This window comes from Onychomys torridus, chromosome 20 (genome assembly GCF_903995425.1).
Source record: "Onychomys torridus chromosome 20, mOncTor1.1, whole genome shotgun sequence".
In the NCBI taxonomy this organism is placed as follows: Eukaryota; Metazoa; Chordata; class Mammalia; order Rodentia; family Cricetidae; genus Onychomys; species Onychomys torridus.
The window spans coordinates 16,265,274-16,409,452 of NC_050462.1; the positions used below are offsets into that span (position 1 = coordinate 16,265,274).

Genomic DNA, 144,179 nt, shown 5'->3' on the forward strand with positions numbered 1-144,179 from the left:
AAATGGTGGTGCTATGGGAAGGATCAGGTCAAGCCAGGGTGTAGGGCAGCTGGTCCAGGTACTTGGTTAATGAAAGACCACACGTTACACTTGGTGCAGAGGAGAAAGTTTTAAGGATGCTTCGACTGGCCAGCCCACCTGAAATGAAGGCCAATCAAGGCAATAAAACGTAGTTACTTTTTTCCTCTATAGACCAGTTCTCAGACTTCTGGGATTTCCTCTGGAAATCCTTAAAGAACGAGACTTAGGTTCAGGGGGGTTGTTTGGGTAGGAGAATTTTGACCAATGGTTTCACTTTTCTCAAGAATGATAAACAACGCAACAAACAATCTACACAATACAAAAAAGACCAAGTTCTATGATCTGGTAGCCATCCAGAATCCTGACCAAACAGAGGGGCCAGCAGTGTCCTGGCGGTCCCACTGATTCAAAATTTGACACTGTATTCGGCTTTTTCACAAGTCCTCAGTATTGGGAGCTACAGACAGAGGTGTTCCAATGCCTCTTTTTGCAAAATCTGGGCATTGGGAACCTGCCCCAGATCCCCGAAACCTGGGCCTATCTCAGCTCCCAGGTCACCAGGCACCCTCAGGATCCCAAGGTTCCCTTGTGTAGTCTAGGCATTGAGAGCCTGTCAAGGGGCCTCCCGGGCACTGGACTTATAACAGAGCAACCTTGCACGTAGATGACAGGGAGGTTTTAGAGACAACTCAAAAAAAACCCCAAAAACAAAAACAAACAAACAAACAAAAAAACAACCCAGCATCCCAGTTGGCAGTTGCAGGGGGATGCAAACAAGCAGTTTAACAGAAGCCAAGAACACGCAGTTAACTGGGGGCATTTGGACCACAAGTTTCTACAACAGGGTTGAGTGCTTTTCCCACGGGAGGGTGCAGAAAAGTGTGGGTGTGGGGTGGGGGTAGGGGTGGGGGAGGATCAGGTTTAGTTTAAACCAAAGATGGATCCAGCTGAAATAAGATGAAGACACCTTTGCCCTCTCCCAAAAGGATCAACCCAGACTCTCAAGCTAATTCCAAACCGGGCCGCCTCCCATGCTTTACGGTGGGCCTGGCTGCAATCCGAGGCAGGAAGGAAGCAGGTAACCTGGGACTGGAAAAGCCAACGGGAAGCCTAACGCAGCTAAGCAGGCTTCGGGTTCTCCGGCCCACGTTGGCCTGGAGCTTAGCGATCGAAATCAAGCCTTTCCAGCTAGGATCAGGATCCGGCTCCGGGTCAGCGCAGCATCTAGAGCGCCAGCAAAGTTCCATCACTGGCCGGCGCTCGCCCGAAGGCAGCTCGGGAGCCGGTTTTTCCACCCCACGCCGGGAAGAGACACCTCCCGGCGGGACCCTGGGGTCACCACCCAGCCTCTCCGCGTGGATGCAGCCCTCTAAAACGCCCCGAGCGCGGTGCAGCGACCCTGCGTCCACGCGCTCGCCGGAAGAAGCCCAGGGACCCGCTTCCTGCCAACCTGTCTGTCACGCTAGTCCCGCTTCCGATTGGTCGGAGCTTCGGGGCCGGCCCACCTCCGGCCCCGCCCTCCCCGCGGATGGACAGGCCGCGGGGGCGGGGCGGCGGTGACTCCGCCCACTCGGCCAGGGGCGGGGCCCGCCCAGCTGTCAGTTACCGGGGGCGGCCCGGCAGGCGGGCGAGCGCTCCTCCTCCGCTGGCTCGTGCTCGCACCGTCTCGCCGCCCGCGGAGAAAGTCCGGGCCGCCGCAGCCGCGTTCCCCGCCGCCTCGCCCCCGCCCTCGTCCCGGCTCGGCTGCCCGCCGGCTCTCCGGTCGTGAGTAAACCCGCCTAGGGCGCCCAGAGTCCCCGCGGCGGCGGCGGCGGCGGCGGCGGCTGCGGCGGCGGCTGGCCACACCATGTTCAGGAGGATCTTGCAGAGGGTAAGTGTGAGCGCGTCCTTCCGGCAGCACGTGAGCGCGAGCCTGCGAGCCACCGACCCCCGGGGCGGCCGAGGCGAGCGCGGGGCTCCCGGGGCTCCACTAGGCCTGAGAGTGGAGGGCTCCGAGGCCTGCTTGTCCTGCCCGAGCCCGGGCCGCGGGTGGGGCGGGGCGCAGGCTGCAGCCCGGAGGCTCCGGGGCCGGCTCCCGCGCCGGGCTGTCACCGCGGGCTTGGAGGGTGTGGTGCCCGCGCGTCCCTCCTCCCTGCTCCCCGCTCCCCGCCTAGGGGTGCGCGGCTGCGGGGGCCCGTCCCTGCCCTGGCGTGCCTCCAGCTCCCCACGACACTCACTGACACTCACCTGCCTCAAGCCGCTTTGCCTCCTTACACCTCTGCACCGCCCCGGGAGGAGGGTCATGGGGGACCCGGCCTAGTGCGGCCCCGAGTCCTGGGACTGAAGCCGCTGAACTGGCAAAGTCAGCGGAGAAGGAAGATATTACTCACTGTTGGAAACTTTGAAAGAATTACAAGTGCATTTTCCTCTCCAAGCCCCAGAAAGAAAAAAAAAAAAAACCCACAAAAATCCTTATTTTAGTTTTCCAAGAATAAATGGATCGAAGGGCAAATGCGCACTCCAGTTTAGTTTCTCCCAGGGCGATCTCAATTTAAAATCTGGAAAATCTTGAGGGTTAAAATAAAAGGTGAAGAACATTGGAAAGCTGTAGGTGTTTTGTTTAGGTACCAGTTCCTAGAATAACATAATTAAAATCTCTCCTAATAAGAGTTGTTTTGGAGAGCTTCCATCCGCTCCCTTCCGAGATTGGTAAATGTGACGAGCTGTTACCCAGAAGGTAGGAGAAGTAGTTCAAAGGACAAGAACTTAGTGAATTTGTAGTATTTAGTCAAGGAATGTGCCAAGGAGCGTTGAGTCACCCGGTATTCAGGAAGGGAAGATTCCTGCTTAGACAGCTTCTGTGAAAGGCCCAAGTCGTCTGACGCTTGGTCCTGTATCAGAGGAGAAACAGTTAACTCCTGTCTCTGACCCTCAGCGTTGACATTTGATTTTCTTTTTCTTTCTGAAGCTGTTCTGTCAGTTTTTTGATAAAGCAGTGATTTGGCTGTAAGCAAGGGCATGCCCTCTTACTTCCCATCAATTGCAGTGTTCCACAGTAAAGGCTTCTGTGTGTGATTGATTCCTTGGTTTACTTAAGGGACATCCATCCTGGAGGTTTGTATTTTTGACATAGTTACACACAAGAAAAGGAGTCTGCCTGTGGTTGTTTTAAAGTTTCTAGACAATGTTTTCTGATTTGGGAGTTGTTTCTGGTAGCTACAGTGTGGCTTTCAGGAAAACAAAAAACAAAAACTGCAGGATGCTTTGCAGCACTCTTGATGTTGTGGAGTACCGGGATTGTGTGAAGGTCATTTTTAGTGTTGTGTGTCTGTGCAAGAAGTTTCTGTCAAAACTTAAAAAGAAATGGTATTCACTGTGGTTATTGCTGAGATGTTACTGTATCGTCGGATTTGACAACTGGGCTTCCCAACCTTGGAATGAGAGATTCTTGTGAGCAAGTCACTCTCTGTTGTAGGGGGGGTGCATTTGTTGGTGGCTAACAAATTGTGTAAATTGTTGGTGGCTTCTATTGTGTAAATGATAGCCATGCTCTCCAATAATTGTACCTGCTTTGGGGCAACCAAATGTATCTCCAGACTTTACCAAATGTCCTCTAGGGGCTAAATTGCTCCTGGTGGAGATCCACTCTACTACATGTATATATTCTTCAATAGAAAAATTTCAACTGTTTCTCATGGCTTACTTTGTCTTCTGCAGTTTGTGTGTGGAGCTTCAGCAGAATTCAGGCATTATACTGGGTGCTAGGAAATGGTTTAATATGCCCTCCTCCCTTGAGAACTCAGAATCTGGTTGGGGAGGTACACATCAAAAAGTAATTAGAGTGTATGAACCAGATGAAGGAGGAGTGCTCTGGGAGCCACTTTGGAGGAGGGTGCTATGTGGTTATGATAAGCTTCAGGAAGGAGGGCATATTTATAGCTTGAGAGGGAAGGACATGTCAGGCTGAGGGAATAGCCTTTATAAAAGTCTGGAAGCATAAAAGGAGCAAGTGACCCAAGGGGGACAAGAACAGTTTAAGGAGTGAGATGGTTTTCAGGGATGCTCAGAAAATGAGGCTACTCTGGTAGGCAGAGACCAGATTATGAGAGGACCTCTATCTCTTTGAAGGAGTTCAGGATTGTCTTGTAGATGCATCTGTTTTAATGCTTAGTATTTAATTAGGGGTATTTTGATGAATCTTAAAGCTTGTGATTTATATTACTAATTTAGATCCTAGAATGTCTGTTTTTATTAACTCTATAGGTGGTTTTTGCTAACCGGTATAACACAAAACTTTAAATGATGTAAATGTCAATCCTTATAGTTACCTTAACCTGTCAACCTTTTTTCTCAGCACTGGTATTAAGATATAAACTTGAAACTGCACTTCCTGATTTAGAGGTTTGTTTGAAACAGTCTCTATGCTTTGGATTATATTTTACTTCTCTAACATCTGTTTTTAGATGATCTTTCATTTTTGCATGTATAATCAGTCATAACTCAGTCTTTGAACATTACCAGTAAGTCCTCGGGTACTTTGCAGAAATTTTATTCCTTCTCTCTCTACTTTTCCCTCTTTTCTTTTATTAGCTTCCTAAAAGAGAGAGCTGGGGAAACAATAATGGTAAGGAAGGCGCTCTGATATGAATGTATTGAATATTTTGATTAATGGTGTTAGCCTAGTTACATTTCTATTGACGTGATAAAACACCATGAACAAGGAACTTATAAAAGAACGTATTTGATTTGGGTCTTAAGGTTTCAGAAATTAGAGTTGATGATGGTGGAGCTAAGGCATGGTGGCAGAAACAGCTGAGAACTCGGTCTTGATGTACAATTTGGAGGCAGAGAAGAGACACTGGAAATGGTTCAAGTCTTCTGAAACCTCAAAGCCTGTGCCCAGTGACACACCTCCTCCAAAAAGGTCACACCTCCTAATCCTTCCCAGACTGTTCCATCAGCCAGGGACCAAGTATTCAAACCTATGAATCTGTGGGGGCATATTCTTACCTCAAACCATCACGGATACTTTGAGAAATACTTGAACTTAAGGGTCTCAGTAGCTAGAAAGAAGAACAGTGTTTATTACATTAGGCCGTTTACAAACTCTGTGCCATTTCTTTATGAAAGAACATAGTATGATTTAGTAATAGAGGAAAGAATGAATTTAATTCAGAATTGCAGAAATGGAAGGGCTGCTTTGCTGGTCATTTGGTTTATCTCTTTGGTTTTATAAACCAGAATGTAGAAAGTGAATGAGATGCTATGATTTATCTATATCAGTGAAGTTAGTAGATTCCAAAGACTACTAGAGACTAGACCCAAATTAAAAAAAAAATACTTATTTGTATGTGTTCTACCTGTGCTGTGGAATAATCCTCTTGTACACTGTAAAGATTTGTCACTCAAATTGGTTTAATAAAATGCTGATTGGCCAGTAGCCAGGCAGGAAGTATAGGTGGGGCGACCAGACTAAGGATGATGGGAAGGAGGAGGGTGGAGTCAGGAGATGCCAGCCAGCCACCAAACAAGCAGGATGTGTGAAAAATGAGGTAACAAGCCATGAGCCAGCCACATGGAAAAGCATAAGTAGAAATACGGGTTAATTTAAGTGTAAGAGTTAGCTAGTAACAAGCCTGAGCTACCAGCTGAGCATTTATAAGTTATATTAAGCCTCCAAGTCAATTATTTGGGAAGTGGCTGCCAGGTATTTGGGAACAGGTAGGTGAGAGAGAAATGTCTATTACATACCTGCATGTATGTCTGTGCACGACTTCATACTTGGTGCCAGCGAAGCCAAGTGAAGGCGATGGATCCCCTGGAACTAGAGTTAATAGCCAGTTATAAACTGCAATGTAGGTATAGCAATAGAACTCTGACCCTCTGCAAGATCAGCAAGTGCTCTTAACTACCAAGCCATCTCTCCAGTTCCTACAGCCAAATGTTATAATTTTATATGGCCCTTTTCCTGGAAATTTGCTTCCTCCCTCTCCTTTCTGCTCATTTGGTGTGGTTGGTTAGCACTGTGTAAGATGCAGGAGAAATGTGAGACCCAATTTCTCTTTCAGGGACCGTCTGTGTGAAAAGCTAAAGTAAATGATAGTGTCACTAAAGGCTCTAACGTAGTACAGAGGAAAGGTCGGTCACCTTAGGAAATATTGTCATTAGAAGGGGTCTTGAAGAATGCTTGTGAGGAGGGGATGTTTTGTGGTGGGAAAGGAGCTATGATGTAAGCAAAGATTTAGAAACAGTGAAGATTCATTCTGCTCTTGTTGACATTTCCCCCTTTTAACACCACAACAACAAGTAGCAGTACTTCCAGCACTTGCTGTGTTGTGTGCTGGATCTCAAGACAGTAGTGAATAGGCACAGTCTTTGTAGGTTGCTTGAAACCAAGTGTCTTAGTGACAGAGGTATGTTTAAAGCAAAAGGCACTGCGACAGAGTTGTAAAGTAATGTGAAACCCCACACCGAGGGTTCTGTCCAGTGAAAACATGAGTCATTCATAAGCCAAGATTGGTAGTCATATAAGCTGGAAGTATTCTTCTAGGCTAGTATATTTAAAATATTTCCATGTGTGAGCCATATAAAATTATTACGATTTTGCATTTTTCATTCTTAAGTCTCTGGAATGTTGTGTGTACTTAACTCTAATGGCATGTCTTAACTTGAGCTAACCATATTTCAGCCATTCAGGGGTCTCATGTTGCTAGGGGCACTATTTTGAACAGAACAGGTAGATGAATGTCTGCATACTACATTAACTTCTTATTTGGAGCTAATTTTGAACCTAGAGAAAGTTGGGAGAATAAAGTAATCCAAAGACCACTCTTACATTCCTTACCCATGTGGCTGCTGTGCCAACATGATGGCCATGGACTGGCCCTCTGAAATCGTAAGCAGGTCCCCATTTAAATGGTTTTTTAAAAAGTAAGTTGTTGGGACTGGGGACTTAGCTCAGTGGTAGAGCGCTTGCTTAGCAAGTGTAAGGCCCTGGGTTCGGTCCTCAGCTCTGGAAAAAAAAAAAAGTTGCCTTGGCTGTGGTGTCTCTTCACAGCACTGGACAGTGACTAAGACAAGCTGTAGCTTCTGTTGCTGATATTTTACTCCGTTTGCTTCAACACTTGCTTACTTCTCTTCTTCTTTCCTCTCTATTTTTTTCTCTTATTATTATTATTTATTTATTTTTTTCTGAGTCAGTGGAGGATCATTCTTGGCTCATTGATCTGAAAACTTCAGTGAAGAAAAGAAATACTTCCTAATATTGATTCTCCTATGTTTGTTACTGAAACTGGAGTTAGAACTTATGTTTTAATAATATAATGACTTAAAAACATTTGTCGGGTTGGGATTTAGCTCAGTGGTAGAGCGCTTGCCTAGCAAGTACAAGGCCCTGGGTTCGATCCTCAGCCCCCCCCCCCCCAAAAAAAATAAAAAGAAGAAAAGAAAAACATTTGTCACGTTACTTTGATCTCTTTTATTTAGTTTTTACACTTGTTTATTTGATGTGTCTTAAGTGGAGGCCAGAGACAGCTTGTGGGAATTGGTTCTCTCCTTCTACCCGTGTGGGTCCCAGGGTTTGAACTCAGGTCATTAGGGTTGGTGGCAAGTGTCTTTATCTGCTGAGCCATCTTTGCTGGCTCTACTTTGAGCTCTTTTAATCTGGGATGTTTCCACAGTGTGTGTTTGTATTTATAACACGTTTTAAGAACAATTCCCCATCTTGGTTGATTTTATGTTGCTATAACAGAGTAATTTATAAAGAGAAATGTATGACAGAAATCCTTGAAGGTCTGTAGACTGGGAGTCCAGGAGGGAGGGCTGGAGTTCCGTGCTGTCCGTGCAGACGTGGAAAAGAGTGACAGGAGAAAGGGGGACATACATTTGTGACAGTCCGTTCTCTGCAGTAGCGGCATCAGTTCCTCACTGCCCGCTGGCCTGGCCTTCAGGTGGTGCTGCACTGGGAGGGGTGAGGTTCCTCTGACCCGGAAGCTCATAGTACCTTCCTGCGTGTTTTTCTTCTCTTTTCCTCTTTTTAACTGCAATGTTCTCAGGTTGTGTTCAGTGCTGGCCTGTGCTTAGCCTAAAAATCTGCATTCTCGGCAAGGATACTGTTGTGCTCAGGAATGCTGTATCCTCAGGTTGCCACTTTGGAGGTTCATGATGTCTCTTTGATGTTCATAGGTGATGTTATTTTTTTTTTTTTTTATAATAAAAGTATTTATTTATTTGGTGTTAAGAATCTTACCTAGGGGCAAGTGTATTTTTCCTACATCTCAAGCTATATCTCAAGCCTCAGGTGATTTTTAATTTGGATTACTTGTTCAAAGTGTATTGCTTAGTTCCTCCACTCATTATTATTGTTATTATACAGCACTTATTATTATTATTATTATTATTATATTTCTTTTTTTTTTACAGCCAATAAGTAGTTTGGGGAAGATACTTAAGACTTCAAAAGTATTCTAATCAACAATTTCCTCTAGACTTAGCATGTATTGTTGGTTCTTGCATAATCTAGTCAAGTATGATGGCTACAAAATAACATTTTCTTCCTTCCTTCCTTCCTTCCTTCCTTCCTTCCTTCCTTCCTTTCTTTCTTTCTTTCTTTCTTTTGTTTTGATTTTTTGAGACAGAGTTTCTCTGTGTAGCTTTGCACCTTTCCTGGAACTCACTTTGTAGACCAGGCTGGCCTGGAACTCACAGAGATCCACCTTCCTCTGCCTCCCGAGTGCTGGGATTAAAGGCGTGAGCCACCACCGCCCTGCAAAAGTAACGTTTTCTCCTCTCCGCTTTCCCCTGATTTTGTCTGCTCTCCTTTCTGCCTCCCTTCCCTTCCTCTGTCCCCATCCATCCTCCCCACCCTTTCTTCCTGACGTGAACTGCTCGTTAAAGCTGTAGCGATCCATCTGTCAGCGTACTAACTGTTTTCATGCTTCTCCTGCTCTAGATGTGAACATTTAGGCTTTCCTTTTCCTGTGCAGCCATAACATGGTTTTGAGTACTTTAACTTCGTTGGCACAGAAAAGTATCCCAAGTTTTTCCTGTGCTTATTCTTTCTGAGTGCTGAAACTGAGGATGCTCGTTTCTTTCTTTCTTTACTTCTTCTTTGTTTCTTCCAGGATACAATTCTAACTGAAACCTTCAGGTTTATTCTGTAAGAAGAGGAAGTCAATATCCTATGAAATGGAAAAGTATATTGGGATATAGTAGGAAATTCATATTTGTTGAATAAGCAGTGAGAGGATTGTCTTAGGCTCACGAATTTGCCAGTGTTGTGTACACATTAAAGCTGTAGGAGAACAGAAGCAGAAGAGGACAGGAGGGACTCTAGCATTTTAGGAACAAATATTGATCATTGATTTAGGACGATGACTGTGTGAAAAGAAAGGTGAACTGGGGAGGCCTTCATTCAGATGCAGCTGTTTGCTAGACATCTGCTGTAACCTGCCATGGGTGCCAGACATCGTGATGACCAAGACAGATACAAACCCTTATGGGATCTGTTGTGCAGGGGAAGATGGCTTGCTCAAAGAATCACCAGCTACGGTATTACATTTGGAGAAGACAGGAGAGAACTCATGGGGAGCCTCAGGAGTACACATTTGGGGGTACCATATTTAAAGTAATATGTCAGAAGGAGTTTCTCAGATCAGCTGGGGCTTAAGTTTGATGAAGTTATTACTAATTTATTGAGGTGATTTTTTTTTTTTTTTTTTTCGGAGCTTAGGATTGAACCCAGGGCCTTGCGCTTGCTAGGCAAGCGCTCTACCACTGAGCTAAATCCCCAACCCTGTGAATTTTTAAAAAGCAATTACTACGGAGTTGTTTTCTTTTCGTGTAGGTTTTGGTGTGTGCATGTGCACCTTGTGGCTGTTTTTTTCGCTTTGAGAGAGGGTCTTGGTCTGTAGCTCAGGCTCTTGATCCCTCTTTACATGTTCCTTCTTCTCCTCTTCCTCCTCCTCTGTGTGTTTAGAATACAGAAGATATTAAGATAGAAGAACCAGGGCTGCAACAAGAGAGGTTTTCTCTTGTAATCCGAGTGGTCTGTTTGAGTTAAAGGTGCAGTATGATTCAGTGTTGAGAATGGGAAGTCTGACCCAGGTCCAGTCTAGACAACAGAGACAGTATCTCAGGTAATAAAAAGGTATTTGTTGGGTGGTGGGGAGGGCTAATATGAACTTGGATGTTAGCCTACCTGGGTTGACATCTCTACCCTACTGCTTAACTGCCTGTTTGGGGGCAGGTTCACTTGATTTTTCTGGAGCTCTTTGTAAACATTAGCTATTGCTAATAAAATAGCCGTTTGTTGTTATAATTATACGTTCAGATGTCCTAGGGAACTCTTAAAAATTGTTCTGTCTGTGGTTGGGTTGTGCTTTGTCCCTTCCCAAACTCATTGTGAAATTCAATTCTTACTGTGCTGGTGTTAGGAGGTGTGCCTTTGGGAAGGTGACTAGGTCACAGGAGTACTGCCATCATGAATAGGGTAATGGCTTTCTCAAGAGGTGGGGCTAGACTGTGCTTGTAGGCCCAGGCAGGAGGACTGAGTTTTAGGTCAGCCTGGGTACTGAGTTAGAGGACAGCCCTGTGTTACCTAGTAAGAGCCTTGTATCAGAAACAGAACCCAAACCCAGGAGAATGGAATTGGTTTTCGTAGAGTGAGCCTAGCTTGAGCTTCCCTGACTGGAGTGTTCTCACGTGGCCTTTGCTGCGGGCATGTAAGCATCCTCTGCTGTTGTGGTGTACGTAGGGCGGCAGGGGTGCTGACATTTCGTTCCTAGACTCCCAGAATCTCAGGACAGATTCCAACCTTACCTTTTTATTAAAATATTTGTGTGTGTGTGTGTGTGTGTGTGTGTGTGTGTGTGTGTGTGTGTATGTGTGTGTATGTATGTACATGTGTACTCAGACAAGCACCATAACACATGTGGAGGTCAGAGGATACCTTTTGGGAGTAGATTCTCTTTCCACATGTGGGTTCCTCGATGGAACTCAGGTTATCAGGCTTGGTAGCAGGCACCCTTAATCTAACCTCTGAGGCATCTCTCTGAAACCCCAAACCCCTTTAAAAACAAGTTTTGTGCCGGGCGGTGGTGGCACACACCTTTAATCCCAGCACTCGGGAGGCAGAGGCAGGCGGATCTCGTGAGTTCGAGGCCAGCCTGGTTTACAAGGCGAGTTCCAGGAAAGGCGCAAAGCTACACAGAGAAACCCTGTCTCAAAAAACCAAAACCAAAACCAAAAAAAAACCCAACAAAACAAAAAACAAAAAAAACCCCCAAAACAAGTATTGTTGTTGTTTTGTACCACCCTCAAGTGTAATAAAACATACACCAAGACATTATCTTTTTTGTTGTTGTTTTTGAGGTGAACCCTCAGACCATTGGCATTTCTGTAACATTCTGTTAAACATTCACTCTTTGCTCTGATAACTGTGCTAAGGCCTACTGATAAACACCTGAGATGAGGAAGTTGATTTTTAACGGAGGAGACAGTTTGGTGGTAACAAAGCAATGTGTGATAAGTGAGAATATTCAGGAGGGTTTGGAGGCCGGAAGACAAAGTGATTCTGTGCAGGGCTTAGGTGGGCAAGGACAGGAGTGGAGGCTGTGAGGGCCTCCCTGAGGCTGAGAGACTTAGGAACAGAGAAAAGAGCATTTGGAGATAGAATCTGGCATTTTCAAGAGCCTCACGCAGCCTCGCACCAAACAGAAGACTGTTTCTGCATGTAGATGGAAGTTGTAAGAGTTTAGCCTGGGAACATGGATGAAGGGTTTTTGATCTAGACTAGGCAGTAAGGAACCACAGGAAGTTATTTAAGAGATCACATTTGCACCAAGGAAAACTTTCCAAGATGTTTTTCCTAGACAGTATTTATTGCAAGCAAATCCTCCTCTTATTTAAAATTATGTGACTATTCAGCACCTCTGTTAGTCTTCTGTCAGGGTGTCAGATTGCTAAGGACGTCCATATGCGGGAGGGAAGACTTCAGCCGCCGTTTCGGGCTTAGTTCTTGTCCCTGTGCTGGCAGAGATGCTTGTGGAGTAGCTGCTTCTTCACGGTGCTTGGGTCAGTATGCCAAGAGAAAGTGGGCTGCATCTCCTGGTAGACCGTTCAGCTATCAGTCAGTCCACTGAGGAAGTTCGTGAGTGACTTGATCTGATCACCTCTAAATACCACCACCACCTGGGACAGCACTGTCAACACACGTGTCTTTTTGCAAGTCACTTTATATCTAGATCCGTAGCATGTTGTAAGAGATGTCTGCTTTTAAACTTGTGCACAGAACCTTAGTGCTCTGGACCCTTCGTATCGCTTAGGACCTTCTTTCTGCTTCCCTTGTACACATACAGACCCGACCATCTTCGCTAATCATGTTTCTCACAACTTACATGTTTTCTCAGATATCCATTTTTTCAGTCAAGTAATGCAGGAGTTATTTGCTTTGTGTCTTATTCTCCCAAAGCATCTCATAGTACTTAACTATTATAATAGTAATAATTTAAATTTTGGGTTGCTTCTCATGAGGGTAAGCTTGGTGTAAAAGTTCAGACTTTCTGATAGCTAGTTGATGTGCTGTAAACTTGAACATACTATCTACTTACAGTTTTATATAGTATTACATGACACAATGTTCCTGAAGTGCTCTCCACACTGACACTTTGACAGTACTCTATAATCTTGATTCTGTTATGTATCTTTAGCAGCTACACTTCTCCTTTCCCTTCCTTCTCCTCCACGTCCTTCATGTTGTCCTTCTTATGGTGATCCAGCCGAGTCTGCCTTTTTTTTTTTTTAAGCTGAGGCTAGAACCCAGGGCCTTGCGCTTGGGGCTGCCTTTCTTCTGGAGTCTTTCTGCCTCGTCTACCTCAGTGCTGGCTCGCAGCTCACACCCAGTGTGACTGCACTGCTTTTGTGATTTCCTTCTTTCATCTCTCCCTCCTAGATTTTGGAATGCCTTAGTCTGGAGATTTTTCTTTCTTAGTTTCTGTAGAGTTTAGCAGAGTGTGATGCTTAGTGTTTGGTAATGTAATGTGAACATTTGTTGGTTGTGTAGAGAGGATGATTTCATTAAGGGCAGGGCCAGCTAGAAAGTTATACTTCCTAAAATGGGAATCATTTGGGTTCTTAGAAAATTCTTTCTCTTCCCTTTTTCCTTTTACTGCTTCCCTCTCCCTCCCTCCCCTTCCCTCCCTCCCCCCTCCCCCCTCCCTCCCCCTTCCCTCCCCCTCCGTTCCCTCTTCCTTCCCACTTTGTGATTTTGTAATTCTAGGATCAAATTCCAGACTTTTGTTCATGGTAAGCACTTGCCAAAAGATTCTAGTCTCTCCACTGAATAAGAACTATGGACTTCTGATTGTTAAGTCTAGTGAATTCAGGATAGAGAAAGATTGACTTTTCAAGAAAATTAAGTAGTGAAATGATAGTGCTTTTAATATTATATTTTAATTATTATTACTTACTCTGACCCACCATCTCTGCAGGCCTGGTAGGACCTCGTGACTTGAAAGTAGTTTGAATAGCTGAGATGCTGGTTGGATAGGCACAGGGTAAAGTTAAAACTAGGGAGAAGGGTTGGAGAGGGAGATGAGTGTAAAGTACGGGTCTAGACGTACTTGTGGAAGGATGATCTGGGGACACCTGGAAATCCATGTCTGCGTTTCAGAGACAAGTGGAGGCAAGAGTTAGATGTGTATGAATGTGGAAGAGAAGTCAATAAAGGGACTTTTATTTAAAAGAACTTTGGAACATTTTATTTACTTGGGTGTGCGTGCACGTGTGCGTGTGCACATGTGTATGGATTTGTCTGTGTGTATGTAAATGTGTGAATGGATATGGCTGATGCAGAAGAGGGCCATGGATCTCCTGGAGCTGGAGTGACAGCTGTCTGTGAGTTGCTCAGCATGGGTGCTGGATCTGAACTCTGGACTTCATTATGAGCAGCCAGTGTGCTTCTGAGCCGTCTCTTCGGCCTTTGTGTTCTGTTTTTAAAATTTTATTTCTTTACTTAGAGAGAGAGTGAGCGGGAGCGAGCGTGTGCGGATGCCTTGCTGTGGTCTGCATATGGAGTCGCTTGTCTCCCTCTACCGTGTGGGGACTGGGGGTCAGACTCAGGTCGGCAGGCTTGGTTGCAGGGGATCCCCCCCCCCTCCGTCATCCTTCTGTCCCATCTTGATGTTCTGAAAGACGGTTAAGTATGATGGTTAGTACTGTCAACTGGACACCTAGGAGGTGAGCCTTCCAGCACAGCTTTGAGTAGAGGTTTGGATTACGGTTAGCCTTTGAGATTCGTCTTGATTCAGTCAATTGATGTGGAAAGACCCATCTTAATTTGGGTGGGACCATTCACTGTGTAGGTGCTCCTGGACTGTGTAAAGTGAAGAGGGGAAATGGAGCTCTCCAGCACGCATGTATTCATTTTACATGAGCCATACAGTAGATGCAGCTCAGCAAAAGTCAGACCATGGTTAAGTTTTAGATACGTATGCACATGTGTACGTTTTCCAGGGTCTATGTTTTTCAGTAGTACTTTGAGCTTTCATAGGTAAATAATATTTTAAAATATTTTAAGGATTCACAGCTTTATACCATTTTATGCCAAAATACATTTAAGTAGTAGGTCATATTATTAATTAATTAAACAAAACTACTAAATCCCACTTTGTAGCCTGAGGTGGCTTGGAACTTACCATGTTGTCCTAGGTAGCCTCAAACCCCCAGCAGTCTTGCTGACTGAGATTCTGAGTGCTGGGATTACAGTTGTGAGCCCGCACACTGGCTGCTGAAATTATTTTAAATCGTGAAACTGTACTTTTTATTTAAGAATAAATGACAGGGATCAGTGAAATTTAGAAGTAGCCTAGGGGTGTGATATAGAGGACATTTAATATTTCAACCACAGACATTGAAGCCAAGTGGACTCTAGGCCCTCTTATTATTCCGTGTGTGATCTTTATTTTCTTGGGGGAGTCGATGGAAACTGTGTTCCCACCATGTGGGTTTCGGGGATTGAATTCAGGTCAGCAAGCTAGGCAGCAAGCATCTCTATCAGCTGAGACATGTCTGGTAATTGAGGTAGCTTCTCCGACCTTACTTTTTCCCCCTTGTCTTTCTTCAGCATTGTGAGAATTCAGTGCTATACAAGTGTTTGGAATTGTGATTGTTATAAACTTGGTATATTAGCTGTTAATCCTCCCTCCAGTCAACTGTCCCTGACATTTATTTAGTGTAGAACTCAGTTTCTTATGTAAATAATTTTTGAAAATGCAATGACATAGAGGAAGTTGACAGGCTGTGCATTGTAATATCTATCTTGCTTCAGCGTTACTTTGATTTCATTAAGCTTTGAGTTAAGATCTTAGAGAAAGCAGAGAAATCACCGAGTTCTGGTTCTATCTCTGCTACCAATATGGTATTAGAAAAATTTTCACCCTTTTTCTTATCTATTCAGTGAAGGTATTGCCTGGCAGATCTCCAAAGTAGTTTTCAGGCTAAAGGTTTTACTTGAAAACCAAGGAAGAACAAAGATTTTCACCGATCATTTGCAAACCCACAACATAGAAATTTTGGTATGTTATATATACAAATCTTGAAATGATTTGTTTTCTGTCTCCTTTACTGAGAAAAGGCACTGTCTTCAGAAAGCAAGGCTTCACGGAGAAAATTTGATAAGTGATATAAGCTGACTGTCACAGCACCTGCCCTGTAGTTAGCGCCCGAAGATATAGGATTCCCTGTGCCCCAGGATAGCTCTCTATGGCATCCCATGATAGTGTGACACCTACTTCTCCGTTTAGGTGAACATACACCCCTAGTTGTCCAGAGTTATGGCTGCTAATGACTCATAACTGTCTCTCCCCCCACCCCGGGGGGCGGTTCTGTCATAGCAAACCAAAAGCTGCTGTCCCACCCCCAAGATCACATGGTCTTTCTGGAAGCAGCCTACATTTGTCATTGGCTGATGTGGAGGACACAGAGAAACATCCCTTTGCTTAGTAGGGACTGGATTATGCTCCAGCCGCCATGGCAGCTATGTCCGTGTTCAGTACTGTGCAGCCTCCCCCTTCACCCAGCCGACTTCTGCCTCTGTACACACAGGTGTTGCCCTCAAGATCACGCCCCGGTGAACTTCCTGCATGTAGAGTTCACTCCAAGTCTGTTTCCTTGGGAACTGGAATTATGACAGCCACCTACAATTTGGGTAGATGTTGATGAGTTTTGTGTTCTACATTTTGAGTTTCATCCTTTTTTTAAATGGAGATTCTGGGAACTGCCCAGGCCTCATGTATTTGAAGAAGGTGTTCATCACTGAGCATCTCACTCCCGTGTTGAAGCTGATAGTCCTTGTGTCTTTTATACAGGGGTCTCTAGCCAGGAGATTAGAATTGGTTAGGTTGTAAAGTATTGCATAGGAGTTTTTCAGTTCCACTAGCTGGGGCTTGAAACAGACACACGCATGTCATATTCTGAAATTTTTTCTGTTAGGATCTTTCTCTGTTCCCTTTGATGATTTTTTTTAAAAAAGCATTTAGACATGGTCTTACTATGGAATCCAGGTTGACCTGGAACTTAGGGTCCTCTTCCCTCAGTCTTATGAGTGCGGGTAGTTTGTACCACTAAGTCTTTTTAAAAATGCAGCCTCTCCGAACCAGACTCTGGACCCTACTCTGGCTGTTTTGTGTCAGTTTATACATATTCATCTGCTCTCTTTGCTGGACTGCGCTGGCCCCGGTAATTGCTTCCCTGTAACTCTTAGTAACCACTACCTTGTTCTGAAGATTTGAAGACGACTGTGAGAAAAGCGGGCGGGCATGCACAGAGACTGGGCATGGATTTGGGTTTAAAGTCTGTGAACACACCTTTAAATTAACCGACGGCTCAAACGAGTCATGAACTGAGAATTGTGAAGCTGGAAGGCCTTAGGGTCTTGCCCTGTCCTTGGTTTATTAATGAAGAAGCTGAGGTCACAGAAATTCAGTGTTCCGATTGCTGTGTTGTTAGATGAATGATGAGAAGTGGAAGGTTATGGGCTTAGAAGCCCGAGTTTCAGTTGCAGCCTTATTAGCAGCAGGAAGCATTCTTTCCAGGCGACTAGTTGCTCCAGCAGACAATACCACCCCCCCCCAAGTTTGAGACCTTATTTTACTGTTGAAACTTACCATGTACCCTGGCTGGCCTCAGACTCACAGTAATCCTCCTGCTTCAGCCTTTTCCAGACCAGATTATTTCTGAGTACTTCTCTAACTTTCATAATTTGACTAAATATTTTGGGAAGGAGAGGTATCCATCATATTAAGTGTCTAGTATGTAATTTATCTGTCACAGTAAACCAACCAGGCACTATCTTAAACATTTTATATCTCATATGTACTTACTTTTTTTTTTTTTTTTTTTGGAGACAGGTCTCATGTAGCCCAGGTTTTGTCTAGAGCTCATTATGTAGTTAAGGTTGGCCTTGAACTTCTGGTCTTCCTGCTTCTAGCTCCCAAGTGCTGGGATTGCTAACATTTTATAGTTACTATTTTTTTAAATTTATTTTATGTATGCCTGAGTGTCTGTATGAGCACCATGCACATGTAGGTGCCCTTGCAGGCCTCAAGAAGGTGTTAGTTAACTGGAGTTAGTGGTAGCTGTGGCCACCTGACACGGTCATGGGGAACTGAACCTGTGTCCTCTGCAACATCAGCAACTAATCCTAACCGTTCAGCGGTCCCTCCAGTCTCTTACATTTAGTAGTACCACTTCACTAACGGGAACTGAGGACCTGCAGAAGCTAAATAGGGTTACAGAATTCCTAGGTGGCTAACTAAAGTTGAGTGCGGTCCGTGTGACTCCAGCTTCTGTTCTGAGTCTGTTCCTAGGTTTAGGTAGACTTCTGTTTGTTTCCGGAGTGACCACTTGCCTTGATGTAAACGGAATCAGTTTCAGTTAGATAGTTACATGTATTTGTATTATTTCTACATCAGTTTCTTTTCTATTACTGTGATAGAATACCCCAAGAAGGGCAATTTAAAGTAGGAAAGGTTTATTCTGGCTTATATTTGTGGAGGCGGGGAGAGGGAGAGAGGGAGAGAGGGAGAGGAAGAGGGACAGAGCCAGGGAGCCAGGGAGCCAGGGAGCCAGGGAGCCAGGGAGCCAGGGAGCCAGGGAGCCAGAGACTTGAAGTTTGCAGGCTGTAAGACATCAAAACCCACCCCCAGTGAAGTACTCTAGCCAGGATTTGCCTCATGAAGGTCCCACCAGTTGGAGATAAAGTGTCCAAACACATGTGCCCATCGGGACGTTCACACTCAAACTCCAGCAGCGGCTGATCCCTTTCTCCTGGACGACACAGTGTCGTTTCTTTATAGGTTAGGTAGGAAGGACGGACTCAGGAGCTCGCAGGGAGATTTTGAGGAGGAGGGGCTGGAGAGATGGCTCAGCCGGTAGAGCTAGCTCACAACCAGAACGCAGTAAGGGACTGTCTTAGGGTTTGCTGCGGTGAAGAGGCCATGACCACAGCAACTCTAATAAAGGAAACATTTAGTTGGGGCGGTGGCAGCATGGTGGTGTGCAGGCGTGGTGCTGGAGAAGGAGCTGCTACATGGGGACTCGAAGGCCACAGGAAGTGGTCTGTGTGTCACACTGAGAGAAGCTGGAGCAACAGCCGTCACAGCCGTCCCCACAGTGACGCACTTCCTCCAGCAAGGCCACCCTCCTCACAGTGCTGCTCCCTTCGGGGGTCATCTTCTTTCTAACCACCACTGGTCCATAGGCGCCTAGAGACCACTTTGAGAGACAAATTGAATAGGGATTGCATCCAACTTAACAGAAATAAAAATATTGGTGGCTCTGTTAGCTTGATTATGAAGTTGTAGGTGACTCTTAGGTTAGGTACAGCTGCCCACAGTTAAAGCAATAGAGATTATGTTTAAATGAAAGTGGATAGAAATGAGTGAGGGTTAAATGAAGTGCATTTGTGAAGATGCTTACTGTACATGCTTTATAATGAGCTGTAAATGCGTCTGTGGAGTTCTGGTACTGTTAATTTTTCCGTATCAAGTCATATTATAACAGAAGTTGAATAGGCCTCCTGCTTTAGGATGCGGTGTTGATCAGGATGTATTTAGCTCTAAGAAGAGAGAGAGGAAGGAGCTTTGCATGAAACTAATTATTAAACAATTTAAGGGTGTTATAAATATAATGATGATTAGCTTGAAGACTGTTAGTTTTTAAGGGGGGATGTAGAGAGGAATCAAAAGGATGTAAGCTTATAAACATACAACGTTAAATGCTGAAATCCAGGAAAGGAGTTAATTGCTAAGTAATTGCTAATGTCTTGTGTATCTTTCCATAATTGTTATCGCTAGTATCCATTAACATTATCAGACACAATCATGCTGTTTTGTATGAGATTTTCATCCCCTCACTTGTGTGAAGGCCTTTGGTGTCAGTACTTTTAATAGCTGTACTGTTTTATTTTAAGAATGATATTATATTGTATAGATCATTGCTTCTCAACCTTCCTCAAATAGTGCCACATATTGTGGTGACCCCCAATCATAGAATGTTTTCATTGCTACTTCATAACTAATTCTGTTACTGTTATGAGTCATAATGCAAATACCTGTGATTTCTGATGGTCTCAGGAAACCCCTGTGAAAGGGTTGTTGGACCCCTAAAGGGGTCATGACCCACACACAGGTTGAGAACCACTATTAATTTTTGAAGAACACTTAATTCATTCCCAGTTTCCTGGCTGTAAACAACTTTGCACACAACATGCTTGTTCAAATGTGAGTTTGCTGTTATGTAACTGAACAGCAGGAAGGACTCGAAGTATGTTTTGTTTGTATTTGGTTATACTCTCACTGGAGATTGATTTCTAGCATCTCATAAACAAGAAATAGTTAGATTTTACTTAACTATGCCCCAAATGAGATGGCTACTTGTTGTTTAGCCTTCCAGTTCTTTATTAACTTACAGTTAAGTTGTAGAGACAATTTCTGGAGTAGGTCATTAATCTCCTTTTTACATTTGTGGGTGTGTCTGTGCACGCGTACATACCTGTGGGCATGCACATGCGTGCGTGCCATGGTGTGATGTGCAGGTCAGAGGACAGCTTGTAGGTGATGCTTCTCTCCTTCCGTACACTGTGTGGGCCCAAGTATTGGACTCAGGTTGGTAGGTTTGGTGTCGAGTGTCTGCTCTCTGAACCCTCTCGCTGGCTTCTCGAATCCTTTATTAATGTGAAAGCAGCTTGGAGCCTGGAAGGAGCTGCAAGGGTAAATTTCCCTGCTGCAGCCCAGTGAATGCAGACACTTGAGGTCCCTGGAGGAAACCCCGAACCAGGGCAGCAGTTTAGACTCAGGGGCCCTCCAACAGGTCCGCCCTGGCCAGTCTGTAAGGCAGTCTTCCTTCTCCGCTGAGAGGCCTGTGGGGACTGGACTGCTTCTGAAGAGGGAGCACCGTCCCGTGCAGCTCCTGGCTGCAGCACAGAGCTTGCTTTCCCTCCCTCCCTGCTGTTCCTCTGCGGCCCCTGTAGCAGTTCTGCCTCTGTAGCTCTGGAAGGTCCAAATTTATGACATTACCAGGCGCCAGCCAGGCCTTGTTTGGTTGCATGTGGGTATACAAATGTGAAAAAGTGGGGCCAGGCGGGGAAGAGTTGTCAGACCTGACTGGTTGCGGGGAGGGAAAGAACCCTGAGTTGGCCCAGAGTTGCTGGAAATTCACAATCCAGTGCTGTGATTTTTGTCTCTGCAGAGGCAGAGACACTTGTAACTTGTTAGAAAGTTTCAGACTGTTCTTGGTTGCTGCAGTGACTTTTGCAGGCTGCCTGTTGCTTCCCTGCTTCCTTCAGCTGGAGGATTAGAGTGTGTGTGTGCACATGTGCCCATGTGTCTGTGTGCTTTTTGTGGCTGCTGCTACTGTGCTATCATTTATCAGCACTCTGCTCTCCTTAGCTCCTTTGCCCTCAGAACTTGAGCCTGCTAGTTATCAGAAAGCTCTGTATGGGACACGGACACACACACACACACACGCACACGCACACACACACACACACGCACACGCACACGCACACGCACACACACACACACACACACACACACACACACACATACACACACACGCCTGTGAATGTACAGTTGAAGTCTTCTTGTGTCTCATGGGCTGCTCTACTGTCAGCTGAAGCAAATGGACAGCCTTGAATTGATACGAGAGTTACAAGGGCGTTAAAACACTAATGAGATCCAAACTCTAACAACACTCTTGGCTTTGTATTTAAGTGCGTCTGCCGAGAAGTATAAATGAAGTACACAGTGGAATTTAAAGAATGGAAGTGTTTCTTTTCTAATTATTTTTATATACATAAGTATTTTTGCCTGCCTGCATGTTTGTACAGCACATGTATGTGTGGTGTTCATGAAGGTTAAACGATTGGGTATCAGATCTCCTGCAGATGGAGTTAAAAGATGGTTGAGCTGCCTGTGCCAGCCCTCTGGAAGAGCAGCCAGCTCTTAACCACTGAGCCATCTCTCCAGCCCCGGGAGGTATTTCCTGTCTGAGGAGAGAATCAGAGGTTTTTGATGTCCTTTGAGTCAGAAAGACTAATTTCACCACCGTTTGTATAGTGGTGAGATTTCTAAGTTTTCATTCTGAAAGATACTTGTACCCTGATCAGCAATCCAAATCAGACCAAACTAGAAAAAGCCCAGGTTTAATGGGTAAAGCAACCCCCCACCCAGAGGAGACAGTGACAAGAGAGCGGAAAAACCACGTGTCTGTTTTCTGGGATGCAGCTTATATCCCCTGTGGGAGTGGTCTTGAGCATCTCTGGGGGAGGAGCTGTGTTTGGCGGCTTTGAAGGGGCGGGTTTGGGCAAAGAGATGGGGAGGGAAGTTGAGGTGGATCTTCCACCAGAACCTTCCAGACTCTTTGGGTATAGGGGTGCCAGGGTGCCAGGGGCTGTAGTGGAGCTCCCACCAGAACACATTCCTTCTTTACACATCAACTGGAAATGTTCGGCAGAGACATTTTAGCACTCAGGATGCTAAAGCAGGAGTGTTGGAATACGTTGAAGGCCGGTCTGGACTACACCACGAGACTCACCTCAAGACAAACACAAACAGTGAGACAACTTTGTCAATGCCAGAGCTGCCTATTTATCATGAATTTCACTGCATCCAGAAAGACAGAACAAATGATTGATTTTCTTTTAACTATCCCATTTTTGATAAGAAGGGTATACTAGCCTTTTAGTGCTGATCACCTGTTTTTCTACTAAAAGAACTCATGAATTTTTAGGATAGAATACTTTTAAAAGAATACTTTCAGATTCATAGTAAACCTGGGCAAAAGTTACAGAGATTTCCCGTCTATACCCTCTCGCATAGGTGATGCCTCCTTTCTTATCAACGTCCTCACCAGTGCTTGTCCCTTGGTCACACCTGATGAACTGTCATTTCTACGTCACTGCACTCCTGCAGTCTGTAGTTCGGGCTCGTTCTCGGTACTGTACATTGGGTACACAAATTCATGATGGTATATACCTGTCATACTGTCACATAGTTTCCCTCCCCTAAAACTACTTCTCTGTGCTGGACTTACTCTTTTTCTTCTTTTTCCTTTTTATTGAAAATAGACGTTTTTCCTTCTCATAATGTATTCTGGTTTTGGTTCCCCTCCTCTTTTCCTCCCAGTTCCTCCCCTCTCCCTCCCATCTGGATCTGTCCCCTGTCAGTTTCTCACTAGAAAACAAATAGCGGCACACACCTGTAATCCCAGCACTCCGGAGGGAAAGGCAGGCAGATCTCTGTGAGTTCGAGGCCAGCCTGGTTCTACAGAGAGAAACTCTGTCTTGAAAAACAAAACAAAATAAAAATAAAACAAAACAAACAGGCTTCTAAGGGATAATAGTAAAACACAATAATAAGATAAAACAAAAACTAACACAGTGGAATAGGACAACAGAAGGAAAAGTGTCCAAGGAAAGGCACAAGAGACAGCTATGGATGCCGAGACCCACACATTCGCACACTCAAGAATCCCATAAAACACAAAACTGGAAGCCATAATATATATGCAAAGAACTGTAGGGCAAAAAGAGAGAAGAAAAATATATAAAAAAGTAAAATTAGAAAATAAAAAGGAAAAGGAAAAGCCCTGACATGACATTATGAGACAGAGGACCTCCAAAGATGCCATTGAGTTCTTTTCCTGTTGGCGTCTACTGCTGGGCATGGATCCTACCCTTTAAGAGTGTTTGTGTCCCCAGTGAGACTCCCTTGAGAAAGGGAGTTTTCTTTTGAAAATGGTTATAAATTGGAGATTGCTTCTGGGTTATGTTGTTTGTTTTTGCTCTTTTGAGGGGCCCACCACCCAGCTCCCAAATAAATTTCACATGGAGGCTTATTCTTAATTATGAATGCCCAGCCTTAGCTTGGCTTAGTTTTTAGCCAGCTTTCTTTACTTATCTTATCCCGTCTACCTTTTGCCTCTGGGCTTTTTCCTTTTGTTACTTCTGTAAATCTTACTCTTACTCTCTATGGCTTGCTGTGTAGCTGGGTGGCTGGCTCCTGGAGTCCTCATCCTTCTCCTTTTCTCCTTCTATTTATTCTCTCTGCCTGCCAGCCCCACCTACCCTTTCTCCTGCCTTGCTACTGGCTGTTCAGCTCTTTACTAGACCATCAGGTGCTTTAGAAAGGCACAGTCACACAGCTTCACAGAGTTCAACAAATGCAACATAAACAAAAGTAACACACCCTAAAATAGTATTTCCCAGAAGGGTTCGGGATGGGGGCATATGTCCCCTTTCTTTTCAGCCCTAGGACTCCATCTGGTGCAGGCCCTGTGAGGCTGCCTCAGTCACTGTGAGTTCTTACGTGCACAGGTCCTGTTGATTTGGAGAACCTTGTTTTCTTGGTGTGCTCTTTCTCCTCTGGCTCCTCTGTCTCCTCTGCCATGGGGTCCCTGAGTCCTGAGGGAGGGGTTTGATGGAGACATCTGTTTAGGGCTGAGTGTCCAAGGTCTCTCACTCTGTGCATTATACCGGGTCTCTGTTGCAGGACAGAGCTTCCCAGAAGATGGTTGGGCAGGTGTTGATCTGCTTCCTTGTTTCTTTCTTCTTAATTCTTAGCAAACACTAATCTTCAACTGGATCCTAACTAAACTATTTAGCCTTTTCCAAAGTATCATGTAGTCAGAATCATAGAGTATGGAGTCTTTACATACTGACTTCTTTTTAAAAAATATTTATTTATTTTTGTTTTTAAGACAGGATTTCTCTGTGTAGACCAGGCTGGCCTTGAAGTCACAGAGATCCTCTTGTCTCTGCCGCCTAGTGCTGGGATTAAAGGTGTGCACCACCACAACTTAGTAATACCCATCTGCTTCCTCCATGTTCTCCCATGTCTTAATATCTCATTTTAAAATAATGAATGTGGCTGGGCGGTGGTGGTGCACGCTTTTAATCCTAGCACTCGGGAGGCAGAGCCAGGCGGATCTTTGTGAGTTTGAGGCCAGCCTGGGCTACCAAGTGAGTTCCAGGAAAAAGGCGCAAAGCTACACAGAGAAACCCTGTCTCGAAAAACAAAAACAAAAAACAAAACAAAACAAAAAAAAAAACAGAATGTGAAAGATGTTGTAGTTGATCCCAAGTTTGCGTCGTTTTGAATAAACCATGATAGACACTCGTGTTCTGATGTGGCGAGCAGTTTTCAGATCATCTGGATGAGTAACAAGGGTACAGTTGCTGGATCCCGTGTACCTCCTGTTGAATTCTGCTGGAATCTGCCAGTCTTCTAAGCTGGCTGCATTGTTCCGCATTTCCCCAGCATCTTTGATTCACTGTTTTCCCCAGAGAAGGCAACTTCAATAACTTCTGTTTTGCCTTTCCAACTGTAATAGCCCTTACGCCACAGTTCAGGCAACCAGTGTGGGATTCTGCTCAACTTCTAAGTGTATCTGTCCCAATTATACATCACAGGACTGCAGAAGTAATGACAAGATGAGTTTGGGACCCAGTGGAGCTGCTATGAGTCAGATTTCAGCCCAAACTGCATGCATCACCTGACCTCTGTAAGCCCTTGCTTTAACTGGAGGGCTCCAGTGCTTCTTGGGGTGTCCTGGAATCAGTGTCAGTTCTGACACCCGGAACCAGTGTCAGCCACATAGACTCCAGAAGTCTGACTGTTCCTTCCCTAGTGCACAGTTACCCTTGTAAAAGGCCTTAGGTCCTGTGGGGAAGGATGAGAGGCTAGCATATAAATCTCTTAGGTATTTTATCAAGATCTTTCTTCAGGGGAACCTGACACTTCCATCATTCAGTGGGTTCTTGGTCTGCATATTGGCTCAAGTCTGGAAATTGGTTCATGGGCCAAGATACCCTTTTGCTGTGATCAAATGCAGCCTTTCTTTCCTTTGAGAAATTTTCCACTTACACAGATCAAACGGAAATGTAGTAGACTTCTTAACTATTTCATGCCTCAAAACACCATGACTGATTAGCCAGTACCAAAGGTCTGTAGTCAGACTTTTTTGTCAGGACCGTCAGCTCCCCAGTAATGAGGCAGAGACATTATTAATTATGAAATCTTGGACAATAGCTTAGGCTTGTTTCTAACTAGCTCTTATAACTAAAGTTAACCCATTTCTATTAATTTACCTTCTGCCCTGTGGCTTTATTACTTCATCCCCGTAGTGCCCGTACTGCTTGCCTCTGGTGTCTCTGCCTTCTTCTTCCCAGTGTCCTCTCTGCCTGGAAACCCCGCCTAGCTATTCGCCATAGTTTTTTACTAAACCAATCAGAGTGACACATCACAGTGCACAAAAAGATTATTGCACAGCAAAGGTCCATATGAGTCATGCCACCATAAAAATCACTTTGCTTGTGCTACCCATCGCGGGTCAGGCCATTATGGACACTACAACAACTACAATCACCTTGCCTTTGGCAAGTCAGTGTTTCCACCTGGCTCCTGCTACACCAGGCCCAATTAAACCCATCACATTTAGTTCATCCAACTGAGCAGCTGCATCTCTGACTCCTAGGTTTGGCACAAGGAAAAGGGCGATGATGATTCTTCACATGTCCCCTCTCACTGTTTTGTTTTTTCATGAGCTTGTATGTGCTATTCAAGTTGTACTGTCTACTTTATCCCGATGTGTCAAGCTTTTGGCTCTTAATAATGGGAAGTGCTGGCTACATGATATACTCAGATAATGTATTTAATGTTGTCTTAGTTAGGGTTTCTACTGGTGTGAAGAAACCTCATGACATAGCAACTCTTTTATTTTTAAACTTTTTATTGATTCTTTACGAATTTCACATCATGCACCCCAATCCCACTCATCTCCCAGTCCCTCCATATCCACCCTCCACCCTTGCAACTTTCCCACAAAAGAAAAAGAAAATCTCTCCATGGAAGCTGTGCTGTGTTATGGTCTGTCACCCTTTTGCCCAGATAACTTTGCTTGCAAATGTTCTTCGCAGCTTTGGTTCTGTAGGACCAACCAGCCCCTTAACATACTCCAGTGGTTCTTAGATGGTAGGTACTGGGGTGGGCCAACTTAAGCCCTGGATCTGGGCCTGGGTAGTGGTTGAGTTGGTCAATCTTCTTGCTCTCTGGCACCCATGCCACCACCGGGGTCAGCTCTTCCTCTTTGCTCAGATGAGGGGTGGGACCAACTCTCCTGCCTGTGGCAGTTGGCAAGGGATGGGAATGGCTCTCCCATGCTCCTACCACCAGGTGGGGCAGGGCCAGCTCTCCCATGCTGCCCAGGCAGGATATGGGGCCAGTTCTACCATGCTTACCCATCACAGGGCTGGAAAGGGGCGGGGCCAGCTCTCTCATGCTGCCCAGGCAGGATATGGGGCCAGTTCTACCATGCTTACCCATCACAGGGCTGGGAAGGGGCGGGGCCAGCTCTCCCGTGCTCACATCCTGGCAGGTTCACTATGGCCAGCTCTAGTGTGCTGCCCAGGCGAGGGTGGAGCCATCTCTCCTGCTCTCAGGGCCAGTTCTCCCACTTCTCTGCCCCCAGATTTGGGAAAGGGTGGGTTTGTGTTCTGCCTGACAACTTGCTTGCTGGTCTGCCTTCATGAGGAAGGCCCGGCTTCCACAGTGTAGTGGCAGATGGTACGCTGACCCAGGGAAATGCCTGGTGGAGTCGAGCCTCCCTGCTGGGAAACAGGGGCTGGTTGTGGACACTTCTACAACTCTGGGCCTGCCTAGCTGTCTCCCAACAGTCATTAGAAATGGCAGGTGGGGGAGGGGTACCCCATGCTGCTCAGAAAGGGATCCTGGGCTTTGGGTGACCAAATGGTTAGGACTGAAAGAAGTGGTCTTGAGGTGAACCAGGGGCCTGTGTGAGGGGCAGGGGGCAGCTCTCCTGTACTCACGCCCTCAGGGCCAGCTCACCTGCACCCATCCCACCAGGGCCAGATCTTCTGTGCTACCCAGGGAAGGTGCTGAGCTGCTTGCTCTCTCTAATGCTCCAGCCAGCAAGGGGCAGGCCCCGCTCACCTGCTCTCCAGCCGACCAAGGCCACTCTTTCTTATAAAGGAAAACATTTCATTGGGGCTGGTGGGGCTGGCTTGCAGGTTCAGTGGTCTAGTCCATTATCATCCTGGCAGGAAACGTGGCGGTGTGCAGGCAGACATGGTGCTGGAGAAGGAGCTGAAAGATCCACACCCGGATCTGGAGGCAGCGGGAAGGGAAAGAGACTCTAGGCCTGGATTGAGCATTCGAAACCTCCAAGTCTATCCCACTGACACACGTCTGCCAACAAGGCCACACCTCCTAATCCTTTCAAATAATGGCACTTCCTCTGAGCCTGTGGGGGCCATTTCCATTCAAACCACCACAAATGTCCACCCCCAAGGTCTGTGTACAGTAGATGGCTTTTCAAGCTTCTTTTTGAATTTTAAATTAGTTTTTTTCTTTTTTGTTTTTTTTTTTCATTTTCACTTTCTTGGTTTCTTTCCCTTTTTTTTCCCCCTGAGACAAGGTTTCTCTGTGTAACAGCCCTAGCTGCCCTGGAACTCACTGTAGACCATCTCTCCCTCTTTCTTGACCCTCCCCTCCCCTTTTCATTTTTTGAGACAGTGTCTCACTATGTAGCCCTGCCTGGCCTGGATATGCACACCAGGGTGGACTTGAACCCATAGAGCTCTGTTGTGTCTCTGTCTCCAGAGTGTTGGGGTGAGAGAGGCGTGCGCCACCACACCCAGACTTCTAGTTAGTTTTATGGTGGGGTGATGGAGAAATAGAAGTAGAAAATTATTGCTGAAAGTTATAATTTCTAAGAGATCCTTATGTCATTCGATTTCTTTGTGAAAGATATTTATTTTTATTTTATGTGTGCATTTTGCTTGCATGTATCTGTGCATACTAAGTGTGTGTCTGGTGCCTGAGGGTGTCAGAAGGTGGTGTCCAGTCACATGAAACTAGAGTTACAGACAGTGGTGAACTGCCATGTGGGTGCTGGGAGTTAATTCTGGGTGCTCTGAAGGAGTAGAGGCTGAGACGTAAGTTTCTAGTCTTTATAGAACACTCAACCTCAGATACTTTGTTACAGCTAAGGTTACTAATTCATTCATGAAGACCACCATCATGGCTTAGTTATCACCCAAAGGTCCTAACGTTTTAGACTTTTTGAGACAGGGTTTCTCTGTGTAGCTTTGACTCTCCTGGATCTCACTCTGTAGACCAGGCTGGCCTCGAACTCACAGAGATCCACCTGGCTCTGCCTCCCGAGTGCTGGGATTAACGGCGTGTACCACCACCGCCCGGCCGACGGTCCCCATTGTGAGTTTCAGCATACAAAATTTTAGCTTATCCATCCAGACCACAGCAATATCTGACTGTGTGTTTCGAAGATTTTTTCTTCAAAATTGAAAATTTACTCTTAGGATACTTAGCTTTGTCTGTGAGTTAGTCTTCCGTTAGCTTGCCTTTGCTGGTTCATTGTCGTTTTAGATGGTATGGGTTGTGAATCTGCTTAGCTCATCTCTTGTGCATGATAACACTGTTCTTCTAGCTACCATCTTGGGCAGTTTCATTGCTTTCCAGGTGGGAAGATTCACCTAGGCAGTCCTCTATCCAGGCAGTTCTGTGTCGGTTCTAGTAATTAGACTGTGCGAGAGACTCAAGAATAATTTCCCACTGAGGAGTTTGCTTTTCTCTGCTTGACCCTCTCTAGAGCAGTGTCATATGCAGAATTAGGTGTTGTGTATAGGAAAACATGACTCGGAATCACCATCCAGTGGAAAGCTCTTGTTATTTATCTATAAAATATTTGTATCCCAGTCCCACATACTACTAGATGTTTGCTTTATTTCTGCTTTAACTCTTTGTTATTAGATGAAGGTTTTCAGCTGTGGTTGGAAGCTGTTGTTAGGAATTATTGTTCGGGGAGTGGGTGCGGCGAGGGTATCTTGGGTGTGCAGGGAAACATGCTAGGCAGATGCATGTCATGCAGGCATGGTGGAGGCGATGGCCACTAATTCACAGCCTAGATGCTGCATCCACGTGGAGAGTTTACTATAATAGAGAGATGAAGAGAAAGATAGCAAAGAGAGACAGAGAGAGAAAGATGCAGGGGAGAGGGAGCAAGGGAGAGGGAAAGAGAGATATCAAGGGGTGTGCACCTCATGGGAGGCAAAGCAGAAGAGGGAGAGAGGAAGGGGAGGCGATTTCCTTAGAATGAGGCTTTTACGTCAGCATGCAGGGCGGAGCCAAGAAGTGGGATTTCAAGGGGCGGATCAGAATATTAACAGCTGTAGCTATGGGTTTATTTTTATTTTTAAGATAACTGCCAACCTACATAGCAGGCAGAGAAAGAGTCTCCACAGAATCCTGACCATTTCTGTGGAGCAGGATGAACATTGCAGTGTGAAGAGATGTGCTGCAGTAAGCTACACGCACGTTCAAAGAGTTGAGACAATTTTAAAGGCAAAGGCATTAGGAAGATTACATAAGATATCTTGAAGTAAGAATTATTGACTACAAAGATTAGTCATAAGGGTGATTTCTGTCAAGTTGCAGGGCGGATGTTCGTGCAGAAGCATTTTTGTTTGTATAAAGTTGTGCTGATCTTTGTGCAAGGTTGTGGTGCTGGCAACCTTTTTCATAACTTCCTCCAGGTGTGTTGAGAATTCATCTTTAATAATCCCACAGCTTTATTTTTTCTTAGGTTGATATAAGTGACTTTATTTTGATTTAGACAACTTTCTCATAGTGGTGTTAGTATGATTCTGACATGGAGGTTGTGTGTGCATGTATTTTGCAGTGCAGGGACCTGGAACATGCTTAGGCATGAGATCCCCAGCCCAGATTTCCATGAAGTAAACAACTATGCTAAAACAGATCAACAATTGTTTCAAAGAAAACCTGTGATTGAACTTTTCAGGACAGTAGTTCCTCTTAGGTGTTATTTACAGCAGACAATGATAACAGCCCTGTTTCTTTTTGGCTACCAAAGAGCTGAATTCTGTTTTGTTTGCTTGTTTGTTTTTGTTTTTCAAGCTTGTGTTTAACTGATAGCGGTCTTGCAGAGACCAATGCTGTATTACCTTAGTTTTTAGCAATACCAGTGAATTGTATATTACCAACAGTCTAGGGTGTTCTGTATATTGTAGTCACTTGTTATTTGTTTGGATATCATGAGTGTTTTTGTTTCCTAATTGCAGTTATTGATGTGATGTTATTTGTAAGAAATGTATGGTTGAGTTCATCCTGGTTTATAGCACAGTTTATTAAAACCTTTGGGATTTTCTATATAATAGGAGTGAAAGCAGCTTGCTTCTTCCCTGAGTTATAGTAAGCCCTTTTCAACTTCACCTTGGTTCACCTTAATGAGGTGACATGCTCACACACTGTGTGTGTGTGTGTGTGTGTGTGTGTGTGTGTGTGTGTGTGTACTGGGGATTGAACCTAAGGCCTTGCACATGCCAGGCAAGTGTTCTGCCACTGAGATACATCTCTAAACCCTGCCCTTAAGGTTTTGAATTTTTATTTTGAGACAAAGTCTTGCCTAACAGCTCAAGTTGGCCTGTAGCTTGGGACAGCCCTACCTTGTTATCAGGTATAGCATGAGATACTAATTGATGCTTCCCTAATTGCTTCAGATTGGGACTAGTTCTGTTATTGGGACGAGTCTGGCTCTGGACACAAGGCAGGCTGTGGTCAAGTGAAAACAAGGTGTTGGCAGGAAGGCAGCTTCAGTGGGAAAGCTGCTCAATGAGAAGATGGAGCTCTTGCTACTGAAGTCTTGCTGCAAGACTAGCCGAGAAGATGACTTAGGGTGGTTTGCATGGGGTAGTTAATTCGTTTCTTATGGCAGGGGGCCAGATGAGGCATGTCCGATCCTTATCACCTAGTCATAGGTAAGTTTCAGTTTTGCAGATTTCAGGAACAAAGATCATTATCTGCTCTGGCTATCCCCGTCACTTTTTAGTATGCCCACTGTGCAGTTACATTTTATACTCAGGGTAAGCTGGAGTGGGTAGTTGCCCTGAGGCTCTCCTGCTGATCACCAAATTAGTGAAGACGCCCATAATTCTCTGCTTCAATTGCCAGCAGAGCTAACCAAAGCTTCTAATTTGGAACTTTGAGCTGTACATTCCAACCTCAGGATGAAGAGAGGCTAGAGGTTGAATTAATCACCAGTGACAGTGATTTAATCAATCATGCTTAAATAATGGAACCTCCAGAAAAATCTTCAGTTTGGAAGTTTGAAGAGTGTCTGAGTTGTTGAGCACGTCCATTACTCGGTAAAGAGGCATATTCCATATCCCACTGGGACAGGAGTGCCTTCGCTCAGGATTCACCCAGATCTTGCTTTACCTCTACATTTCGCTGTTCATTTGTATCCTTTGTAGAAAAATGTTTCTCTCAGTTCTTGGAGCCCAGGTGTTGTGGGAAGCCTTGACAGAAGTTTGGATAACTTAGGTATCTGTGACTTAGTGATGGCATCTGAAGGGGATGGGAAGTCTTATAAAAGAGAGCCTTTAGTCTGTGGGGTTTGAAGAATGTCCCAGCAGGGCCACATTTTCATGAGCTGTGGGGCATGGCATTGGAGCCCAGAGAGACTTGACGCTTGGCATGGAAAACCCACCCATTTGGCTCAGGTCAAGAGTGAATAGGAAAATAGGTTTGCTTTAGTTTTCTTTTTCTTAGTCTATTTGCTATTAATGATAGATGTTTGTTAACTATAATTATCTGAATCTTTTTATCAGGCTCATTTTGGGGAAAAATTATTTTTAATAGACTTTCAGAAGTATTACAACAATACTAATAGCATGTTGGGAAGAGGTAGGTAAAAACATATTAACCCACTCTTTGGGTAAAATGGGGGGTAGAAAATAACATCCTAACATGAAGATTGTCATCTTATGGGATTACCTTTTAATTTTCTTGTGTTTACATTTTTATTTCGTTGAAGCTATGACATATCAACTTTGTACTTTATGCCTTTTATAAGGTCAGAATTGTTTAATCCATTTTTGTTTCTGTATAATCTTTATATTTGTTTTTAAAATTTTAATCATAAGTTTGTTTCGAACATAACAAAGAAAAAACAAAAGTTTTTTATTTTTGTAGATAATTCACTACTTGGAATGTTCTTTCTTCCTCTGGTTTCTGGAAAATTTTCAATAAAACTTCAAGCCCAGACTCGTGCCGAGTGGACTTATAGTGTTTAGAAAAGTGTCTGTTTATGGCAAAGAGAGGTAGTTCTGTCCCCTTGCTGTGTTCCCAGTGGGTTGACTTTTTCTGTCTCCCACTGTGTGACACTGTTGGCCCCAATGTAGATTATGATCGCTGTTACCTGTTTTTGGTCCCAGAACCCTGTGTACTTGTTGGTTGTGTTTTGTTTTTGGTGATCTGGATTCTGGTTTTGAAAATAGTTTTCCTTTTTAGTATTTAAAATCTTTGCATTATTGACCTGTGTGTGGAGCAGAACTGTCTGGTTTTTGTATGAACTCTACGTGCTATTTGGACCAGAGTTCCAAACAAGCTTCCTTTCCCGTAGCACTTCTGCTAGTTTTAACCCCCTTTATTCCATCTTCACACTCCCGAATGCTAGGAAGACAGGCATGCATGCATCTCCAAACCTGGGAAAGAATCTTATATTAGTTTTGGATGAGTAACACTGACAGAACATAAAATATAAAGTAAAAAGCATATAAATAATAAGTTAAATGTAAATATTTCATGGGCATTCAGTGAATAAGTAAAGACATGGAAAGTTAGGTTTTAGAAGTTTTAAAGGGACTGTGGAAGTCAAGGCCTGTTCTCCATAGTACCAGGAAACCAGAGATTCCCCAAAGCCAAGTGTTAATCCAACCAGATGAGAATAAGACCACTGCCACAAATTTTGAGTCAAATTTGAAGCAAGATTTATTAAATACTAGCCAAGACAGTGAACACTGGCCAGGTCTATACCCGGTTTCCCAGAGTATGGCCATGAATTATGTTAGTCATGTGCTCATAAAGGCAAACCCCACTAAACTACATACTTCCCGCCTTTGTCTAATCAGAGGCAAGCATACATCTTACATACTTCCTGCACATCTTGTGCAGTTGGGGCAACCAACCTTGTTTATGGAACTGAAAACATTTGGCTTGTTATCTTACATAGACAACAGCTTCAGCATTCCAGGCAGTTATCTGTCCTTGGGGCTTACAGTTTAGAGATGTTTTTGTTTTAAAGATCTCTTAAGCACAGTGATTTAACTTAAAGCACAATTTTAGTCCTCACACAGGAAGAACAATCTGAGGATTCTACTTCTGGAGCACATCTAGTTCCTTTATATAAGTCCACATACAGAAATCTTAGATACATATACCATTGTGTCCACGATAATTAAAGATAGGTCATTGGGTCATTGGAAAGGAGCTAGGATAATGATTGTTTTACATTTGACTTCTGATCCTTTTTTACCTTCAAATTTTCTGTTTGAGATCGGTGTCGTAGATAAAAACCAAAATCCCAAACCCAAAACAAACCCTTCAGTGACAAAGACTAGGAATCACCAATCTCCTTCCCTAGACATGTACTGAAGATTGGAGCCTGTCATCAGATACTCAAGACATAAAGGATACATGTCCTTAGTGGAAGATGATCCTCTGAAGAGAGGCTTGGGATCATTAGAACCATTTGGAAAATCACCAAATGACAGTCCTGTGGCCGAGGTTTCACAAGAACCTGTGTCTCAGCCAGATAAAAAAGCTTGACCCATCCCCCTACAGACACAGGCATCTCCGAAAGGTCGGCCCTAAGGACAAAAAGCATGTGACAAGAAAGGAGAAGGACAAGTGCAGACGTGCTGTCCCCTCTCCCATTACTTCACCTCTACAGAGTGACCCCTCTCCAAGGACAGATCACAGAGCTGTCATGATGGAGTGTCACTGTGACACATCAGAAATACCAGACTGAGCCCTGTGGGCTTTCAGAGTCCTAGGCCTCTTCCCCAAAGTGACATCATTGCCATCAGTACCACTCACTCTGCTTTGGTCATTTCCTAAACTCTGTTCAGCTGACTTTCTCAGGACAGTTTCCCAGTAGAAAGGACAGCCACACACTGGGGACAGAAAGTGATGCTCAGGTTCCTAGACCTGGCCTGCAGAGCCGTGTGGGCAGGAAGAAGCGAGTGGATGGAGTAGATGTGGATGTGCTTTGTGCTTAATTTTACAGTTTTTTCAGTATGTTGTTGTTTTTTAAATAGTTGAGTTCTTTTCTGTCAAAGAGACAGCTGTTTTTGTTCTAAGAAATTCAAATCTGAAGAGAAAGTGAAAGCCCAGTAACTTGCAAACTTTAACTCTGACCTGTGGGGGAGCCGGCTCTGCCCCGTTCTGTGTGTATTTTACTTGCCCAGTTGGCCTGACTTGCCTGCAGCCGCAGGGCCCTTCCTTTGGATGGCTGTCTTGGTGCCGATGACTGGATGTGTTCCTTGTGTCCAGCTCCTCTTGTTTTCATCTTTAACTTTTTATCAGAACGCTGCTTTTCCTCCATCAGTTGTCCAGGCCTCAGGGTACAGTAGCAGCTATTCTCGTATGGCCTGCTCCTGCCCCCTCCTTCTGGAAAGAACGCTGGCTTCATCCTTGGACTTTTTTTTCGGAGTTGTGCTTCTGGTATTCTCTAGCTTTCTGTGCTAAAACAGTAGTTATACACAAGGTGATGTTTCTTCCTTGAACTTTTACTGAGGAGACTAATGAGAATAAGTACTGGTTGAATATTATCTGTTTTTGAAAATGCTCGGGACTGGAAGTATTTCAAATTTCAGATTTGCTTGTGTGCAAATGAAATATCTCAGAGAAGAACAAAGCCTAAGCAAGTTAATTTATATTTTATATGCACATTATACACTTCCACTGAAGGTGGTTCTACATAGTGGTTTAAATAACTTTATATACACATTGTACACTTCAACTGAAGGTAGTTCCATATAGTATTTTAAATAATTTTGTGCATTGGACAGTTTGTTGTGAAATTTTATACTTTTCCTGCCCCCCCCCCTTTTCAATCTCTCTGTAGATAGGATCTTATATGACCTAAGCGGGCCTCAAACTCATGATCCTCCTGCCTCAGCCTCTCCATTGCTGGGATTATAGGCTTGTACTACCAAGCTTGGTGAACTTTGTACTTTATCATGTTGATACTCAAAAAGTACAAGATTTTGGAAACATGCTACATTTTAAGATTAGGGGTGTTCAGCTTGTATTCTTTTGAAATTCAAAGTCATCCATTTCCTCCTTGTTTATTTTATGTGTATGAAGACTTGCATGTATGAATAGTCACCGCATGTGTGCCTGATGCCCATGGAGTTTACACATGGCTGTGAGCTGCCATGGGGGTGCTGGGAACCGAACCCTGTTTCTCTGCAAGAGTAGCACGTGCTCCCACCTGTTGAGCCATTTCTCCAGCCTCAGTTTCCCTACTGTTATCCTGGTATGTTTGATTCTGCTCTCTCCAGGGCAGGAAATAAAATTTTAACCCCATATCCTCCTTTGAGTGACTGTGTTTAAGAAGAGTTTGGGAATTTCTTTGTAACTTTAATTACTTGTCTTGATTTCCTACTTGTCCCAATTTCCCAATTTATATAAGAGCAAAAACTATAAATAAATGTGTACAGTATATTAATAAGGAAGTAAAAAGGAATGTAGAGTGTCTGATTTGTCTTATTTTAAGTATGTTTTGAAGTATGAAAGTATTTTTGTGTGTTGAAGCGAAGTGTAGTAAATTATTCTCAATCTTGGGTGTGTGTGCGTTTCCTCAGAGATCTCTAACAAAGAAGCAGTACTGACCATTGACTCAGAGCCGTAGAGTTCCAATGAAAACCTTGTCCTCTCTTTATTAGTCATGTGGCCTTGGCCGGGTTCTTGGCCTCTGCTAAGAAACAGTGATGTCTGAGGACAACCGTGGAGTTAGTTCCTGTGCTTTGACTCTTTTTAGTGTCTTACTGGACTTCAGATGAATTCACTATCACATGTAGGTATTAATCAACAGTAATGGCCGGGTGGTGGTGGTGCACACCTTTAATCTCAGCACTCAGGAGGCAGAGGCAGGAGGATCCCTGTGAGTTCGAGGCCAGCCTGGTCTATAGAGCTAGATCCAGGAAAGGCACAAAGCTACACAGAGAAACCCTGTCTCGAAAAACAAACAAACAAAAAACAAAAACAAACCTCCCAAAACCAGTAATCTTAGGGGATAATTGCTGCTGGAGCTAAAAAGACATTTCACTGGATGCTTGGTGGTATCATAGCACGGTTGGAGATAGACTGGTAATGGTTGTTCTGAACGATAGACTGGAGCGGGTGACTAGATGGTTTGGGCAGCATTCCTTCCACTCCTGTACTCAGTCAGAGTGGATGTAGAAAAGAGGAGTCAGAAGGTCGGCGGCAGTTACTTCTGCTCCTGGTTTTCTGTGTTTGTTGTGGTTTGGTTGTGGTTGTTAACCATCGCAAGCGTCATAAGCAAGTCATTGAGTGGCTTTAAATACTTTCTCTATAGAGACAAGATGTCTTACCTGTCTCAGAGATATCATTGTGATTAAATATGTTAGATGAAAGTGGATTGGAGGTTATGAAACGTTGTATTTAAAAGCTTTATTTAAGCTAGGTAGTGGTGTCGCACTCCTGTAATCCCAGCACTTGGCAGGCAGAGGCAGATGGAGTTCGAGGCCAGCCTGGTCTACAAAGTGAGTTCCAGGACAGCCTCCAAAGCTACAGAGAAACTCTGTCTCGAAAAAAAAAAACAAAAAAAAGCTTTATTTAAAAAGAATAAAAATTGAAAATGCATACAGAGGTCCTGATGCGCACAGAGTGAAGGTCAGTGTTCCGAAGGGACCCTGCTGCTGCTGCTGCTGGCTGTTATGAAGACACGTCCTTGTTGTGCAGCTTATGACTGTGGTCTTTTTCTCCTCTGTTTCAGACTCCTGGGAGAGCCGGCTCTCAAGGATCTGATTTAGATTCGTCAGCAGCTCCTATAAATACGGTGGATGTCAACAATGAAAGTTCCTCAGAGGTATGAAAAGATGAGAGAGAATCAAGTTAGTTAATATTTATAGTAATGATTGGAAACTTAAATTATGTTCATAGGGAAAATCCTCGTAAGCTGTACTATTAGAATGTGACTTTGAGCTATAGTTATACAAGTATACCAACGTTTGGTTGTAATATTGAAAACTGTGTATTAAGATTGAAATGGGAAGCATTGCCAGTCTGTCTTTATGTTGTCATCTCAGTGAAGAACATCTTAGTCGTTTTGTAAAGAACTTGCACCTACTGGGCATGAGTGGCTGTCACAAACTGTGTTAATTAAGAACTAGATTATGTGTTACAGTGTTTTCTGTTTTCATTTATGATCAGTTAAATTTTATCTTTGCTAAGTTATTAAATTTTATTAATTAATTTATTAATTTTATCTTTGCTGAATTATTAAAAACTAGTGAAAATGTAAATAAGCTTAATTTTAATTACAAAGGCCTTTAAGTTGTATTACTATTTTTATTTTTAAGAAGCAAGTAATATTTGTTCATGATAGAAAAGAAGAGAGAAAGAAAGCCTATGGTCACCATCACTTAAATGTTGAGGTAAAAGCCTAAAATGGTAGAATAATCTTCCAAGTCCAGGAACAAAGCAAGGTGCTGCTGTCCACAATTTCATTGACTGTCATGGTAGCGTGTGTGCCGCCATGCTGTCTGCCCCTCCCCCTCCCTTCCCTTTGAGTGGATCTGGCCTGTGCACAATGCTTTTCCACATGTATTGACATGTTGATTTTTCCATTTGCTCTGTGATGAAGTACATGCATTTAAAATAATATTGTGTTCCTAGGGTATTTGTATTCTCACCTGACAATGTTGTGTTGTTATCACTATTTTAATATATTGTTGGATTTTGTTTGTTGATTTTTTAAAAAGCTTTATTTATTTACTTACTCACTTATTTATTTACTTACTTGTTTGTTTGTTTGTTTATTTATTTATTTATTTATTTATTTATTAATTAATTATACAGGATGTTTGACTGCAGGCCAGAAGAGAGCACCAGATCTCATTACAGATGGTTGTGAGCCACCATGTGGTTGCTGGGAATTGAACTCAGGACCTCTGGAAGAGCAGTCAGTGCTCTTAACTACTGAGCCATCTCTCCAGCCCATTTGTTGATTTTTTTAAAAGATGTTTACATATGTTCAAGATATTGATTCTCTCTCTCTTTCTTTCTTTCTTCCTTCCTTCCTTTCTTTTCTTCCTTCCTTTCTTTTCTTTTCTTTCTTTCTTTCTTTCTCTCCCCCTCCCTCCCTCCCTCCCTCCCTCCTTCCTTCCTTCTTTCTTTCTCTCTCTCCTTCCTTCTTTCCTTCCTTCCTTCCTTCCTTCCTTCCTCTCTCTCTCTCTCTTTCTTTCTTTCTTTCTTTCTCTTTCTTTCTTTCTCTCTCCCCCTCCCTCCCTCCTTCCTTCCTTCTTTCTTTCTCTCTCTTTCCTTCCTTCCTTCCTTCCTTCCTTCCTTCCTTCCTTCCTTTCCTTCCTTTCTTTCTCTCTCTCTTTCTCTTTCTTTCTCTCTCTTTCCTTCCTTCCTTCCTTCCTTCCTTCCTTCCTTCCTTCCTTCCTTTCTTTCTTTCTTTCGATACAGACCTCACTCTGTGCTCCTGGTACTTGATGATATGTAGGCAATCATAAAACAAAATAATCTAAAACTGTACCAGGATAGATAAATTGGTGTTACTGAAAAAAAAAAAAAACAAAAAAAAAAAAACAGAGTAGGAAAGAAGGTGTAGAACATCTGCTCTGTAGCTATAGTCATCACTGAAGGTTTGTCCGTTGGAGAAGGGGGGTGGCATGCCTTAGACCTCAGAAGGTGTAGAACATCTGTAGCTTTATGTAGTCATCACTGAAGGTTTGTCCAGTGGGAAAGGGGGGTGGCATGCCTTAGACCTGAAGAAGGTGAAGGAATGAGCCAAGGACGTTTCTGGGGCAAGTGCTGTTCTAGACATCTAGGACACACAGGAATTCCTCGAGCTAAGAGCATGTCTGCATGGTGAGGACTAGCTTGGAGGCTGGTGTAGCTCCAGAGTACCGAGCGATCACAGACTGGCTTGGTGAGCTATCAGGCCACCTCTTGCAGACCGTGTAGATGTTATACAGACTGTGTGGTCAAGTCTCTGAGGTAGCAAAGCCAGTGGAGACTCTTGAGCAGGAAATGATAAGTTTAAGTAAATGCTGGTCATAGAATACTCTGCGTAGCTCTTGTGTTGGAAATGAGCCTAGTGGAGGCACAGGGCCATCTGTGCAGCATGGTCATTGTGGTGTCAGGCAGGTATGACACTGGAGACTCTGGGTATGTTCTGAATGTGGGCCCAGTAGATTTTCGGGTTTTGTGAAAGCTAAAATAATTTTCTTGGTAATTTTCTCAAGAAGCCTGTAAGTTTCTTGAGATTGGAGAGTTTGCTTCTCTGACTGTTTTCAACACCACATCTAATAGCCAGAGTGAGGTAACTATACAGTAACTGTGTCTTAATGAATGATTAGATGGCTGGGTGTGGACATTCACCATTGACAGACAGTTAGGAGTAGAGTAAAACACACTCTAAACCTTTAGTGGCCAAGAAGTGCTGTTCCCTGGTTCTAGTACTTGGGATGTGGGTATCCGGAAGATAACTCTGTGACCAGTTGAAAAAAGGTGAATTTGTGTTTCTTGCTTTTGCCCCCTGGATAGTTACCTTTTAAGGGTTATAGACAGAGGAATAATAGAATTTGTAGAGCTAACCAAGCTGGTAAGTACGTGCAAGGAGGAACTGAGTTCCATCACCAGAATGTTAAATTAAACTGTGGTGTGTACTTGTAATTCCCACAGTGGGGAGGTCAGACCAGCAGGCCCTGGAGTATGCTGGAGAGCCAGTGTAGTCCGAATCTGCATGGTCAGTTCTAGCTTAGTGAGAGAGCTTGTCTCCAAAGGAAAAAGAGAGAGGCAGTGCTGAGGAATGACGTCTCAGGTTCTCTTCTGACTTCCATATGCACTTGCACATACATGTCTGTGTGCCGCCATACACATACCATACGCGCACCCTTACACACATGCGTGCACATACACACACACAGAATAATGATAGTGGAACTAGTTAATGTTTACCAAATGCTTCCTTTGTACCGGGTAATATGTGTGGCTGAAATTCAACAACAAAAGAGAATGTCTTAGTGGTCTATTGTTGTGAAGAGATGCATGATCAAGGCAGTCCTTAAAAAGAAAGCATTTAATTAGAGCTGGCTTATAGTTTCAGAGGTTTAGTCCATTGTCATCATGGCAGGGAGCATGGTGGCTGAGAGCTCTGCATGCATATCCACAGGAAGAAGCATAGAGAGACACTGGCCTGGCCTGGGCTCTTGAAACCTCAAAGCCCACCACCCCTAGTGACAGACTTCCTTCAACAGGGCCACACTTCTAATTCTAATCCTTCTCAAGTAGAGCCACTCCCTCATGACTAAGCCTTCAAACATAGGAACCTGTGGGAGCCATTCTTATTTAAACCAGCACAGACGTACTTAGCCCAGAGAATCAGAAAGAAGCATCATGCACTGGGGATGATGGATATGGGAAGATGTGATCTTTGCTGAGTGGAACACAATAGAGACTAATAATTACTTGAAGACAGTGTCTTTGTTGAGAACATAATATCACATGAAGGTATTTGGTGTGCCAACTGGAATTTCTTGATCTAAAATAAAACCTAACTTGCCAGTACTGGGTTTCAGGTAAACTATGGACAAAGTGCCATAAATAAAAACAATGTAAAATGCATAAACCAGAGTATTGGAGCCAAAGCAGGTGGGTACTACACTGAGGAGATGAGGCAGAGGGAATTTATAATGTGAAGATGGGAACTAACCTTTACTGTTAGGCTGTAGATGGGCCTTTCACCCTTTACAGCTGCACCTTGAACCTTCCCTGACCCATACCAAAAGAAGATTGTTTAATTTCTTGTTATGTGTGTTTGCATGCTCATGTTTATTAAAAACAAACAAACTGAACGTTGTTATTTCACAGGGTTTCATCTGCCCATTGTGTATGAAAAGATGTGTATCTGCTGCCGACTTGTCAGGACATTACCAGGAGGTGCACACTGAGCCTGAGACAGGAGCACAGGGACTTCTTAGTGACTCCAGTGTGACTGTGGGTCCTGCGTTTTGTTTGCCAGCTTGGTTCTGGGTTGCTCAAAATAGCTGTATTTTCCCTGTCCGGTGTTGGTTCCCTTTTATGCTATACGGGAATGCGGATTGCTTTAATTATGCATGCTTAAGAGAAGAATCAGTAAGGGAAAGGGCTCTTGGACAGTCCACTTGGTTTCTCCTCTTGGTTCCAGCTGTCCTTTTGTGAATTTGTAAATAAATGTAAATACTTAATATGTGCACATACACTTTGCCATGAAATTTGAAATATAAAGTAGCATTTCAATATTTGTAGGATTATCCATTGTTTATGCTTTATTAATGAATTATTAAGACATTGAAGTTAAAATGATTCTTTCATAGAAGGATTTTGTGTCTGAACAGCATTAGAACCTGAACTGAAGACTGTTTCCATCTTTGTTTCTCTTTACTGGAGGTGACGAAATGCACATCATCACCCATAGTGACATGTAAACAGTCCTCTACAGCAGCGATTCTCAACCTTCCTAACTCTGTGACCCTTTAATACGTACGGATCCTCATGTGTGGTGACCCCAAACCATAAAATTATTTTTGTTGCTACCTCATAACTGATTTGCTACTGTTATGAATTGTAATGTAAATATCTGCATTTTCCAATGGTCTTAGGTGACCCCGTGAAAGGGTTGTTTGACTCCCAAAAGGGTTATGACACACAGGTTGAGAACCACTGCTCTGTAGGGTAGGGCTGGTGTGTATCTAAGGCTGGGTGGGCAAAGTATTAGGAAAATTATTTTTAAGATGCAAAGAATTTCTCTGATAATCTTGCTAATATGTTTCTAATTTGATATTAAAAAAGCATAACTTTTTGAGTTCTTCTACAAATCTCATAGAAGAACGAAGCTTGGTACTATGAAAGCCTGCAAAGTATGACTGTTTCTCCATGAGGCAGTCATAGATCAGAAAACAGCCGAGCAGACTCACTTAGCATGTTAGTGTAAAGGACAGGAGAGATGAAGTGGGCACAGCAGGCCGTCTCTGTGATGGAAGTTGTCTGTGGAAAGGACAGCTGGCTAATCCAGGTGGGGTGTTCAGAGGAAAGCTCACAAGAGCAGTTAGACTGGTGCACTGGGAGGATGGAAGCAGGGCAGGAAGAGATGGAGGCAGAATGGGCTTGGATGCTGTGGATGTTCTTGTTGTCTAGGAGACGAGTTACTTTTTCTTCTTTGTGTTTAAGCGCGAGCAACAGTCTTAGGCGCTTGCCATGTAAGCAGTTTCTTTAGGAACTAAAAGGAACTTTTTCAGCAGGAGTCAGGGAAGTTCTTAGCTGCATCGGATCCGAGAAAGGGGTCGCAGAAAACAACTCCTGAGCAAAGAATTGATTGCTTTTAATCTTCAACTAGGTTTTGAAAGTTGGTGACAAATTTGGAGATGTAGGTGGCTATTTTTTAGCACTTTTTTGCTTGTGAATATTTCTTTGCAGTTTGTCTGTCTAGCAAACTTGGTGCCTTGAGTATGCTTTAGAAAAAAAAAAATCACCTCTAATATTGAGGTTTAGTATCAAACTCCATGAGCTGACTGGTTCACTTGGTTCATTCATGGGCAATTAGTAGAAGCTAACTCACATTCTCTCTCTCATTCTCTCTCTCTCTCTCTCTCTCTCTCTCTCTCTCTCTCTCTCTCTCTCTCTCTCTCTCTCTCTCTCTCTATATATATATATATATATATATATATATATATATATATATATATATATATAGTTTGTTTTTTGATTTTTGAGACAGGGTTTCTCTGTGTAGCTTTGAGCCTTTCCTGGAACTCACTCTGTAGCCCAGGCTGGCCTCGAACTCACAGAGATCCGCTTGGCTCGCCTCCTGAGTGCTGGGATTAATGGCGTGTGCCACCACCACCTGGCTGAAGCTAACTATATTTTAAAATGGGCATTATAGCTTTAGTAAACTTCTTTTTATTATTCTATAAGAGATTAACATACTACATATATCATACTAATGAATTTTAGAAATGATTTTGAAATATAAAACAAGGTAAAGTAGTTACAGGAATTAAAGACTCTTGCTGGAATTAAGAGTGGAAGATATTAATTGACTGATTAAATACTTACGCTGCTAAGACTTCATGCGAAGGTTTAATAACAGTTAAGAAGGGGGTAAATATATTTACTTTACAAACACTTATTTTTCTGACAGCTTTGCCAAAATTTAAGTTTTATTTAAGTATTCAAGATCTACTCATAGAAAAAATTGATGCATTGGGAGTATTACTTGTAAGGTTTTCTCTTAGGAACAAATTAGTTCTTTCTGAGGTGCTAACCTGGCATGTAGAAGTTTTAGGGGTATAATGGCATACTTCAATGTCACCATTAGTTTCCTGGCACACATGGGTATCTAGCATCAAAACTCTTGATTGAAGTCAACAGTCAAAAATCTATGGTTCACACATGTAATCCCAGCATTCAGAATGCTGAGGCAGAAGGATTGCTGTGAGTTTAAGGCGGGCCTCAGCTACAGTGTGAGAATTTGTCTCAACAATAACACAAAGCAACAAATGTAAATTTTTAAAGGGTAAATAATGTAATAGGGATGTAGTTTTTGAGGAACAGACCATAATGTGCCTACTAGTTATTAGTAGAAGTTATGATACAGGTATGTTGTGAAGTGACAGGTTAAATATCATTGTTATTCATGTCCTATTTTACCCCACAGGCACGTCAGCTAGTGTGGTAGTGCGGTTATTGGACAGGGATAAGCAGTGTGAGGCAGAAGCGTGGTGGTAGACAAGAGGGAGTTGGAAGGAGAATATCCATCTAGATCATTGTAGGTCCTTCCAGAGTTCTGTACAAAAATCGAAACACCTCTGAAGACTGATCGCGTTATTCACTTTCAATCTTAGTCTGTCTCTCTGGGTCTGTGTGTAATGCTGGGGATTGAACCAAGTGGTTTGCACATGCTACATGAGTGCTTGTCACCCATGCCATCAGCTACTAACAATATTAGTTCAGTGTCCAGAAGAGGTACACTGCCAATGCCACTCACTATTTCTGTTCATTTCAGCAGCTGCATAGGGGATCACTGCATTTATTCACCCGTTGAACTCTGGCCCTTCACTCTGGATCTGTGACTAGAGTACTCTAGAGGCCCCGCCTTCTAAATAAGTGTGCTGCTGCTCCAGAGCCCTTCCTCCATCTTTGTTAATGCTTCTTCCTTTCCGGGGGGGGGGGGGGGGCTGTCTTCTATTCTGTCAGGGAACACACACTCACTTTTTAGAGCCTGATTCTAAGATCTCGTGGAAACGATATTTCATAGTATATATGTTATTATATACTAGATGAAGATTCAGTAGGGTAGAGATGAGAAACACATATACACACAAATATATGTGTATATATTTTATTGAGTGTGATGAATTGATACTTCTCTCGTGTTACCATAGTTCTTTACATGTATCTGCTCTATAGAATCATCTGTCGATATTTGTCTTCTTTCAGTGAGCTTTGTGCCATACATTATGCATAAATTATATATGTGTATATATGTTCAGAGAGAGAGAGATTGAGACGACAGAGTCTTGTAGCCTAAAGGGGGCTTGAACTCACAGTTCTGTATCTGTCTCTTAAGTGCTGGGATTATAGATATGTGCTTCTATACTTGACTAGGAGATATAGTACTTTTGCATCAACACTTAAGAAAAAGAATAGAAATTTTAAAAATATTTTTAGTTTCATGTGCTCAAAGTACTTACTGTTTAACTCATTTTGTTTTTGTTTGTAACCTATTAATGACTTATTGTTCAATTAAGTTCTTTATTTTATTTAATAAATATACAATGTAGAAAAATATATATGATAAGACTATCATTAACCCATATAGGGGTAGAGGTGTGAAATGATCTGATATATTGTTTGTTGGAGTCAGGGTGCTTGACAAGTCAGTGGTGGTGTTGAAGGACACAGAGCAGTATATGTAATGGCCAGAGATTTGAGATAGCATGTTGTGCTCAGGGACAGAGGCATGTTAGTATTGTCGAATTATGTGGTGCAGATGGAGAGGGATCTGGACATCAGATTGTGTTGGTCATTAGGGGAACGGCCATGGAAGAACGTGTGTCATGTGGATGATAAAGATTGGTGAAGAATACTGAAGAGTCTGTTTTAGGAAGAAGCTCTGGCATCCATGTGGGACATCCATTAGTGAGGAGAAAGTAGGGTACCTGTAGGAACACTGTTGGAATGGTGCTACATCCATGAGTACAACAGATAGAACTGAGCAAGACAAGCTTCAAAGAGGACTGGGAGGAAAACATAGGAAGGAAGAATGCTTAGGTGTGGTATCTCATCACCAGGGAGGTAGAAGAGCAGCTCATCATTTTTAAGTTTACAGTTCATGATGAAAGGTGAAAGTTGGCAAAAAAGTAAATGTGGGAGATGAGTCCAGCTTTAGATTTACTGCATTTGAAATGCCAATGAGATGCAGGTAGGGATATATATCTGTAGATGTATAGATCCATAAACGTCCTACATAGTATTGGCTCAATACGGATTTGCATGTAAGTTGTAGCTGAAACCACTTGCATGGGAGAAATGGAGTTGTGCTGGGAGAGTCAAGGAGAGCATATTGGGACAGCATTCTTTTTTGTTGTTGTTATTACCTTAATTTTTTATAATGTGGGAAGGACACTTTCTTCAAAAGCGAAGTGGTAGATGTGATTAGTTATTGTGAAGAGAGCCGTGCACTGCTTGAGTGAGCATACTCATGGACAACCGTGATCTCTACAGGGAATTGCTTTAGTTTTTGTAGAATGAAGGAAAGATGGCATTTCTATATCCCCATAAAACAAACCTTAGATTCTTCAAAGTCAGAATGTACTTACCTGTTGCTTACAGTGCCGTTGTGCACTGAAACACCACCCTCATACACATACTGTTTCACCTTTGTATCTCAAATGCCAAGCCCTTACTAAAACAGTGCTCGTCTATTTCTTGCAGCGAAATTAGCATAATCATGTAAATGTAATAACTCCATGATATTCATTGATATTTTATCTTTGATTCAATGAATTTAAATATTTTGAGAATATGACATACCTACCCCTGCAAAGTAGATTGCATGAGGGTATTCTTATAGTTTAGCGTGAAGAATAGGTTGGGTTGGTAGAGGTTGGGAGTGTTTTTAGAATTGACATCCTTTGGTAGTTTTTAAAAGAATAAGAGAGCCTTCTTGCAGCTTGTGATTGCTAATACAGCTTGCAGTTAGATAGCCATACAGTGGTAAATTTAATGCTGTTTGGTTCATCACTGATTCAGCTCCAGGAAAAGATACTTTTCCGTGTGTATCATCCATCATTTTGTTTGTGGGCTGGTATAGAATTTTCAATTTATGCTTTCCACAGATCTATTATTATTATACTCAAAATGATGAAAATACCTGCTGAATAGAGTCACTGGGAAGTTAGAAAGTAAAAGGACTTGTTTTAAGGGTTAGGCCGTTGAGACATGGGAAATGCCCAGCAAATTCATAGATATCTTAGTCATTTGTGACCTCGGGAAAGTTATTTAGCTTTTCTGAGTTTCCTGGTCTATAAAGTAGGATTGGTAACACTGTAAATAAATAGGCATGAGCTTTAACTGAGATCGTGTGGGGCAGATATCTATACTTTGCTTGGATCCAATAGAAAAACAGTTTTTCTTATTCTCGCTACCTCTAACAGTTAATCTGTAAGGATGCTTCTCAAATGTTTTTTTTTTTTTTTAAATGACACTCACTGTAATAAATATTTTTTGTCATTGGTCAAAAAATTTAATAAAATGTTGTTTACTGTTAGTAAAATAACCTCCAATGTATTCTACTGTGGAATAATAAAGTTACAACCTAGTATGTTGATTTCACTATCCATTCCTGAATTGTAACCCCAAACACAGAAAACAAGGACCTATAGCAGCATCTTTAACACCACTGTTGATGATAGCCTTAATCATATATTAATTCTGGGATTGTCAGGATTTTATGTTATTTTAGGCTTTACATTAGCTTTGGGCTTTTATCATGTTAGCCTCATGCTAGCAATTTTTATTTATTTATTTTGAGGCAGGGTCTCATATAGCCAGTGCTGGCCTTAAACACACTACGTAGCTGAGGATGACTTTAAACCTCAGATCCTCCTGCCTCTGCTTCCCAAGTGCTGAGATCACAGGTGTCGCCATCACTCAGTTCACAGCGTTTTCTGATTACAGCACTTCTCTAACAGAGGTTTGTGTGGGACACTTACGGTCTGGAATTTTTCCTTGGGTGACAAGATTATTTCATCATCTCACTGCTGGGGGACGTCTTTCTGTACACTATGAATATATGTTGTTCCCATTGGTTAATGAATATGGTGCCCAACTTGGGGCTCGAACCCACAACCCTGAGATTATGACTGAGCTAGCTGGGCTCTTGCCTTTTTTTCTTTTTCTATTCCTATGAACTAGATTAGAGCAAATATTACTTCACTACTGGGAATATACACAGAGTGAAAGGTTGTGATGGAAAATGTTCTCAACTAATCTAGAATATAGAGTCAGTATCTTAGCTGGGTGTGGTGGTGTATGCTTTTAATCCCAGTACCCAAAAGGCAGAGGCACATGGATGTCTGTGAGTGTAAGGCCAGCCTGATTTACAGAGTGAGTTCTAGGACAGCCATGACTACATAGTGAGACCCTGTCTTAAGGAAAGAAAGGAAGGAGGGTGTTGGGGATTTAGCTCAGTGGTAGAGCACTTGCCTAGCAAGTGCAAGGCCCTGGGTTCGATCCTCAGCTCTGGAAAAAAAAAAAAAAAGAAAGGGAGGGAAGAAGGAAGGGAGGGAAGGAGGGAGGGAAGGAGGGAAGGATGGACGAACTAATGTCTCATACTAGAATTCATTTCTTTAGCCATCAGTTGATGCAGCCTACCTAAAAGGTGGCTGTGTTTTGTGAAATACCTTTGCTTGATATCAGAATTGGGACTTGACATTATAAATTACAATTTATTTAGTGACATTTGACCATGTTTCATAAATGCAAAGTGTTATTCTTCAAAATTAAATTTTTTAAAACTTTTTTTTGTGCCTCTTTTTATAGGGTTTCATATGTCCCCAGTGTATGAAATCTCTTGGCTCTGCTGATGAACTTTTCAAACACTATCAGGCAGTTCATGATGCTGGTAATGACTCAGGTCATGGTGGAGAGGCCAATCTTGCTTTGACACGGTATGTATGCTAGTTTTGAAATCTAATATTGTCATGGAATGTGCATGTGATATGATTGCTGTGTCAAGATTAATTTCTTTCTGAAAGTTGCAATGTTTCATATTACTAATTTAAAGCTGCCCTCATCTGGCATAGTCTTCCTCTCTTGCCTAGCCTGTCAGCTTGAGTGTCAGTGAGAGTCCCCGAGAGTGAGAAGGAACAGAAGCCAGTCAGTGATAATCCAGCCAAGTGCATGGGGGGAGGGGAGTGACAGTCAGGGCCGAGACTGTGCACAGTTCATGGTCCTGCCAACAGCTATTATGCTAACTGCATTGGGCAGCCATTCATGCTTGTTGGTAAATAAGTGGAAGACATTTTCTTTCCAATCCAGGCACTTGACAATTATCTGATTATTTTAATGAGAATTGTTTTTATTTGTAAACCGTGTGCTTTAAGAATAAAATTATTTTTCTAAAAGCTTAGATACATAAAATTTTCAGTGTTTTTAAAGTACATTAGTAGATAGTTACTGATTATCACTTGTTAAGCTTGTAAATTAAAGGGTGTTTCCTCTCTCGCCATGCCCCTTTAGAGATGACATAACACTACTCAGACAAGAGGTCCAAGACCTACAGGCTTCACTTAAGGTAAGAATAAACATGATAATGCTTGTTTATTTTCAGAGTTTCCGATTAAAGACTTTTAAAATTTACTAACTAAAATCTTTTTTATTAGGAAGAAAAATGGTACTCAGAAGAATTAAAGAAAGAATTAGAAAAGTATCAAGGGCTACAGCAGCAAGTAATTGCATTTTAAATTCTTGAAGCATGTTTATTTTCATTGTTGAAAATTGAGCATTACACTCTTTTGTAAGGGGCTTGATATAAATAACTTGCTAATTTATTTGTTTAATAGCCTATCGGATAGTCCGTACAATTTTAATGAATGGAAGCAAATATGGGAAGCAAAGATAAAGTTTCTTTAACATGTTCCATTAAGAAGTTGTTATGTAAGGTGTGATAGTTCTTGTCTGTAGTTCCAGCACTTGGAAGGCTGAGTCAGAGAATGTGAGTTCAAGGACAGACTAGGCTACATAACAAGATCCTGTCTCAAAAAGGGTGCGTGCATATGTGTGTGTGTGTGTGTGTGTGTGTGTGTAGAGATGACTCAGTAATTAAATATGCTTGGTTCATTTGCCGAGGACCCAGGTTCACTTCCCACAATCTGCATCAGGCAGTTCACAACTGCCTGTAACTCCAGGTTCAGGGGATCCATTATCCTCTTCTGGCTTTTTGCACACATGTGCTCATGCATACACACAGTCTTAAACATATCTGTCTGTCTGTCAGTCTGTCTATCTATCTATCTATCTATCTATCATCTATCATCTGTCCGTCCATCCATCCATCCATCCATCCATCCATCCATCCATCCAAAGCCATGCATATTATTTTAAAAAAAGAATCAGTTACCAGTTTTTAAAACATCAAACTTATGTTATTCTATTTTTCTGACAGTATACTTAAATGGCTAAACATTTTAGCTGAAACCCAAATACAGGCCTCAGTTCCACATCTCACCTCACTGAGAGTATATGAGGGCAGTGACAGCGGAGTCCCCACGGCCTGTGGTAATAAGGCCTTCTTCTGGGGATGTCTCTCAAGACCTGCCTGGTGCCTTTTCACTCCAAACTTTTTTTAAAATTTAGACAGTATATCCTCAAATACCAATAAAATACAATATAAAAAACACATATACTAGCCACAGTGGCTTGTTAGAATTATCAAATCTTAACTACTACACATAATTGCATGTCAGTGGTAGCACAGTAGGATCATAAATAAGCACGGGCAGTGCATGTCACTATGATGTTACTTTGTCACTGGGTCCTAGAAAAGTTTCAGCTCCATTATCTTCCACACGGTCAGTTATCGACTGAAATGATATGTGGTGTGGGACTGTTGATTTCTGTATATGTTTATCTGCATAAAAACACATGAAAAAATGTTGATACAAAAAGTGAAATCTGTGGGCTCTAGGTACCTTATCAAAATGTGATTTTATATAAAAATTCTATCAGCTACATCTTAGAAAGAAAAGGAATTAGGAATTTTTCTTGAGTCCAGGGATAGTTTTTGTTTTTAAAAACAAAGTAGATATCCTTCAACACCTTTATAAAATAATTAGTGATCTGCTTCCATCCTGTCTCATCACACTGTGACTTTGAGTTAGGATTTTACTTCTTCTTTTATTTTACTTTTGCATTTTAATCTTTGTACCAAGAATTACTACCTGGATTGAAAAAGAGAGAAACAAGCCGGTGAACAAAAAGTTGCCAGTTCTAATACTGTTTAAAGAGGCTTTAGTGTTAGTCAATATTTATAGTTCATTTGCCTGTCTAACATGGAAACTACTGTATTTGACATGACGTGCGCACGTGTGTGTGTGTGTGTGTGTGTGTGTGTGTGTGTGTGTGTGTGTGTTAAACAAGGTCTTAGTCATTTAGCCCAGCTAAGGCTAGCCTTAAACTCCTGATCCTTCTTCATCTTCAGAGTGCTGGGATTACAGGCACGTACCAGTGTGCTGTATTTCATAAATTTAAAGAAATTCTCGATAGTGTAAGTTATAACTTGTCTTTGCAGTTACTTTCCATTTGGAAGCAAATACATTTTAAATATTGATTATTTGTAGCAGTCAGTATGTCTCAATCTAGTGTATAGTGAAATTTTAAAAAATCTAGTTTAAGGGGTAATCCTTTATTCTTTGAGATGGGTTTAACTCTTTATGAAAATAATTCAAAAGAGATTTTTAATTTTTGTTTTTAATCCAGTGGCTAGATGACTTTAAGGGTTATAATCTTTTTGTTGTTTGTTTTCTATTTTTGTTTGTTTGTTTTTTGAGACAAGATCTCTAAATAACCCTAGCTGTCCTGGAAATCACTGTGCAGACCAAGCTAGCCTCAAACTCTCAGAGGCCTGTCTGCCTTTGCCTCTGCTGGGATTAAAGGCATGTGCCATCATGCCAGGTTACTAAGGGATAAAGTCTTTATTGCTATGATTTACATTGTGTGTGTGTGTGTGTGTGTGTGTGTGTATGCATGCATGCATTCGTGTGTACATTTATCTGGGTACCTTCTTGCATGTGGAGGTCAGTTAACAACATGTGAGAGATTTCTTGGGTCCTGGGAATTGATTTCTGGTATTACTGTCAAGTGCCTTTACTCACTGAGCTGTTGTGGAATATTAGTTTAAGGTGTGTTACATTTGTTTATGCTGTGGAACATTTGTTTAATGATGCAAAGATACGTTTCATTCTTTTATGTTGTATTCGTTTAACTCTGTGAAGCTGTGTTACTGTGCCTGACTAAAAACCTGATTGGTCTAATAAAGAGCCGATTGGCCAATAGTTCAGCAGGGAGGGATAGATGGGGCTGCCAGGCAGAGAGAATAAATGGAAGGAGAAAAGGAGCAGACAAGGAACAAGAAAAGGAGAGGAGGACGTCAGGGGCCAGCCATTCACTACACAGCCAGCCATGGAGTAAGAAGTAAAGAAAGTACATAGAATAGAGAAATATAAAAGTCCAGAGGTGAATGGTAGATAGGGTAATTTAAGTTAGAAAAGCTGGCTAGAAATAAGCCAAGCTAAGGCTGAGCATTCATAAGTAAGAATAAGTCTCTGTGTATTTATTTGGGAGCTGGGCTATGGGCCCCCAAAGAGTAACAAAAACTACATTTTGGCAGTTGGGTGCCAAAATGTAGTTGGCTTTTTTTTTTTTTTTAAACTGTCTCCAACCCTGACACACACTACCTTTTTGATTGTGATAGTTGATGATATCTGTAAGCTTATTAATTTTCAAATAGTCTAGGTGTTTTGAATGCTTATAGTAAGGATATGATTGAGGGAATGTTCTCTTAAATCACATAGTTTATTGCTATGTATTTTCCCCTTTAAGTTCACAATGCTTAAAGGAGAGAATACTTTGAACAAATCTCACAGGGAATGCACTCAATAGATAGGTTACATTAAACCACAAAGTGAATGTCACAATTATTAAAGTCTGTTAATAATTTCTCAACTATTGTAGAATCAGGCTCCCATGGTAAGGAAGATCTCATTAAAATTTGAGGTGTACTTTTATAAATGGTTTCTTAAAAGTGATGCTTTCCAAAGAGAGCTGTTATGATGAGGATCCCTTACTGATAGCACTTCAGGTGTGGACGGCCAAGACTTGGAAGTTCAAAGGCTAAAATGAGTGTGACCCTGTCACAGCTTAGCTATCGGTCCTGGAGAAATAGTCAACTGAGTGCTTGCCTGCCATGACTAAACCTGTCACACTGTGAGGCTTGTGGGTTTGCAGGCTAGCAGTTGATGCTGGTAGCCTACATACGGAATGTGGCAGAGCTGGTGTTGCATGCATGTGGGGAGTTCTGTCATTAGTTTATTACTGAACTTATGGAATTCTGCATGTCGCCTAACGTGACACTAAGAGTTTTATACAAACATACAAAAGTTCTTGGACTGGGCAACTGTAGTGAAATTATGCTAGCCATCTGATGACACCTTACAGATCTGAAGGTAGAAGAACCTCCAAATCCTGCTGCTTAACTAGACAGACATGGCGATTGTACAGTGTTTTCTTCTCCCTTTACCACATTTACCTATGTGTTCTGTTTTAATCAAGGAAGCTAAACCTGATGGATTGGTGCCTGATTCATCAGCAGGTAATTAAAGACAGATTCTTTTGAGTTTTTTTTTTCTTCTTTCTCATCCTGTTTTTATTTAATACCTGATAAAGGAATTTTGTTTATGTTTATATTTGATGTTTGTAAAACAGTAAAAATATTGTTTGTGCTTTGGGTTTAGATAGTTACCTATGCCACAATTTAGTCAGTTAATTAGTTCATTATATTCTGAAGTTAGGAATAAAATTCTGGAATATTACCACAATATGATTCTTTAAAGGAAATCTAAGTCTATATTAGGAATGATAGTCTGTCCCTCTTTTTAAAATAATTTACATATTTTCATTTTATATGCACTGGTGTTTTGCCTGCATGTATGGGTGTCAGGTCCCCTGGAACTGGAGTTACGGACAAGTGTGAGCTGCCATGTGAGTGCTGGGAATTGAACTCAAGTCCTCCGGAAGAGCAGCCAGTGCTCTTAACCATTGAGTCATTTCTCCAGCTCTGTGTCTGTACCTCTTGAAGTAAATGATGAGACTAGCATCTTGTAGCTACTTTTAAGTGGGTAGATGCTGAGTGAATAGTCCAGGTCAGACTCTGTTATTGTCTGTCGTATTTAAGGAACTTGGGTCAGAATGGAGTGGTGACAGGCATTCACTGCATGTTTTGATAATGTGTTTAGGCCATCGCTGCTCACAGTTACCTCTAGATTCACTTTATAACTTTGCCTGAAGAACATGGTATATTTTAAAGTGGGTTTGATGGTACATGTCTGTAATCCTAGCACTCAGAAGGCTGAGGCAGGAGAATCACAAGTTCTGCTCTATCTTTAGCTGTAAAATAAGATCTTAATTTTAAAAAAGCAAAAACAAACTTCTAGACAAATATTTGTAGATATTGGAGACTATTCCAATTATTCTTTAAATTATAAATTATGTTTATGACTTATACTCTAAATGAGTCACATATGCTCCATGTTTTGAAATGTGAAAATAGTCTTAGAATTGGATTCACATTGATTGTCTTTACCACCACATGTTGTGATGTAAGTAATAAAAATTTAGTGTCTGTAATTGACATCACATCTAACACATGGCTTTGCTCTCTTCTAGAGCTCCAGTCTTTAGAACAACAATTAGAGGAAGCCCAGACGGAAAATTTTAATATTAAGCAGATGAAAGATCTATTTGAACAGAAAGCAGCCCAACTTGCTACTGAAATTGCAGGTACAGTAAATCTGAACTGTTTAGCCAGTAAGTAGTTCTTACTGCCTTTCACCACTATATGCCCTAAAAAAACCATCTAATATTTTAAGTGTGATAAAACATTTGTTGTAGACTGTGGAAATGCTTAATGAACTTTAATAATATGAGTTTCTATGTAAATTATTTTGTTTGTCTTTCAATTTTTTTTTTTTGGTGGATTCTTCTTGAAATTTAAAGGAGATAAATTTTCTTTTTTGATATGCTTGATTAAAAAGTAACATTTTAAATAAATTGATTATACAATATATTAAAGATTTAACATTTGGTTATGCTATAAATTATTCATACTGTATTTTAAAAAATTATATGTTTTTTTGGTAAAATATTATATGTATGTACATTAAGATGCTAAGTAGCATAGTGTTAGGTAGAATTTAACAATCCTAATTTTATTGGGCATATCTATGGGTACTTCGGAATGTAAGTTGGACTTAAGTATGTATAAGCTTGCAGATTAATATATGGGAATGTAGAGGCTTGCCTTCTTATGGAACTAATGTTTGTGTTGCTCTCTTCAATTAGATATGAAGTCAAAACATGACGAGGAGAAGGGTCTCCGAGAAGCAGCTGAGCAAAAAGTGACACAGTTGACGGAAGAGTTAGACAGGCAGACCAGGGTGACTCAGGATCTGAAAACTGAGCTGGTAATTCAGGACATTTGTTACATTGTTAGTGTATAGCTCCTAATTAAAATGAAAGATATATGAGGCTGGGCTCGTAGTTCAGTGATAGAGCGCTTGCCCAGGGTGTGTAAAGCTTTGAGTTCCATATCCAGCTGAGGAAATATTTAAAAAATAGTGTAATGAACTGGAGGCAATAAAAATTCTTTATCTCCCTCCACCTACATATATACTCTATTATAATTTGTAAAAATAAAAAAGATGTTATAAAAGTTGTGTCACTTAACTCCCTTAAACATTATTGTGTCTGTATAAGTGTGATTATTTATGATTATTTTGTTCTTTAATTATTCCCTATATCCACATCTCTGGTGCTATCATCTCCTCACACTTTGTTCTGTTGAGACAGGATCTCACTATGTAGCCTGGACTGGCCTCTGACTCAGAGAGATCCTCTTATCTCTGCTTCCTTAGTGCCAGACTAAAGGCATACGCCACCATACCAGACATTTCCTCTCACTTCAGTTGTGTGAATCCATCTAGTTTTAGGACTACCTCCAGTTGGGTTTCTTGCTTTCACCTCAAATTCTACAAGTATAGAATCTAAGTCGTCACATTTCTTCCATGACTCTGTTTGTCACTGGTACCATGGTCCAGTGCTCTCGGTAGGCTTTGCAATCTTGGACCTACCTGTGGAATCTTTCTTTCTTTTCTTTTTGGTTTTTTTTTTTGGTTTTTCGAGACAGGGTTTCTCTGTGTAGCTTTGCGCCTTTCCTGGAACTCGCTTGGTAGACCAGGCTTGTCTCGAACTCACAGAGATCCACCTGCCTCTGCCTCCTGAGTGCTGGGATTACAGGCATGCACCACCTTCGCCCAGCTGGCATCTTTCTTTATTCAGTAAATACTTGGATGAATTACTGAACCCCAAGCATCTGGCTGAAAACCCCTCAACAGCTTGCTTCTTTTCTTCTTCATTGAAGTTTTGCTGTTACAGCCATGCAAAGGATTGAGCCCTGGCTCCACGATAGACAAGAGCTTCACCAGCTGTAGGCCTCTTTATCTCCATCACCACTTCCTTAGTGTAGAGAAGAAGTGTGCTACTTATCAAGTCCTTGTCAAGATTGATACGCTGCTAGAGTGCAGCTTGATGATACTGTTACATAGAATGGAAAGAAGGGGTTGACTTATCTTGGACATATCAGTGTTCGATGTTTGGAGTCTAAAAATTGTCATAATGATTGTTTTTATTTTGATCTCTTTTTAGTGAATTATTCTAAAATGTATATCATTTTAGATTTTTATTGTAACACTTAATTAAAATATGTGGTTTCACAGCTCCAGAGACCTGGTATAGAAGATGTTGCTGTACTAAAGAAAGAACTGGTCCAAGTTCAAACACTAATGGATAATATGACTTTGGAACGTGAGAGAGAATCCGAAAAACTCAAGGATGAATGCAAAAAGTTACAATCAGAACATGCTAATTCAGAGGTAATGAAAACACTCAGGGAGGAATGTTTCCATCATAGATGACTCTTTTGCTTAGTAAATGATTTATATAGTTAAATATTTAAGGCTAGGTGGTAAGTGATGATTGAATTTATCTTAATTTGGTAGGATCAAACGAAAATGTGATGTCATTTCCTACAATTATATTAACCGTGTTGTTTTGGAAAATATGTAGAAATAATTTCTTCTTTCTTCTCTTTTTGGTTTTAAATTTTTTTGACATGCAGTCTCACTGTATTGCCCTGACTCTTTTCACCCTCCTAGGCTCAGGTGAGACTCAGTCTCCTAAGTAGCCGAGATGACAGGTGTGTACCACGGTACTTGGCAAAAGATTTATTTTTTAATAAGCTTATTTCTAGTTGATGGACATTGAATAGTGAGGATGAAAATGGTCTCTACAGTGTTCTAATTGGGGCTGGAGAGATGGCTCAGCAGCTAATGCACATGGTACTCTTGCAGAGGACCAGGGTTTGGTTCCCAGCACCCACACGATGACTCATGATTATCGATTGGTAGCTTCACTTCTGGGGGATCTGATGTTCTCTTCCTAACCTCCAAGGGCATCTGGCACACACGTAGTACACAGTCATACATATAGGCAAAACACATACATGAAAAATAGTAAACAAATCTTTAAAAATGTTCCAGTCTACCACCATAATGATCTAGATTACCCCATGCGGTCACACATACCTAGAATTCCAGCGTTTGGAGGCTGAGACAGGAGAATCAGGGGTTTGAGACTAGCCTTGGCTAGATAGTGAGAGAGTTTGAAGAAACAACATAAAACATAAACAAAAAGTAAAGAAAATGTTGGCTGTAGTGACAATTCATTTTCTGTCATTTTTAGCTGGTGATCAGATGCCACTCTGTCTGTAAATAGTAACATGCTCGTAAACAATGCAGTACAGTTACTACAGGTACCTGCATTTGATTCATCCTTCCCTTTCTCTGTGTCTCTGTCTTATCAGGGACTTGGGAAAGTGTGTGCTCTTACTATGCACGAGACTGTGAGGCGCTATGATGCTGGACACTGATGACATGTTTTCATGCAGGCTTTCTCCAAGTGGACTTGGGAAAATGTGTGCTCTTACCGTGCACGAGACTGTGAGGCACTATGATGCTGGACATTGATGACATGTTTTCATGCAGGCTTTTTCTCCAAGTGGCACTTCATAACCCTAAGCACATAATTTTACAACTTTTCAAATAATTTCAGGGGTTCATAAATTTACCAGTCAGTTAAATGTCTAGAGATATTACTAATTAGTCTGCAGCTATAAGTATGTAATCAAGAAAATTGGGGGCTGGAGAGATGGCTTAGCAGAGACCCAGGTTCAATTCCCTGCATCCACATGATGGCCAACAACTGTCTATAAGTCCTGTTCCAGGGGATCTAACATTGTCTTCTTGACCTCCATGGACACTGCACATACATGATGCATAGACATATTTGCACGCAAAGCTCCCGTACACATAAAATAATAGTAAATAAATCTTAAAAAATAAGAAGATGCTGAATTAAATTCTGATAATGTGTTTTAGATTACTTTTAATGTGCCCAGTCATTTATTTCTGTACTTTAGTAAAAAAAAAAAATTGTTGATTAGATCTGCCTGTTGACTGATAATTTCTCAAATTAAAAAATTAACCTCTTGATTAAAAATGCCATTGAATGTTATTTGACATTTCCATATAAATGACATGATGTCTAAATTTTCATTAAAGTAATGGTGGCTTTAGAGTATGCACATTTCAAACTGTAGCCCCCTCTCACTTTTTCCACTTGAGCATTATGGGAGTCATACTTATTAATTAAGAATATAGCAGACGCTGGGCGGCGGTGGCGCACACCTTTAATCCCAGTACTCAGAAGCAGAGGCAGGCGGATCTATTATGTTTAGGCCAGGTTGGTCTACTGAGAGAGTTCCAGGACAGCCAGGGCTACACAGAGAACCCTGTCTCAAAAAACAAAAACAACAACAAAAAGAATATTAGCAAGGAAAAGAAATCTTTATATTTATCTGTGTTTGAAAAATATGTGCAGGAACATGCTACAGTTTGATAGTGGGGAATATTTCTGAATCATGTTTATGAATTACTGTAATTAAAGGGTTTTTGTAAATTTGTATTTTTATTCGTTTAGATTTAGAAAGCTGTGAGGAGCGATAACTCAAGGTAGAAATGTTTATAACTGAAGTTAAAACATTTGGGGTGAAGGAATTATGTCTCAGTCCTTTCCTCAACTAAATGGATAAGTGTAGGACCCAGTGAAGTTACTTTCTAGAAAAGATGTGCCTGGGGTGGAGGGAAGATGGAACTGGGGAGGCATGTGGCAGTGCCATCTGCCTTTAATCCTAGAACTCAGGGGCAGACAGAGCTCTGATTCTGAGGCCAGCCTAGTCTATGCAGTGAGTTCCAGATCAGTCAGGGCTGTACAGTGAAACTCTGTCTGTCTATATAAAAATAAAATTCTAAACAAAGGAGGAGGAGGAGGAAAATGACATAATTCAGTTCTTTGCACTCAACTCTGCTCAGGTTTTCACGAAAATTACCTCTTCAGGCACTTCGAATAAATTTAGAAGGACATTGTTGATTATTTTCTTGGTTGATTAATTGAAGAAGTTATTTACTACTTAAACTACATTTAGAGAATCAGCTATAACGCTTAATCTCTACATAGTTAATAGATACGCAGTGATGAGTAGGACTCCCACGCACGTCAAATATTTTTAAGAACTTTAAGAATCAGACTAATACTACCATTAGACATGGAGTTTTGGACACCACTAGATTTTGGATTCTGTGCTAGCTTTAAAATGTCTAATTTGATTCTATAAAGTTATATGATCTGTTTTACACATTAGGAATCTGAGGGTAAATGAGGTACAACTTACTTTCAGGTCACATGTCTAAAATAAAGAACCTAGGTCTTACTCAGATCTTCCTCCTGTAGCATCCTGTGTTCCATTTTAATTTGTCTCATAATGGCCTCATGAGTGACTTTGTGCTGCTAATCTTTTTGTTTGCCTGTTTTTTGTTTTTATTTTGAGACAGGATCTCACTTGAGTTCAGGCTAACCTAGAACTTATTATGTATCCCTGGTTGACTTCAATCTCATATGTGACTCTCCTTGCCTCTATAATGGAATTAGAGGGAGCCCCCATGCCAAGCTTTTGTGCTACTAATCTTGTCCCAATGTTTATTATTTAGTGTTTTGCCAAAATTGTATGTTGTTTAGCATTGAATAATAGCTGAGAATATATATTCGCTTTGTAGACCAGGCTGGCCTGGACCTCCCAGAGATCCACCTGCCTCTGCCTCCCTAGTGCTGGGATTAAAGGTGTAGCTAGTTGAAAATATTTTGAAGTTGTATCCAATACTATTTTCATACGAAAAAAATTAGTATAATTTTTTCATCTCACATATTTGTTTGTAACTTCATTTGCTTTTTGGTGTCTGCTTACTATGAATATGTGGCATGTTTTATTAGAATTCAGTTCTGTTTATTCTCAGCCAAGTGTAATAATGAATTATGACATTTAAAAAATTTACTAGAAAAAATTATTATAGATGTGATTATTTTTACTAAGTCAGAATAAAAACACACTAAAAGGCCATTAAGGAAGCTAGAAGGACAAGGGATTTAGCAGATGTTCTCTAGTTGGGGTTGATGATCTGTAATCTGGAATGCATTATTATTTTCTTACATTATTACTATGTATACCTTTGGTTCATTTTAATTGAAACCTACATACTGTGTAAATTCATTACATTTTTGTTTATATATTTATGAAAGTGTGTTTTTCACTCTAAAGCATTTTGAAGTGCTTAATAAGTAGTTGGCTACTTTATAGATTAGAGATTGAAGGTTTAAAGATTTAAATTTTTTTCTAAAAGCATTCATCAAAATAAATATCAAAGAAAGCTGCAATGAACTTAGATATGGTATGGTATTTAATGGAAATATTTTTGAAGACTTATTTATATTCAAAAAATCTTATTTGAATCCTAATTTTAAGAGAAAAATGTTTATCCAGGTTTGGAATAAGTATGATTATAATCATATGTAGCTGTTTAAGAGTAAATTTAATATTAAGTAGTTAGTTTAAGAGATCATATTTGTATGTATGTTTGGACATCTCTACTGTGTTCTCAGTATATAAGTATGATTATAATTTAGACACAGTGTTTAGGAGTACATTTAATATGAAGTATGTTTAAGATCATATCTGCACGTGTGTTTGGACGTCTCTACTGTGTTCTCAGTGTGTAAGTATGGTTATAATCATACATAATGTTTAAGGGTACATTTAATATGAAGTATTTGTAAGATCATTGTCTGCACGTGTGTTTGGACATCTCTGTACACTTTTGTGAGCATGGTCTTCCACCTTTCATCCATCATTTTATTGTTTTTTTTTTTTTTTCTGCTTTCTAATGGAGGTGCTTAAATTTGAGGTAACGTGCTTTGGGAGACTTCTTATTTTGGTCATATTCTTATCTGCCACCGTCTATTGTCATACGCAGTTTGTGTTTTAGGCAATCTTAGAACTTCACAGACATTCTCATTTTGTTTTGTCAATCAAGTTTTGTCCATTTTAAATGATTATTTCTTCATAGTAGTAGACTATTCCAGCAATAATTATAATTCTGTAGCACTAGCAGACTATCAGGTTAAAATATCATTCCTTAATTATTTGTAACTTAAAGGTTTGAAAAATTCAGTGTTAAGTTCAATGACATGGCATCAAGGAAAATGAAAATTTTATTAGTGTCTTGTACTGTCCTAGTGGGAATAAATATCTATTAAATCCTTTAGGGAATGATCACTCACTAGGGAACATATTGTTCAATGAATACTAAGCAACAGGAACAATTTCAGGTGTTAGGGAATACACCCTAAGTCAGCCCTGCTCTCCTAAGCCTCTTACTCCTCTGTGGGAGTCAGGTAATGTGTGACAAAGCCAATCTGGATTGTGTCCTTAGCGTTTATTGCCGTGAAAGCTGCCCTAGGGAACCAGTCTCAGAGGAGGAGGACTCATTCTGGCCCATGGATTCAGTCTAGTTTTGTCTGGACCCTTTGCTTTAGCATGTCATGGCAGCTGGGGACTATGGTAGAGGCTGGTGGCCAGGAAGCCCAGAGGGGTAACCGGGTCAAGATGCCCCTGGTGATGACTTCCTCCAGCTATGCCTCACCTCTCCTCCATCACGTTCCAATCGTGAATTAATCAGTGGATTAGTCATTTCATTAGGTCAGAGTCCTCATGATCTGATGACCTCTCATTGATTAGGTCTACTTAACCCCATGAGCCTTTTGAGATGGTTAGATGTTTTTATAATCAAACTCTACCACAGTAGGAAGGGAAGTAACCATAAGTTCTCTGAAGAAGGAGAAAAAAACAGGGTATGTGTATACTGTGGGAGAGCTGGGAATAAATGCGACAGTCAGCTGGCAGGTCGGGAAAGGTTGAGGATATGAATAAGGAGAGTGTAGAAAGCAGGAGTCAGATGAAGTCTGTAAAGCCAGAATCCTGGGAAGTGAGTCCAGCAAGTGCTGAACTGCAGCCGTAGGTGACCTTGGGCTGTGAATGGACAAGGGAACTCAGCCAGGAAGACAGAGACCTGGCGTGCCAACTGTGGCACTATCTGGAGAGAAAACAGATGTGTGTATGCACCACTGAAAATGCTTCAGGATAGAAGTTGTGTGTGCTCTGGGCTCATGAGAAAGGAGTGAAAGGGTCTGAGCAGTACTACTGCCACAGCAAGCCAGATCCCTCCAAAGTGTCTTCTTTATGATGTAAGGACTGATACTGTTGATATGTTAAGAGCAGAAATCTAAATTCATTTTATACATCTTATACAGTTTATTCATCATAAAGAACATATGTAATGGAAATTGCTAACTTTAAGTATTATTTTTAAGTGATCAAACTGAGCAATAAACATTATTTTTGTTATAAAAATGTTTAAATTCACTATGACAAGTTTTTATTCAACTGTTATACTTGACCATAGAGTGGTCTGGCTTAATGAAACTATATAGACCTTATCTTGGTAACTTGTTTGGATAAATAAATATGCTCTTATTATAATCAGAAAGGTGATTCACCCAAATCAAACCATATTGTATGTTTGAACACACATGTCTTAAAAAGAAGGGAAAAGTTTCTGCCATGGGAGCCTGGAGAAACTCTGGACATAATTGGTTTTCCTTTTTAAAGTCAGGAGGCTCATAGTAAAGATTTAAAACCATGAAATTAAAAATTGCAGTTTGATGTTAACTAAGACAAAGATGTCAGTATTTCAATTGATACATTATTAAATAAATGAACTAATGCATCTTGGGTGTATTTTAAAAATTAATTTAAAGCAAAAAGTTTTAGGTAGGAGTATTAATGGTATTAGAATCAAGAATTAAGTTGGAAAGTTTCAAGTTATTACTTGAGTTTAATTGCACCAGCAGCAGAGAAAACATACTGTCTTCAATCTTATGCACCTCCATTTTGTTTACATTCATTTTCATTTTATTTTTCAGGCTACAATAAGCCAACTAAGGAGTGAACTTGCCAAAGGCCCCCAAGAAGTTGCAGTATATGTTCAGGAAATACAAAAACTTAAAGATTCAATTAATGAATTAACACAAAAAAACAAGGTAAGAATTTTAAAGCTGTATATAGTGGTGAATAGATTTTATCTTCATTAAATTTTAATCTTCTATGTTTTATTTATACAGTAGGACAAGATGACTCTTTCTCTGTGTATAAATTTATGTATGTATGTATGTATGTATGTATGTATGTGTGTGTGTGTGTTTGTGTGTGTGTGCATGGGGTACAGTATAACCTGAAGACAAGGAGAAAGGCTAACTGTAAGAGGTGGGTCTAGACTGAGTACAGGTACAAATGTATCTGTGATGATGAGATCAAATCCTCATGAATGCAATATTAGGCAAATATTTGACCACAGAGCTGTATCCTAGCCTGATTTTTAGTTTTCTTTTTTGAGAACTACTGTATTGATTTCAGTTGACACTCCATATGTCCTTTTGCAATCCCATCTAAAGGTCACACAGTTTCATTAGCACTTGTGTGGGTTTTATACTTTCACTTTTTTTGCCTGTGCTTTAGGTAAGAAATTGAAAAAATTACTGATAAATTCAATGTCATGAATTTTTCCTCCCTATTTTCTTTAAAAAATTTTATCAAGCCTGGTGGTGGTGGCGCATGCCTTTAATCCCAGCACTCGGGAGGCAGAGCCAGGTGGATCTCTGTGAGTTTGAGGCCAGCCTGGGCTACAGAGTGAGATCCAGGAAAGGTGCAAGGCTACACAGAGAAACCATATCTCGAAAAACAAACAAACAAACAAAAAATTATCATCGTAGGTGTTATGTTTATGTTTTAGATTTGCTTTGCACTAATTTTTGATGGCACATAATACAAAAGTCCAGTGTCATTATGTGACACGTGGGTACTCCCTTTTCCTGATATGGTTTGTTGAGATGGTCCCTGCCCTATTGTGTGGTCCTGGAACTCTCTTAAGTCATTTGACTATTACCTTAGTTAGTTTTAGCTCCTGAACAAAACACCATGAACTAAATAGCTTACAATGAGCAGAAATTAATTTCACACTGTTATTTAGACTAGGACATCCAAATTTAGGAACAAGATCTTATATCTCGATGGAGTGTGCTGTCTGGTCCGTAGATGGTGCCTTCTTGCTGTGTCCTTACACAAGAAGGAAGGAGGGGTCTTTCTGAATCATATTTTCTTTTTAATAAGAACACTAATCTCATTCATGAGGCTTTGGTCTAACTAAGCTTTAATAACCTCTCAAAGGCAAAATCTCCTAATAGCTTTGCCTTGGAAGCTAAGGATTTGAAAATATGATTTTTGGATTCTCAGGGGATACAAAGCTTGTGACCATAGCAACCATGTTGTGAGTGTTTATTTCTAGGCACTCTGCTCCACTCATCCTTCTTTATCTTTATGCCAGCACCATGGTATAATTGTTAGCTTTGTAGTAAGTTTTGGAATCAGGAAGTGTAAAACTTTCAGGTGTTTTCTTATTATTTTATTTTATTTTAATTTTGAGGCAGAGCCTTGCTATGTGGCTGATGCTGTCCTAGAACATGCTCTGTTCTAGGCTGGCCTCCAACTCATTCTTCTGCCTTAGCCTCTCAAGTGCTGGAATTGTAGGCTTGTGCCAGTGTACCAGGCATCATCTTGTGTGTGTGTGTGTGTGTGTGTGTGTGTGTGTGTGTGTGTGTGTGTAGGTGTGTATGCCTTTTAGGTATGTTCTGAGGCCAGAGGTTGACATGACTTCCTTAATTGTAGTGTCCCGTCCCCCCTCCCCCGCACCCCCAACAGCTGTCCTGGAACAGGCTGGCCTCAGACTCAGAGATCTGCCTGGCTCTTCCTCCCGAGTGCTGGGATTAAAGGCATGGGCCACCTCTACACTCAGCTCTGTTGGCCACCTTCTACAAATCGTTCATTTATTTATTTTGTAGTTAGGTATTTATTACAGGTAGTTCTTTTTAAATATCAACTTTTGTCTTTTGAAAGTTTTATACATTCATACACTGTAGATTGATGATGTCATCTGACTACCTGTTTTCTTCTCCTCCTGGTCCAGTCAGCACTGCTCACATGTGCAGGGGTGTGCTCATATGTGTAGGGGTGTGCTCACATGTGCAGGGGGTGCTCACATGTGCAGGGGGTGCTCACATGTGCAGGGGGTGCTCACATGTGCATGGTGTGCTCACATGTGCAGGGATGCTGCTCACATGTGCAGGGATGCTGCTCACATGTGCAGGGGGTGCTCACATGTGCAGGGGGTGCTCACACGTGCAGGGGGTGCTCACATGTGCAGGGTGTGCTCGCTCACATGTGCAGGGATGCTGCTCACATGTGCAGGGTGTGCTCACATGTGCACGGTGTGCTCACATGTGCAGGGATGCTGCTCACATGTGCATGGTGTGCTCACATGTGCAGGGGGTGCTCACATGTGCAGGGCCTGCGGCCATCTGCTGGGTCTCAAGCAGTCTGTCAGTAGTTAGGAAACCAAAGGAGAGTGACTCACAGCAGCTGTTAACTACCAACTGCTCCACATCTGGTAGTGTGGGCCCAATGGATGACCCTTATAAATCCATGCTAGAATTTTGACTGACTTGATCTTGTACAGGTCTTGTCCTGGGAGCCGAGGCTGCTGTGGGTTGATGCATGCTTTAAGCTACGCTGTATCTAGAAGGCAGCCTTTCACTGCTCCCCTTCCCATTCTTACATCCTTCTTCTGCCCTTGTCTAGGAGTTCTGACACAGGTGACCCATCTATAGCTCAGCACTCCACTCTTTATACTTGGCACATTGATCAGTTATGAGCCTCTGCATTAACCACCGCCCATTGTAAAAAGAAGCTTCTCTGACTAAAGTTGGAACAAACAAATCTTTGGGTATAAAATAGACTGCTGTTTGATAACATGACCGTTTATTAAAACAATAACATGTACCACCATAGGGCCTGTGATCTCCTCGGTCATAGGCTTTTTAATGGGGTTATAGTACCAGGCATGAAGTAGTTCTGTGGAGCAGGTCTTCTGTCTAATCAAGAAGTTGTTGCCGCCCCCATAATTATCATGCTGTTGTTGTACCGGTGAGCACATCTTACTGTCAGGTCATTATAGTAGTTTGCAAGACCCAGTGCTGTGTAAGACTGTTGGTGCCTTTTCTCCCCAAGCAGCCTACATAGTACCTTCCAGCAAGTGTAAGCTAATCAGCAGGGAGCATGTGCAGACCAGTTATAAGTTGATTTCTTTATGTCTTGCACAAGAGTGAGTGGTGTCTTCAGCAAAAGGGTCTTACATCTAGTTATGGGGGGTAACCCAGAGTGTTGCGATAGATAGCCTGTGCTGTCTGTCCCTGGCTCACAGGGAGGTACTGTGTGCCTGACACTGTAATTTTCAATTACTAACAAGCCTGTGTGTGTGTGTGTGTGTGTGTGTGTGTGTGTGTGTGTGTGTGTGAGAGAGAGAGAGAGAGAGAGAGAGAGAGAGAGAGAGAGAGAGAGAGAGAGAGATGGGGGGCAGAGAGTGTCTGTGTGGAGGTCAGAGGACAGCGTGGTGGTTTAGTTGTCTGCTTCCACCTTCGGTCAGGTCTAGGGATCCGGCTCAGTTGTTCTGGCAGCAGTGCTTTCTCTCTGGGCTCTCCTGTTGGCTCCTCTCCCTTACTGTTTTCATTGTTTCCACTGAACCAGAGCTCATCAGTTCAGCTCATCAGCTGGCCCAGGAGCTGCCAAGCCCCTCCTGGATCCACTCCCAGTTTTTGGACTACACGTGCTGCTGCCACAGCCAGCTGTGTGGGTGCTAGGTTTCCATACTCAGGCCTCCTGCTTTGTCCACTGACCATCCCCCACTCCTGCTAACGCCCCTCCCCAACCAGGTCTTTACTAGGGGAGGAGAGCATAATTAAGTGCTTGTCTAAAGGTGTGATGAAAATGTTGGCTTTGATGTAATACCTTAAATCTACTGTTTTTGTGAACTGTAGCAAGAGAAAAGTCAAGAAAAAATAAAATTAGAATAAAGAAAAAGAGATCATAAAACTGGCTGTAACTCTTAAGACCCATGCCAATGTCATGTGAATGGGCTTGGAAGCACATCCTCCAGCCCTAGCCAAGTCTTCCGGAGCTGCTGCTCTGGTCAGCAGCTCCTTACAACTCGAGGAGAGCTGCTGAGCCTCAACAAATGATGGGGATGATAGCAGTCCTTTAGGTCCGTGCTGCTAGGACAGAGAGTAATGGCTGCATGTGTCCTTACGGGCAGCTCTGTTTTACGTTCTCAGAGGTCAAGAACTCCACAGAGTTCATGTTGTGGGAGGTGAGAAAGAGAGCTTTCGTCTGTGTGTCTTTATCATCCTAGACCTGCGTTTCTTAAAGTATTCACAAATTTAAAATTGTTAACCCAATAAATTTTAACATAACTGTTCTTAAAAAATGGCTATTCACCCTAACACATGAATTCATTAAGAATGGTGGTGATATGTTTACAAATCTCTTCACTATCTGGCTTAATATAGCATAGTTCGAGTCCCATGTCTGTTTTATAGTCATGGGTCAAGAGAGTTTACTCTCACACAGTTACGCAGTTGAAAAATGAGAACTAGTCTTTCTGTAGTCATGGCTGTGTTTACCTCATACTAACTCTTGGTAAATGGGGGCTTCTCGAGAGTCAGCCACCATGTGGAATCTTAAACCAGACCAGCCGACGTTCTGTACCCGTGACACCAGAATTCACGGGTCACTCTTGCCTTTGAGCAGATCTTCTCGTGTATGTGAATTCATGCATCATTCATTCGTCATGTTGAAAATCCTAGCTCTCTGAGTGAGTTGGATCTTCCAAGTATTGACACATTGCACTGTACAGTATATAAGCTGTCCATTCATCAGCTTTATTTCAATGTCAGAGTAGATTGGAGTGTGAGGAAACTCAAGCTCATGTAGTGGAGCTAATTAAACAAAAACAGAGCTAAAGGTTCATTCATCTGTCGTTGTTTATCTACCTGTCCCTATTGTCCTTCCTGCCCAAACCTCATTCAAACCATAGTTATTGGCAATAATCGTATCCAGATATTTTAAATTTGTAAATGTCTGCAGCTAATCTTTTTCGAGGTACTAGAGATTACAGCTAAGGCCTTGTGCATCGCCTGCAAGCATTCTGTGCTGAGCTGTGTCCTAGACCTTCCTCTTTTATCTTCTTGAGGCAGGGCCTTGCTAGGGTGCTCATGCTGAAATTGATATCCTCCTGCCTCAGCCTTCTGAGTAGCCAGGACTGTAGGCCTGTGCCACCTAGCCTGACTTGTATATTACCTTTTGATGGATGTTATGTATAATAACTTATGCTGTTTTTGTGGACCATTGGCCTCATCAGTGTAGATAGGTAAAATGTATAATAGATGGAAAGTACTATTTTTTTGCTGTTTAAATTTTCAGTTTTAATCTTGTGTTTATTAATTATTGGTCTTAAAATATTAAAATCAAAGTGACAACTGGAAGAAACTGCTTTGTTATTTTTGAATAAAATTTTATTTAAACGTAATTCTGCACCTCAGATTAATTATTTTCATATAAATTCTGAACAAGATCACATTGTTTATTTAAGGCTATTTATATAACAGGAGGTTGAAAGAGACTGAGTTATTTTGGAGGGTTTTATCTGTCATCTTATCTGTATGTATTGCTTTCCCTTTGAGCAGTCTCAGCCTTAAGCTGTACATAGGTCAAAGTGAGGGCCAGAAAGGCAGATAACCCAAATACTGCTGTGTGTTACTGTTGTGTAACACAGTTGACTCACTATGTCAGCTGCAGATTCAGGCAGCTGTGCATCGAAGTTTTTATTTTTTCTGTGTATGAATATATGTCTGTATGTATATACCAGTGTGTCACATGTGTACCTGCTGCTCTTGAAAGCCACAGGAAGGTGTTTGATCCTCTGGAACTGGAATTACAGATGGCTCTGAGTTGCCATGTTGGTGCTAATGTCCAAACACTGGGTCCTCTATAAGAACCGCAAATGTTCTTAACTGCTGAGCCATGTCTACAGCCACAATATAACAGTTCTTTATGAAACATTTACATTGTTTAAATGATTAAGACGTGATTTAAAGTATATGGGAGACTATGCATGGGCTATGTAAATACTGCACAATTTTTTTAAAGACTTATGTATTATGTATACAACGTTCTGCCTCCATATATGGCTGCACAATACTGCTCAATTTTATATAGAGATTTGAGTGTCCACAGATTTCTGTCATGTCTGAAACATCTTGGAACTAATACTGAGAGCAGGATAGTACAGTAGGCAAAGCCCAGCTTTGCCACTTACTGACCAGTCTCTTCTGCTGGAGATAGTACTATGTGTTTCTTAGGATAAACATGGATAGTAAACAAACTAAGAAGGTGATAAGGGTTTCATGAGCTTTTAGTAAACACCTCAGTGAATTTTGATTTTATTGTTTGTTTTAGCAAATGTTGGGATAACAGTGTTGGGTCAAGGCCATGGTCAAAGTTTTCCTAACTTAGTCTTCTAAATCAGAAAAGACCTGTATAGAACACATAACTTTTAATTTGTAATGGTAAAGGGATTAATAGAACCTCAACTTCAAATGTTGATGTAAAAAGGTATGGAACCATGTAAGAGCACATGCAGTTCATAAAATGTAAGATGTCAGTTATCTATAAACCATTAAAAATGTCACTCTTTTTCATTCATTCCTTTTACATGGGCAAATATCAGTTGAATAACAAATGAAACACGCTATAGGGAAATTGTTACTTTTAAGAAACTATGGAAACGATGAGAAAATTAAAAGGGAGGGCAGGGAGGCTTTCAGTACATAAATGATTATTAGCCAGGCTTCATATGCACCTTATAATTTCAACTTGAGTAGGACAAATTTTAGGAATAATGAATTGATTTAGTGTCTAAATTATGTATTTTAGGAAAAATAATTTGATTTAGAATCATAATAATGACTCTGTTCCTAGGTTAAATTGCATTAGGTTCTTTCGACCCCAGATTTCTCATCTGTTAATAGGAATAATATCTATCTCAAAATTCGTTGTAAGGATAGATAAGGAGAATTGAAAGAAATCACTGTTTTCTTTCGAGGGTTCCACTGTAGTTTTAAGAAGTATTAGACGTTGAGTGCTGGGATTATAGGTATGTGCTACCACACCAGCTTGGTAGAGTTTGATTCATACTTTAGGACAAGTGAATGTTAAGTAGTCACTGCTTGCCCTGTACTTTTGACTTTTTAGAGAGTCAAGATGTCCAGAACATGTGTAGAAGGGGTGGATTACTCGGTCACTTTATAAGCCCGCCCATGGGAAGAACATTGACTTAAAAATAGCCTTAATTTTATACCACATTTAAAACTTATATGTCACTCAGCAGCTCAGCATCTGTGAACATGATTATATTAGGAATTTCAGTAACTCACAGTATTTAAAAATGATTGTAAATCAATATGCAGATTTAATTTAGCGTATGAATCTGAAATGTTATTTTTCTAAATGTGAGTTCTAAATGTGCCATTATATAGAGACTATTTGAGCTACTAGTTAATAAGATGTGTGTAATGAAAAGATTGTCCTGATATGCTGTTGAAACAAAGTGTCCTTCCTCCAGGCTTTTGTCTGCCCCTTGAATGACCGTTTTTGTTGCTTGGTTAACATATCTGCCTGTTGACTGAGAGCTGCAGACTCCTGTTTCCCCTTTCTGAGTGGTGTTTACCCTCATCTTAGTTATTGTTGTGAAGAAACACCTAGGACAAAAAGCAGGTTGGGAGGAAGGGCTCATGTGGCTCACACTTCAGCATTGCTGGTCATCACTGGAGGAAGTCAGAACAGGAACCCAAACAAGGCAGGACCTGGAGACAGGAGCTGATGCTGAGACCATGGAGGGGAGCTGCTAGTGGCTTGCTCATCATGGCTTGCTCAGCCTGCTGTCTTATAGAGCCTAGGACCACCAGCTTAAGGATGGTACCACAGTGGGCAGGGCCATCCCCTATTGATCACTAATTTAAAAAATGCCCTACAGGTGTTCCTACAGCCCAATGTTAGAGACCTTTTCTGCACTGAGGTTCCCTCCTGTGAGATGACTTTAGCTTCAAGCTGACAGAGAACTGTCCAGCACAGGCCTTACTTTCCTCCTTCTTAGCTACACATGCTGTTCTGGGTGCTGTTTTTTGTGATGTGTCCCTGATAATCACCTGGACTTACTGTGTCTAACGTGGGTGGTCAAGAACCTTCCCTGTGTGCTGGTACCTAAGCTTTTCGCTGCTCCCCACTGAGGCTTCCAGGTTTGCTGTTAGCCAGCCTGTGCTTGCTTCCTTCCTTGGTACCTTTAATATACTTGCACACTTCCTTGATTACTCTTCAGTTTCTGAAAACAACCTCAGACTGTTGTTTTCCTACTTTTAGCTTTACGTGATTTAGCTCACTTTGAAAAATCAGTAATTGGCAATCCCCAGTTGATACATTTACAACATAACCCCTGTACCTAAGGCTCAGAGACATCATGGAAGAGACGGCAGAAAGATTGTAAGAGCCCGTGGGCCAGGGCATCTGCTGCAGAGTAGTGAGTGTCCTCTGATTATCACAGTGTCCTGCATAATGACCAGCTGACAGCCCGTCATGGATGGGGAAGTCTCACGAGGCCCCACTGTAGATAGAGGAGCTGCAGCCAAGTAATGGCCACTGGGAGAGGGAATCAGTCATTTCCAGAGTCAGGGCCAGCACTCAACACATGTGCATGTGAGCAACAGGAAATGCACTTAGCAAGGGGTGTGTGTGTGTGTGTGTGTGTGTGTGTGTGTGTGTGTGTGTGTGTGAGAGAGAGAGAGAGAGAGAGAGAGAGAGAGAGAGAGAGAGAGAGAGAGAGAGAGAGAATATCATGAAGAAGAGGTCATGGATTGGAAAGGGAGTCGGGGAGGACTTGGAGGACTTGAGAGTAGCATGGAAACAAGTGATGTAAATACAGCGCTCATGGATCAAATTCTTAAAAATTGTCAAAACAAAAATGATTCTCTTTTCTTTCCCCCTCCTGCTGGCCCTTTATATCCCTCTTTTCTTCCTTCCCTTCCCTTGGCAGTCAAACTCGGCTTTCTGCATGCTAAAAAGGCATTTGGCTGCTACTGATGACATCCCGAGCCCTTTTAAACCTCTCTGTTGGTAAATTATTTTAGCTGTTTCAGGAAGGCTACTTTACACATGCTGTTTTGTCTGTACTATAACTTCTTTACAATCTGGAGGGTCTGGTTGTCCTCACTTCTACACCGTCCCTTGTCACAGTGTGTTAGTAAATGTCCTTGTCACACAGTGTGTTAGTAAATGTCCTTGTCACACCGTGTGTTAGTAAATGTCCTTGTCACACCGTGTGTAGTAAATGTCCTTGTCACACAGTGTGTTAGTAAATGTCCTTGTCACACAGTGTGTAGTAAATGTCCTTGTCACACAGTGTGTTAGTAAATGTCCCAGTGTCAGGTGACAGATCAGGTCATGTCTGGGGTGTCTTCTCAGCATGCGCACTTTTCTTAGGGAAGTTAACATTTTTGTTGGTTTTTCACTTATTTTAAAATATTCCATGTCACTTGTAACAAACAACATCTGAGAGCAGCCTTTGAGTTCAGGTTGCTTGATCCAGATCTGTGATTGACGGTGTTATTTTTATGTTTATTTTGCTAGTTTGAGTAAAATGAAATATGAGGCAGATAAATACCATCTTAGATCATTACTTTTTATGCCCAGAAAGAAATTTGAGCTCATTTCAGCTTGTAACTAAAATAAATGCTCTTTATCAGAAGGGAAGAAAAGGTGCAGCAGCCGATTAGACACTAGTGAGGTGGGAGACACTGAGGCTGTCACTGCCCAGAGCTGCCCCGCCCAGGTCAGAGGTCAGCGCACCCTAGTATCCACAATAACGTTTACTGGATGAAAAGTAGTTTTAACTTTTTCACTTAAGTAGGAACATAAACATGTATTGCCTCCAGTCCCCAAAGAATACAGTATATATTCTCAGGTAATGGCAGTATTTTCCTGGTAATTTTTGTTTTGTATCAGTATATTTCAGTTATGATGACCAATAATAAAATTATGTCAGTATGTCATAAATCTTTTCTGAAGTATTTTCAGTTTTGCTCTGTTTATTGACTCCTGCAAAGATCGTTTGAGGAACTGGAACATTTACGAAGTATCAATGTAAATGCTTACATTGGCATTTCAGAACTTGACCGAGAAGTTGCTGAAGAAGGAACTGGACTACAGGCACCTGGAGGAGAAGCAGGGCGAGGAGTCGGTGAGCAGGAAGAACACTCAGGCAGCCCTGCAGCAAAGGGACCTGGACTGTCAGCAGCTCCAGGCCAGGCTGGCTGCCTCCGAAGGCTCCCTGCAGAGGCTCCAGGCAGAGCTCCGTGAGAAGGGAGAGGCTGCTCAGAAGCTCAAGGATGAGCTGCGGGAAGAGGAGAGCAGGCACCAGCACCTTAAGGCCCAGTGTAAGCAGCTGCAGCAGCAGCGGGAAGAGAAGGAGCAGCAGGGGCTGCAGCTGCAGGGGGAAGTCGGTCAGGTGAGCGCCACGGCCAGGCCACCTCCTCAGGCCCATAGGAGTCCTTTGTGTCAGAAGAAATGGTCACCTTACCATTTGGCTTTTACAACCTGTAGTATTAGAGCCCATTCCTTTTTATTTTAATTTTCCTTATGGAGGGCGGGACGTAGGAGAGGCGATACCATTCACATATAACACCCTTGTGAAACATTTATTAACAAAAATTGCTTAGATGGTGCCCAGTATGGTGTATGTAGTAGGCTTTGTCTGTTACAGTTCAAATTGTTCACTATTCTTTAATTAAAAGTTCTTGGGGTGCTTGAGACAAGGCTGCTCTATCTGAGCACTGGCTGCTCTTCCTGTGGACCTTGGTTGGATTCCCAGCACCCACTTGACAGCTCACAACCAACGTAACATCAGTTCCAGGAGATCCAACACCCTTTTCTGGTGTCCTGGGCACCAGCACACATATGGTGCATAGATGTACATGCAAGCAAAACACCCATACAAAGGAAATAAAACTCTAAACAATAAATAATAATTAAAAAATATAATAAACAAGTTTGAAGTCAGACGTGGTAGTTCTGGGAAGCATAGAGAAATCACAGCGGGAGGTTCAGAAGAGTGTCTGTGTGTGCCTGAGTATCTTCATTTCTAAGTCTCACTTTATTATTTTAAACCCTCACTTCCATCCCCTGTGTGTCTTAAATTTATTGTTATTTGTATGTGGGTGTTTGGCCAGCACTCGCATGCCTGGTACCTGCAGAGTCCAGCAGAGGGAGTCAAATCCCATAGAATTGGAGTGGCAGATGGGTCCTGAGCTGCTGGGAACTGAACCCGACCCCTCTGGGAGAGCAGCCAGTGTTCCTACACTGCAGAGCCGTTTCTCCGACCCAAGTCTCCTGTGTTTTTTTTAAGGGAAAATAAAATAGGTACAAAATGTGCAATGCATGATTCATTATAATTTACATGATGAAAATTCAGTTGTAGTTTAAGTCATTCTGTAGTATAAGGTACGGAGGGATATAAAATGAAAGGTGTGTTTGGTGAGAAATACACGTTAGTAAAGGAGGAGGTACAGCGTGTGTTTCCACTTACACCCCTGCATACCTTCGTTTCTGTTTTAAAGTTACACAGCAAACTCCTGGAGACGGAGCGGCAGCTGGGGGAAGCTCAGGGCAGGCTGAAGGAGCAGAGGCAGCTCTCCAGTGAAAAGCTCATGGATAAGGAGCAGCAAGTGGCCGAGCTCCAGCTCCAGCTCTCCCGTCTGGAAGAGCAGGTGAGCCAGCGCCTGAAAAGGAGTGATGGCGACCGTCCAGCTTTGTGTCACAACTCTAGTTAGAGCTGTTTTTATTTAACATTGACGCATTTATTTCTCCCCAGTTAGAATACCCTGCTTATTCGCTACATTTTAAATTGACTGCATTTTATCGTTATTCTATTCCTCAGCGTTCTCACTGGAAACGTACAGAGTACATTTTAGCTTTCAGCAGGAAGCCTTCTTGGTTTGATTCTACCCGAGGCTGCTGGACTCCTCATACCCAGGAAGAGCTACTTCCTAATGAGATTAACCCACAGCTGGTGTGGATCATGAGCAGCGTGTAAACACTGAGTTTATATGTACTTGAAGATTTCAGTTTTAATGATAAATCACATAGGTCATGTAATATAGCTCAGTGATGCAACTTACCTAGCATGTATCAGTCCCTGAGTTCAAGTCCTAGCACCACAGAACAGATGCCTACAAGCCATCCCATTGGCTGTCACCGCAGAGAAATGCCTCCAAGCCATCTCATTGACTGGAGAAAGTCAGAGTTGTTCAAATGGTACCTTATGTGGTTAAAGGAAATGTTATGATTGAATTATGATTTTTATTTGAATTGAACAAATACTCTGGTTAAAATCTGTTAATTCAGCTGTAGGTTTTCTTTTAGAGGTAAAGTCTTAAATGTGGTAGCAGATCGGATTCCTTCCTTGTATGCCATAAATGTAACTATTAAAAAGTAAAAGAAGGGTTGGGGATTTAGCTCAGTGGTAGAGCGCTTGCCTAGCAAGCGCAAGGCCCTGGGTTCAATCCTCAGCTCCAAAAAAAAGTAAAAGAAATGCAGATATCTGTGGTTTAGATTACTGTTACACATAAATTGTGTATTAACTGCTTTATCATACTGGGTTATAAAACTATGATGATGAACTAATGTAGTCTGGAGAAAGATTTGTTTTCTTATTGGGATGAGATTTAATGGATAGAGGATGGCTTCTTAGTCATGAAATTCAGATTCTATAAGTAATGAGAAACTGCTAGTTCCCATATGCTTTGAATTTACTTTTTTTCAATTTGAGAATTGAATAATCAAATATTTATGCATGATCACATTGTGTTTTAAGTTCTTAACTAACAGTCTGCATTTCTTAAGTTGAAGGAAAAGGTAACAAATTCCACTGAATTGCAACATCAATTAGAAAAATCCAAACAGCAGCATCAAGAACAGCAAGCTCTCCAGCAGAGCACCACGGCCAGGCTCCGAGAAGCCCAGGCAAGTGTCTTGTAACTGTCAGCTTCTAAGCAAAGGTGGTAGAGCTGTGTAATGCCAACACTGGATGATGAGTGCTTTTCAAAGTTCTAGATCAGCCGTTCAGTGGTGGTGAACGCCTTTAATCCCAGCACTCGGGAGCCAGAGCCAGGTAGATCTCTGTGAGTTCAAGGCCAGCCTGGGCTACAGAGCGAGATCCAGGACAGGCTCCAAAACTACACAGAGAAACCCTGTCTCAAAAAACAAACAAACAAACAAAAAGTTCTAAGTCATAGTTAGAAAATCTTACTTTGATTTCTATGAGAAGATAAAGTATTTTAAAATTTATTGCAAACACATTTGTTTTATATATAATTAATAAAGTCTTCAAATGTATTTATTAGGTAAATGTATCTGTTAAATGGCCTAGTTAGATATAAAGATGGGGAAATGGCTGGTACAGTGCTGCTTGTGCAAGCATGAAGCAGCTCGTGAAACTTGAGTTCGTGTCTCTGCTCCCCAGGAGGAAAACTATGCAGCATGCAACCCCCATAATCCTGTGGGAAACTGTGCAGGGCAGTTTGCAACCCCCATAATCCTGTGGAAAACTGTGCAGGGCAGCATGCAATCCCCGATAATCCCATGGATACTCTGCAGGGCAGCATGCAACCCCATAATCCAGTGGAAAACTGTGCAGGGCAGCATGCAACCCCATAGTCCCATGGAAAACTGTGCAGGGCAGCATGCAATCCCCATAATCCCATGGAAAACTGTGCAGGGCAGCATGCAATCCCCCATAATCCTGTGGAAAACTGTGCAGGGCAGCATGCAATCCCCGATAATCCCATGGATACTCTGCAGGGCAGCATGCAACCCCATAATCCAGTGGAAAATTGTGCAGGGCAGCATGCAACCCCATAGTCCCGTGGAAAACTGTGCAGGGCAGCATGCAATCCCCATAATCCCATGGAAAACTGTGCAGGGCAGCATGCAATCCCCCATAATCCCGTGGAAAACTGTGCAGGGCAGCATGCAGTCCCCATAATCCCATGGAAAACTATGCAGGGCAGCATGCAATCCCCCATAATCCCATGGAAAACTATGCAGGGCAGCATGCAATCCCCCATAATCTCATGGAAAACTATGCAGGGCAGCATGCAATCCCCCATAATCCTGTGGAAAACTGTGCAGGGCCGCATGCAATCCCCCATAATCCCAGTGCCAAAGAGGTGGAGGGCATACCTGCCTGCCAGTCATTAGTTAAGAGAGATCATGTCTCAAAAAATGAAGTGGAGAAGTAATGGAAGAAGACTCCTAGTATTGATTCCTGGCCTCCAGTTGCATATGTAAACACATGTACATGCATACGAATACACTATTTTGTACTTGTACAGTATAGTGTAGTTAGTATTCGGTGTTCATATCTTCTACCTCTCCTGAACACTATAATTATAGAAAGTATAATTGATTGGGTTAAATTAACACAGATTCTATTATTACACGGCCTAGAAGGTAAGAGAAGTTAGTTTTGTTGTGTAAGAGCAAGATACATGTTTGAAGTGAATTTGTATTCCTATTTGTTTGTTCCTTTCTTTCATTTATTGGCTGTCACTGAGCACTGGGTGTCAGGCACTGCTCAGCACTGAACATAAAGAGACACGGTGCCTGCCCTCTGGAAAGCACGGTCTATGACGTGTGCATGGGAATTTTGTGGTGTCTGGGGGGAACAATAAGTTATTTCTGCAGTAAGTGATATTTCCTTCTGAGTGTGAAGAACGACCCAGGAGTCAGACAAAGAGATAGAAATATTGGACCCATTGATCATCTCTTTTGTTCAATAGGTGAACAGCATTATGTCTAGTCTCAGCAGGGAACTAATGCTGTATCTATTTATGGCAGTGGATAGAACACACAAAAATGTCTGCTGTCACGGAGTGCTTACTGAGGAGGCACACAGTAACTGTGGTAAATAGCAGAGCACCCAGGGATCTAAGTGTGTAGTCACGTCCAAAGGAGGGCCACGCCAGAGGCATGTCTAGTGCTGAAAGTGGGGGGCTTGCGGTGCTGGGGGGGTTGCTGGGGGAGGCTTCTGTGAGACGAGAGACCTGAAGTGAGGAGGGTGTGAGCTGTGGCAGCATCAGGGGTAATTCTCGGAAGCAAGAGGAGCTGATTGGAGTGGTGTGAGCAATAATAGTTCAAAGGAACGTGGTCACAGAGATTACATGGCTCAGAACATGTGGAAGGTCATAGGTAGTTTTAAAGTCTTAATTTTATTTTTGTCTTTTTGAATAAAATGAGAAATGGGAAGGTTCTCAGGACTCTAGCTGCTGTATTGTGTACACTGAGGAGAACATTAGGAAGACATAGCTGGAGATTACAATAATGCAGACAGAAACGGTGTTTGACCTGGACTGGGAACAGACTGTGGGTAAAGCTCACTGCTGTGTTGACAGACAGATGTAGAACCTTGAGAGAGAAGGTAAGCATGGTCAAGGGGTTTTGTCTGGGCACCAAACTAAATGAAAACTGAGGATCTTGTTGGATTTGTCCACAGGGAGGTCTTTGACCGTGGTGGGAGAGATTTGGATAGAGAAGGTGGAATGAGCGCCAGACGGGGAGGTTTCAAGAGAGAAAGAACTAGATTATGTGACTGTAGCTACTACCCTGTGACTTCACGGTTAAGGGAGGAAAGAAATGGAGCAAGAGGCTTTCCGATAGTCTCTCCAAGTTAGTGCTGTTCATCTGGTGTATAGAGCTGGCTGGAACTCTGTGCAGGGGAGAACAGGGTTCAGGTGACTTACTTAGTCCCCCATTCCCCACTCACAGTGCATATAAATACATCTTGTGGCACAGATTGTTAGAAGGTCTTATTAATAAAAACAAACCTGGTGCCAGTTATTGGGGTGAACGCTGGAAGGTCAGAGAAGCAGAACAAGCCACAGTTTCCTCATCTTGCCAGTTTCCTCAGACTGGAAACCTCTGAGTCCTCATCCCAATGAATCTCAGCTGAACTGTTGCTCCAAAGCCTAAAAGCTTAACCAGGCTCTAGTTCCTGGTCCTCATACTTTATATACCTTTCTGCCATGGTTTCCTGGGATTAAATGCCTGGCTGTTTTCCCTGTTTTCTCTGTGAGTTCAAGGTGGATCTCTGCCTTTGGAATGCTGGATTAAAGGCGTGTGTGCCTTTTTTCTGGCCTCTATTTCTATTTCTGTTCTGACCCCAGATAAGTTTATTGGGGTGCACAACATATCAACCACATTTCCCCTTTTTTTTGTCTAAAATTTAAAAAAGCTTATAACTAATAAAATAAAAACTATGTCCAATAAGTATATACAACATATACAGTCAAGAATTACATTAACAATGCCCAGTCCATTAACATTTGACAAATTCAGACAAAAACTTTCACTTCTTATCCTATTTAAAACAAGTAGATTTAATAATCTCCCTTTTTATCTTATATAAATATTCTTTTTTTGAGTAGACCCAAAAATCTACCTTTTATCTTATCATTTCTGTATCTTCCTTTTTTTCAGAGTAGATTCAGTGATCTACTCTTTTCTATATCTTCTTTTTAAAAAACAAAAAACAAAAACAAAAACAAAAAAAGAACTCTGAGGCTGGGCAGTAGTGGTTGCACGCTTTAATCCCAGCAATCTCAGCACTCCCGAGGCAGAGCCAGGCGGATCTCTGTGAGTTCAAGGCCAGCCTGGTTTACAGAGTTAGTTCCAGGAAAAGCTACATAGAGAAACCCTGTCTTGAAAAACAATAACAAAAAAACAAGAACCCTGTATCTAATCTCCTTTGTTAGCTTTTTTTTTTTTTTTTGACCATTAACAATTACCTTGTAACCAACCATCATAAACAATAACAATGATCCATAAGCCACTAAACGACCAAAAAACACCCACCCCACCTCTTGGGAATGTGGGTGTCATTTTCTTAAAATTACTTCGTGCTTTCTGGGGGGCGAAGTCATCTTTAGGGAATCCTGAAAAGAAAATTTTTGGTTAAATGTCAAGTCCTGGGAGAGGCAGCTGTATCATTTGTGGTCTAGTCTCTGCATGATGGGAAAATGTAGGGCTTGTCTCAAGTCCTTGTTCGAGTAGTCTGTGAATCTGAATCATTTCAGCTAGTCATCTCGAAATTGTCCTGAGCAGTTTGTAGTCCAAAGTCGATCTTTCTGTGGTGTTAATCTGCTTAATGGCTTTACCTTAGTTCATGCGAAATCATCTTTGTAGGATCCCATCATCCTTTTGAAGATTTTTAAAGTTGCTGTTAGGCGTGGTCATGGTTCCCTGCAGATTTTTTTTTTTTTTTTTTTTGTCTTCTCTGTGGTTTGGAGCAATCACAGTCTGATAAATATCTGTCTCTGGGAACCACAAATGTTCTAACCTAGAAGCAAATATCTTTATCTTCACAGCAATTTCTCCCCACCATTTGTCTTGCCAAACTTTTCCAAACTGACCTTTTGCCAATGCTTTCCTGTAACACGATGGTCCTGGCAATTCTTCTCTGAACAAGCAGCAGTAAACCTTTCATCCCAGGTAGCAGCAGCACTGCAGTCACCAACAGGATGAAAAGAAGCCGGCAACTCGGAGCAGCAGCTGCTGCCTCCATGGTCCCACCACCTTCTGTGGCTCTGCCCTGGCCACAGCTTCCCCTTAGCAAGCCTCCCAGGCTGGCCTCAAATTTGGGATCTTCCTGCCCCTCCCTCCTTCAAATCCCACCAGCGTGTTCTACCACAACCGGCTAAGGGTAGCTTGGGTCTGAGCTGGGCCACAAGCAAGTAGCTTTTTCTCATATTCGTACCATGAACATTGGGTGACAGATGTAGCACGAATTGTTAGACGGTCTTATTAATAAAAACAGACCGTGCTAATTATTGGGGTGAATGCTGGAAGATCAGAGAAGCAGAACAAGCCACAGCCACCTCACCTTGCCAATTCCTCAGCTGATTCTGTTTCCTCAGACTGGAAGCCTCTGAGTCCTCATTCAGAATGGATCTCAGCTGCTAAGAAGCCTAAAAGCTTAACCAGGTTCTAGTTCCTGGTCCTCATGCCTAGTATACCTTTCTGCTTTACTTCCTGGGATTAAAGGCGTGTATCAACCTTGCCTGGCCTTTCCACTGTGACTTTGAACTCAGAGATCCAAATGCTAGGATTAAAGGTGTGTGTGCCACCATTTTCTGGCCTCTATGTCTATCTAGTGGATGTTCTGTTCTCTGACCCCCAGATAAATTTACTGGGGTGTACAATGTATCGACCACAACATCTCTCCTGAAGATTATAAGTAAAGGATGGGCAAGGGGCCAGGAAAAGCCTCATTGAAACAGGAAAAGTCTGAACTAAATACAGTAAGTATAGTTCTATATAACACGAACCTTTTTTCAAGAGAGTTAAATTGTTTATTGATTACACAAGATAATGGATGATACACAAGCTTCATTCCCATCTGTTATTTTATTTGACACCATCATTCAATTTTGATATTGCGTAGGGTGTGCCCACAACCATTTTATTGTAACCAAACTGTGACTTTGCTTGGATGACCCTTTTAATGGCAAAACTCATTAAAGTCCCAACAGTAACTGGCAGTTTAGCTACACCAAGGTTTTTGAAGAAGATGGCTTCTCCACCCAAACAATTATAAATTCCAAATGGAACTTGGCACCACCCTGAAGGAATTCTAACTTCACACTGCTGGGGAAGTTGACCAAGATGGCTTCAGAGTAGACTAACTTTACACAGCACATTTCAAAAAAAGAAAAGACATTTATTCAGCGTCATGACCAGATTATTTATATTTAGCAATCAAGAGCGTGGGGGAAAAAAGGTCTACAGTAAAAACCCTTTGTTGGAATGCCTTATACCTTTCCACAGAACAGAAACTAAAATAACCTGTCTTACAATTAGTCACAAGTACAGTCCTGGAGGTTTTCTGCCCATTCTCGGGCTCTCCTCTCCTGCTCCGCTTTGTTTCCTGGCTATAATTAGAACCTCCTGCCACTGCCATAGCTGCTGCTGCTGGAACCACCGTAGCCACCTTGGTTCCATGGTTCAGCAAAGTACTGGCCGTGACCACCTCCATAAGGGCCAGAACTCCTGCCTCCAAAGTGTCCTCCCTTCACTGGTCCAAAGTTTGAAGACAGATTGTTGTAAAAGCCAAAATCACTGTAGCTTCCACCACCTCCTCCAAAATGGCTTCCATCATTACCAAATCCATTATAGCCATCCCCACTGCCACCATATCCACCACCACCACCACCACCACCACAGCTGCCGCCGAAGCCACCACGACCACTAAAGTTTCCCCCTCGACCAAAATTGTCATTACCACCAAAACCGCCTCCTTGACCATCACCAAAGTTTCCAGAACCACTAAGACCTCTTTGGCTGGACGAAGCACCAGCCATCTCCTGCTTTGACAGGGCTTTTCTGACTTCACAGTTGTGGCCATTTACAGTATGGTATTTCTGAGTAACAATCTTGTCCACAGAGTCATGGTCATCAAAGGTGACAAAAGCAAACCCCCTCTTTTTCCCACTGCCTCTGTCTGTCATGATCTCAATCACTTCAACTCTTCCATACTGCTCAAAATAATCTCGCAGGTGATGTTCTTCAGTGTCTTCTTTAATGCCGCCAACAAAGATCTTTTTCACAGTTAAGTGGGCACCAGGTCTCCGAGATTCTTCTCTCGACACGGCTCTCTTAGGTTCCACAACTCTTCCGTCCACCTTGTGTGGTCTGGCGTTCATGGCGGCATCCACCTCCTCCACAGTGGTGTATGTGACAAACCCAAAGCCCCTGGGTCGCTTGGTGTTTGGATCTCTCATGACCACGCAGTCCGTGAGTGTTCCCCATTGCTCAAAATGGCTCCTCAGGCTCTCGTCGGTTGTTTCGGAGCTCAGCCCTCCAATGAAGAGCTTCCGCAGCTGTTCCGGCTGCTTGGGAGACTCTGACTTAGACATGACAGCAGGGAAACGAGAGCCTTCAGCTTTCCTCAGCGCGTCAGCAGGCAGAAAGGAGTAAGCCAAGGAACGTACCCTGTAACATGAATTGTAAAAGGTCTTATTGATAAGGAAATCCAGAACCAGATATTGGGGTGAACGCTGAAAGATCAGAGAAGCAGAACAAGCCACAGCCACCTTACCTCACCAATTCCTCAGCCAGTCCTGTTTGCACGAATCCTCAGACTTGAAAACCTCTCAGGGTCTCAGTTGAATTGCTGCTAAAATGTGTCTAGTTCCTCTCTCCTCATGCCTTATATACCTTTCTGCTTCCTGTCATCACTACCTGAGATTAAAGGCGTGTGTCTTTCCCAAGTAAGCCGTGAGATCTTAAGTGCTGGGATTAAAGGTGTGTGCTACCACACCTGGCTCTGTTTCCAGTGTGGCCTTGAACTCATAGAGATCGAGATGGATATCTGCCTCCAGAGTGATAGGATTTAAAGGCGTGTGTGCCACCATTTTCTGGCCTCTTTGTCTAGCTAGTGGCTGGCTCTGTCCTTGATCCCCAGATAAGTGTTATTTGTTAGAGCACAAGTAAAATATCACCACAGTTCTATTCTTTCATACATTTATAAAATAATTACGGGAACATGGTGAGAGTTGCCTGACCCAAACAGAGTTTGGAAAAGAGAGGTTATAGGAGACTTCTTAGACATGGCACCCTGAGTCACTGGCCTGTGTCTCTGGGATAGGAATAGGGATGATAATAGAAGGAGATTCCAGGTAAAAACTGCATGGACCTGGGGCTGGAGAGATGGCTCAGAGGTTAAGAGCACTGGCTGCTCTTCCAGAGGACTGGGGTTCAATTCCCAGCACCCACATGGCAGCTCACAACTGTAACTCCAGTTCCAGGGGATCTGACACTCTCACACAGACATACATGCAAGCAAAACACCAATGTGCATAAAATAGAAATAAATAAATTATTTTAAAAGTTGCACGGGCAAGGATACTGTAGCTAGTATGAATTAAACTGTTAATTTTGCTGGAACTTAAAACCTAAAGAAAATAGCCGGGTGGTGGCGCACACCTTTAATCCCAGCACTTGGGAGGCAGAGCCAGGCAGATCTCTGAGTTGGAGGCCAGCCTGGTCTAAAGAGAGAGCTCCATGACAGGCACCAAAACTACCCAGAGAGATCCTGTCTCGAAAAAAACCATAAATAAATAAATAAGTAAGTAAATAAATAAGTAAATAAATAAATAAATAAATACCTAAAGAAAATAATGTGGATGAGTAGAGATATTAGATACGCATTTAAAATAAACTGATAACTTTGCTCAGCATAATTTCAATAAAGTGATAGAAATGAAATATGTATAACTGAATAAATGAGAGATATGTGAGACTTAGTAAAATAAGTATAAATTATTTTTGAAACTTCAATGTGAGTTATATGAAGAGTGAGTAGAAACTAGAGGGGAACTTGTTTTAGGGAGGATTTTGAGAAACAGATCTGAATAGGTTTCTTGTTCATGAGAAAGACTGATATACAGTGTCTTTGCAAGAAGAGAAGTAACTAAAGGAATGGGATGATAAGAAGCTATGGTACCACACAGTGAGAAATATATTTGAGCTTCTCCACTGAGGCATGAAGGAAGGAAATGTGGCACCTTCAGAGAAAGGAGGTAAATAACGGGAAAAGAGTGTGAAGTCAAGGCGGGTCACGTGTGAAATACTACCTATCGGTGTAATTAGAAGTGCCAGCTCTGTCAGGCAGTGGGCATTGAGAGTTGGGGGAGAGTGTGGACGCTCTAAGGAATTGTGGAGAAAGTTGCAGGGGAGGGCCTTGTCCCAACAAAAAAGATTGAAATGGAGATTGGAACTCCGGTGCTTTTAGTGGCCCAACTCTGGAGATTTGTGCTTATTCTAGAAACGTTCAGAAGTGCGGGAGTGAAGAAACAGCTCGCAGTATGATCCAGAGGGGGTACTTTGTGGGGTTACCGGGGATATTTTGAGGTGACAGGAAATGAAGGATGTGGGTGCAAGAATAGTTTGTCTCCACTTATGAGGTTTAGAAAGAAAAGCTAGGAAGTGGAATGTGTTGATATTGTGTTCCCCAAAATATTGTGCACCCGAATAAATTTATCTGGGGTCAAACAACAGAACAGCCACTAGATAGACATAGAGGCCAGAAAATGGTGGCACACACACCTTTAATCCTAGCATTTCAGAGTCAGAGGTCCATCTGAATCTCTGAGTTCAAAGCCACACTGGGAACAGCCAGGCATGGTGACACATGCCTTCAATCTCAGGAAGTGATGGCAGGAAGCAGAAATGTATGTAAGGTGTAAGGACCGGGAGCTAGAGGCTGGTTAAGCTTTTAGGCCTTTTAGCAGCACTTCAGCTGAGATTCGTTAGGGTGAGGACTCAGGCTTCCAGTCTGAGGAAACAGGATCAGCTGAGGAATTGGCGAGGTGAGGTGGCTGTGGCTTGTTCTGCTTCTCTGATCTTCCAGCATTCACCCCAGTACCTGGCTCCGGGTTTGTTTTTATTAATAAGACCTTCTTACAGTCCGTGCTGCAGTGGGTCACTAGGACATTGAAGTGACAGCGTTGGAGACGAGGTCCTGGAATGGGAAGATGGGAAGTTGTGGTCAGAGTAAGACAGTCATAATAGCTCTCATCATTTCAGGTTATTACGAAAATCCGTGTGTGGGTGAGTGCACCATAGAACGAGTTCAGCCCAGGAATGGAGGTGGCTGCATCTTAATGCTGTGTGCATTTTATATTCTGTCCAGAATTGGCAGAAAATGAGACAAGACAGTGGCCAAGCTGGGTGGTGGGCGCACGCCTGTAATCCCAGCACTCAAGAGGCAGAGCCAGGCGGACCTCTGTGAGTTCCAGGCCAGCCTGGGCTACAGAGTGAGTTCCAAAGCTACACATAGAAACCCTGTCTTGAAAAACCAAAAAAGCTGGGCGTGGTAATGCACGCCTTTAGTCCCAGCACTCAGGATGAGGCAGAGCCAGGTGGATCTCTGTGAGTCTGAGGCCAGCCTGGTCTACAGAGTGAGTTTCCAGGAAAGGCGCAAAGTCTGCACAGTGAAAACCAGATCCCAGTGCTGAGTGGGATCAGTGACCTCTGCAGAACACTCCGCCCTGGACCAGTGAAATGTGAGGGGTTCTTGGTGTCAGCAACAGGAGACAAGAGCAACTAGACAGTGTGGTTTGTTATGACCGAAGCTTAGAGGAGTGAGAAGCGTGCTTGAAAGTGACTGAATTTTAAATGTATTAGTACTGGCACAAATCATTAAGCATGCTGGGTGTCTACTTGTCACTAACATTGGGTGGGCTGCTGTAAAACTAGGGCTTTCATTCTGGGCAAAACCTGTCCGAGTTCCAGGCCAGCCTGGGCTACAGAGTGAGTTCCAGGACAGGCTCCAAAGCTACACAGAGAAACCCTTGTCTCAAAAAATTAAAAAAAAAAAAAAAAAGATGGCTGCAGAGCCAAAGGCATTTGACTGGGTGCCTGAGAGAGTGGATGTTGTGGATGTGATTTATTTTAGGATGCTGTGCGGACCGTTAGGAAGAAGAGGGCTTGCCTGATTTAGAAGAGTCCTGCTGGGTGTAGAAGTGAGCTTGCATGAGTGGGCATGTGTGACAGTGCAATGATTTGCAGGGAGGGGATGGTTCAAGACAGGGCTTCTGTGGCCTGGAACTCACTCTGTAGCCCAGGCTGGGCTCCAACTCAAGAGATCTGCCTGCGTCTGCCTCCGGAGTGCTAGTAATGAAGGTGTGCGCCGCAGCCGCCGCTGCCGCCACCTCCACCTCCACCACCACCACGGCTGTGGTGGTTTTTCACTCAGGTTTATTCTAGAGCATCTGTGTCATATATGTCTTGGATTATATATCAGTGAATAATAAAGATAAGATGCTCATTTATGTAGCCTATGTTCTAATAGGAGGTAGAAGGGGATGAATAAACATGTGATAAATAAGTAAGCTGTAATGTGTTAGAGGTAAGTGCAATGCAGTGGAAAGCCAGTGTGTGGAGTATCAGAAAGGCTGCAGTTGGAGATATAATGCCAGGGCCCCTTGATCTAGAAGGTGACAGTTGAGCAAACATTGAAGAGGAGGGAGGGAATCATTTAAGGCTGCAGGCTCTTTAGTGCAAAGGCTCTGAGGAGGCATGTGCTTGGAGCAGTCTTTGAGTAAGCCCCATGTGTCTGAAAAGGATCAGAAGCATAGGAAATAAGCCAGAGTATTGGGAAAGGTGTGATGTAAACTTTTTTGTTAAATTTATGCTTGTAAATAATATAGATTTTTGTTATTAAATGTGTGCTTTTAATTAATTTGCCACAATAAAGTGTAATCATTTGTTTGTTTGTTTTTTTGAGACAGGGTTTCTCTGTGTAGCTTTCCTGGAAATCACTTGGTAGCCCAGGCTGGCCTCGAACTCACAGAGATCCACCTGCCTCTGCCTCCCGAGTGCTGGGATTAAACGCGTGCGCCACCACCGCCCGGCTCATTTTTAAAATGTAGGCCCAACACTTTGGATGATTAAAATTATCAGTCCTTTCATATTTATGGAATAACTTTTTAAATTTTCCATCCTTAAAAGAGTAGTTTTAATTCTTTACAGAACGATTTGGAGCAAGTGTTACGTCAGATTGGTGATAAGGACCAAAAGATCCAGAACCTGGAAGCTTTACTGCAGAAGAGTAAAGAAAACACTTCCTTACTCGAAAAGGAAAGAGAGGATCTGTACGCCAAAATCCAAGCTGGCGAAGGAGAGACGGCTGTACTTAACCAGCTGCAAGAGAAAAACCATACACTACAGCAACAAGTACGTTTGTAAACTGTTACTAGTTCTAAACTCTACTTAGATCCCTGGGAATTGTATGAAGTATTCATAAAAACCACTCATGATCCTGGCCTTTCTTGTTTTAAAATTTTATTTTTATATCATCATATTTAACATCAAGGTCATTGTGTATTGAAGGCAGTACCTGCTTTGACAAAAGATGCCCCAGGAGGTTATTTATTACCTGTGTGACAACAGGTGAATCTCTTCACCTAGGTCACTGGAAGAGTAGAGATGTGACTGATGGAATGAGAAACAAATTAGTAAGTCAAATGCAGTAATCAAATGCCACTTATTACTGAGTGTTACATAATATTTCAAACTCAACTGTTATTTATATTTTGATAATGTATTTGTCTTTGGATAATACATAGCTTTATAATGCTTTTAATAAATTATTATTCCAAAATTCTTATGCGGTTTAAGAGAAATGTACAAAAATTTTAACTGAGGCTGGGTGCAGCAGTGCACGCATTTAATCTCTGCACTCGGGAGGCAGAGACAGGCAGATATTTGTGAGTTCAATGCCAGGCTGGTCTACATATCAAGTTTCATGCCAATTAGGGCTATACAGTGATATTTTGACCAAAAATAAATAAATAACTGAAAATAATTTATAGCTGCTGATTTGGAAGGATTAAGTAATATATTGTTATTATCTAAATAATAAAGCATTTGAGATAGAGATTGAGTAGGTCATACCACTTTTCTAATTGAGGAGTTAAGAGTATAGCAGGAATTTCTACCAAGTGTCTGGCTAGCTCTTGCTTCTTTTCTGTTTTGTTTGAGCCTGGGATCTCCCAGACAACCAAGGCTGGCCTCCAGCATGTTCCTCTCTGGGCCTCACCTCCTGAATGCCACCATATCTGGCTACCTAAGACATGGTTTTGTTTTCGTTTTGTTTCTTGAGATGGGGACTCATTATTGTGGCTCTAGCTGGCCTGGAACTTAATTGTAGACCAAGCTTATCTCGAACTTGTTCTTCCTACTTCTGCCCCCTGAGAGTTGGGATTTTAGGTAAATGCCACCATGATTACCTCCAAGTTGGTTTTGAAGAATTGTTGTAAGGATTTCAGTAGCCTGGTTTTTATGAAGCATTCTGGGGGCTTTGGGTGAAGTCTAAATTCTATACTTAGCAGTGAACTGGAGCTCACAAAGAGATGCCCAGGCACAGCCAGTCCGAGGTGGAGGGCATGGCTGACTGACGTACCACACCTTACATGAGAAGTCCACAGAGTGAAGCTCCCATGTGCTACTTCTAACCGGAAGCAAAGATACATCCTGATAGGGCCCTGGGGAGCCACAAAAACATGACCTGCTACTGGGACAAAAAAGCGTTTTTGAAGACAACACAGTTAGTTCAGATTAGTCCCAGTAAGTGACCATAGGTTCCTGGATCTATGAAGCAGAAAAGTGTGAATACGCGGGGCCCTTCTCAACTCTTGAGCCCCCCTCCACCCTTGAGCACTTCTTTCTTCCCAGTAAGCTGTCCTCCTCCTGAGGGACTTGAAAGGCATGACTTTCTCTTTTATATTTCAGTGGTCGGTCGCTGGGATTTTCACCTAACCTGCATTATATATTTTTTAAATTCTAATAAAATTAGCCTTGCTCTTAAAAAATGAAACAAAACAAAACAAAAACCAAAGAAACTTGATAGAAATAGACCTTGAAATGAAAGATGCTGTAATCACCAGACGGATACTTTAAAATACCCCCTGGTGCTTATGGGTGTAAAGGACCAACCATAATAATGGGTCAAGAAGTGGAAATGAAGCCGAGAGGAGAGGACAGTGCCTCCGTGAGCAGCGAAGTCTTGTAGACCGACGAAGAGTAGTGAGCACCAGAGCAGAGTCCATTAAAATATAAAACTATAGATTTAACAAGCTCAACTCCCTGTACGTGCAAAGGAGTATCAAATGAGTTAGATTTCATCTAACTTAAATATTTGTTCTTGAAAAGTCAACATTGCAAAAGTAAAATAAAAACAAAGGATAGCTTGTCCATCTGACAACTTAGAGGTACCTGTAGTGTGCACAGAATTCTTGTTAATCGGATCAGGGACTGCTGGGAAGCGAGAATGTCTGCAGACAGGGTGCGTGTGAAAATAGTTTTGCGTAATGAAGGTATTCCTTACCTTGAGTGTGTCAGCAATTCAATGTGTATACCTTTATCAAATCAAATTTTATACTTCAGTTAGATGAATTTTATTGCATATAAGTTTTAGTTGAATAGAGATGATTTAAAAATAATATATCTAAATTTGATGTTGTTAAGATTTGGGATATTATATTGACTTATTATGAAAGAGATGAATAGTTTTACTGGAAAAGCTTGAAATTACCTATTCTAGAGCAGTTTAGTATTCTGATGGTGCTTACACCTGAGTCTCTTCCTTTTTGCTGTGATTTGCAAACGTTGTAATTAGACTCTCGCATATGTAATAGCTGACTCAACTAGCAGAGAAGCTGAAGAATCAGTCAGAAAGCCATAAGCAAGCTGAGGAGAACCTGCATGACCAGGTACAGGAGCAGAAGGCACATCTCCGAGCTGCACAAGACCGCGTGCTTTCCCTGGAAACCAGTATCAATGAACTGAGCAGCCAGCTGAATGAGAGCAAGGAGAAGGTCTCTCAGCTCGACGTACAGGTAATCTCTTGTTTGATGAGTGTGCATGCCAAAAGCACCAATTTTAGACCCTACGTGTTGCACATTCTTTTCACTTTACCTATTAGTGGAACATGAGACTACAAATTAAATTCTGTAGTTTCCTGAGGTTTCCTGTGTCCGCAGGTAGTTTTGTTCTTTCTCTATGCAAAGGTGATTTCTGTAATGTAACTTTTGATTCCTACTTCCACGGTACTTCCTAGTAGGATGGTCAGCACAGTGAGAAGGGAAAACCACACGTTCAGTGTGTACGAGCACATCGTGAGCCTGCTCCTAATGCCTTACTCTTGGAAGGGCTTTAATGCATAAGTTGCAACTGTGTAGGCTGCAGCATGGCAGGATCTCTGATCTTCAGACATTCAAAGGGACTGGAGATGGGCTGGGTTTGGTTTTTTTTTTTGTTTTTTCCGTTGGACCCCTCTGAGGTAATAGTGGAGCTATTACTCAGTTCTCTCAAATCTTCACATATTACGTGACTTTGGAAACTGTCACATATAATTTGAAGCATTTCATGAATTTTCAGTTCCTCAGAAAGATGAACTGCTATATGTAAATGAAGCTGATTTGCACAAAAGTAAGTTTTTCCCAGACTGGTATGTGTGTGTGTCAGAACATGTAATTCACTTTGAACTCAGGATAGAGATACACCTTATCAAACATTATTTCTGTGAAGATCAAGATTGAGTTACTGAGAAATAAGTATCTGGAGATTTTCCTTTCTGCTTGAAATTATGGTTACCATGTATATTTTAGATTTTTGTGTTTGCTGATCCTCTCTTGACTTAGTTAAATAAATATCGTTTTAACTCTTCTAAAATATTTTAATTTCAAATATATTTATATTTTTTTCTTTTTGCTTTTCTTACTAGAAGTGAATTGTGCTAAAGTTATCTCAGTACTTATAAATGCCACTTTTGATAAAGAAGGTACAACTTTTAGCTCATTTGACCCTTTCAAAACTTATTATGGAAAGCCTGAGGTTTTAAATGTGTAATTTCTTGGCTTTTAATGGGCATCATAAATAGAACTCTTTATATGCTCTGAAGAGGGTGAATGTTAAGCATACTTCTGGTTTGTGTTTATTGTGTGGACCCCATACTGAAGGTCTTGATCTGTGGAGCCATTCTTTTCTATGGCATAGTTCAGTTTATTGTAATACTGGTAAACTTTGACATTTCTTTCTGAAAAATACCGTGGCCTCCCCGAGGGGAAAAAAGTATACAATTTATGTGCTGTTTTGAGATAGGGCCTAAGCATGTAGCATGGACTGAAACTCACAGACCATTCATTTGCCTTTGCCTCTTGCTTGTTGGGTCACAGACCTGTATCCCCAGTCCTGGAACCATTTTTTTTCACCAAGGGCACACCTGATGTTTTGGTACCCCGGAGGAACAGCTTTTCCTTGCTCTGTCCATCCCTAGGGGTCTTCCCTCATCCCCTTCTGTTTGCGGGGGTTTCACACATGCATTTTTCAGTGTCTCACTTACACTTTTCTATCAAAGAACCTAATGTTTGAATAGTTTTGTGATGAAACTAATGTGCCTTAAGAAAGGGAAAGACAACAGTTAAATATGGAATTCAGTAATTTGTACATTTTGTTTCAGATTAAAGCCAAAACTGAATTATTACTATCAGCAGAAGCAGCAAAAACTACTCAAAGAGCTGATCTTCAGAATCATTTGGACACGGCTCAAAATGCATTACAAGATAAACAGCAGGTAGGAAATCTGGTCATGTCACATTAAAACCTCGTGTGTGCTGTAGTTAAATTGATTGCTGATTTGTTAAGATGAAGACCGGCTTTATATAATTTGGGATAGGCTTTCATACTCTCTTTTTCAGAGTTTTCAGAACCAGTTGAGCAGGTCAGAGAGATGGATGTAAAAATACCATCTGTTTTTTATAAAACTAGTGTGCAGGTGTGGCTGGGCTTCCTAATAGCGTATTGTGTATTCCGGCTAGCCTCGGCCATAGTCAGAGATGAAATATTACTTCCACTATGGGACTGTGCCTTTTCATGTGAAGGGACAGTGGTTGAGGTAGACGCCAGGCTGCCTGTGACCCGGATGTACTTTTACGGAAGAACAGGAAAAGGATGCTGCTCTCCTTCCCAGTTCTAAGAGTCGCTCCTTTCTTGGCGGTTGGAGGGAGTGAGGATGCTTTGATGACAACTTCCTTAATGGAACTTCTGCTTCAGGGTCAGTGTCAGAGTGCTAGAGGCCTTCCTCACACTTTGTTAGGGGAGTTCTTAGAATATGCTCACTCAAAATAATACTGAAGGCCCATTTTGAAAAGAGAAGTCAGAAATGTATCCAATTCCAAAAGCAAAACAGTTTCCTGTGTTTACCCTTTTATTCTAATTCAGTCTTTCTCCTTAAGTAGAAATGTTTTCTATTTGATTTGTTCCGTATCATTCCAGATCTTTGTAACCACTGAAAACATGTATAGTTACGTGTTTTGGTTGTTGTACACATACTAATATTTTCCTTCACACACATGTGGTTCTGGTACTTGTGTGTACTTGCATCTGGAAAAAAATGTGTTTTGCCAAGTATGAGGTCAGAGTTGGAAATGATAACATGAAAATATTTATAAGAGCAACCATATAATGGTGTAGTCTTTATCTATCTGAATATTACCAAGAGCATATGTGAGCAAACAGAAAAGCAATTTCTGGCATGTGCTTGATGAGGTGTTAATATCCTTGTTATTTAAAACACTGTAAGAAGAAAGTGAACCACCAAGGAGATTCAGGCTGAGCACCATGTATCTAAAATTACCTCCTACAAAACTTTCTGAGCCACAGTGATGGATTTAGAGCATATGGAATCACAAGTTTTTGAGTAAGGATTATTAATCTGTGAGATCTGTTTTCCAAACCTGAAGTCTCAAAAATTCTGGTTGTAAGCATTTCATATATAGGGAATACTCCACTTGTATACAGATATAAAACTGTATTAGAAAATATTCAGGTTTCTTAAGTATCAGTTACAGATTGAGACAATAGATACATTTGCCACTATACAGAGAAATTGGTGTGTGTGTGTGCGTGTGCGCGTGCTGTCTGTCTGTCTGTATGTGTGTATGTATATCTCTACATGAGTGTTTGTCTGTCTGTACATCATATGTGTGTGCGTCTGTCTCTGCCTTTATGTCTGTATGTATATCTCTGTGTGTGTATCTATTTGCATGTCTGTATGTGTGTATATCGGGTGTGTATGTATCTGTCTCTGCCTGTATGTCTGTATGTATATCTATGTGTGTATATGTGTCTGTATGTATATCTGTGTGTGTCTGTAAGTCTGTATGTATATGTCTGTGTGTGTCTGTCTGTCTGTATGTATATGTCTGTATATCTCTCTGTGTGTATATGTGTCTGTATGTCTATCTCTGTATGTATGTATGTGTCAGTATATCTCTGTGTGTGTATGTGTTTGTCTGTCTGTATGTATATCTGTGTGTGTGTGTGTGTGTGTGTGTGTTTCAAGAACTTAAGAATTGGATGGGGAATGGAGAGCAAGACTGGAGGGATGATCAAAACAAAGTATTTAATAAAATGCCATAATGAAACTGTTACTTTGCCAATTAAAAGTAAAATAAAATAATTTTTAAAAAACTTAAGATTTTTCATATTTTGTAATCTTTTATCCTAAGGGAATAATAGCTATAAATATTGTTTTTGCATCTCTCGTATTAAATGCAGAAAGTATGGTAGTAATCTAAGAATTTAAAGTAGATTAGTAATAAGTAAATTGGCTAAGAAATGAGTCATACCAATAAGGTGGGAATTTATGCCATTAGATATAATCTAGAAAACAGTGTCAGAAAGTTTTATGGTGAAGTATTGTGATAGAATAAAGAATTTTAAAATAAAACAGTGTGCAAAGTAGGATCTATTTTTACTTAATTTCTATAACTATTTGCTCATTTATTGTAGTGGTGGAGATTGGATCCAGGGCCTTACACATACTAGGAAAGCCATCTCCGTCTGAGTCCCTCCTCAGCCTGTTCCTATAAGTTCATAAAATTAGTAGAAAACAAGTTAGTATGCGGACAAGATGAGAAGGAAAGTTATCAGGACATTGACAGTGACTGCCGTGGGCAGACTTGCTAGTCATTTTTATTGTTATTTCCGTGAAACTGGATTGTCTAGAGATTTTGGTAAATGTTACAGATGTAATAACTACAATGTTTTCAGAAACAATTTACAAATGGTGATTTGAGAATTGAAAATATTCAACTATAGTTGTAGTAGTTACTGTTGTTAACTTATTCATGTTTTAGCTTTTGGATAACATTGTTAACTGGCTAGGGAAGTAACTCAGTGGCCTAGAGCCTCCCTAGCATGTGTGAGGCCCTGGGTCTCATTCAGTTGAGCCCTCGATGCTCTCGTGGAGGACCTGGGTTCAATTCCCAGTGCCCACATGGCAGCTCACAACTGTCCATGGCTACAGTAGATTTGATTCCCTCTTCGGACCTCTGCTGGTACCAGGCGTGCAGGTGGTGGTGCTTCCAGGAAAAACACTCATGTATATAAAGTAATAAATCTAAAAAGTGCTTAAGTTACTTAACGGTTACACAAATAAGCTTGGCATCTTACGTTATGTACAATTTAATTTTCTTGTTAGTGGATAAAGATAATACCTGATAAGTCATTGAATATATCTGAAGTCTTACTCCAGATATTTTCTTATATAAAATTAGTTTTCCATTTGGCTTTGACTGAATATCAGGGTGCTACAGCTTTTCTTCAAATGTGTTTTTCTGCAGGAGTTGAATAAGGTCACTGCGCAGCTGGATCAGGTCATGGCGAAGTTCCAGGAGAAGCAGGAACATTGCAGTCAGCTAGAGAACCATCTCAAGGAATTCAAAGAGAAGAATCTCTCTTTAGAACAAAAGGCTGAAGACTTAGAAGGCCAAGTTAGGGTTCGTATAAAACAGTTGAATTTGTCATATTTCCTACTCAACAACTTTGGAGTCTGATCCTTCCCAGAATCAAAAACTTGAAGTCACAGAGAAAGGTGAAGTGGTGTAAAACTTCAAAGATTATTCTGTCAATTAATCTTGAATTCCATCTTTATGTTCCATTCCCTCATTAATGGGTGACTTTCATAAATATCAATTAACACAGTGCTGGTTTTATTATAAAGTGTAAAATATTTCCAGGAGACACCAAACAGTATAATTCTATTGTTCTAGAATCTCTTCTCCCCTTTGATTTTTCCATTTCCCTACATGTTATTCCAATATAATATCATATATGGTGACATTTTTTTCTTTTTAAACGTTTATATGTCTTGGATTTTGCTTCTAATTTAGTAATATATTTAAGCTGAACCTTACTTTAAGATAACTCTAAGTGAGATGTTGATTTACTAAAAAGATGAGATAATTAGACATATCAGAGAAAAATTTGAGTTTAGAATTACCAGCAGTTAAGCAAAATATTCTTAGGTTTCATGTTACCTACACTTCCATAATCAGTTGAAGGCTGCTGTGTGATCACAGAATTATGAGGTGACTGTTTTCCATGGACATCTATTCCAGTATAGTATGAGAGAATGAACACAGCTCTTCAGTTCTGTTTATGGGCTGTTTGTTTTTTTAATGCCAACAGTAGTAGTAATGACACATCAGATGTGGTTGAAGAGAATAGGTAATAGTGTGTTACAGAAAAGTGAGCAGAGAGGACTCTTGATTGGAGCCTTTCTAAGATAGTTGTAATCGGAACAAGAATCTGTGGGGTGCTGTCACGTGACTCTGGGGGCTGTCACATGATACATGGTTATAGATAATACCTCATCCTGTGCACTTCAAAAGCATAGAGAAGAGGCAAACGAAGAGATAAGTCTAACTCGATTTAAGCATAACAGTAGGTACCCCGTTGGCATGTATAATGTCTGTGCTTTGTGTTTCATTTAAGAAAATAATTAAATGAACGCGAGGGAGATTGCTGAGTCAGTAAAATCCTGCTGAGTAAGCATGAGGACCTGAGTTTGGAGACTTGGCATCCATGTAAATTAATGCCAGGCATGATAGAGAGGGCTGGTGATGTTCGCTGGGCAGGCAGGGAAAGAAGGGTCCCTGGGACTTACTGCCCGGCCAGCCTGGCTGTATCTGGAAGCTTCGGATTTAATGAGACACCTTGTCTCAGAAAAAGAGTTGCGGAGTTATTGAGACGTTTGTCTAAATGCACGCGTGCACGCACACACAAACACACACAGAGGAACATGCACACATACACACACATGCACACACACACAAAAGATAATAGAAAGCTCATTGCTTCTATTGAAACCTATGTAGTTTGATTTTATAAATTTGAAAAATAAGAGACATAATAATATGTATGACCCGCCTAGTACACTATAAAGAACAGTGATAAAATCTAAACTAAGACACTAACTAATCAAAGTCAGGAATTTTAAGTGCTGTGTATTTACGGTCAGTGGATTTCTGTTCAAGGCCTACATGACAGATCCATTCATTTTTATGTGAAGCATCTTGTTATTCCATGGTTGTTAGCTGTACATGCGTAGGTGATATAGTTTATTGGGTACAGAAATGACCTGTTACTTGGGGTTTTTTTTGAAACTTGAGTTCATAAACTTTTGCTTTTTTTTTTTTTTTTGGTTTTTCAAGACAGGGTTTCTCTGTAGCTTTGGAGGCTGTCCTAGAACTCACTTTGTAGACCAGGCTGGCCTTGAACTCACAGAGATCCACCTGCCTCTGCCTCCCGAGTGCTAGGATTACAGGCATGCACCACCACCGCCTGGCAACTTTTGCTTCTTTTTTTTAATAAATATTTGTGTTTAAGTTGATTCTCTCATAACTAATTTAAATATGTAAGAAGCCTAATCTAGATTTTCTGACAGATAACAACTTTCTCATTCAGTATTGGCTTCAGAAAGGGGTTCTGTAAATACAGTTATTTTGTCAATAACAATGTTTTAACATTTAATAATAGACAGTTGCTGTTCTTCACCCGCAGAAACTAGAAGCTGATGCTCTTGAAGTCAAAGCAAGTAAGGAGCAGGCCTTGCAGAGTCTGCAGCAGCAGCGGCAGCTGAACACAGAGCTCGAGCTCAGAACCACAGAGCTGAGTAAACAGCTTGAGGAGGAGAAGGAAATGTAAGCCGGAGGCCCACTTTATATCCTAGGGTTCTGTGTGTTTTTACGGCCTAGAGACTCCACTGTGTGTGTGTGTGTGTGTGTGTGTGTGTGTGTGTGTGTACACACGCGCGTGCACGTGCGTGTCCTGGTTTTATATACTAATGTTAATGTCAGTGGAAAACAAGCCATTATTAAAGTTGAGTTCATTTTCCATGGTTCGCTTGGTTCTGTAAAATTCAGCTCTGTCACTTTTCAGCAGTAGTATGGCAGCTGTTTCTCTCACGTTCATTTTACGTTGCTCACCGTTTGAAATGTTAATATAAGATTTTAATACCGGAATGTTGTATGTGTCACATAAGAACAGGCAAGTTTCTGCTCTCAGATACTAAGTACAGAATGGGTTTTTACTCATTAGGAATGATTGCTTCCTTCAACTTTGTAGTGAATTTTGGCAGCTTTGATGTTATTGAGCACTTAAGTTTTCCTTTCCCTTGCTGTGATGAACACTGAAGAATTTGGAAAGGAAAAGGTTGCTTATGTTTTATGGGTTAGAGGCTGTCATCCAAGGGAGCCAGGACTAGAGGTTAAGGCAGGAACCTGGAGGCAGGAACTGAGCAGAGGCCAGGAGGGTGCAGCTCACGTGGCTTGCTCAGCCTGCTGTGATGTACCACTCAGGACAACCCGCCCGGGGCTAGCACGGTCCACAGCAGGCTAGGTCTTCATTACATCAGTCAGGGAAGTGCACCACAGGCTTACCCACTGGTCAGTCTGATAGGAGCGTTTTCTCAGCCAGCTTGTGCCCCCCCCACACATGAATGAATGAATGAACAAACAAATGAATAAATAAATGATCAGCACGTTGAGTGTGCGGAGACACCAGAATCAGTGTACATTCTCAAAGTTGGGTTTTCGCTTCCTTGTGTAGCTCATTCATTCTTGCATTCAAAACCTGAATAAGAGGATCAATGAGGCTGGGCGGCGGCAGGGCACACCTGTAATCCCAGCACTCGGGAGGCAGAGGCAGGCGGATCTCTGTGAGTTCGAGGCCAGCCTGGTCTACAGAGCGAGATCCAGGACAGGCACCAAAACTACACAGAGAAACCCTATCTCAAAAAAAACAAAACAAACAAAATAGGTTCAATAATAAAGGATCACTTGATAATCTGATATATTTGAAGTTAGATAAACCATTTGTCTTCATTTTTGAAGTAAAATGATTCCTTTAAAAATATCTTACTATATTATGTTATATGTTTTGATATTCAGATTTATCAACATAAAATGTGTTCTATATTTTTAAGGGAGGAGGCAGAGTTCTGTGTATGCTTAGGAAATTACACACTGACTAGGTACTTTAGGGAGCTGGAAAACCTTTGCTGGCTGTTGTAGACTCTCTAGGAATTATTATCTGGATTTCTGTGATGACTCACGTGGACAGGACTGGATTCACTTAGAAATCATGTGTATCTGGTGAGATGTTTTAAGGCAATTTTCAGTGGTTTAAATTTTGTTAGTGATAAGTAGAACACAAATAACAAATTCAAAATAAACATATGAGCCATTACATTTTAGAGAAATAAATATTCCCTTGATTTCCTGGTTCTTTATATTTTTCTTCTGGGATACATAAATAAAATCAAGACTTAGTAATCACTTATGAGTAATTTTGATTAGTGAATTTTATATTAATTTAAAAGATTCTTTTTTACTGTCCAGATTATCCAGTACAAAATTGGATCTGCAGAATAAATCTGAAGCCCTTGAAAATATTACACAAACTCTTACCAAGAAAGAGGAAGAAAAAGTTATCTTGAAACAAGAATTTGAAAAGTTAAGTCAAGATGCAGAGAGGCAGCGCAAGGAGCTGGGTGACCGAGTCCAGGCGGCGGGCATGGACTTGAGAGCAGTGGAGGAGCAGAAAGCCGCTCTGACGGCCGAGCTGTCCTCAACAAAGCAACGGTTGTCCCAAGTTTCCGAGTCTTTGAAGAACTCCAAAAGCGAATTCGAGAAAGAGAATCAGAAAGGAAAAGCTGCTTTATTAGATCTGGTTAGTTCACATTTATTTTCTTATCTGAGATTGCCATCTTATTAAAATGCCCAGCTGTTGGGGGGCGGGCGGGGATCTTGTGTATTTCCTTTATATTTTTTTTTCTAAGCTGATAAACCACTGAAAGTTATTACAGACATTTTCTGTGGAATGTTCCTTTATTAGGAAAAAGTTTGTAAAGACTTAAAGCATCAGCTGCAAGTGCAGACGGAAAGTTCACTCAAGGAGCAGAATGAACTGAAAAAGTCACTTGAAAAAGAGAAAGAGGTACAGTTTTCTTTTCTTAATGTCAGTATGCAAAATATCACAGGCCTTTGTGCTTTCCAATTGCATTCATCCTGATACGGAAATCAAGGGAATGTTTATTCTCTAAAGTGTAATGGCTCATATGTTCATTTTAAAATTGTTATTTGTGTTCTTGTTACCACTAACAAAAGTTAAACCCTTTTAAAATGTAAGGGCCGAATAAAGGAGTGTAAGTAAGAAAAGGAGGAAATGGAGTCAGCTAACCCTCAGCGTTTTCATTAGACAGTGTGAAAGAATGGTACAGTTGAAAAACTTAATGGCTTCTTAAACATGACTTATTTCATAGACTGCCTGGTTTCCTTTTTTATTGCTGTGACACAACCCTGACCAGAATCAGGGTGGGAAGGAAATGATTTTTTTGGCCTACGTATCCTGATCACAGCCCGTCATGGAGGGAGGCCAAGGCGGGAACTCCAGCAGAGACTATGGAGAAACGCTGTTTGCTAGTTGACTCCTCAAAGTTTGCTCAGTCACTGTCTTCCATCCTGAGGACCACCACAGTGGGGTGGGCCACGCTCGTCAGTCCCCCACAGACTTGCCCACTGAAGCTCTTCTTCCCAGATGACTCCAGCTTAGTCAAGTGGACACAAAACTAGCTACCACATGGACAGTGACGTTTGATGATGAGCATGTAGAATAAAGGCTGTTTGTGGACTGCTCACTACACAGTTTCCAAGTGCTTCACATTATAACTGTCTATGAAATAAGCCACGTTTGGAAGGGGACCCGCAGGGTCAGTAATACCGTCAGAAGTAGTGTGTTACCATAGCAGAGGCTCAGAAAATGGGTTCATTTTCTTTTAGACTTCTCAACAGTTGGAGGTAGAGCTGGGCTCCCTCAGGGGAGAGGTGGCACGGGCTCGAAGTGCGTTAGAACAGAAGGAGAAGGAGCAGCAGCAGCTTCTGGGGAACATAGAGCAGCTAACGCAGGCCACCGGACAGAAGAGCAGGCAGATTGACGCGCTTCAAGGAGAAGTAAAAAACGCTGTTTCTCAAAAGGTACCCACAAAGATTGTTGACCTCTCTATAGGAAGAGAAAAGTGTGCCTTAAGTGAGTTTTAAAATTTAAGTTTAAATTTTTGTTAAATATATAGCTCATATTTGATACATGATTTAAGTCTGAATGTTCATTCATTGAAATTGTCAGCTAATTTATTAAAATTTTGGTACTAATCATTTGTCTCTGTATGAAAATACGTGGAAATAATGTTTGACCTTGGGGCAGTTACTTATGTAACACTTCTACTGTTGTAGAAAAATCTAAAGGAATTCACAATCCATCACCTTTACTATGGGAAAACAATGACAAGAATCATGAAGTGAAATGTATTTTAGAAATTGAGCAATGTCAGATTGTATATGGTATTGTTCACATATCATATTGCTTCTCTTTCCAAGAGTAAAGGGACAACTAATTGTTAGTCATCTGGTTTACATTCTTAAAACTATTCTCATCTCCTCCAGAGTGAGTTGTAGAGTTGGCTGTGGTCAGTATGAATTATTCGAACAGCATAAGGTCTTTCTCCATTCTTAGTTTTTGCATATTAATTGGTCTTCAGAAATGAGGGTACAGTCCTTAGTCTGTTGAAAAACCGAAATATGTGATGTCATACCAGTTGGCTGCCAGAGAAACTGGAGTAGAAAGAATACAGATTAAAAACAGTACATAGGGAGTTTTATGTTTACCAGTGTTTCTGTTACACTATATTACATAAAATAATTTTCTAAAAATATAGGCAAGTGTGGAAACATTTGTCCTTTTGTGCTTTCACATGTAATCAGAAATTAGGATAGAATTGTCACAGTGTATTTTTGAACATTTTTTTCTGAGTCCTTTTAGTCTTGATCAGCTTTGCACATGTAGATAATGTATTTGGTCATGCTTGTCCCTTATTCTTCTCTTCTCCATCTTACTTCTGAATAGGTTCCTGTACTACTTAACCTTTTTCCCTTTTTTAAATTATTTCTTTTATTTCTTGAGATTACAGTTACATGGTCTATCCCCCCTCATTCTCCCCACAAATCCTCCCGTATAACCTCTTTGTTCTTTTTTCAAATTCATGGCCTCTTTTTTCCACTAACTGTTGTTACACAGCTATACATGTAACAACAGTTAATGAGAAAAGGGATCATGTCCTCCTTTAAAATAAACAACTGAGTTTAATTAGGTTCCTGGCATAAAGGTGAGTGTGGACTTACTTACTGAAGCATGGCCCCTCACCAGTGTCTAGTCCACTGACAAAAAAATGACTCCCCAACATCTGTGATGGAATGTTGAAGGACTCCATCTTGTGCAGGTCTTGTAGTTGCACATTTTAATGGTTTGGTTTGGTTTATTTTGGAGATGGAGTTTGCTAGGATACCACTGGGGCTAGAAGATGTCATCTTCCTATCTAAGCATTTCAAATAGCTGAATTACAGCCATTCCTAATTTGTACACATTGATGTTTGAAGTCTTTTTCCTCCCAGAATTTAGTGTCACATCCAAGTTATTTCTGGAATTCCATCTTTATATCACCATAATTTAATGAATTAAAAATACAACTATTTTACATGTTTTCTCTTTATTAAATGATTATAAGACTTCTTTCAGATTTAGGGTGAATATATATTGCATGTATTTTGTACAGCTTCACTAGACCACATAACTATGCCAACTCTTATAAAGGAAAACATTTAATTGGGGTGGCTTACAGTTCCAGAGGTTTAGTCCATTATCATCATGGCAGGACATGATGGCGGGCAGGCAGATGGTGCTGGAGAAGGAGCTGAGAGTTCTACATCTTGATCCACAGGCAACAGGAAGTGAACTGTCTGACTGGGTGTAGCTTGAGCAAAGGAGACTTGAGAGCCCGCCCCACAGTGACACACTTCCTCCACCAAGACCACGCCTCCTAATAGTGCTGCTCCCTTTGGGTCATTTTCCTTCAGAGCCATACAGTTGGTTTTAGAGTAGTTTGAACTTATGTCCTGTTATTAATAATGATGACTTATAGAAGTTCCCAGAATTACTCTTGAGTTTTCAAGAGTAGAACTATATACTCATTTTAGCACAGTAATGGCTTCTTTCATGTAGACAATTCTCTTAGTTCAGTCTTAAAATGCCATCCAAGAAACCCAGCACTGTGTCTTCTGCTGGCATTGTTACAGGCCTCTGAGGTCCATTTCCCTCACCTCTTGTGGAATGTCTTCTCATTCCCTTTCATTGCTTTTTTACTTTGAATTGGGACTTGTTGGTTTTGTAATTCTTTGACTTCATACATTTATTAAAATATAATTTCAGGACATAAATACAGTTTATCTAGTTTTCCAGAATCTGAGTTGTATGAATTTTGTTTTATATCTAACTGGCTTTTGAGTGGCATTCTCCCTTAAGCAACTGCTGCATGTTTTAGACAGAGCTGGAGAATGCGCTGCAGCGACTCTCATCTCAGGCGGCCCAGGAGCGTGCGGCAGAGAAAGAAAAGCTGGCCGCCTTAGAAAGCAGCTACGCCAAGTGCCAGGCCAGCCTGAACCAGCTTCAGTCTGATCTCTACGGCAAAGAGTCGGAGCTTCTGGCCACAAGGCAAGACCTGAAGGTATGGTGAACTGTGGTGTGTTAGAAAGCCAGGAAGCTGTTTGTCCATGCCCATTAAACAATCCCCTTGCCTGATGGGCAAGGGGAGTTAGTATTTGTGAAGTGTCATATTTTTTCTATTAAATTATTACTTTGATGTTCTTTTTTAAAAGTTAAGTTTTATGACAAAAATCATGATATATATAAATAAAAATACATAAAAACTCATTGAAATAAGTTATAGTGAAATAATTTGGGATATGTTGTTATACTACTAGCTTTTCTAAGGATTTTGAAGCCTTTATTTAAAAATATCTTCAAAGATTGACTGGCTATAAGCCAGTTGTGAAAAATGCAAGAGGTTTTACTGTCGTCCTGCAGAACTGACTTTGAGTGTGATGTATTTGTCGACTTCCTAAGCTTCTAGGAATGCCTGATGATTATAATTAGGCCAATTAAATATAGCCTCAATTAATAATACTATGTGATCAAATAAAGTATCATGTTTATTAAAAAGGTAAGCAAGTTTTGTACAACAGTGGCATATTAATTCTCTAAAGGGAAGCAAATAGTATGCTCTTGCACATACATGACATTCAGCCAGCACCCCACCTCTCTCCCTCAGACCCTATCTCTGTCTCTGGTCTTTTTTTTTTTTTTTTTTTGTCATGGTAAAATACGATATCTCTTCCTATATTTGGGGGTTTTGTTTAAAGTGCATTACTCCAAAATTTTGTTGAGAATCACCAAACATTAAAACATTTTATTTATAGATATTGTATACATCTTGTATTTTATTCATGGGCTCTTGTGAGGACGGATTTATAAGGAGAGCTAGGCCACTTAGCTCTGTGAGTAGATCCTGAACTATAGGTAGGATTTGGAAATTCAGTCTTGCCAGTGATCGTTTGGTACTGCAGAGGAAGTGAGCAGAGCCAACCAGGAGTGCTATTTTATGTTTAGATTTAGGTTTAAAAAGTAAGATCCAGCCAGGTCGTGGTACCCCTTTAATTCCAGCACTCAGGAGGCAGAGGCAGGGGATCTCTGTGAGTTTGAGACCAGCCTGATCTACAGTGCGAGAGAAACAGCCAGAGACAGTCAGAGACAGAGAAACCTGTCTCAAAAAAGAAAAAAAAGTATCCAAATTGTAAAATATATTAAATGCTTTGCAAAAAACAATTGGATTTTATATTTGGGTTTCAAAAGACAGACAGAGAGAGAGAGAGACAGACAGAGACACGGTGTCAAGCAGAGGGGAACTATAAAGAACATGCTATTTTAAGAAACCTGACCTGGAGCAATTTTAGAGAAACTTGAATCACTTAGTGAGGAGATCAGTTAAGAATTCTTCTCACCGGGCACTGGTGGCACGCCTGTAATCCCAGCACTCGGGAGGCAGAGGCAGGTGGATCTCTGTGAGTTCAAGGCCAGCCTGGGCTACAGAGCTAGTCCAGGACAGGCTCCAAAGCTACACAGAGAACCCTGCCTCGAAAAACAAAAAAACAAAACAAAACAAAAACAAAAAAAAAAAAAAAAAAAGAATTTTTCTCTCCTCCAGAGGGTCTGACACCTTCTTCTGGCTTCCTGTGTGCATGTAATGCACATTAACTCGTGCAGGCGCACGTGTGCCCCCCCCCAATTAAATAAATAAGTAAGTTAATTAATTAATTTAAAAAAATCTCTCCATAAATTCTGGTTGTCAGATGCTGGTTGGTTAGGAGTAGCATTAGAGTTAAGGAAATGTCAGGGGTAAAGGAAGGGCAGATTTTACAGCAGGCCCAGGAGCAGGGATCAGCCACAAAGACTTGACACAGAAACAGAAAACTGGGGAAAGAATTTTCACAGTGATAATAAGGGGAAGGAGGGAAAAAGGATGATTAGTCCCCATCCTCCAAAAAGGCAAGGGTGCTGGAGAGAGAGCTCAGTGGTTAGGAGTACTTACTGTTTTTCCAGAGTATCTGAGTTCGATTCCCAGCACTCACCTGGCAGCTCCCATGCCTGTAGCTCCAGTTGTAGGGGATCTGATACTTCTTCTGACCTCTGTGGGCACCGAACACATTTGATGCACAAACATACATATAGGCAAAACATACGTACACATAAGCAATAAAAATAAGAAGATCTCAAAAGAAAAGAAGAACTGGTCTTTTTATTCATGCTAAATTGTTCATTTTACAACATGTTGGCAGACTTGTGGGGAAATCTGGATTTAATCTAAAGGCCGTGAAGAGACAGTGAGGCACTTGCATGTGATCCGAATGAAAGAAAAAGCAGAAGGGCGGGCCTAGGAAAGGCGTCACAACAGAGCTCGATGGAGCCTCTCTTAGGAAGCGCCTCTTGCAGGTGAGGCCAGCCCAGCGATGCAGCAGAACAGAGGGATAGTTGGAGCTGCTTGTTCTACTCAAAGCCCACTTCTTTTCCCACCATTTCCTGAGGAACAGGAAGAGAGCTGGATGTCAGCCATGACTGTCCTCTGCTTCAGTGTCTCACGTGTAGGAGGAGGAGAGGATTGAGAACATTCTCTAACAGGACACTTCCCTAGGGGAAGGCTTTCTGTTGTAGCTGATGTCAGTGTGGACGTGGATCAGTAGGGAAGAACCTGGCCTGATCTCTGTTAGCCCCATCTGCTGGATCATTTATGAAATGCTTTGTTCGTTGGGTATTTCTATTGGCTACAGTCTGTGCTCTTTGTATAGAATTCACTTATAAATTTATGCCTGGGTAAAGTGACAATTGTAGGGCTATACAGAATTAAACCTAACTCTTCTCATTCCTGTACTTTCTCTTATGCCATCTTATCAGACATCAGAAAAAGTAAGACTAACATTGGAAAGGTTTTAGTTGAAAGAAGTGTGGGAAGTTTGCTTCATAAACAAGGGGACTTTATGAGCCGAAACTTTTTCCCACTGGGATGCAGTAATTGGTGTGGTGGATGGGTGATGTGTCAGGGATAAAGATCAAGACAAAGCAATGAACCAGGAGGAGCATTCCGGGGAAACAGCGCTGAGCACGTGAGACGCGCGTGGCCGTGCTTTGTGGGAGGGAATTAGTGGTTTTTCAACAGGGTGGAGCAGAGCCCTTGGCACCTTCAAAAAGATTGCACGACGCAGTCTTCCACCTGGACTTCAAAGAGCTGACTAATGGGTTGATAAGCTTACATTTTCAGAGGGCATGCATTTGAAATCTTATAAACTGATGACACTTGGGGGGCGGTTTGTGGGCATTTTGACATTCTTACAGAACTTTGTAGGGGCACTACTGCTTTCTAGGTTTTAGGAAGCCTGTTGGCCCAGAGCCTCTATTACCTAATATAGTTATAGTAGATTTGTGCAAAAGGCTTTGAAATTTATTTGTTTATTTCAGGGCTAAGATCAAACTCATAGTCTTAATCCATGTCAGGCAAGTACTCTACACTAAACGAACCCCCTGGCCCAGTAAATTTTATTCTTTTAAAAACCAACCTTCCCTGGATGACATCTAGGCCAGTTGCCACATGCCTCACTTTACACAGGGTCTCACACTGTTTTCCTGTGTATCTGTTCTCCATGCCACTCTTCTCTGTTAAGGACTGTTTTATGCAGGGTACTCAGCTGATGATTGGCTCTCTGATTATTAAAAAAAAGCAATAGCAAGGTGGTTCTGGGTATTACCTGACAAAGTAAGTCTGAAAGGGTTTAGACTTCTATTGGCTCTTATTAAAAATTCAGCTTTATATCTGAAAGAATTCTGAACTGAGTTACTGGTAAGAAGTAACCTTTTTTATCAGAAGCATAATCTTCAAAGTAGATCTTACTTACTTTTGAATATATTCATTCGTTTAGTTATTTATGTCTGAGTCGGTGTTTCACAGTGTTTTCTAGTCTGCACCCAAACTCATGTGCAATCAATCCTCTTGCCTCAACCTCCCAGGCACAAGGTTGTTATAGACGTCCATGCCCGGCTTCACTTATATTTTATTAAATATGTGCTGTATGCTGTCCTAACTGGCAGAGATCCTTTCTTGAGTTGCATTATCTGCCTCCTTTTCAAAGAAGTGTTTCTCTAGTGAAAACTGGGCTATTCTGTGAGGTCTGGTGATGCGTGTGTTAGCCAGTCCTCACCCCTGTAGACTATTAGCTAAAGTCATGAGGATGGCAGTTCCCCTTTCCCAGGACTGTATGTATCTACTCTGAAGGACCCTAACAGGCACTTGAGCATTCTTCCACGTCTGATTCTCAAAACATCCAAGCCAACGTCACTGCTTAGTGGTACTTTCCCTCGTTGCTCTGGAAATATCTGACAAGCAGCTTGAAGAGGAGGGTTTGCCTTGACTCTCAGTAGTAAACTGTGCGTCATGACAGGAAGGTGTGGAAGGCGGCAGGTCACATGGTGTCTGTAGAACCCCGCCCCTTTCTCTTGTGCTTGTCATTCACTTCAGGACTTTAGCCCATGGAATGGGACTGCCCACATTTAGGGTGGGTCTCCCTATCTGGATTAACCTAATCTAGAAACTCCCTCACAACATACTCAAAGGTTGGTTTCCATAGTGATTCAAAATCTGTTCACATGACAAAGTTCACCACCACATGAGGGACTTAGAGCAGTCAGTAACTATGATGTTAACTACATCACTTGTTACACCACTGAGACAGGAACTCAGAAGATGGGCGTTGGCTGGTCAGAAAGAGCTTTAACTATAAGGCTAAATTTGTTTCTTTAGATTTGTTGATCAGATTGACAGCTATGAAATCTGACAAAACTCTATCTTGTTTATCAAGGTGTTTACCAGGCCAGGGAATGTCATAGATCCTAGAAAATGTATGTGTGCACATATATAGCACTCAACTGTATTTCTTTTAAATTATTTTCCTTCATGTCTCATTGACATGTGACTATGTACTATTTGCTGTTGTGTTTTTGTGAACTTTGTTATGCTTGTTGAAATTTACTAATCATATTAACTTGCGGAACTAACTTTTTATAAGTCTATAGAAGAGAAGCTCTCTCTGGCACAAGAAGACTTGATTTCAAACAGGAATCAAATTGGAAACCAAAATAAGTCCATTCAAGAACTGCAGGCTGCCAAGGCTGCTCTGGAGCAGGACTCCGCAAAGCGAGAGCAGCTGCTGAAGGAGCGGAGTAAAGCCCTACAGGACGCCCAGAGAGAAAAGGTACTCCTTGTATCCCAGACCCCAGCGGGGCTGAGGATGGGAGAGTGTGGAATGGATCGCTGGAGGTTCTGAGCTGGGAGCTGCTTCGTCACCACATCTTGTGGTGTCTACCACCAGCTTCCTTAGTGGAGGTTTTTATAAAGATGGTTTCACACTGTAGAATTTTTGGTATATTCCAAATTGAAATTGTGAGTGTCTTTAGGAGTCGGGTTGATTGTGAAGCAGGGACACCATTCGTGGTTTATGTCTCGAGTTTAGACAGCTCTGACAGACGCTATTTATTGGTGTTTAACTGCAAGGGCTTTAGCTCAGGCACATCTTGTTTTAGTGTTAACTCTATTCCTAGTAGAGGATTTAATTTTTAAAAATTTCTATTTATTTATTAACTGTGGATTGAAAGGTCTACCCAAAATAGAGACCCTTACATAAAAGCGGTAGTAGTAATAGAAGTTGTAAAACTGAGTAGTATTGCTGTATTTCTATGCAGCCTTGCTCTGCCTGGGTACCGTTCACTTTACAGTGACTCTATACGGAACTCTGCAGTCTCAGGGGTGACGTCGTCAGGTTCAGTGGGAAGGGGAGATAGATGCATATTCTGCTCTAGTTAACTCCACTAGAGAGGTACAAGCCAGGGTCATAACTACCAACACTTTAGCATACAAATTTTCAAGAAAGTGGGTGCTTTACATTTATTTGTAATTTCTCTCCAGTCAGCGAAGGAAAAAGAACTGGTAAATGAAAGGTCTAAATTGGCAGAGCTGGAGGAAATTCAGTGTAGACAAGAGAAGGAAATCACAAAGCTCAGCGAAGAACTCAAGTCCCACAGAGAAGAAAGCATGAAGGTGGGTGAGAATTCCTCTTCCTCTGTCTGTGCTACACTAAACAGAGACTGAGAAGGAAACACTGGCGCTGGACAAGTGATTTGATTGTTTTTGGCGAATGCTATGGCCAGAGTGTTCTTTATTGCATGATACCCATATCCATATGGAGACTACTTTTATTCTCTGATTACTGAATAAAGTAGTTACAGGGTAACTCTAGATTTGAAATGATGAAGTAACAAACTTATAAACATGTAAGACTTTAGATTTAAGGGAGTCTATGTTTTCAGTTACTTTTCTTCTTTGAATTCCTTGATAATCTTTTGGTTTTAACATTTTATCCCTTAAAAGCATAGACAGGGTACCCGTTGCCCAAAGTGTTTACCATTTGCTTTGTAAAACATGATGCAGTTTCGTGGAAAAGCTTAGATGCTCTCTCAGGGGCTCCTCCCAGGTTCTCCTCTTCTTCCATTGTGTGTGATTTTGGAACTCATAGAATGATCTAGTCCAGTCTATACTTAGAGTGTAACGCCATGTTTGGTGACTAAGGGAGGACCCAGGAAACACATTAAGGAAGGAGACTGAAAGGAAGCTGTAGAGATCTTTTTCAGATAATGTAATTAAAACACGCACATGTAAAGTATCACCCGGATGAAATACTAGTGAGTGGGAAGTAAATAACCTGGCACTTTAAATCAGTGGTTTGAAATAGTGAACTTAAAGACTTGGATCTGATGTTGTGAAAAGTTGCATAAATTTCAGCTGTCATCTGACACATTGACTGAAATTCTTCATCTGCTTTCCGTTGCTGTGAGGAAACACCAGGACCAGAAGCAGGCTGGGGAGGATGGGTCTGTTTCATTTTATAACTCTCGGGTCACACTCCATCACTGTCAGGGCAGGAACTGAAGCAGAAGCCATGGAGGATGCTGTTTAGTGGCTTGCTCAGCCTGCTTTCTTAGAGCATCTGGGGTGGCACCACAGTCAGCTGCGCCCACCCACATCAATGGAGAAAACACCCGACAGCTTTCCCACAGGCCACTTCATGGTGGCCTTTTCTCAGTTGTGTTTCCCAAATGAGTTTAGCTTGTGTCGTGTTAACAGAAAATTAGCCCGTGCATAGGGATGATTTGTTTGACTTTTTTACTTTCAACAGGAAGTAGCAAATCTCAAGGATGCCAAACAACTTTTGATTCAGCAGAAACTAGAACTTCAAGGCAAAGCAGACTCGCTGAAGGCAGCCCTTGAGCAGGAGAAGGAAAGTCAGCGGCTGCTGCGGGAGCGGGCGGCAAAGGAGGAGGAGAAGCGCAGGGCCGAGTTCTCTGAGAAGGAAGCCAAGCTGGTCAGTGAGTCAACTTAACAGGAAACCGTGCTCTAGCTGGGGCTTGGGTCAGTCAGGAAGATCTTTACCCAGAGACTGTGATGGACGTGGTTTTCTGTGCTGAAGTTAGAAAAGACACCACATTTGTTTAAATAGCTGGTGTAGTAGGAAATACTTTGTTGTGTAGTCACATTAGTTCGAAAGGTGTGAATCCAGTGAGCTGTGATAGGAAAGCACTGCTAGTGGAGAGACAAGTAGGTAAGGCGCAGCCGCAGGCTGGAGATGCGTGAGGGAGGCTGGTCAAAGTTGAAAGCTGGCGACCGAAAGTGGATTGGAATTGTGACGACTGACGTCTGCTTTTCCTTCCCTGCCTTGTGTTTACCTCCGGGGAAGCATCTGGCTTCCCTTATTGGACTGACTCCAGATCTCACCAGATAACTTTGCCAAATGTTTAGTCGAGAGCGGAGGGTTGTGTTGGGGTTTGTGTGGGTTGATGAGAGACAGAGGATGCACGGAGGCAGGAGATTGTAGCTTTGTCCACAGGACCTCTGCTGTCTCTTAGCATGAACATGTCCCTTGTTCTGGTGTGACTGCAGAGTCTCAAGTGTGTCACTTTGCTGATCCTCGTGAATTGCACCACGACGTTTGAGCAAACCAATTTAAACTGCACATATTTGCAGAATCGGGATTTTGGTGTATGATGAAATATGTTCTCCTTCCTCCTTTCCAGGAGAAACCACATGATTTCTATCTTTGGTATCTTAATTTCAGTGAGTAGACATTTTATTTTGCACTACTTAGGTAATAGCTTCCCCTCCCCTTTTTCCCTCAGCATTCGGAGATAAGAGAAAAGGAGGCGGGGGTGAAGAGACACGAAGAGAACGAATCGAAGCTCACCATGCAGGTCACAACACTGAACGAGAACTTGGGCACTGTGAAGAAGGAGTGGCAGTCTAGTCAGCGGAGAGTGAGCGAGCTGGAGAAGCAGACGGATGACCTGCGTGGGGAGATTGCCGTCTTCGAAGCAACGGTTCAGAACAACCAGGACGAGAGGAGAGCATTGCTGGAAAGGTGAGTGATGTCAGGTGGATTCGTCTGCACCTGCTGCGGCAGCGGTGGCGCATGCCTGTAATCCCAGCACTCGGGAGGCAGAGGCAGGCGGATCTCTGTGAGTTCGAGGCCAGCCTGGTCTACAGAGCGAGTTCTAGGACAGCCAGGAAGGTTATACACACAGAGAAACTCTGTCTTGAAAAAGAAATTTTAAATTAGTTTGACCCTAATTAAGTAATACAGAGATTGTCATATGCCACATTTTCCCACTGGACATAGAATGGAGACCAGTTGATAACCCTGCAGGTATGCCAGCAGCCATTTACAAATCAGACTTTAGAGGAAGGTAAATAACTGAAATTAATGTATTGCGTTTAAAATTACCAAAGTCGTCCATTACCCCTATTCCAGCAAGGTCCTTTATGATTTCTTAAATAGTAATGATCTCTTTGCAACCCATTTCCTAAGATGTCTTAAAGGAGAAGGTGAAATAGAAAAGCTTCAGACCAAAGTTCTAGAGTTGCAAAGGAAGCTGGATAACACGACCGCGGCTGTGCAGGAGCTGGGCAGAGAAAACCAGTCCCTCCAGGTAAGGCGCCTGCAGATGTGGGCTGCTTCCATATTCTCCTTTCTCTCCTAGTGAAAAATGGAGTTCCCTTAGGAACCAGCCCTCAGGGCGCGAATGTAGCCTAGTGGTAGAGGATTTGCCTGCCACCCGCCCGGACCTGAGTTCAGTCTCCAGTGCTGTTCACCACCCAGAAAACCAAAATGACCGCACAACCTGTGTGGATAACTATTTACAGATCGATACCATCCGGGTAGATAGTTGATAGATTTTATGGGTAGTTATATGAAATAAAGGGTCAAATGAATAAAATAAAGATGAAAAAAGTCATTTTTCAGACACCTCTTCTTTGAGAGTGACATCACCCATGGATTGTCACAGAGAAGAAAGGAGAACATTCAGGAATGCAGAGCAATAAGTGGGTTGGTGAGTATGTAAAGGAGTGGTCTCAAGCAGGCAGGCGGTGCAGACCTTTCATCCTAGCACTGAGAAGGAAGAGGCAGGGGGATCACTTCCAGTTGGAAGTCATCCTGGACTCTATCAAGACCTTGTCTCAAGGAAGAAAACAGAAAGCGGAAGTGAACGGAAAATGAGGTGGATTAGGTTTTTCTTGGAGTCAGGAGGAAAATGGATTGTTGTGACATGGTGACTGTGAGGCTGCCAGAGCTCTGTGATGGCCAGTGCCACTTTTTATTTATTTTTCTGTTATCATCTTGAAACAGTATAAATTCTTGTTCTAATAATGAAATGTTTCATTGAGGCTTGCCCAGTAATTGAGTAAAACCAAAACTTATTATAAGCCACAGTCATCCTAGGGTCCTGCTATATACATATATAGCCTCCCTGGTTCTGTGGGTTGCAGTTTGATTGTTCTTTGCTTTATATCTAGAATCCACTTATGAGTGAGTATATACCATATTTGTCCTTTTGTCCTTTTGGTTTGGGTTACCTCACTCAGGATGATATTTTCTAGTTCCATCCATTTGCCTGCAAATTTCATGTTGTCATTGTTTTTCTCTGCTGTATATATGTGTATATGTACCACATTTTCTTAATCCATTCTTCAGTTGAAGGGCATCTAGGTTGTTTCCAGGTTGTGGCTATTACAAATAGTGCTGCTATGAACATAGCTGAGCATGTATCTTTATGGTATGATTGAGCATTCCTTGGGTATATTCCCAAGAATGGTATGGCTGGGTCTTGAGGTAGATTGATTCCCAATTTTCTGAGAAACCACCATACTGACTTCCACAGTGGTTGTACAAGTTTGCATTCCCACCAACAGTGGAGGAGTGTTCCCTTTGCTCCGCATCCTCTCCAACATTGACTGTCATTAGTGGTTTTGATCATAGCCATTCTGACAGGTGTAAGGTGGTATCTCAGAGTTGTTTTGATTTGCATTTCTCTGATGATTAAGGATGTTGAGCATTTCTTTAAATGTCTTTCAGCCATTTGTGATTCTTCTTTTGAGAATTCTCAGTTTAGCTCTTTAGCCCATTTTTTAAAGTTTACTATGTATACAGTGTTCTGTCTGCATGCCAGAAGAGGGCGCCAGATCTCATTACAGATGGTTGTGAGCCACCCTGTGGTTGCTGGGAATTGAACTCATGACATCTGGAAGAGCAGCCAGTGCTCTTAAGCACTGAGCCATCTCTCCAGCCCTAGCCCATTTTTTAATTGGATTGTTCAGTATTTTGATGTCTAATTTCTTGAGTTCTTTATAGATTCTGGATATCAGCCCTCTGTCAGGGTTGGTGAAGACCTTTTCCCATTCTGTAGGCTGTCGCTTTGTCTTGTTGACCGTGTCCTTTGCTCTACAAAAGCTTCTCAGTTTCAACAGGTCCCATTGATTGATTGTTTCTCTCAGTGTCTGTGCTACTGGTGTTGTACTTAGGAAGTGATCTCCTGTGCCAATGTGTTCAAGAGTCCTTCCTACTTCCTCTTCTATCAGGTTCAGAGTAACTGGATTTATGTTGAGGTCTTTGATCCACTTGGATTTGAGTTTTGTGCATGGTGAAGAGTAACAATTGATTCCTTTTATCCTGTCATTCAGATATAGGAATGGAGCTACTCTGACAATGGAAACTGACTTTTAAAATTTTGTTTCATGTGGCATAAAGTCAAAACTTTGTAACTATCTGGCAACAAATTAGAAATAACCAATTCATCATTATGCGAAGCATTGTATTGTAATGTGTCAAAATGTTTTAAAAACAGATCAAGCACACGCAGGCGTTGAACAGAAAGTGGGCGGAGGACAACGAGGTGCAGAACTGTATGGCCTGTGGGAAAGGCTTCTCGGTCACAGTGAGACGGGTGAGTGACATCCACACCGAGCTGCCTGTGCACAGTCCTCATCCTGGAAGATTGCTTGGCACTGTCTCCCGGAACTGTGATGAACTGAACCTTGATTCACAGGACTGGCATAAACCAGACAGTTTTTTGTGAACTCACATGGGAGAGAGGGGCACAGGGAGGAAGGAGGAGGGGCTCAGGAGTTTCTGGACCTTTTGGATCTTGGAAAAGCAGAGAGGAGGGTCAGATGGGCTTTTCTCTGTCGCTTTTTGGATCTACCAAGTTCATACCCTACTATCTCACTCCCAAGTTTTTAATAACAGATTAATTTAGGTAATCATTAGAATTCCATTTCTCAGTGACAGATGTTTTAAATATCAATCCATGCTTACTAGTCTCTGGTTATCATATGTGCTTGAATTTTAGTTTTAAATTCAGCCGCTTTTTTCTACTGGTTATTCTCGGAACAGCTGTTTTCTGAAGTAGTGGGCGATATTAAACTTAGGTGTTTCAGTTATATTTGAGGGGTTTTTGAGACAGGGTTTCTCTGTGTAGCCTTGGCTGTCCTGGAGCTAGCTCTGTAGAGCAGCATATTCGAGTTCTTCTAAAAGAAGCAAAACCCGCTGGACGGTGGTGTCGAACACCTTTAATCCCAGCACTCGGGAGGCAGAGGCAGGCGGATCTCTGTGAGTTCGAGGCCAGCTTGGTCTACACAGTGAGATCCGGACAGCCAGGACTACACAGAGAAACCTTGTCTTGACACACACACACACACACACACCCCGGCAAAAGAGAGAAAAAGAAAAGAAGCAAAATCAGAAAGATTTAATGCAGTGTATTATAAATAACTGTTATGTTGTGTTCTAAGTGAAGATGGAGTTCCTGAGACTTTCGGTACTAGGAATAGGTTTTCATTTGATAGGAGTCCTTTAACACTTTAAAAGAAGGGCTTCCTAGAGTTCTTTTGGGGATTTTAGGATATAAGCAAAGATGACCTAAAATTTTACCATAGTGTTTGATCAATTTAAGGGTAAAATTGCACAGGGAATAGATTTGCATACTGAAATCAGCACATTTTCACAGTGGTTTGTAACAGTCACGTAGTTGTAGAATGTTCTTGAAACTGTCTAATTTTTGTCTCAACAGCATCACTGCCGACAGTGTGGCAATATCTTCTGCGCTGAGTGTTCAGCCAAAAACGCCTTAACTCCTTCTTCGAAGAAGCCTGTTCGTGTCTGTGACGCATGTTTCAATGATTTGCAAGGATAGTGGGTTATCCTAACTACAGAGTAGTGTCACACTAACATTAGACTGCTAATAAATTGGATTCGGTCTCTGGTTGCACACTAGCCAAATTGGAATACATATATTTTGGAATGTTACCGGTATCAAGTAAAACTTCTATTTTTGTGAGATTGGGTTCAGTTTTGATGATGTTTGTCCACATGCTTACTCCCTAAACAGCTTTCATGCCAAGGTCAGAATTAGCCAATGAAATGTAAATAATCTTTGGATGGAAAATAGCAATGTATTTTTTTAATATAATTTAATTATTCACAAATGATGAATATACTTCCTTAGTTTCTTCCTCTCAAATTATATGTACAAAACGTATGGCTGGCTGTTATCGTTTGCTGTGGTTTCTGTTGCACAATAACAGTGGTTATATTATGCATCCTCCTGGTGGAGTTATGCACAGGAGTGTCACACCCGTCTGTGTCCTGTAGAGGTCTGTAGCTCAGTTATGGTGTGATGTCAGACACTGATCACTTGAGTGTTCTGAATGAAGTTGATGCTAAAATGATGTGCTAACCATGAATTCAAGCATGGTTTTTGTTTTGGCAGTATTGATTAAATTCTCAAGTGGATTTGATGGACTCCTATGTAAAATTAAATGGTTCATTTTATGGTACTTCTGGGATTGTATTTCCAAAACTAGAGTTAATTTATATTTCTCTTATTTTAGACCCCCGTGCACTGTCCCCTAAGCTATCGTATAAAACTTCCCACTCTGAGCTGGAGGGTGAGGACTAGAACTGTGTGGTGGCCTGGTCTTGTCTTCTGACATGAGCTCACACCACAGCCTCACTCTGGCCGTCCAGCGTCTTCAGGTTTCTAAATGAACCTCTGTTCCAGTTAGTGTAGCTCAGCTTCACTGTAAGTGTGCCTACACTTCCTCTTTTCCTGTCTGTGAAGACAGTATGAAGAGGCAGAAATATTAAAATTCCACGTCTACTTTCTCTAACCTAATAGGAAAGAACACTTGGAAAGGTGGAAAGTCGACTTCATGTTTCTGATGAGGGCTCCCTCCATGTTAACTGGGAAATCTTTTAACTTTGCAGGACTAGTGCTATGGAATTACAGTGCAGCTAAGAATGGAGTGTGTGCAGCCGTGCACAGATGTGCTCCAGAACTCTGAAATCATCACACAAATGGAAGCAAGGTTGTTAGCCCCGTCAGGGTCATTTATGTGTGGGTGAGGGCTGAGCTTAACCGGACATTGGGAGAGCATCCGAAGACTGAACTTACTACATACTAATTTTCAATTACCTTTCTGAAGAAATAGAAAGTTACACATTGAATCAGTGCAGTCATTTCATAACAATAGCAGAGAAAGGTAAGAGCTAATGTTTCATATACAAGAAAGAGTTTATAACACACACTTGCTGTCAGGATTATGCTGGAATTTTCATGTCTATGACATACTTACAACATATACAACAAGCGACTGATGTGTATTTTTAATTGTTAAGCAAAGTTAAACCCTGCTGCCAGTAATTACTAAGGAGATTAAGTCCCAGGACTTGGATAGATATATATCCTTGAACTTATATAATGAAATGATACAATGGCTCCTTATTAAAACTAATAGTTGGATAATATAAACTTGAGCTATTTATGCATTTTGTTTCATTGGAAATCCTCTCAAGTCGTCCTACACTTTTGGGTTTTTGCTGTACTTTGAAGTCTGTTTTAAAAAAGCAGATACAGCTCTGCTTCATGAGAATTCTGGATTAACATGTTTGTTCATTTCATCCTTTAGTTGAAGACACCGAAGACTTCCCCTTGTTCACCCCCACCTCACAAAACATGGGAGGGGGGGCAACAAAGACCAGTGGTGTTTTGAGGTAGTTTTCTTATTCTTCCCCAACTAATCTTTTGTCCTCATTAATGTCCCCACCACATGCTACTGTACCTGTGGCCCAAAGGAAGCCAGGCCATTTGTTCTTCACTGTCACCAATGTAGTGTGTATCAGAAACAAACATTTGAGATTTTTTCTCGTTTAAATAAAAGTCCTCTACTGAGTTCTTTTGGGCCATATATTTTAGATGTTTGCTAGTAGCGTTGTACTGTCAGTGGGTCAGAGCTGGCACACAGAGTCCCAGTTCTTGGCTATAATGCAAAACATATTGGCATCAGGCGTTGGCAGGCTGCAGACCCCAGCACAGGAATGTGAGTTAAAATCAAGTTGTGCTGGGATTGGGTACAGTAAACTGTATGCACAGAATTGTTATAATAGAGAGCAGGCAGAGCTGCTGATCTAGGATGTCCTCCTTTTGAAGAAAGCCGAGAAGGAAACACAAACACCTCAGTGCAGTGTACAAATAAACATTTTGTTCAACTACCTCTTAAAGTGGAATTAGCTAGTTTAATAGTTTCCTTATGGTAATATTAAAAGCAACTGCCAAATTTATGTTTTCATCCCTCTTAAAATGTCTTTATGATTATTTTATATAGTTTTGAGGTCTCTATGGCGACTTTTTTACTCTTACATTTGCATAAGATGTTTAGCCTAAGGTGGAAGGCAAATGACCGTTGTATATTTTATATTTGTGACCTGTTTAATTCTAGCAGTTTTTTTAAATGCACTTTGGCTATGAAAACCATGGCTAACTTATCTATAAGATTTCAATGTGCCATCAATTTAGTATTCCTAGACATAAGCTTGATGAATGATCTTTTCTGATTATGCTGTGCCACATATTGTTGTGTCTTAATGCCCTTTGCCTGAATTTTAATGATCAGATCATTATTGTTGCACATGTGAATACTGTGTATAAACTTCCTGAATTTATGTAAAATTGTATAAAGTAGGATTGAAAAACCACTGTGTTCTTTCTGTAAGAAGTAATGAACTTACTGTAACATGGTCCAGCCACAAGTCTGACAGTCTAGGCTGGCTTCTCTGAATTGGATCACATGTCCACAGCCTTTGTCCATACTTTTGCATGAGTAATTTCTCCTTAGTTTGTGGCTTCATTCTGTTACTGTGTTTACTACTTGTGATCATGTAGTTGTGCCTTATTTTCTGAAAGAGTTTGGCTCAGTAAACACTGTAATTTCTAATCCCAGTGATTAGAAAGTTACTGATTATAACTATGACTGGTGTATTATAAGACAGCATTTAAATCTGTATAAAGAATAATGGAAGGATCCTTATCGAATTGCCACTTCTGTTTTTTAATATGTTACAGATGATATTAAAGACCATTTCTATCTAGTTAGATGTTATCCTATGATTATGATTGTTTTGCTTGCTTTAAAAGAGAACATGCTCTTAGCTGGTTTTTACAAATTCACCAAATATTAGGACTTTGCACCTGGATACAGAGAGTGGCCACGTTTTAATGTTGTCTAAATTAAGATACAAATGAAGTTTGTGATCTCAAGAGAATTCGTTGATGTCATTTTGGTTGAGAAGTTCCCTCTATATCTTTCAGACTAACTTGTGGAGAATTAACAAAGCCAAAAAGAAATTAAAAAAAAATTTAATCCCTCCTTTTATCGTGTATATACATTTAATAACCTCCTAGACACTTTTTCAAGACAGGGTTTCTCTGTGTAGCTTTGTGCCTTTCCTGGAACTCACTCTGTAGACCAGGCTGGCCTCGAACTCACAGAGATCCGCCTGGCTCTGCCTCCTGAGTGCTGGGATTAAAGGCGTGCGCCACCACCGCCTGGCACCAATTGGGTTTTTTGTTGCTGTTATCTTTTTTCCTGTATCCTACTGTTCCAGAATGAATTATTTATTTCCCTATTTAATTCAAATTTTCATTAAACTCTGAGGAATTTAACATGCACATTCTTAAGCATGTGATAGATCATATATTAGATGTTATTTTGTGTGCTATATAGAATTTATATTTCCATGTGACCGTCCTTGAGCTGTTTTTATCTTTATTCCTAACTTTCTCCTTAATGATATTCACAGAGAAAACTTATGCATGTAAATGTGTGGTTCCTGGGCTAAGTCACCCTGAAAGTTCTCTCATCTAGTTTATTGCTAAAACTCCATGAAGAGTAACTTCCTTCCTAAAGCCAGTTTATATAGCCAGAAATTTCCTCACAGATCTTACCTTGCAAAAAGTTATTAGCCTTCTTTTGGACATGATTACTTTGGGTTCCATCCAGATGCTGTCTCTAGATGCTCACTACATGTGTGTCCTCTAGACACTAGATGATGTGTTCTCTAGAAGCTCACTAGATGGTATGTCCTCTAGACACTAGATGATGTGATCTCTAGATGCTCACTAGATGATGTGTTCTAGATGCTCACTAGATGATGTGTTCTCTAGATGTTCACTAGATGATGTGTTCTAGATGCTCACTAGATGATGTGTTCTCTAGATGCTCACTAGATGATGTGTTCTAGATGCTCACTAGATGATGTGATCTCTAGATGCTCACTAGATGATGTGTTCTCTAGATGCTCACTAGATGATGTGTTCTAGATGCTCACTAGATGATGTGTTCTAGATGCTCACTAGATGATGTGTTCTCTAGATGCTCACTAGATGATGTGTTCTCTAGATGCTCACTAGATGATGTGTTCTCTAGATGCTCACTAGATGATGTGTTCTAGATGCTCACTAGATGATATGTTCTCTAGATGATGTGTTCTCTAGATGCTCACTAGATGATGTGTTCTAGATGCTCACTAGATGATGTGTTCTCTAGATGCTCACTAGATGTCTCTTTGCTTCTCTTTGACTTTACTCCCCTCATTCTCTTTTTTGTTAAAATTTTAAAGCTAGCATGGAGTTTTGTGTTTTTTCTTTTTCTGTTTTGGTCTTTAGAGACAGGGTTTCTCTGTGTAGCTTTGTGCCTCTCCTGGAACTCACTTGGTAGCCCAGCTGGCCTCGAACTCACAGAGGTCTGCCTGCCTCTGCCTCCCAAGTGCTGGGATTAAAAGTGTGGGCCACCACCGCCCAGCGAGTTTTGTGTTTGCATACAACATATGTCCTTATTCTCTGTTCTTACCCATCCATCCACTCCCTTCCCTTGCTTCTCAAACAGGTTACTGTTTTCTTAGTATTGCATCTGGCACTCCTGTGAAGAGATTGCTTCTCCTCTGTAATGGTGCCTGGCCTCTGCTACACCCGGCCCAGGAGAAGAACAATGCATATAGTTTTCTCAAACCTCATCACTCTAGCCTTTACTTTAGCTCAGTTAAATAAATCAGCTCAGGCGTTGGCTGTCCTGCAACCAAATTTGACAAATCTGTTGTTTCCACTCTGTAAATTACAAAAGGCACCATGCCTGAAATTGAAATTTGTAGACTTTCATTGGTATATTCTGACCCTAAGACTCACTTTCTTGAATGAAATTAACAGTATATTCCTTCATGATAAATATATTAGTTCAAGTTGTTTTTCTTGGTAAGTCTAGTGAAGTTTTCAATCCTGTCAGGTACTAGGAAGTGACTGCAGTGTTAACACATGTATGCTGCTCAAATCCAGAAGATCATTTCCTGACAAACACTGTTCTTGACAGAGTGAAGTTAAGACAACATTACCTCACTGTTAGAACTCTCATGGAAAAGTGCTAACTGATAAATGGAAAACAAATGCTTATTTTCTTTCTTAAAACAGTTTAGTTTTCCCTTGGAGGTCTCTACTTCCAAGTTAGAACATTTTCAATATACCTAAGGTAATTCAACTGACTTGGAGAATAGGAATTTTACAACTGATACTAAAACATATACATTTGTTTCTTGAAACCTTGTATCAAACATTCCCTTTGTGTTTGAGGTAGGGCTAAAAGTAAGAGAGTTACAAGTGATGTCCAAAAAGTGGTATCGTTAATGTACATCTACAGAGTAAGATGCTGGAGTCTGTCCTGGACACAGCAGTGGGTGTATGTTTCCTTCTGATACTTCACTTACCATTCACCCTTTGTATATGGGAGTACCATTCTTCACTCATGCCTCAGACTAAACCAGACAGAAGCTTTAGAAGACACTCTGGATAGCAATGTACATTTGTCCAGAGACTCTATGCAGAGTTCTAATTTATTGCAATCATTATTCCTCCAGACTTAGGACTCTCCTGGCTCAAACTCTCAAGTTGTAGAGTGCATTTAGAGAGCATGGTTTTTTTTGTTTTTTGTTTTTCTTACCATAGATAGATAAGTGTTAGAAAAAAGAAGTTAGAATGAACAAATACCTTAATGACTAATCTGTAAAAACTTTTGTTAGGTACCTAAATTTCAGTGGATTCTGAAGGTGATGTAAAGAGGAAGCTTCCCTGGCTTTCTGACTCTTGGTAAAGACGGTGATGCTGCTATTGCATGTGCCTTCATTTTTCCTGTGGAGAGAGAGAATGTGAGAAAATGTATAAACACAGATTAGAATTGTAACTGAAAATTGCTCACATAGTAATTAATAGTACTTTGTTGGTTGTACTTTGATGGTTTTCTTTTTGATATCTACTGTAAACACTGATCAGAGGAAATTTCAAATGGAGTAAACTAGTTTGACGTGCAAGTTGGATAGACAGACTTGGGCAATAAGAAGCTGCAGTATTCAGAAATGAGTAGTTAGAAAAGTTAGTACTGAAAACATGAATCACTAGAAAGCTGAATTTCTTGAATGCCAATGAAAAAGTAATTTATTAATTAATGCTGTAATTTTTTAAAACGCTCTGGTGTGGGTGAAATTGCAAATTGAATTCTTAGGAATAATGCAGGGTAGTAATGGTAGGGCACATCTTTAATTTTAGCATGTGGGAGTCTTAGGCTAGAGGATCGTGAGTTTGATGCCAGCTTGGGCTATGTAGCAAGTTTCCGATCACTTGCGTCACATGGCAAGACTAAGTCTCAAAAACTGATAATAATAATAATAATAATAATAATATTGCACTTATCATCTGGCCATATTGTTGCCTTGATAGAAAACTTAACAAGAAAGACAATGACAGGAACCTTTGGAAGATAAGTTGGGGTCAGGCAAGTGCTCATTTCTCCACAGCTGTAGAAACAATGGTCTAACTGCTGGCCTAGCTCCTGACCACCTTGGAGCCTCACATGAACCGATTGCACATCATTTTCACTTAAGGATTGATTGTGGCATTTGTAAGTGAGTCATGTGATCCAAAGCATTTCTTTCCCTTAGGAAAGGAACTGAGGAACTGAGTCAGCTGTTGTGTGGCAGGAGAAACAGCCCATATGTGCACTGCAAGTGAGGTTTCTGAGCAGGAGATGGACTGGATGTCTTCCCTGCTCCTCCCAACGTCTGCCCTCCCCAAAGCCGAGGAGGAAATGCACAAAAAGCCCCAGTTCACAGCTTTTATACAGGGGGAGGAGCTCAGTTCTACCTCAGCTTGATATGTCATACTGTGTTCAAGCCCATGGGAGGCCTGCCCCATTCTGACTGGAGTTGAGGAGGAGTGGATGGGGAGAGGAGGATAGAAGGGGGTCAGGGGGAAGGAGCAGGAGGAGAGAAGGAAGGGAAAATGGTGGTAGGTATGTAAAATAGCAAATCAAAAACTTGCCAAATGAAGATACATGCTCTGGTGTTTTCCATTTGGGCTGTGATAAGAACGATGTTATACACTGTCGATATCTGTTCTCACATTGTATAAAAAAAGTGTTTCTTGACCCAGAGACTAGAAAAAGATATTACAGAGACTGACAAATCATTTACTATGAACTCCAAGCATTTTCTTAGTACAGGATCCTAGGGTTTCCCTTTTATTTGGGTCTGTTTTGTTTTGAGAGTGGGATGTCATGTAGGATGCATAAGGGTTATCCTTTAATTTGGTATTTGTTTTAATGAGAGTAATACTTGATAAAGCGAGTCAGCTGGACTTGGTTTGAAAATGGTCTCATAGAACAAGCTAAGCATGATCAGGTGAATTTCCTTTTTTTGTGTGTAAATTTTTACAGTAGAAAGATGGTTATGTTCTGAAAAGAAAACTAACTTCGGGGGTTGAAAAAAAAGTGTTTATTTGGTTACAATATTACTTTTCTAAGACTGAAAGAAATTTGGAATCACAGTCTTAAGTCTCAGGGTTGTGCCAGGACTCTGCTGTTGACCTGACAGGTGACTTTTCCTGGTATGAAGCCTCCCTGAAGCCAGGTTTTTCACCTGCGATGACTGAAATTGGAACATCTCTGTGTTCCTCCCAGGAAGGAGACAGGTATGGAAACTTCTCTGTCCTCTGTATAGACAGCAGTCAGGTACTGACACTGACTAGCCTCTTGTGCTAACTGTCCCCCAAATACAACAGACCTTCAGTCATGTATTGAAGAAGGAGTTACTCCCAGAACCTTTGCACAGGAGCTCATAAGTGGCACCATTGTATCCCTGAGGGCTTCTCTAGTCAGTGCCAAATCAAGATTTTGTACAGAAATGAATAAATAGAAAATACGTGTATTTCTGACAGACAACCCTCTCTCACCATCTTACTGCTTATGGGACACAGACTTTGTATCCATAATTCTTTTTTTTTTTTTTTTTTGAGCTGAGGATCCAACCCAGGGCCTTGTGCTTGCTAGGCAAGTGTTCTACCACTGAGCTAAATCCCCAACCCCATAATTCTTTGAAGTGTTTATACTTTTATGAAATTACTCATTCCTCACAACAAAGAGGCAGACCAAAGAATGGAAGGGCCCTGTGATTGGCACAGGTTAGACCAGCAGAAAGGCTGAGGAGTGAGTGAACAGGGCAGGCAGCTGCGTTCTTGTTCTATGCACTCTGCTAAAAGTCTGTTCTTGGCTGGCATCTGCCGAGCATCTCCTTCAGTGTTCCTCATCTTCTGTCTTCTTTCTTGTCCTTTGACCAACCCCATGCTTTGTATTCCCAAAGCTCACCTCTACCCCATGTTTAAGCCTAAAGCCTTTGCCAGGCATTCTAAAGACTCTTGAAGTTAGTTACACTGTAGTCTGATAATTAGGACAGACTTCCCAACCAGAGGCAATGGATCACATAGAGTCATTATATTTGTCAGAGGTTTCTACTCAGTCCAATGTGGTGTTCAAAGGGTCCTTCAACAAACACTTGGTAGCTTGATTGCCTCTATCACTGGGGGAGGAAAACGATGCAAGCTGACTGTATGTCACAGCTTGAGGTGAGTTCTTCATGGATGCCGTTCTCTTTTGGCAGTGATTTAACAAACTAAATATAACGATCTTGCTTTACAGAGGCAAAGTAGAGTGCACACAACTACAACATGACATCTTTTCAAGCTGGACTTTGTCTGATTCATACCTTTCATCACCTTGGAACAAGGTGTAGATACAGTTTCTCTTGCACACCAGCCTCCAGCCATTGAATAAGCTATAAGGTGGCAAAGACATTGGGTTTTAAAATGAACCATTTATTTACCTGTAAGAGTTTTCCTTCATAGAGAAGGTAGGTGCCTGTTGGTTGGTAACAAGAGGTTTTCTGTAGGGCATTCTTTGAAAACATGCTTCAACCCCTAACAAAACAAGGGAAAAAATCAAAGAGATTGTTAATAAATGAAAATGAACATGTCCCAAGGAGCTGGGCCAGTGAACTTCATCTAGGAGTCTAAGATACTTGGATATCCTGGCAGGTGGACATGGAATGGCACAGAGTAGGAACATCTCAGGTCTCTCCCAACAATGGCATGATGACATCACCATCCCTACATCTAATACTGCATGGATGAAGACTTCACCTTGGATGAGTTAAATTAGACCGTTCTTCAAGTGGACAGCTGAGGACGTGCAAAGACTATTCTTACCTGAATGCCAGGCATCAGGACAAGGACAGGAGTTCTAAGTGACCCTTCTTGTACCTCTGGAATGAAAATCTTTTATCTCTTTCCCAAAGTGGAGGCCATACTATAATCTCTAGTCGACGTCTGAATTCTTGGAAGTGCTCAAGCCGCTTCACTTGTCTTTCAAGATCCCCTGAAAGACAGTACATTTCCGGTTATTTTTGAATACATATAATATTGGAGCATAAATTCTCCACATATGCACAGCCATTATTTAGAAGCACTGCTTGCCCCTAGTGACGACCCACAACTTAGGTCCCTTAGCACAGTCTTTGTTGCTTGCATTTCTTAGGAAACCGAAGTAAAGACAGCTGCTCCTGGAGAAAAGCAATACCAAAAAACCTTTATTGATATTTTTATATACCATATCACAAACAGCCTGAGCGGGTTAAAACAAAACAAAACAAAACAAAACAACAATGGACTAAGAGAGACAAACAGCATTCTTTATTAGCCTTGAAGACCCATTCCCTTTATGACAGTGCTCTTTTTGGTAAGAACTCAAAACTTTGCATTTATTTTCCAAAACTTCTAACAGAAGATTGCTTTGAAGTTTGATTCTGGAAAATAGGAGTAAGCCATCGATCTGTAGAATCCCACAGGCAATGGAAGCCTTCAGAATTACTTTTAAGGCCCTAGACTTACAATAGGCTGCCTATGGCTTACCCGTCGACAATGAGGATCTTTCATTGAGAAATATCCAGAGAACTTGCTTTTGTCTGCCTCTCAAACATAAACAAGTGCACAATATTGTATTTCTAAAAGTTTAATTGAATGTGTTGTTTATTAAAATGATTAAGTCAATTCCAAGTCCTTAGATCATCTTGAAATTTGAAGTAGAGATTGGAAAAGAGAAAAAAAAAATCCACTAAGTAAGTGGTCATTTTACTTTTAAGTTTGCAAAAACCCATAAATGGTATCGTTTCTGTCCTGATATTTATCAAGTTCCCTTTTGATGTGCAATAAGAAATGTTGCTTTAATAGGTCTAAACCATCAATTTCTTAAGTTTAAATTATGCAGAGAAACATAAATAAGCTGTTCATCATAGGGCTTGCTCAGTGCCTGTCCCCAGTTTTAGTTCTAAAGCTTTAGTTGGCATTATTTTTACAATGACCTTTGGTCCTAGAGATTGTTTTAAGAAGTACCTGGTAGTGTATCATCTGAATAGACAGTAGTGGTATTTACTCTCATTTGCTTTCTATGGTTAGTGGACACTGATGTTAAGGCAGAGTGGCTTCAGTTCTCTCACAGGTCCATTTTCCTCCATGAACTCACCGTGAAAGCCTTGGCAATGGAGCTGGGCCCTGTATGAACTTGGTGCTAGTTCCAATTTCCAAGATGTGATTAGAGCCCATTGTTGTGATGTTTGATTTATTGTTGTGGGATAATCTTTTTGTACACTGTGAAGATGTGTCTCTGCTAAGGCACCTTCTGATTGGTTTAATAAAGACTGAATGGCCAGTAGCTAGGCAGGAGAGGGTAGGTGGGACTTACGGGCAGAGATAGGAACTCTGGGAAGAATCTGAGGCACATGAGGTTCATCAGCAAGAAGTGGAAGGAATCAGACATACGTATGAAGGAGAGGTAATGAGCCACTGGCAGAATGCAGATTAATATAAATGGGCTAATTTAAGCAATAAGAGCTAGTTGGGAGCAAGCCTAAGCTAAGGCCAAACCTTCATAATTAATAAAAAGTCTCCATTTCATTATTTGGGAGCTGATGACCCAAAGGACTACAATTTATAATGCATTTAACCTTGAATCATGACCTCATCAATGGAATTACTTTCTGGAATAGAAAGCCACCTGGGTTCCAGGAATCACAGAGCACCTTGACGTTTCTTTCAAGTTCACATGTCACAGGGACTTCTGGAATGACTTCTTCATCTTTTCCTTAATGAAGTAGATCACGATCTCAGCGGATCTATACTCCTTTTCCAGAGATTGATGAGCAACCAGGGGTATCTGGTAAGACTGACATGGAGCCACTAGCAGCTCAAGCAGATAAAGCCCCCTGCATTGATTGTTCTGTTCATACCACTGGGAAAGGCAAAAGAGGCACATGAGATCATCACCTCTCCTGCAGAGACTCATCACCTCCCCTGCAGAGGCATGGAGAAGCCCAGTCAAGTCTATACCTGCTCTGTAATCCAGGGTGATCTGGAATTTCTATAGACCAAACTGACCTTGAATTTAGGACAATCTCAGCAATCCTTCCAGAGATTCCAGAGTTCACCACCACACCAGGCCAGGAGAGGAGGGTCTTCAGATTTAACAGGATGCACCTATGAGCTTGCTGAGAAAATTCCTAAGCCATGGACTCTATCTGTTTTGTCTGTCTATCTATCTATCTATCTATCTATCTATCTATCTATCTATCTATCCATCCATCCATCCATCCATCCATCCATCCATCCATCCATCCCTATCATCTATCTATTATCCCTCCTTACCTACCTATCTATTGAGAGGAAGGTTTCACTGCATAGGCCAGGCTAGCTTTGAACTCTATGTAGCCCTAGGATCATCACTGAGATCTTCCTGCTTTGGGCTTCTAAGTGTTGGTGTTACAGGAGTGAGTTACTATACCTGTCTAGCCTTTGATTTTGAAAATTCCATAAAGGGAACATCAAATCAAGACTTAGATGCACAACAGAAAATTCTGTAAATCCCCCAAAGGTATTCTTTATGTGTGGTAGTAATTGACTTACTAATATACAGGTGCCAGCCTTGTGTTGTTTCTAGCCAGCTTTTCTTAAATTATCCCATCTAGCTTTTGCCTGTGGGCTTTTACCTTCCTCTGTTTCTGTATACCTCTCATTATTTCTTACTCTGTGGCTTGCTGTGTTGCTGGGTGACTGGCCCCTAAATGTCCTCTTTTTCCAGCTTTCTCCTATATATTCTCTCTGCCTGCCAGCCCCACCTATCCCTTCCCCTGCCTTGCTATTGGCCATTCAGTTCTTTATTAGAGCATCAGGTGTTTTAGACAGGCATGGTAACACAGCCTCACAGAGTTGAACAGATGCAACATACACAAGAGTACCACACCTTAAAATAATGTTCTATAACAGCCTTGTTTACTCTTCACTGTGAGAGCTCCATTTGCCTCTGTTTACTCCTTGGTCCACAGGAGGTTTCCAGGTTCCACCAGCTTTGTCCCCATCCTTGTTGTGATGCACAATTGGAAGATGTGAGAGCTGGGGTTCCACAGGGAGAAGGGCAAGAGAAGGAAGTCTGCTCGTTGGATCAAGTCTTTACTGGGGAGGATGAGGCTGATGATAAAAAGGGAAAAGACAAGGAGAGCGAAAGTCCAGGCCAAAAGGAACACCTTACTTTTTCTGGACCTCGGGTTCTTCTGTGACTTGGTAGAAGGTACTAGAAGATCTCCCACTGCGATGCCTCTCCACATGGCTGTGCTGCTCGCTGATGTTGAAGTGATGAAGAAGGAGCAAGGGCTGGGGAGACTGGGAGGGACAGTAGGCGGAGAGTAGAGCATGGCTTTAGAGGCTGGTTTTAGGGTGGCTCCTCAGCTGCGTTCTGGTGCTACCTCTAGATCCACAGGCAGGCTGAGGTGTTCCAGTAACTTATTTCCACCAGCATCTTGAGATTCCTTCAAAATACACGGCCCAGAATCAGGACCCAAACTGTCACATGCCAAGGGACAGCTCCAACTTCCAGCATTCCTTGGTAGTCAGAACATATGTGAAAACACTCATTTCACTTAGTTATCAACTAAGCAACTATGCAAGATGGGTCTAAAGAAAACAGCTGGGATGAAGATTCAAACAGGTACCAGAAGCTTTTGGTGTTTCAGAAAGCCTCAGTACAGAGCCAATAAAACTGGGCGACAATTAGGAGAGTGGAGCTGCATGGTTTTTCTTTTGGTTCTCTATTGGCTTTATTTCTCAGTTCCAATAGGGAAATCAAAGAAGATCTCTATCAAGAAAGATTAGACACAAGAGACCCTTGCATTGGTCGAATTGGATCAATGGAGACTTTTTATTTTATAATAAATATCCAGGGATAGGGGAACAGTGAAAAGTGTAAAAAACACAAAACAAAAATATTTCTGTAACAAATTTGTCGTATTGGGACACAGCATTGGGGTGGGAGCCAGTACGTGGGAACCTTGGGAAATTTGCTTGACCCTTTTCTACCATTACTGCCAGTGTAAACAGTAGTCATGGTCTCCTTAGACTGCTGAGGGGGTTTAGTGAGGCAGTCCGTATGTTTATGTACCTGTGGTGAGCATGTAAAATCACTCGTGAACGGGTATGATTGACAGGAGTACAGACAGCCATGCCAAGGAGCCCAATGCCTCAGACTCATGGAAATGTCCATGTCTTCCCATGTCCCAGTATATAGGGATGGCTGACCATTACTTAAAACTGGCATTTGCAGATACTATCAAGCGCAGCTCCCTCCTGGATAGTTGCAATTGAAGACTGCCCCCCCCCCCCGAGATTAGCTAGCCTGCCTCCTCCACTTGCTGAATTTCTGGAGGCTGCTCATGGGGTTCCTGTAGATATCTCTGTCCTTTCTTCATCCCCCGCCCCCCATCACCACAGCTGAGTCAGTCCCTAAACCATGCAAACACTAGTGCCTGTGATGTCTCAGATACCTAGCATTAGCACCCCAGATCCCTAAACTCTGGGGTTCCCAGCTACTGCCAGGGGAGCTGTACTAACTGGCATGCTTTGGAGGTCCCAGCCCCTTCCCCTGCACTGTTTGGATTGATTCAGAATAATGGGAAGACTGACTACCATCCGTGTGAGCCGGATTGACATCATAGAGCCCAACTTTGCTGCATGGTGGGAAGGCAGACACAGCCCAGTGCATTCCTTCAGTCCAGTTGCAGGCAGGCAGTCTTGTGACTGGCTTAACATTCTCTAAGAGCGTGTCAGCTTCAGATAGGGCTGAATTAGAATTCTTCCTGTGCTTCATGTCTTATTGTTACCTAAATTCATCTAAGCTATAAATGAAGAAGCATCAAATTCCACAGAGCTCCCATGTAGACAGAGTAACAGGTGCCTAGGATACGGAAAGTGCCTGGCCCATAGTGAGGGCTCAACACTCAGCCACATTTAGTATGTGTGAGGATGCTTTTGTTCCATGCAATGGGGTGGAAAAGGCAATTTACTTCCAGGCCCTTCAAAGCCTCTTTTGTTTCCTGAAGCTAACAGTTCCCTAGTGATAGAAAATAGTCCTGGGGAGTCAGAGGCAGTGGTGATTTAGTAGAGGTCTTGGTGAGCTAGCTCAGCAAATGGTGCTTGGGGCCAAGCCCGAGGATCTGATATTGATCCAAGGACTGACAAAGTGGAAAGAGAATAGACTCCCACAAGTTGTCCACTAACCTGTGCCCATGCACATGCCGTGGCCTGTCCCCAACACATACATTTCCATACGCATAAGGAAATTAATATTTTTTTGTAAAGCACAATAGGTTTTTAAAAATGGAAGCAGAATTTGGTTTTCCAACCCATATATTAGAAACATAATTCAAGTCACCAACAAAACTTTCATTTTTATCTTCTTTAAATGAACCCATTTCTACCATAAACAAACCACTGAACAAGTAAACGTTTTAAAATCCTAGCCAAAAACCTCTCATCCCTGTGATATCAGGAACCCAGATATTTACCATTAGCAGGCAGACAGTGGAGGCTGCATTGATAAGGAAAGCACAATTACAGTTAAAATACACTTCAAATTGCTTATTTTGCTACCTGTCCTTAATTTGGGTATAATGATTTCCAACATTTGTTAACCCTCAGAGCTTGGGGGCAATATTAAAGCCAATAAGCTGGGGCTGTGCTTTTAGGTAAATGCTGAATTCTTCTCTTTGCCTCAGGATCTCTAGTTAAAACACAACAGCTGAGGAGTTCAGTAAGTAGACAGGGGGTTCCCCAGAAAGACGGCAGGAGAAGACAGGGTGGAAGGTAAGAAGAGCTCTTTCCTTTGTGTACCCCTTTGTCACTAATGAGATTGGGAGAAAAACCCAGGGGCTGCCATGATCGTGCAGGGGTCCCGAGATCATAAGGATGCCATGACTATATGGACCTATGCAAGTAACCTCTACTAGAGACATGCTTCTGAAGAACATAGTATTAGGGGGTGAGGACGTGGCTCAGTGGTTATGATTAAGGGCTGCTGCTACTACTAAGGACTGGGGTTTGGTTCCCAGCACTCACAAAGCATCTCACAACCATCTGTAACCCTGTTCCATGGGATCCAGCACCCTCTTCTGGCCTCTGTGGGCATTCAAGGATGTGGTGCACATATATATATACACATGCAGGCAAGCACTCAATATACATAAAAATAATAAAATGAATAAAAAATATAGTGCTCATATAATAAAAGGAAAGCCTCAATCAACTCCTCCCGCCATGGAAAACATACTCTGATTAGATGAGGTTAGACCATGAAATGGGACAACGCAGTTCTCAGCCTCAGTCTGCAGTCCATATGGGAGACTGGATTCCTCAAGGGAGGGGGCTTGCCTGATTGTGTGCATTGTGCACAGAGCACCATCCTCGGATTCAACACTTAGTAAGTGCTCGATAAAGAACACAGTATTTTTAATGCAGTATAAAAGGAGAACAGACAGGGACTGGGTTACAAAGATCATAGCGGAAGCCTTGAGGGAGGAGGAATCAACAGCTACACAAGAATAAATGGCGTCCCTAAACCAGGGCCGCACTTTTCCTCTTCCTTCCTCATCCATCCGCAGGAGTGTCGTTAGGTGTCGGTGGATTTGGAAGTTTGTGTCTTTCTGAGAGACTAGCACTTTTTTCTAAAAGAACCACTGAACCAAGGAATTGGCACACTCGACACAGATTGCTACAAATGCTGCTTTAAAAAAAAAAAAAAAAAAGACTTGGAAATCATTTCTCCACTCATGCAGGGTTGTGTGTTAAAAACCGAAGCCTGTGGTGGTTTAGTGTGTCGAGGCTCCTGTGGCCAAGCCTGACCACACGAGTCCAATTGCAGGCCCCGCATGTGGAAGGTGAGAACTCACTCCTGCAACTGTCCCCCACACACAGTGGGTGTGGGATGTGGGCCCTCTGCCCCTAAATAAAGAAGGGCAAATGTAGTTTTTAAAAGTCTATGGGAGATGCAATAGCTAACAGAATTTGCAGGTTATTTTTGCAAGCATTGATTGGCAGAGAGGGGTGATTCCTCAATAGGGAGGGAGTGGCAGGAACTTCCCAGGAATCTCAGGAACAGAGGAAATGATGCCCAGCTCTGGGGTGGGAGAATTCAGATGTGTAGAACTGAGGTCTCCAGGAGGATTCACCTTTGTGAGCACGGAACAGAAACCGGTCCATGGGGCAGTACCAGAAACACTTAATAGTGAAGAAGTACCGGAAGCACTTATGTAATCCTTGAGGATGCTGAGAAGGCTGTTGACAAAACCAAACCTTGCTCTAGGTCAGAGAACAAAACAAGCTGCTGTTCACATGGTGCCAAGAGCCAAAAGTGACAAGATAAGGTGCAGACATGCCTCTGGGAGATGTTTCCTATTTCAAATTTATTTCCAAGCAAAGTTTTTTTTTTTAATTTCCTCTTTAATGTTGATTTTCTTCTAGGCCTTTTTAAAAAAAGAAGTTCTCTCTTTCTTTCCCTCCCTTTCTGTCTGTCTGTCTGTCTCTCTCTCTCTCTCTCTCTCTCTCTCTCTCTCTCTCTCTTTCTTTTTTTTTAAATGGTGTTTGAGATCTGACCTATGGCCTCATGCCTGTCAGGCAAGTACTCCAGCAGTATGCCCAGACCAGATGAAGAAAGCCTTTGGTGTTTTGGTTTTATTTTGCTTTAAAGTGGGTCATGTCTTAGTTGGTCTTAAACTCCAGATACATAATCTTACTGCTGTCTCGCCTTCCCCTGAGAAGAGAGGTATCCATTTGTAATGTATATAAGAAAAGATCACTCAGTTGAGCCAAGCATTTATGAAGTAATGCTGTAGGAGTCTATTTCTCTCTGTGTCTTTTATACCATTTCATGATGTAACCAAGGCTGTCTTGGAACTCACTCTTTAGCTACAGATCTGACGTCTTTCTGGTTCATCTCCCTGAGCATTGGGAATACAGGCAGAAGTCACCATGCTGGACAAACATGCTTTGTGCTTTGAATGAAGGCAACTCAGATAACTGCACTCTGGTGGATAGATGACCATGGATGTTTACACGTCCCCTCCTGCAGAACTGAATGGCCCCCTAGGTTATGTGATGAGAGAAGAGTATTAAATAGTCACAGGTCTGAGCCAAAGCAAGGACCTTCACAGGGAGGCTTTCTAATGACTTTTAACACAATCCTGGGGACATCAGCTGACTTTAGCTCACCTGACTTAAGGCCTCTAGATTTGCAAAGAGCCTCAACAAATCCACATCCAATAGATATTCATAAATTTGCAGCTATTTTAAAGTACTCATAAAGGTCTTTTAAAAACACAATGCAAGCACATTCGTTTGGGTTTTAAATATTGAAGCATGCCCTTTGTAAGAATATTAAACATAAACCTCTGGATATAATTTTACAAAACAACACAGGAATCAGTATTCCCAAGCCTTAAGCATCTTACGTAATATTATTTGTGGCCTTCATAACACACGCTGGAAATGAACTCCTCAGCATGAGGTCGCTGCTGCTTATGTTAGCCCTAACAGGGCGCCTCTGGCTAACATTCCCTCCAAATGGGCCTTCTGTGCTTCCCAGTGCCAGAGAAATCCCAAAGGTTCTTGTCTGCCAGCAACACTAACTTGCAAACAAAACAACACCCATGCTGTGTGTTCTCATTTCCACCTTCTTCTGCAAAGATCCCAAAGCCCTTTACTTCTCGAGAGTTCCAGAGAGTTCATGAGTTAATAACTGATAACACAAATAAATGTTTTACTGAGTACAAAAGTGTTCACGAGTCATGAATGCTGAAGGGAGCCTTGCCTGTTAGGACCTGGTGTCATGCTTTTTTACACATCAGGGGAGCTAGACTGTGAGAAGAAAACGACACCCTTCTTGGGCTGCCTGCTCCTTGGTCTATAAACTGAAGAGAGAGTGATCAGTGGACAGTGAAGGGGTAAAGGGGCCAACTCTCCCCAGAAGCTACGGTGGGAGAAGCCTGGACTTCTGGGGTCAATCCTCCCCCTCTAAGCCTCATGTGTGCTGAGTGTAAAGAGCAGGCAGTTCTTGGACAGACCTCAGAATTTCCTGGACACCTTGCTAAACCAGAGTCTGAGAGGCCCCACCCTGGAGCTGCTCTGTCAGTACACCCAGAATGGGGTCTAGGGATGTCTATCTTAGAAGCTCCCAGGGATTCCGATTCCACAGCGCTAAAGGCTCCAGGCTGACTGAGGTGCAGGAATCTCTAACATCCAAACACATCTAATAGACAGTGGAAAAATAACAGCCATGGCCACAAACAGCAATAAAACAAACACACAAGCTCTGGAACCCTTGCAACAATTTAGAAGAAACGCTCTTGTTGCCATAACTGCTTAAGAGAAATGATTACCATTTTTAAAGATACTGAGTTCTCCAGAATATTTATTTTACTATTTGAATTATGAGTTTTCAATCTACAAGCAATTCTGGGAAACTCATATCATTTGGGCAAGGGGAGGTATATGACAGACTTAAATCCACTGGAGCATATGAAAATGAATTCAATTTTTGTGAGTTCAAGGACAGACTGGACTACACAGGAAGTTCTGGGCAAGCCTGAGATACATAATGGGACACTGTTGTTTAAGAAGAAAAATAAGACAAAACAGAAACACAACAACAGAAACAATGAGATTTTAAAAGCAAGACTCAGGGCTGGAGAGATGGCTCAGCAGTTCAGAGCCCTTGCTGCCCTTCCAAAGGTCCTGGGTTTAGTTCCCAGCACCCATGCTGGCAGGCTCACAGATCACCTGTATCTTTAATTCCAAGGAATCTGACATTCTCTTCTGGACTTCACAGATCCTTCACACATGTGGCTTACACATATTCATACACACACACACACACACACACACACACGCACACGCACACACACACGCACACGCACATGCACACACACACATTCCTATATAATTTTTAAAAATAATAAATCTAAAACAAAAAGTGAAATTGATTCTCTTTTGAATTCTTCTTTGACCTCTCCATAAAAAGCCATCTGTGACGTTGGACTATTTCAAGAAGACCCTTGCCAGATGCAAACCCTCTATCTTAGACTTCTCATCTTTCAGAATCATAAGCCAAATAAATGTACTGTCATTATCCATACTGTTAGTTATTACTATGTGGCGCTGTTCACTGTATGAGAAAAGCCACAAGGCACGACAAAATCCAGTATTAGTTTATTAAGAGAAGGACCAGAAGGGAGTGTTTAGGCCGATTTTTTTTAATCATATCTTTTTTTATTTTTTTTGGAGCTGAGGATCGAACCCAGGGCTTTGTGCTTGCTAAGCAAGCTCTCTACCACTGAGCTAAATCCCCAAACCCCCTTTTTTTTAAAAAAGATTTATTTTTATTTATTAAGTACACAGTGTTCTGTCTGCACGTATCCTTGCAGGCCAGAAGAGGGCACCAGATCTCATTATAGGTGGTTGTGAGCCACTATGTGGTTGCTGGGAATCAAACTCGGGTCCTCTGGAAGAGCAGTCAGTGCTCTTAACTACTGAGCCATCTCTCCATCTCAGGAACCCGTTCTTTGTAGGTTCCTCTGCATATGTGCATATGGGCTTATGTGGCTATGCCACACATACTCATAGATTACGAGATCACGCTGCTCGCAAATTATGTGATCACACAGCACATGGATTACATTAGATGTAAGACCCTGGAATGACTAATCCTCTTGCTTGGCTACTGGACAGCACATGTGCGGTCATGTAGCTGGAGGAGTGGCCAGGAATTCTCACATAAGTCATGGTGCTATTCCATGACAGCAGCAGAGACTAAGACAGACTTTGACTAAAGATGTTTGTCAATACCAACATTAAAGACAGAGGCCTACAAATTCCTAAAGTCGGAGGTAGATGCAGGGTTTGAACTCAGGTTTACTCAACCGATACTTTTTACCTGGAAGCATCCATGGTTTAAAAGCACTATAGGCAGAGGTAATTTAGGGTACCATATGGCCCATACTCCTTTGCAGTCCCTAGGAAGTGGCCCCCTTCTCTCCCTCAATGTGTGTGTCTTTTCTCAAAGAAATCAGGGCTCTCCAGATTGGGGCTGCAGCACTGGCCATACTCCTCAGCCTTGTTTCCACAGAGAACAGTGTGACTGTCCTGTGACATCTGAGCCATACTGCAGGTGCTATGGCTCCAGAAATCTGTTGACAGGGAGCATTGAGGAATCAGAGGGAAGAGGATGTGCTTCCGTGATGGTGGCTGTGAGATCCTTGGCCCAGGAGTGTGTCACTAAAGGAGGGTATGAGAGAGAGGAGAGCCATGTAGCAGCTGGAAGTTCTATCCAGTTCTGGGAGGTTGTTTAAAGAACTGAGAACTGTGTGAGCCTGTAACCTTAGCACTCAGGAGCCTGGCGTGGGAGGCTCCAGAGTTCAAGGCCCACATGTCCTACATCGTGAAGCCCTGCAGCAGACAGATAGGCAAACACAATAAAGAGTTTAGTGCCTAAATAAAAATAATGACATTTCCTCCATGAGCTCCGAAAGGGAGTACATTCTCTTAATTTCTTTTTGTCTGCATGGAAAAGTCAAGTACCCAAGGAACCCTATTAATATTTCCTGTGAACTACAAAATTAAACATCACATCACTATTTTAAGAACCAATAAATGTATTCACTGATGAAAAGTTTCCACATGGGCTCTCGCTGCTTTCTCAAGTCCATCTGATTGGGGGTGGGGGGTTGAAAGGGTATTCGGCGCTGGTGTCTGGTGCTGGATACCATGGCAGCGCTGGCACTGGTTTGGTCAGTGGCAGAAAGGTCACAGTCATGACAGAACCCAGTGGTACCTTTTAGAGCTTTATTAGGAGAAGAGAGAGACAGAGAGAGAGACAGAGAGAGAGAGAGAGAAAGAGAGACAGACAGACAGACAGAGACAGACAGAGACAGAGAGAGACAGACAGACAGATAGACTGACAGACCGAGAGAGCTTGTGGGGGTTCACGTCTGGCTTTTAGGTTGGGACGCAGTCACCACTGATGATGTAATAAAGCACCAGATGAGACTCCAAGCTGCACATATACAGAATCCTAACAGGGGTGAGGGTGGGGTTTCTGATGGGTTTCCGTGACTTGACCCCAGGTCTTGCACACCTAGAGGAAAGAGAGAACGGCACATTGCCTGGGTTGGTTGTCTGCCTGCTGTTTGCTTTGACTAACAGTGTGATGGGTCTTTCAGCAGACTGCTTGTCCCCGTGAGCAGTGGCTCCTCATGTTACTCAAACCGTAGCTTCTCCCCGAGGCTGGGGAGGGCAGCTACTCCCTCCCGATGCAAGCATTTGAGTGTATTAGGAAAAGAAATTCGGGTTGGTGTTTGGAATTGTGCTTGAGGATTTTGTGGATCCTCTCCACTCAAACAATTTACTTCTCAAATTCAGGAGTGAGGCCCAGAGAGGCAAATAGTAGTCACTCATTGATTAATGACAGGGTAAGTTCTGAGAAATGGACTTAGAGATGCCGAAGTGGCTATGATGTCACTAGGCCATCTCATCTTCGGAGCCATTGCTGATGTTCTCTGTGATTAACTAGATGCCATCCTATGGTATTGGCTGTTCTGGCATTTCTGTAGGTCGGCAGAGTCTACAAAATGCTGTCCTATCCAATACCTTAGTCAGACAGGGAACTGTCCCCAGACCCCCCGTGTCCTACCGAGGCCTGGGCTCCCTCCCCTGGCTATCATAGTGAATAAGGCAAGAATCTGACAGACAGCTTAAAATAAGGACCACGTTTTTCTTAACTGAGAAAAGCAGAGGCAGAAAAAGGAACAAAACTCTTCATTAGTGAGCAGTTCATACCATACCTTCAGGCTGTAGAATTCAAAATAGCCCAGGACGTCTTGTAATCATCAGGGAAGACAGACAGCTTTCCGGGTGAGACGTGTGCTGCGTGTGTCTGTCTTTGCTCGCCATAAGGAAACGGGGTTTTCGAGCATGAACTCCAGAATATCATGGGTCCCTGGGCCTCTGCATCTTCTGTTGATCTCCGGCTTTCACCAGAATAAGCTGAACCTCTAACAGACCCGGCGCTTGAAGCCACGGACAGTTCCCAGACTGTTGTTTCTTCAGCTACAGTGTGACAGCTAGGACCACAGAGTGTGATGGCTGGAAGGGAGAAGCTGATGAGAGTGTGTACTCGGACCCTCTCATTTTACTAATGACAGAAAACCAAGTCACAGAACGGTCACACAGCAGATGTGCGGATGTGACCCCACAGCCTTCAAAGTTTTTTTTATTTTATTTTCCAGGCTGTGATCCTCAGCACTGTAGAATAAGAAAGTGCTTCTGGGTATATGAGTCCAACCCCTCAGAGTGTGAAAGAGACTTGCTCAACATAGTTCTCTTTGCCAGCAATACATGCTCGGGTTTCCTTAGCATGGAACTACCCATTTATTGTTGTCTAATATTATTAATAATGCTTGTTTAAGTCTTTTGGTTAGGGCCTGGAGAGATGTCTCAACAGTTAAGGGGATGTACTGCTCTTGCAGAGAGAGACCTGAGCTCAGTCTAGCATCCAGGCCATGTAGTTCACAAGTCCAGTTCCAGGATAATCAAATGCCTCTGGGCCATGGGTACCTGCACTCACAAATATGTATCCACATACAGGTCCGCACACATATATGCATAATTAAAAAAAATAAATCTTTAAAAAATGTGATTACTGGATAACATACAATGATTGCTGAAAATTTGAGAAGCAAGGAAAAAAATACAACAAAACTCAAATATCCCACTCAAACAACCATGGACACATTTTTCCTGATATAATTCATAATTTGAAATATTTTCATAGCCTTCTGTAATTTGCTCTTTAAACAACATATTGTGAGTAGTTTAAAGATGCATTTAGTATTCTATCGCAACAGTGTGAACTACCCACTTAAAGAGTTCATATTACCAACTGTACCCAGAAGGAACCATCACAGAACAGTGTGTAAGGCTTCCTAAGTCAACTTGGCAGCATTTCAATAGAATATTATCACAATTTTAACTCATCCTGTTGTTTTTAGGGTCCACGATGCTGACACAGATCTGAATAGTTTGGAGCAAGTCAATCATTGTTGTGGAGATAAACAGGGAGTCCCAGACCATCTTCTATCATGGGGAAGGGGGAAGGGGGAAGAGAAGATTCTGTAACAGTCTCTGGGTGTGCGGAGGCGCTGTCCTGGGTTTCCCTGACAGGATTGATGGACTGAGAGAGGAAGTCTATTGTTGACAGGAGCGTTCGCAACAGCAAAGGCATCTTGGAGCCAGTTGGGAACCTCTACAAAAATCGGGACATATGCCTTTTGTTGATGACTGAAACCATGGTGAGTGCCCGCTGTGAGGAAGACCGCCAACAGCCAGCTGAAAGAGAATAAGACAATGCAGGCAGTGTTGGGTTTTGGGGGGAAAGTGTGTGCGGAATTTGCAGCCTGAAGTGTGCTCACGGTGGCCGCCATTGGTCGATCAACCTCCTAGTCAAAGCCTGGATGTTCCAGGAAGAAAGGGCATCAGTCCCCAGGGGTGACATTAACTTTTAAAGTCACAGGCTCAGCGACTGATGTTGCTTCCACAGTGATGGTTTCAGTTAGGAGAGGTAATGGGAAGACTTTGGTGGGCATTGGCCAAGACCCAGAGGAAGAAGAAAAGTTGATTCTGGGATTTTAATTGAGCATCTAAGAGTTAGTGGTGCTGACCTTGTGGTAGGCATTGGTGGCACAGGACCGGAGTGAGCCAAGTTAAGGCTGAATGCGGTGAACCAAAAAGAGATGGCAAGAATTTATGAGTCCATGCACTTAAATTAAGTCCTACATAAATAAGGAACACATGTAAACAGTAGCAATGCCCAGTTGTAAAATAGTATTCTCTATATTTATTTTATCACTAGTATTGTTATTGATATCGGGAAGCAAGGAAAGAAGGAAAAATGCCAAGTCTGGAATAGAGTACAATCTACACACTAGTAGCTTCATGGGAATTGGTGGGGATTATCACTTATGTATATAAAAATTATTTAAATAAGATTAAGATGAAGAAAGGAACTACACATCAGACTTGAAAATACAAATGCTAAGAAAAGAAGTTCTCTTCATTGCTCAGACATTTGACAGAATCATTTCATAAGTTCACTGCAGTCAGCCCTCTGTGTGCAGCCCACACACGTATAGATTCAACCAGCCACAGATCAGAAACATCGTAAGAACGCTATTGCCCATGTTGAACACGTGCAGTTTTTTCTTGTCATTACATCATAAACACTACAACGTAATAACTATTTTCTAGCATTTATATGGCACTGGGTCCTGTAAGTACTCCAGGGATGACTGAAAATGTGCTGGAGCATGTGTTTAGGTCATGTGCAAATTCATACCACTTTAAATGTTTGTTTTTCACATTTTTCATTTATTAAAGGCTTGTGTCTCCATTTGTACTGGGGGTGTGGAGGTCAAAGGACAATTCTAGGTGGTTTGAAAGCTTGGTCACTACTGGAACTACTTAGCAAAAACTAGAAGTGTGGCCTTGTTGGAGGGGGTGTGTGGTTTCAAAAGCCCACATCAGAGCCGATATCTCCATGTCTATGCCTGCCATCTGTGGATTAGGAGGTAAAGCTCTCAGCTACTGCTCCAGTGCCAAGCCTGTCAAAAACAAACAACAAACAAAACAAAAAAGTCAGCTTCCACCGTGTGGGTTCTGGAGATAGAACTGAGGTCATCATGCTCAGTGACTGGTACCTTTATCCTCTGAGTCATGATTTCCACTTGACGCCATTTTATATAAGGGATTCCATCTTTCTTTCTGTGCATGCCACTACCCTTCACCCAGAGAGGAACCAGCCTGACCTTCCCACTCAACACCTTGACACAGACCAGCGCTTGCACAGACAGCGCCCAGCACACACTCTGGGCTGAGCTGCTTCTTCACTGGGAATGATCAAGCCCAGCAATTAGCAGGTTAGGTTCTTTCCTTCTCACAGCACAGCCTGGCTCCATGCACCCCTGAGAGCTCACTACTCTGGAGGAAATGATCCTCCCATTTATGCTCACCCTGTTTTTATAGGAGGAAGGCACCCTGTGTCAGACTTGGCAGGAAAAAAAAAAAAAATCGCCGGGCGGTGGTGGCGCATGCCTTTAATCCCAGCACTCGAGAGGCAGAGGCAGGCGGAGGCAGAGGCAGGCGGATCTCTGTGAGTTCAAGGCCAGCCTGGGCTACCACGTGAGTTCCAGGAAAGGTGCAAAGCTACACAGAGAAACCCTGTCTAAAAAAAAAAAAAAAAAAAAAAAAAAAAAAAATCAACCCATGTCTATGAAGTACTGATGAATGGCAGCCCCTGTGACCGTGGAGTCACCAACTTACGTTTTCAGCTCACAGTAATAGATCCTGTCCCATACACACTGTTTGTTAAAGAAAAAAAAAGTGTGAAAGTTAATCAGTCAGTCATATTCTCATGGCTATGAGAACAAGCAGTTTTTTAAGTTCCAATCAAAACTACCACTGTGGCTACCAACACGACTAATGCTGAATCAAGTGTGGCTTTATCACCACCCCAGCTCTGGGGACAGACCCTTATCACAGCCACTCTATGTGTCAGCCACGATGACTCTTCCCCACTTCAGAGGAAAGGACTGGACTCTGGGAGGCTGATTTAGGTGGCCAAGGTCATGGATTGGAACCCCAGAAGGCATTTATTTCTTCTTTTGAATTAATTAGCAGAATGGGGTACAGCATCTTCTCGTAAGGCCCTGTGGTGTGTTTATTGCGAATGGTATCCACAGGTGAACACAGCACCGGCCTGTCTCTTGTCTCCAGTAAACGAGAGGGCGGAGTCCAGCTGTGATGCTGCACACTCCCTCCTTCTGCCCACCACATACAAGAAGGAGATGTGTAATTTATCCCGAGACCCCCAGGTCTTATATCATAAGGACTCAGGGACTACTGATTTAGATTGATTACTCTTCACTGACAGCACCATGAAAGAATCAGAAAATCCACCAGGATTAATCTGATTGTCTCAGAAATTCACGTGCACTTGTGGAATCTGCTTTGGTAGTACCTCATTAACTTTTTTAATGTCCACCACACGCATGGGGCTGGTTGCAACCCAGGGTGTGTATGCTTATGCAAGCTTTCTCCCAGCGAGCGCCTTCTAAGCCACTTTATACATCAAGTTATAAATTTCATGTTGCAAAGCGCCACTATGTTAAAATTGCTTCCAATTTCTGCAGAACTCATTACCCGCTGGCAATTAGCCATGTTTTGCTTCGTGAAATGGCATTATTCAGCGTGTTCTGGAACTGGTACTATGGATAGGATGATGCCATTTACAATTCTCCTGCCATCTGCCTTCATGCAAAGATAAAGCTGAGGGAAGAGAGTAAAGAGAGGCTTCACCAGCTCCTACTGTCTCAGTAACAAGATGTGAAATTAAAAACAAAATGACGATGCGTAACACTTACCGATCCTCTATTGGAGAAAGGCCATCTTGGATTTTTGGATTCTGATGGGCAACATGAAAGAAAATACATTATTACTTATAGTAACGGGGGAAGGGTCACCGCAGGTCTTTACCGAAGCTCCCTTTGGGAAAGGAGCTGAGTGGGATTTACCCTGCTGCTTCTCTCCTTTTCCCGAGAATTCCAGAATGAACATTGGCAGTGATGAATGATGCAGTGTCCCAAGCTAATAGCTCATGGTTCTCCACCTTCAGGAAATGTGGTAGCGTGTCTTTATTGGGCTTCTGCTCAGCTTATTTCTCCACCAATGGGCAAGAAGTCCATGAACTGCTGGGAAATATG

General features: G+C 41.8%; 2 protein-coding genes across 2 annotated transcripts; one reads left to right on the top strand and one right to left on the bottom strand.

Moving 5' to 3' along the window:
* Positions 1 to 1,624: 1,624 nt before the first annotated feature.
* On the top strand, positions 1,625 to 119,999 carry Eea1 (early endosome antigen 1). The gene is made up of 29 exons (XM_036169605.1): positions 1,625 to 1,891; positions 37,417 to 37,509; positions 48,735 to 48,862; positions 49,434 to 49,488; positions 49,577 to 49,642; positions 53,523 to 53,562; positions 54,636 to 54,749; positions 55,311 to 55,432; positions 56,744 to 56,899; positions 63,456 to 63,572; positions 73,694 to 74,032; positions 75,141 to 75,290; positions 76,426 to 76,545; positions 88,111 to 88,314; positions 90,777 to 90,977; positions 92,600 to 92,713; positions 95,766 to 95,921; positions 97,987 to 98,126; positions 99,825 to 100,155; positions 100,321 to 100,422; positions 101,265 to 101,459; positions 103,856 to 104,038; positions 108,981 to 109,166; positions 109,877 to 110,008; positions 111,144 to 111,329; positions 112,141 to 112,379; positions 112,827 to 112,947; positions 115,141 to 115,239; positions 116,365 to 119,999. The coding sequence occupies exons 1-29, from the start codon at positions 1,868 to 1,870 to the stop codon at positions 116,485 to 116,487; spliced, it is 4,236 nt and encodes a 1,411-aa protein (XP_036025498.1). The 5' UTR covers positions 1,625 to 1,867; the 3' UTR covers positions 116,488 to 119,999.
* LOC118570890 (heterogeneous nuclear ribonucleoprotein A1-like) lies at positions 82,491 to 83,492 on the bottom strand. The gene has a single exon (XM_036169606.1). It carries the CDS (start codon positions 83,490 to 83,492, stop codon positions 82,515 to 82,517), a length of 978 nt encoding a protein of 325 aa, XP_036025499.1. The 3' UTR covers positions 82,491 to 82,514.
* Positions 120,000 to 144,179: the final 24,180 nt, after the last annotated feature.

What these genes read in the sequence shown, in the direction of transcription:
- Eea1 (XM_036169605.1), top strand. Translation starts at nt 1,868, where the DNA reads ATGTTCAGGAGGATCTTGCAGAGG. An exon ending in AAGCTGCTTTATTAGATCTG is followed by an intron (nt 100,156 to 100,320) that starts GTTAGTTCACAT and finishes TTCCTTTATTAG; the next exon opens with GAAAAAGTTTGTAAAGACTT. An exon ending in ACAGAGAAGAAAGCATGAAG is followed by an intron (nt 110,009 to 111,143) that starts GTGGGTGAGAAT and finishes TACTTTCAACAG; the next exon opens with GAAGTAGCAAATCTCAAGGA.
- LOC118570890 (XM_036169606.1), bottom strand. Translation starts at nt 83,492, where the DNA reads ATGTCTAAGTCAGAGTCTCCCAAGCAGCCGGAACAGCTGCGGAAGCTC.